The sequence below is a fragment of the Dromiciops gliroides genome, chromosome 2 (genome assembly GCF_019393635.1).
Source record: "Dromiciops gliroides isolate mDroGli1 chromosome 2, mDroGli1.pri, whole genome shotgun sequence".
Classification (NCBI taxonomy): domain Eukaryota; kingdom Metazoa; phylum Chordata; class Mammalia; order Microbiotheria; family Microbiotheriidae; genus Dromiciops; species Dromiciops gliroides.
The window spans coordinates 287,831,154-287,975,332 of NC_057862.1; the positions used below are offsets into that span (position 1 = coordinate 287,831,154).

At 44.1% G+C, this 144,179-nt stretch overlaps 1 protein-coding gene and 1 non-coding gene across 5 annotated transcripts; both read right to left on the reverse strand.

Moving 5' to 3' along the window:
• Nucleotides 1–13,815: 13,815 nt before the first annotated feature.
• On the reverse strand, nt 13,816–110,296 carry INF2 (inverted formin 2). 4 transcript variants are annotated; one of them, XM_043984537.1, is made up of 24 exons: nt 110,065–110,296; nt 86,800–86,849; nt 62,202–62,601; nt 57,833–57,948; nt 57,205–57,364; nt 55,349–55,382; nt 50,964–51,105; nt 48,746–48,887; nt 42,026–42,880; nt 37,554–37,699; nt 37,268–37,329; nt 34,797–34,899; nt 34,206–34,291; nt 30,692–30,792; nt 29,090–29,160; nt 28,882–28,989; nt 27,397–27,467; nt 26,399–26,519; nt 25,648–25,812; nt 23,286–23,388; nt 22,657–22,818; nt 18,082–18,681; nt 16,305–16,361; nt 13,816–15,347 (listed from the first exon to the last, which is right to left on the reverse strand). In XM_043984537.1, the coding sequence occupies exons 3-23, from the start codon at nt 62,590–62,592 to the stop codon at nt 16,306–16,308; spliced, it is 3,795 nt and encodes a 1,264-aa protein (XP_043840472.1). In that variant the 5' UTR covers nt 62,593–62,601; nt 86,800–86,849; nt 110,065–110,296; the 3' UTR covers nt 13,816–15,347; nt 16,305. The 4 variants fall into 4 exon arrangements, with proteins under 4 accessions (XP_043840472.1, XP_043840470.1, XP_043840471.1 ...); XM_043984535.1 differs by having other exon boundaries at nt 16,305–16,364; XM_043984536.1 differs by lacking the exon at nt 86,800–86,849 and having other exon boundaries at nt 16,305–16,364.
• On the reverse strand, nt 52,920–53,043 carry LOC122745158. Its single transcript, XR_006355434.1, has one exon. It is a non-coding gene; the product is annotated as a U6atac minor spliceosomal RNA (small nuclear RNA).
• Nucleotides 110,297–144,179: the final 33,883 nt, after the last annotated feature.

Sequence of the window (144,179 nt, forward strand, 5' to 3'; positions counted from 1 at the left end):
AAATAATGGGATTTAGCAGATACTCAAAGACCCACCTGGAGATTAATCTATACTGATTGAATCAAGTGAGAGTGATTGACTGCTGATTAAGCCTACTTCAAGTTAATTGGATTGTAATCACACCTGGCTATCCCTTAAGAAGGTATTGTTCTCAGAAACTAGACTGTGAACTCAACTTGAGAACACCTTCAAAGCTAATGGATTTGGAGGACAGCAACCAATCACCTTGAGCAGTGTGTAAGGACCGCCTCTGTTCCAGACCTATAAAAAGCTTCCACAATCAGCTTGCTGGGGAGTTCCTTATTAAAGCAGGCTCGTGGAGGAGAACTTGAGGAAGAACCCAACCAGGCTGGAACTTTAGGCTAGGTAGGACTTCTTTTTCTTAACTTTCTGAACTCCTTGTAAATATCTGTATGCTTTAATAAATGTTTAATGCCCAAAGACTGGTACTGAAGCTTTTTAATTTAAGGCGACCACAATTTAGATTTTAAACATCACACTGTATGACCTTGGGCAAGTCACTTAACCCTCATTGCCCTGCCAAAAAAAAAAAAGAAAGAAAGAAAAGAATTAATTGCAACCTTTAATTCAATTCAACCGTGGGCCGAGATAGGCATTTTGTTAGGAATTGGGGATACAAAAATTAGAGATGATCTGGGGAGTTCCCTGATGAACCTGATGAGAATTGGTTGAACTCTATGAGTCATGAGTCACTATGTTCAAAGCCTATAAAAAGGATCCTTAACTGTAGAGTTGGCATGTTTTCCTCTTTTTGGAGAGATTAGGAGAAAACTGAGAGCAAGTTTTGGTTTTAGAGACCCTTCCTCCTCAGCCCTAAAGATGACACTCTTTCAACACAAGAGATGGAGGCAGCTGGGGTAATGTTAAGTTCCTAAGAGAATTTGGGTACCCAGACTTTAGGAATAAGAATGGAGGATTCCCGAGCACCACCAGCATCTTGTGGAGAGCAGGACGGTGTACATAGACCTGGAGTTTGGAGAGCAACAAGGGATTGAGTCATGCATGACACGGGGATGCAAAAGATCTGAACTTTACCCTCCTTAACTCCAGATGGTCCTTCCCCCAGGACCTTTCTTTAATAGCAACCCTGGCTTTGTCTTCCTCCTTTGGGGAGTCTAAGTCCTTAGGATAGTACCATAAGACTGGAAGTCCGTATACATGCAAGGGTGAGATTGGGACTTACTAGTTGTGAAGCTGCCTCTTTAGCAATGTCAAGTTCCTCTTTCAAGGAGAATCCAAACCACTGGGTGGTGTTAGGAGTCTGAGAGACTATATGGGGTGGGGAGGAAGGGGGGAAGATGACAAAGGTTGGACTTAACAGAGAGGAGAATTATATTGATTGTTTATATGAGTCCTATTCCTGATATTCCCTATTACCTTGAGTGCTTGTTTAGGAGCTGGAGACCCTTTTAGACATATCTCTGGAGATCTAGATGTAAGCTTTGTTCTTGTATTGTGGAGATTTCTCAGAGGCTCTGGATGGAGCAAAAAGAGCCAAAGAAAGTGATTTGGGTGAACAACCCTAATATTTGACCCAGTTCATGAAAATTCAGAGTTTTTTTTTGTTGTTGTTTTGTTTTTGGCTGGGCAATGGGGGTTAAGTGACTTGCCCAGGGTCACACAGCTAGTGTTAAGTCTCTGAGGCCGGATTTGAACTCAGGTACTCCTGACTCCAGGGCCAGTGCTCTATCCACTGTGCCACCTAGCTGCCCCAAAAATTCAGAGTTTAAAGCATCTGAGACACTGGGCTACAGTATTCACAAACAAAAGAATAAAATAGATCCTGCCCTTATATAGCTTATATTCTGCTGCAACATACAACATGTACATAGACATGTAAATGGAAATTAATTTGAGAAAGGAGAGAACATGAACAATTGAGCTGAATCTTTTTTTTTTTTTTTTTTGGTGAGGCAATTGGGGTTAAGTGACTTGCCCAGGGTCACACAGCTAGTAAGTGTCAAGTGTCTGAGGCTGGATTTGAACTCAGGTTCTCCTGAATCCAAGGCCAGTGCTCTATCCACTGCGCCACCTAGCTGCCCCTGAGCTGAATCTTGAAATAAGCTCAGGATTCTTAAAGAGGTGAAGAAAAAGTACAGTCCAGCCATGGCGGGGACACTAAAAGTGTAGCTAGAATCTAGATTATATACAGGGGAGTATTATGAAATAAATCTGGAAAGGACGGTAACCAGATTATAGAAGACTCTAAAAATGTTTTGTTATTTTACTCTAGAAGCAATAGGGAGCTACTGAAGGTTTCTGAGCAGAGGAGAAGCATGCTCAGATTGTGTCTTCAGGGACTTATTTTGGCAGTTTGGGAAGGGTAGGTTGGATAGGAGACAGACTGGAATCAGGGAGACCAGTTAGGAGGTATTAAAAGCATCCAAGCGAGAGAAAATGAGGGCCTGAGCTGGGCTAGTAGCCCTAGGACTGGAGAGAAGGGCAGGTTAGAGGGATGTTGTAAAGGCTGAATTGATGACTTATCAATTGATCAATATGGGTATGAGGGAGAGGAAAGAGTCAAGGAAGGCTGAAAGTTGTAAACTGGGTGACTGAAATAATTGTTATCCTCTTAAAAGAAATAGGGATGTTTGGCAGAGGGGAAAGTTTGGGGTAGGTGGAGAAATTGAGTTATATTTGGACATGTTTAGTTTGAGATATCAATGGGACACTGAGATGAAGATGTTCAGCAGGCTGTTGTTGGCCTTGGTCATTTTCAATTTTTAAAAAATGTATATGTGTATATATTTTATATAGATAGATATAATGCATATATATCCCAATTTGGTTTTAGCATTCTTTTTCTTTTCTTTCTTTCCTTCCTTCCTTCCTTCTTTCTTTTAGGCAGAGTTAAGTGACTTGCACAAGGTCACATAGCCAATAAGTGTCTGAGGCCAGATTTGAACTCAGGTACTCCTGACTCCAGGGTCAGTGCTCTATCCGCTTAGCTGCCTCTTGGCAGTCATTTTCATAGAGATAATAATTGAACCCTAGGAAACTAGTGAGAGCCAATTGATGAGAAGATTAAAATTAATCTCATCATTGGTTCAGAGATTCAGCTGGAATTGAATTGAAAGGAGTAGATACTGGTTTGGTCTTTTTTTATTTATTAAATTCTGTTATTTCTATTTCGTATTTCATGTCATTCCACTCTGTAAGTGATGCTATTTTGTAACCATATTCTATATTCCATGTAACAAACTTAATCCTTCTTTTTGTCTCTAAATAAACCAGTTCACAAGTTCAAAAGCTCAGTCTCCCTGTCTGAGGCTGGATGTATGCATAAGCTATAGCTCTCCCATAAACACTACTAATTAAAGAGAATCCTTCATGGGAAATGTTATCTCAGATGCACTTGAAAATCATGCCTGCCAAGAGAAGTTGGTTACTTCGTATAACTTCAGTCTCTGAGAAGCTAGATGATGTCCATGAGCCATCTTGAGAACCAGATTAATTTGACCATGTCCCTTCCTAAGTCCCCATCCTTGTAAATTTCAGATGCTTTATCTTATGCCCAACTGCCTCCAAGAAGTACCAAGACTGGTACGTCTGTCCTGTATCTCTAACCTCAAAATGCAGCTAGACTGTTTACATTCACAAAAGCATTCTTTTTTTTTTTTTTTCAGGGCAATGGGGGTTAAGTGACTTGCCCAGGGTCACACAGATAGTAAGTGTCAAGTGTCTGAGGCTGGATTTAAACTCAGGTCCTCCCGAATCCAGGGCCATGCTCTAGCCACTGCGCCACCTAGCTGCCCCACAAAAGTATTCCTTACAGATGGGGGTGGGGAGCCTGATTTCCTACATATGCTTGTGCCCTCTCCTTAACCTAAGCAATCATAGTTTCTTAAATTATTACCAATCCCATAATTTATGATGTAATGTTTTTGTTCTGTTCTTTGTTCTATGCTTATAAAAGTGTAATTCATCCCCAATTTGGGGTCATTTGGCTACTTGGTGAGCCAAGAGATCTGCTTTTTTGGTGGGTAATGCTGCCATTAATGAAACATAACTTTGATTAGAGAAAGCCTCCATCAATTTACCTTTTTTTTGTTAAATTCCAATTGAAACAAGGCATTCCCCATACCTAGAAAGTACTTCATTTTATATGTACCTTTCAGATTCCCTTACTTCTAGGTTCTACTCAGGTGCTAGATCCTTTATGAAACCTTCTCTTGATCATAGCCATACTCCCATGTGAGTACCTCCCCCCCTCCGACATTTCATATATTCCTAACATTCATTGTCTAATCTTTCCTTTACCCCTTTGACTCCTTACCTTGTATTATTCTATTATTCTCTCTCTCTCTCTCTCTTTCTCTCTCTCTCTTGCCACACACATATATATTCTCTATATATGTATATATACACTCTATCTATCCATGCACTCTTGCTGATACTTTGTCCACATATCTTCCAATAGAATGTAAACTCAAGATATTCTCTCCCTCTTTCTCTCTTTTTCATTGATAATTTCTAAGCAGATGACTTTAAGATGTATATATCCAGTTCTAGTCTCTCTCCTGAGCTCCAGCTTCTGATCACCAACTGCCCATTGGACATTTCAGAGATCTCAATCTAAAGCAGAGCTCATCCATTATCTATACCCCCAACCCCACCTTTCTACAGAGAACTTTCCTGTTTCTGTAGAGAATACCATCATACCATCCTCAGCTCCTCACTTTCCCTAGTCCCATATATTCAAGCAGTTGACAAATCTTGCTCTTTCTATCCCCACAATATCTCCTTTCTTGCTACATATATAGTTGTCACCTTAGTTTAGGTCCTCATCAGTCTTCATGCATTCCAGTCCATGGGCCTCAAGTGTCTCCCCACTCTGATCAAGCCTCCATACAGCTGCCACAGTGATTTCCCTTAAGCACAGATCTTGCCATGTCACTTTTCTTTTCAATAAACTCCACTGATGCCTGATTATCACTAAGGTCAAATGTAAACTCTCCTGTTGGGCTTTTAAAGTCCTTCATAGGGCAGCTAAGTGGCACACTGGATAGAGCACCAGCCCTGGATTCAGGAGGACCTGAGTTCAAATCCGGCCTCAGACACTTAACACTTACTAGCTGTGTGACCCTGGGCAAGTCACTTAACCCCAATTGCCTCACCAAAAAAAAAATAAAAAAAAAAATAAAGTCCTTCACAAAATGGCCTCAATCTATCTTTCCAGACTCATTAAATATTATTCTCCTTCCCACACTCTGTAGCCTCTCTGTTCTTCACACACAGCATCCCATCTCTGTCCATCTCCTATGTTTAGAATGCACTTTCTCCTCATCGGTATCCTAGAGAAGTCCTCACTTCAAGATAACACTCAAGGGGCAGCTAGGTGGCACAGTGGATAGAGAACTGGCCCTAGATTCAGGAGGTCCTGAGTTCAAATCCAGCCTCAGACACTTGACACTTACTAGCTGTGTGACCCTGGGCAAGTCATTTAACCCCAATTGCCCCACCCAAAAAAAAAAACACTTAAGTACCTCCTCTATAAAGGTTCACCCCCAAAAAAACTGTTAGTGCCCTCCTTCCCTGACTACCATGCATTTAACTATCTTATATTTATTTTTATGTACATTTTCTGCATACATGTGTGTGTATACACATATACACATATATGTATGTACATGTATGTATGTATACAAAGAGAGAGAGAGAGATTCCTCTGATGGGATGTAAGTTCTCTGAGGACAAGCATTCCCTTGAAGGCAGGGATTCTTTGTATCTCCAGTACCTAGCACAGTAGCACAGAGCTTGACACACAGTAGGCTTCCATAGAAGGCTTCCACCATTCGAGGATGACCATGGAGCAGCTCCTTGAAGAGCCACAGGCCACACGGTGTGGTTGTGCAGTCTGATACGGGAGCCTCAGCTCCTGCCGCAACGAGGACATCAGAAAACTGCGCTCTCTGTTACCCATCGGTTCCTGCGTCTCATTCGTTTTTCTTCCTCCAGAGCTTGGAGGCCCATCTCAGCTGCGTGCAAGCTGCTCCTGAGTACAGAATTCCATCGGGCGTGGTCCTTGGCCATCTCCTCCCAGCTGCCGGTGTCTATTCCCAGAGCCCTCCAGTCTCACTTGCATACATCTCTGTAGTGAAGCTGGGGGTGTCCAGCAGGTCTTTGGCCTGGGGCTAACTCGCCATAGAGTAGTTCTTTAGGAATGTGCCTGTCATGCATGCGGGGCACATGACTGAGCCAGTGCAGCCATCTTTGTTTCAGTAGTGTGTAGATGCTCAGAAGTTGCACGCGTTGGAGCACTTCTGTGTTGGTGATCCTATCTAACCAAGATATGCCAAGGATGCGCCGAATTTTCGACACACAGTAGGTGCTTAATAAATGCAGGTTGTTTAATTGAACTAGGAGTCTGGGGTGGCAAAGGTATTAAGAGGATACATAGGGTACTGTGGCAGACATGGGGTGTTGGGAGATCACAGGGGATTAGGGGAAGCATGGAAAATTTGAGAGGGCACAGAGCATTAGGGGAGCCAGATATTGTCAGGGTGACCCAAATCATTGGGGGGGGGAGATACATTATGGTAGACATAGGGCATGTGGTAAAAATTATTTGTGATAAAATTATTATTGCAGTTTTTAGCTGACTCATTTGGGAGGGGCCACACCTGGCCCACCCTGAAGTTCCATATACTACTGAGTTAAGTAGGAGAGCTCTCCATAGGCAGTTTTTTGAAGGACCTCCCCTTTTCGAGGAGGAAAGATTGAATGCTCCCTGAAGGGAAGCGGAGGGTTCTTCCGGAATGCTGGTTTCTTCCAGAAGGCGCTCTCTCTGGTGACTGCTGTCCCGGTGGCGCAGCAACTGTAGACTGTCCAGGTTTTGGTGAGTTAATTACGGAAAACTCTAAATTTCTTTGAACTAGCTTAATTGGAAACGATCTGGGGATTGCATAGATTAAAATTTAGAGTTAAGAGTATTTATCTGTATTTCTTTTTTTCCTATTTCCTTATCTTTGATTTTTATTAGTTTTACCTTTGTTGTTTAATTAATTCCCAAGTAATAAAATCTGATCCTTTTGTGAATTAAAGCTTAAAGGCTCCTTTCTTATTGGCCCGGGAGAAATATCTAAAAAGGGCAGTTCAGAGGGGAGGGTGAACCTAAAAGGTCCCTCATTATTTCCGGGACCCCAATATGAAGGCGAGTTACCCAAATAATGCTCTGTGTATCAAATTTTGGCCCTCACAGGGCGTTAGATACATTCAGCAAGGAAAAGAAGGTATATAGACCTAATGGGAGATACGAGGCATTCAGGGAATCAAAGCAATTAGGAAGATACAGAGGGAAGCCTGGAGTGTTAGAGAAGACAGGGAGTCATTAAGGGATCTTAGAGCATAGCAGTAGATCTCTCACTTAGACTACTGCAGTAACCTCTTCATTGGTCACCTTGGCCTAAATCTCTCCTCTCTCCAATCCATCCTCTGTTCCTCTGATCACAACCCTCTGGTGGCTCCCTTGGACCAAATACAGACTCTTCGGCTTGACTCATTAAGCCCTCCTCAATCTGGCTTCGCCCTATCTTTCCAGGTTTCTTCTACATACATTTTTTTTTTATTTTTTATTTTTTAGTGAGGCAATTGGGGTTAAGTGACTTGCCCAGGGTCACACAGCTAGTAAGTGTGTGTTAAGTGTCTGAGGCCGGATTTGAACTCAGGTACTCCTGAATCCAGGGCCGGTGCTCTATCCACTGCGCCACCTAGCTGCCCCTACATACATTTTTATACCCACTCCTTCAAGCACCTCAGTTTGGTTGTTCCTTACATGTGATATTCCATGATCATCTCTATATCTTTTGTACTGTTTGGTTCCCAGGCCTGGAATCCACTCCTTCTTCATCTACACCTCCAAGAATCCCTAGTTTCTTTCAAAATTCAGCTCAAATACTACCATTTCTTCATTAGTGCTTCTCCTCATCTTACTTACCTTGTATATATTTGTATGGGGCAGCTAAGTGGCTCAGTGGATAGAGTACTGACCTTGGAGTCAGGCTGGGCAAGCCACTTAACCCTGTTTGCCTCAGTTTCCTCATCTGTCAAATAAGCTGGAGAAGGAAATGGCAATCCCCTCCAGTATCTTTGCCAAGAAAACCCCAAATGGGCTCACAGAGTCAGACACAACTGAAATGATTAAACAACATATATTTTTATGTGTATGTTGTCTCCCTCCATAGAATATAAACTCTTTGAAAGGGACCATTCATTTTTGTCTTTGAATCCCTAGCACAGTACTCAGCACATTGTTGTTCAGTCATTTCAGTTGTAGAGCAAAAATACTGGAATGGTTTGCCATTTCCTTCTTCAGCTAATTTTACAGAGAAGGAAACTGAGGCAAACAGGGTTAAGTGACTTGCCCAGGGTCACACAGCTACTGAAGTGTCTGATACCAGATTTACACTCTGGAAGATGAGTCTTCCTGATTCTAGGCCCAGCATTCTATCTACTGAGCCCCTATTTTCCCTACTCAGCACATAGTACTTTTTGATTGATTAATACAGGAGATTAGGGGAGACATTAGGAAAAGAAACAGGACATCAGGGGAAATAAACTGTTACTGTACTCCCAATATAGGACAAAGGGGGTAGCTATCATGGGCAGCTAGATAGGGCAGTGAATAAAGTGCATGCAGGGCCTGGAGTCAGGAAGACTTATCTTCCTGAGTTCAAATCTGGCCTCAGACACTTATTAGTTGTGTGACCCCAGGCAATTCATTTAACTCTCTTTGTCTCAGTTTCCTCATCTGTCAAATGAGCTGGAGAAGGAAATGACAAATCATTTCAGTATCTCTGCCAAGAAAACCCCAAATGGGGTCACAAAGAGTCAGACACAACTGAAAACAACTAAACAACAACAAAAAACCTGTAGAGATAGGGCATTAGGGGAGGAACAGTCCATTGGTGAGGGGTAGAAGGCATTGGGAGAGTACATGGTATCATGGAAACACAGGACCTTATGGGAGATCAGGGTAGGGTGTAATGGGACCCAGGGCATTAAAAAAATGGAATTAAGGGAAGTCACAGGGCTAGAGAAGACAAAGGCATTAGTGGAGGCACAGTGTGTAAGAGGAGACATATGGCATTAAGGAAGGCACAGGGTGTTAAAGGAGATGCAGAACAGAAGGAAGGCAAGAACATGGTGTTACAGGAGGCACAGGGTGTTAAGTGAATTACAGCGCTTTAGGTCACTTAACCCTCATTGCTCCGCCTTCCCCCCCCCCAAAAAAGCAAAGCTCCAAGGGCAGGGGCGCTTCCTAGTTTTGTCTTATGATCCCCAGCATATATAGAATAATATTTTTGCACAGTAGGCACTTTACAAACATTTGTTGCACACATGAATTAGGGGAAGCCTAAGGAGTCTGGGGAAGCACGAGACAATAGGGGAGGCAGCTGGTAATAGGGGAAGCAAAAAAAAAATCAAGAGCTATGTTTCGATTTGATTCTACAAATATTAACAAGCATCTATTATGTACAAGGGACTGTGTTAAATGTTGAGGATATAAAGGAAAAATCAAAACAATCCCGAGGGGACAGCTAGGTGGCGCAGTGGCCTTTGATTCAGGAGGACCTGAGTTCAAATCTGACCTCAGACACTTGACACTTACTAGCTGTGTGACCCTGGGCAAGTCACTTAGCCCTCATTGCCCCACAAAAAAAACCAAAACAAAACCCTGTCCTCACGCAGCTTATATTCTATGTGGGACTAGGGTGGGATGAGGTGGGGCAACACACAACATCTACACAGATAAATAAAATCAAGGTAATTTGAGAAGGAAGAGAATACTCACCTGAGGGAAGGATAGCATTTGAGGAAAGTTTTCTAGAGGAAGTGGAAGCTGAACTGGAAGGAATTCTTAGAGGGCAAAGGTGAAGGTGTGGGGCTAGGAATACATTCCAATTATAGGAGAAAAATGCAAAAAATATGGAGGTGGAAGAAAAAGCTTGGTATTGGGTACAAGTAGGTCAGTTTGTTTGGAATCTACAGTATGTAATGGGGAAAAATGCCAAATAAGCCAGAAAAAGTAGGTTGGAGCCTGATTGTGGGGGTGGGGATATTGCCTGAGGAATTCTTTTATTGTGGGGTAATGATGAGCCATGGAAGATTTTTGAACAGGGGGAAGGACATGGCTTCATATGCGTCTTTAGCAAGCTCATTTTGGCAGCTGTGTGGAGGATGGATGGGGAGAGGGAAAATTGGAAGCTGGGAGGTCCATTATGATAGACCCAGTGATGAAGGCCTGAAATGGGAAGTGAAGAGAGCTGGACAGACACAGCTACTTTTGGGACATGGGAATCATGGAAGCAGGAAGGGTCAAGGATGTCTCTGGGATGGCAAACCTGGGTGGTTGGAAGGACAGTGGTGCCCTCAACAGAAATCAGGCCATTTGGGTCAGGTGGGGACATGCTGGATTGGTGCTATGGTACCTTGGAGATGTTGGCAAAGCTGGACTAGAGTTCTGGACTAGGGGATAGTTTGGGGCTAAACAGAGAGACTTGGGAGTGAGCTATGTAGAAATGATTGACTATCTAAAAGCAGATGAGCTAGGGGCAGCTAGGTGGCACAGTGGATAAAGCTCGGCCTTGGATTCAGGAGTACCTGAGTTCAAATCTGACCTCAGACACTTGACACTTACTAGCTGTGTGACCCTGGGCAAGTCACTTAACCCCCATTGCCCCGTGTAAAAAAAAAAAAAGCATATGAGCTCACCAAGGGAAAGAGTTTAAAGGGACAAGATGACAAAGGTAGAACACATTTCTCACAAGGCTCCAAAATGACTTTTGCAGGTAGTACTCCCATTTTTACGGATAAAATTAGAGATTAAATGACTTGTCCAAGGTCATGTGGATAATAAACATCAGAGGCTGGATTTTAACCCGAGTGTCCTGACTCTAGGTCTTATTTTTTTTTTCTTTGCAGGGCAATGAGGGTTAAGTGACTTGCCCAAGGTCACACAGCTAGTATCAAGTGTCTGAGGCCACATTTGAACTCAGGACCTCCTGAATCCAGGGCTGGTGCTCCATCCACTGCACCACCTAGCTGCCCCAGAAGCAGATCCTAAGGGAGGCTTAGAGGTATGTGGGAGGTGGAATGTTGGAAGGTCTTCTATGGGAAGCATAGATGGTTGGAGGGGCCAGGAGGCAATTGAGGAAGCAGTTAATATTATAAAATGTTAGGAAAGCACAATGTGTTCTAGGAGGCACAAAGCCTTTGTGGAGACATGAGACATCCCAGAGGGCACAAGGCAGACACCCCAGGAAGCAAAGCATTGGTGGAAACACAGGCAGTTGTCACAAATGGTTCCTGGAGGCCTAGGACACTGAGAGTGATGGGTTTTGGGGCCAGAATACAAGGACTGAGGGTGACAAGAGAATGCCTCAGTGCCGGTACAGACTAGTAGCAAAGTCACAAAAAAGACTTGACTTAAACACAAAAAGGTAAAAAGCAGCATTCTGGGGTACACCGGTTGTTACAGGCATATACATATGCAGAATTCATGACAAAGGGCACATGCATAAATAAAGCTTGTAGCCCAAACCTGGGGCCAAAAGGACCCGTGCTTCGGGCAGGCTCAGGGCACCCACGGCATGGACTCAAATAACTGCCAGGCTGAGCCAATGAGAGGGAAGGAACTTTTCTAAAAATGGCTGGGCTGGGCCCAGCAGCTGGGGCTCAGGCCTGTCACATGCAGGTCTAGAATTAGAACCACCCTCCTCTCTCCAGCAGGCCCATAGCCTGAGCAGGAGTGAAGGCAGTACTGGGGGCACTCAGAGCTCTCTATAGGAAGCCTTGAGGCCAACAGAGAGATGGGAGATGTTAATGAAATTCTCAACCACCCTCCTTCCGGTTACCTGTGTGACCCTGGGCAAGACTCTTCCCTTCTCTGGGCCTGTTTCTTCATCTGTAAAATGTGAGGGGGTGGGAGAGAACGGTCCCTTTGAGCTCTTTGCCAGGGTTCTCACAGTAAACAGCCGTCTCAGGGAGCAGTGAACAGTAGAAAGGGCCCAGGGATCTAGGTCTGGATGCTATTTCTGTAACTGTGTGACTTTAGGCAAATCACTTCCCCTTTTTTGTGTCTCAGTTTGCTCATCTGTAGAATGGTTGTAGTGAAGTACTTTGTAAGCTGCAGAGCATCACAGAAAAGGGAATTCCAACCCCTCCCCCCTCCCTTGCTAACTTTGGGTATTTACATCTCTTCCAAGATGATTCTGACTCAAATTTACTGTGGCCTGTCTCTGGGCCCAAGTTTCTCCACTCCCTTATTCCTTTTTTTGTGTGTGAGACAATTGGGGTTAAGTGACTTGCCCAGGCTCACACAGCTAGTAAGTGTCAAGTGTCTGAAGCTGGATTTGAACTCAGGTCCTCCTGAATCCAGGGCCGGTGCTCTGTGTCACCTAACTGCCCCCACTCCCTTATTTCTAAGACACTCTGAGTTTATGAAGACACCATTAGAAAGTTCTCTCTTTTCAGGAACCAGAGAAGTTCCTGAAAGAGTCCAAAGTGGGTTTAAAGACTGGACCTGGGAGTTGATGGACACAGTGAAATCCTATCACCCAAGTTACAGGGAGGCAGGTTTCATTTCAGTATAACTGTTGAGTGTAAGTGCTGTGGTTTAGAGACCAACTCCCTGTGTAAATGGAGAACTCCTTCCACCAATGCAGGTCACCACTTTGTCTGCCATGTCTATTCTTGTGTGTGTGTGTTTGGGGGGGGGGGCAGAGCAGGGCAATGAGGGGTTAAGTGACTTGCCCAGGGTCACAGCTAGTGTCAAGTGTCTGAGGCCTCAGGTTCTCCTCAATCTAGAGCCTGTGCTTTAATCACTGTGCCACCTAGCTGCTCCTGCCATGCCTATTGTTGCAGCTGCCTACAGCATCAAGGGTCCAGGGTTCCAGTCAGGTCTTCCTGGGTCTGGGGTCGGCTCTCTGTCAGCTGTGCCACAGTACCTCTAGGAGGTCTACACAAGACCCAGGTTCTCCAGAGACAGAGACAGTCACACAGACACAGAAAGACACACTAACACCCAAAGGAGAGGCAAATGGAGGCTTGAATTTTAAAGGGGAAGAGGGCAGACAACCAGTTATTTATCTGCTTGCCAAAAAACCAACCAGTTATGCCAGACAGGCTGAACACACTTTGACGCCTCGACAGAACCGCTAGGCCCATTAGCACTAGAAGAAAGGTCTCAAACACAAACCAGCAAAGAATCGTGTATGGCTGTTAACTGTGGCCCCTAGAAAATTCATTTTTATTGGGGGTTGTGGGGAGGAGCATCAGCATGAGTGCAGTGGACAGCCTGACCCATGCAGTGTGGTTGTTTGGGGGAGGAGACAGCTGTGCCCACTCAAGACTGTGGGGAAACCTGGGGTGCCACAGTGATAACAGAACTATGGGGTGGTGCCATGTCCTGTAACCCCCAACTGCCGGTACTTGCCCCCCACTACTTAGGCCTTTGGGGTGAAAACTTCCACGGGTAAGAAGGATTGGTCCCCAAAATGTAGGGGAAGGGGAATCTGCCTGTTACTCCCACTAAGCCCCCAGAGAATGACCCTGAGATAGCCCCATGAAATCAGCAGGTATGCAAGATGGGCTTTTGGCTTTGAGAAGAAAAGGTCTGTGGATGACAGAAATTTTTAAAGCCATCAGCCTCCAGTCAGGGCCATGAGAAGACCCTGACCTCTCCCCACCTTCAGGTGTCCCCTGAACCCCGGGAGGATGGTATACTGCTGGGGAAGGGGTGTGTCCAACAAGAGCTCACTTAGATTTAATGAGAGTTGACACTTGCTCTGATGAGAAAGGAAGATATAAACATTTTATTTCTTAGAACAAGGATCGCGTGGCCAGCCCGGTGGGGGTCACAGATGGAGAACTCTAAACATCAGGCCACGCTCAGATTCTGTTCCCCCTACCAGCCTCTTCCCCAATCCAACTGACTCATCCCCTTACATGCTAGATGTTGGCTTTCCATCAGACAGCCCCATAAGGCTTCCCTAGCCAGTTCTTTTGAGTTAAAAAAAATGAACTTTGCTACTCAGTCTCTCAACTGTGCTGATGGAGAGAGGTGAAAGTTTTAGTTCTAGGTTGGGTGGAACTTAACTAGACTGGGATTTAAGAGGCAGCCTCTCTGCTCTCTCTGATCCCCATCTCCTTGCCACTCCTGACACCTCTCTCTACTCCATCATTGTTTAATAATAAAGTTAAAGAGGACATTGGCTGCCAGTCAATCCAGGCCAGTGAATGATCCAAGAAAGCAGGTGAATGGTGGGAAAAATCAAATCCCCATCAAAATCCACCTCTCAGGGCAGCTAGGTGGCACAGTAGATAGAGCACTGGCCCTGAATTCAGGAGGACCTGAGTTCAAATCCAGCCTCAGACACTTGACACTTAACTAGCTGTGTGACCTTAGGCAAATCACTTAACTCCAATTGCCTCACAAAAAAAATCCACCTCTCATTTAGGATAATCCTCAACAAGTCAATTACTATCTCTGAGCCTCAATTTCCTCCTGTGCCAAATGGAAATAATACTTGCACTGTGCCCCTCACAAGGCTGTTGTGGGAAGTGATCTGTAAACCTTAATGCACTATAGACATGGAAGTTCTGTTATTTTTATTCCAAAGGAATGATTATTTACAAAGCGATACATGCTTGGGGGGGGGGGGTGGTAAAAGCTAGAGGACAGTGAACCAGGAAGGTCAGAGGCATCTAGTGAAACTGGTAAATCTTTTAACGGTCTCATTGCCACTGCACATGGAAACATCACTTTGTGCTAGAAAGCTCATCATCATCAAACATCGACACGGCATCACATCAATCGCCAAAGCCATGGCCCCCCAGGGTTACTTACGAAAAAGAGCTACCAGGAGGGGAGGTGGAGAACACTGGACTTTGGTTTGGGGGTGTGGGCAGGCTTGCTAGTTTAGCCAAGCAATAGGTCTGGGATTGAACCCCACCATTCAAACAAGGTAGAGGCTAGAGCTCTCATCTCTAGCTGCTGTCCAGGATGGGAAAGAAGCTGCCAGGAGTCGTCCTGCGGATCCAAGGCAGGCTCTGTCCATTGCCTTCTGTCCCAAGTCTGGGGTGCCACTTCTTAGCCAGTTCAGGAGACACCGCCCCTGGGTCCCATTGATGTAAGGCACTGAGTTCTAGGGTCTCTAGTCCCCAGCCCAGAACTCCCAAGGAATAGGAGTATCTGTCCTTCCCACCCCCCCACTCCCCTGTGGTATGTGTCCTCAGTCCCAGTAGTCCACTGCAGCAGAGGGCATGCACAAAGTCAGATTCTGTCTCCAGTCTTCCTCATTTGGCCATGGCCTTGGGTCTGATACCTGGAGGGAAGGGAGAAGAAGAAGAAGAAATAGTTTTGTTAAGAGGGACCCTCCTCTTCATCCCATCCTCATCACACTGCAGAGCCGGCCGCATCCTAGAAGGGGCACAGTAGAGACTGCAGTGGGGAAAGCCTCTTGTTAGTGGGAACTTCAGCCACGGACACGGGGACACAAAGACACTGCACCTCCGACTCTGCTTCAGCCTGAACAAATGGCTTCACCGTTTTTCCAGCAAAAATCTGAGTGTAACTTCATTTAGTCTTCAATCTTTTAAACTTCCCATTCTTAGCATGATAGGAAGGGACCTTAGAGATCAGCCAGTCCTGCCCCCATATTTGTACTGAGGAGAACAAGGCTCGGGAAAGGAAAGAGACTTTCCCAAGGTCACATGGTCAGTATCAGAGCTGAGATTCAAACCCAGGTCTTTAGTAGCCATAGTGGAACACACCACTGGGTTTGGTCTGGGTTCAAAGCAGAGCCTTGCTACTTACTGCTTCTGTGACCCTGACCAAATCGTGACCTCTTTTGGCCTCAGTTTCCTCCTAGTGAATCCATTCAATAAAGCTTAGCAGTGATAGGCTAGGAAAGAAAGAACTAGCCTACTGATGGACCTGGAGTTGCATTTACCTCAGTGCAGGGGAGAAACAGTCAGCAAAAGCGAGACCAATGGTTACCTTAATATGGGAATGTGGGCATTTTAAGATAACCAGCAATCTTTTCTCATCTGGGAAATCAGAGAGGGGAGAGAAGATAAGGAAGGAGAGACATGGGGTAGGGGAAGAAAAGTCCGATTGGCTACCAACAGCATGTTTGCCACCAGCAGAGAAGCCTGCCAGCTCCCAGGGGAGAAGCATCATATTAGCGGAGGGTCGCCGACACAGGACTGGGGAGAGCACCGGCCCACCATCGCCACCCAGGTTAGTCGACAAGAAGAAGCCTCTCGGGCCGTTTACCTACCTCACTGGATTACACAAGGCCATTTTGTTTTAGCATCTCCAGAATAAGAGTCAACCTCTGCTTTTGAATAAAAGACACACGAGATACCTTGTCATACAGAGCCCAAACAAAACAAAACAAAAAAGAAAAAAAAAGCGTCCCTGTCGTTCTGTCTGAGAAGGCAAACTCCCTGAGGACAGGGAAATGAGGGAGAAGAAATCGGGTTCTACACCAGTGATGTCAAAGTCAACTGCAAATGGGACCACCAGTCCACACATATGCTGGCCACACACTAATTAACATGTATTAACATATTAATAATTAACATAATTAACGTATTACCTATGTTTTCCTGTATTTTTATTTTGTCACCTATTTCCCAATTACATTTCAATCTGGCTTGGAGGGCAACACTTGAGAGAGTTATGGGCTGTATGCTGGCACCTCTGCTCTGCACTATTCAATAACGATTCAATAAATGCTTAATAAATAACGACTGTGTGCAGAGCCCAGTTCTTGGCCCAATGGATGACTCACTTTTTTTCCATGATAGATCAGAAGAGCAATAAGAACTGATAGGTATATAGGTTGTTGAGTGAGTACTGGATATACACTGAGATTTGGAAAGCACCTTACCTGTCACTTGAGCCTTTTATAACAATCCCATGAGTGAAACAGTGAATAAAATGCATTGTCATTCCCATTTTATAGATGAGGAAACTGAAGCTGAGTAAGGTTAAGTGACCTGCCCCAGGACCAATAAATATAGCTAGGTAAGTGCCTGAGGTGGGCTAAAACTCAGGGCTTCCTGGCCCCAAGCCTATCCTTTCTATCCACTATGTTTCTCTGCCGCACTGAAAGGTGATGCTGTGTCTGTGTGTTTGTGAGTGAACTCTCAAAAGGAAGGAGACAATCATCCTGCCAATTTATGTTGCAGGGTCTTAGAACAAGCCCTCAGTCAAGGCTGGTGGAATGAATGGAGGGACTGTCGTTTCCCATTCATAGCGAGTGAGATATGGGAGTCTCAGCCACGAATCTCTGAGAGACAAGGGGAAAGTGAATGAAGGTCAGAATCGGTATTAGAAATGTCCTTGTCCTTCTTGTATGAAAATGAAATGAAAAGAAGTTGGCATTTCCATGGTTTTTTGGGGGGGTGCGGGGGGGGGCATATATCTTATTTATTTATTTATTTATTTTTGGTGAGGCAATTGGGGTTAAGTGACTTGCCCAGGGTCACACATCTAGCAAGTGTTAAGTGTCTGAGGTCGGATTTGAACTCAGGTCCTCCTGACTCCAGGGCCAGTGCTCTATCCACTGCACACCTAGCTGCCCCTCCATGGGGTTTTAAGGTTTGCAAAGCACTTTAGAGAGGTTATCTCATTTGATCCTCACAACCACCCTGGGAAGTAGGTGTTGTGATTAGCCCCATTTTGCAGATGAGGAAACTGAGGCTGAGAATGGTTATATGACTTGCCCAGGGTCATGCCTCAAGTAAGTGCCTGAGATAGGATCTTAACTTGGCCCTTCCTGACTTGAAGTCCAGCATTGCCCTAACTAGCTGACTCACCAGGGCTTTACTGAGTCAAACACATTCTCTTAAGCTTTGTCTCTCTTGTGACCAAAGCTGTGTGTTTGTGAGAGGGCCGGCTGGGATCTGGGCTCAGTCTAGAGGCGGAGTCAGGGCTTAACTGTGTTCTAGCTGGTATCACTGGACATCCCAGGAAGACCAAGTACCACAAGACCATAGCTGGATGAGAAGAAACAGCATCAGCCACTGGAAATGGACAAAAGGAGTTACCTTCATGGCTCCTAGGATGTCGCTTCTTCCTCCGCTTCCCAGATCCCTTCTTGGTCCGCTCCTGGGATCGAGGGAGGGTCCCAGAGCCTGAGGAATCAGTAACAGCCTCTTCAGAGAAAGACCTGTCCAGAGATGTGTCTAGCACTGAGTCTGGCGCTGTGTCTTCCCCCTCTTCCTCCTCCACCTCTGCAGGACTTGGCTCTGCATCCTCTGACCTCTGACAGCCATTCTCGGGTCCCTTGGCTGTTCTGCCAGCCTGGTGCTCTGCAGCTTGATCCTCTGCTCTGGTGCCATCCACCTCACTGCCCACATCTGTGCCCCAAGGGTGAGAGCCACTGGAAAACTTGATGGGCTTCAGAGACTTGGAGTCATCAAGTAGCACTATACGAGGATCGTCAGGAGAGCTGGGCATTGCTGTGGAAGCTTTGTGGCCCTCTGGGCTTGGGCAGCCACGGCCACTGACTTCAGAGGGTCCTTTGGGGATTCCACCAATAGACCCAGGATCATTCGGGTTGTCCTGGTCCCAGGTCTCTCCAAGAGTAGCGTCAGCAAGGTCAAAGCCCTGCCCAGGCTTGGAGCTGTTGCCAGTGTCCTTTATAGCTGTTGAGAATAAATATAGGAATGTCAAGTAAAGTTGAACCACTCCAGAGGTGGGGACGGTGCTGAATCACCCTTTCACTGGGTTTTATTCTGGGGAGAAAGCTTAATGAAGCTACGTCCACCCCACCACATCAGGTACTTGTACGTCAGCCTGCACTCATGTCATTCCTGTGTCCTGGATGTCCTCTTCCCTCTTGTCCCTCCATGCCTTAATGTGTCCCATCCTCCAAGGCCCAGCTTGGATACCACTTTCTCTAGGAAACCCATCCTGACCACCCTTAGCCCTTACTGAGCTCTCCTTTCAGGGACGTCCTATTAGCCCTTGCAGTCTGAGTCACAGGGTCTTGGGGTGAACTCATTTTATTTATTTATTTATTTATTTATTTTTGGTAAGGCAATTGGGGTTAAGTGACTTGCCCAGGGTCACACAGCTAATAAGTGTCAAGTGTCTGAGGCTGGATTTGAACTCAGATACTCCTGAATCCAAGGCCAGTGCTTTATCCACTGCGCCACCTAGCTGCCCCGGTGAACTCATTTTAGATGCGTCATATTTCCCAACTAATCTGAGACCTCCCCTAGGTAAGGGATTGTTTGTCTTTAGACAGGAACAGACAAGAAGGCCCCTGAAAACATCTCATGAAAAGATTGCGCTGTTAGGAGGCATCTTAGTCTCAACTCAGGGCTCCCCACTTCATTTAGTTTCCATGCTTTATGCCATTGCTGGCATCAGAATATCCTTTGGGGACTCATCTTCAAATGTACATGTAGTCATCAGAAGAGGCAGAGGGTCACAAATGGATCTGCAAGGCCATCTAGCTGAATCGCCACCCCCCTCATTTTACAACTGAAAAAAACAAGGCCCAGAAAGACAAGATGATTTGCCCAAGGTCAGACAGGTAAGTTATTGGCAGAGCCAGGATCTAAACCCTAACCCTGATTCCAAATCCAGCAGACTTTCCACTGTGCCATGTGAACCACAACTGATATTCATAGAGTGTGTAGGTAACACAAAAGGAAACAATATCCAGTGAGTGCTAGTGATTTGCCCATTCACCCTTGAAGGGCACTTCCCTACAGTCTCCTATCACATCTGTAGGGCAGAAGAAGACATCAGACAGGGGAGGAGTGTAAAGGACCTTTTTTTTGGAAATTTTATTCTGAACTTAAGAAATAAATAATCATTGACAAAACATACTGGAATAGGGAAAAAAAAGATGATTGCACATGAAACCAGAAATCTATTATGTACTACTTGCTATTCCTTTTTTTTTTTTTTAGTGAGGCAATTAGGGTTAAGTGACTTGCCCAGGGTCACACAGCTAGTAAGTGTGTTAAGTATCTGAGGCCGGATTTGAACTCAGGTACTCCTGACTCCAGGGCCGGTGCTCTATCCACTGCGCCATCTAGCTGCCCCTTTGCTATTCCTTTTAAATCTACTAAAGTTATTGTATAACTTTTTTGTGCCCCTAGCATTCTAGAGATGTTTACCATTAGACATAAATATGTGTATGGGTACATATATATGTATGTCTATACATATACACACACACATATATACATGTAAAACCATTCTATACATACTTCTATTGATCCATTCTCTGGATACAAATAGTGTCTTCCTTCATAGTTCCTTTGTAGTTAATAATGATGTAGATGGCATTTATATAGCACTTTAAGGTTTACAAAGTGCTTTACATGTTATCTCATTTAGCTCTCATGAGGTATGTGCTATTATTATCTCCATTTTTACAGTTGAGGAAACTGAGGTAGACAGAGGTTAAGTGACTAGCCCAGGGTCACATAGCTAATATCTGAAGTGGGATTTATACCCAGGTCTTCCTGATTCCAAGTCTAGCACTTTCTCCACTCTGTCTTCTAGCAGTCCATATTAGTGTAATGGAAGGAAGGACGGAAGGAAGGACGGAAGGAAGGACGGAAGGAAGGACGGAAGGAAGGAAGGAAGGAAGGAAGGACGGACGGACGGAAGGAAGGAAGGAAGGAAGGAAGGAAGGAAGGAAGGAAGGAAAGGAAGGAAGGAAAGGAAGGAAGGAGGGAAGGAAGGAAGGAGGGAGGGAGTCCCTGGCTTTATTGAGGGGCTATCAATATGAGGAAATGAGTCCAAGGTCAAGGCTAAAGTGGTACATTTATCAGTCTGGAATTGTCTGCTGGTAATTAATTCTATATCCTGGAGGTAATTATAGGCAGGCTGCTGACACCTGTGAGCATGACAGCTCTGCAGAGACAGAAGGTGACTGTTAAGAGAGAGGTGACTTGGACCTGGGCAAGGGCCTGGGTTTGAGACCCATCTCAGGGGTAGTATTGGGTTCCATTTCTTTCTTGCTTTTCTGAGTGAACTATTTCCTTGAAGGTTCAGAAACCAGGGGTGGGGTGGGGAGGTACTCCTATCAGAGATCTGGGAAACATAGGGGAGCCCCAAAGTCAGGCTTGTTTGCCTGACTGCAAGTTGAGAGAGCATGCGCTAGGATTTGGTTCACCTCACTTGGAGGCCTACCTATGATGATAGTTGACTGAGATGTTTTCCTCTCTCCTAAAGAAGTTACGTTATAATGATTGGGAATAAGAGGTCTGGGGCAGGCTTAGCTTCCTTCTTGCTCACTCTCTCTCTGTGCTGCCCCTCTCCCATACCATCCTCCTAATGAAAGGGTTGAAACCTTAGGGCTAGGAGAGGAATTCCTCATTAGAAGAGAAGGGAAGGGGGTGGCTAGGTGGCACAGTGGATAGAGCACCGGCCCTGGAGTCAGGAGTACCTGAGTTCGAATCCGGCCTCAGACACTTAACACTTACTAGCTGTGTGACCCTGGGCAAGTCACTTAACCCCAATTGCCTCACAAAAAAACAAAACAAAAAAACAAACAAAAAAAAAAAAAAGAAGAGAAGGGAAGGGGGCAGCTAGATGGCGCAGTGGTTAAAGCGCTGGCCCTGGATTCAGGAGTACCTGAGTTCAAATCTGGCCTCAGACACTTGACACTTACTAGCTGTGTGACCCTGGGCAAGTCACTTAAACCCCAATGCCCCGCCAAAAAAACAAAAACAAAAACAAAAAAAAAAAGAAGAAGAGAAGGGAAGCAGAAAAGATAGCACTCATAGGCCAGGCAGAGGTAGCAAACATTCAGCCAGCCAACTAACCAAGCAACCCATCCAGTTTTCTTGAGCCCCGCTCTGTGTCCAGTCCTGGGTTCAGCTGGACAAATAAAGAAAGAGACTAGAGCAGATCCAACCCCTCCTTTCGGTGAGTTCACAGAACAAGGATGAACCCTTTCCTCAAGGATTTCTCAGCCTGGGGGAGACAGGGCTTCCCAGACATATATGATCAGAGTCTCCAAATCCTAACAACAGAATTGTAGGCTCTTAGAATTATACGGGGTTGTGGACTGTCAAAGCTTGGGAAGGAGCTTGGAAACCATCTCTGTCAAGTTTCTCATTTTATAGAGGAGAAACTGAGGCAGAGAGGCAAATGTGTTGTCTAAGGTCACACAATGACTTGGTGGCAAAAGCCAGGATTAGAACCCAGGTGCTTGGACTCCCAATGCACTGCTTAGTTGCTTTCCCCTTCTAGGCCTCCAATCTGTAACAAAGGAGTACAATTCAAATACAAATACTATACTTTGTGGCCCATACTCTAAGCCCTATAAAAATTCAAAGAAGGAGGGGCAGTTAGGTGGCACAGTGGATAGAGTACCAGCCCTGGAGTCAGGAGTACCTGAGTTCAAAGCCAGCCTCAGACACTTAACACTTACTAGCTGTGTGACCCTGGGCAAGTCACTTAACCCCAATTGCCTCACTAAAAAACAAACAAACAAACAAACAAACAAACAAACAAATTCAAAGAAGGAAATCACCGAGGTCTGGTATGAGCAGGGAAGGCTTCTTGGAGGAAGTGAGATTTGAGCTCTGAAGGATGGACAAGTTTAGAAGAGGGGAGGCCATCAAGAGAGCAAGGGGGTGATGTCTTACCAGTGTCTTTTTCCTTGACGGGTTCACTGGGGGCTGCTTTTAGGCCATTGTCTGAGTCCCCTTTGCCCTTGGCAGTCTTCCTCAGCTGGAAACCTTTCCTGATATCAGCCAGGAGGGCATCGATGACACACACTTCCTCCTGTTTCACGGCTCCCTTCCGAACTATAGAAATCCCAGAAGTCCCCCAGTCACCCCATAGATAGAACCTGCCCAGTCCCAAATTCTCTGGGGCCAAAAGAGTAGAAAACACAGCTTCTGTCCTTTGAGAGCCCCAAGTCTGAAGGGGAGGAAGGAGACATGGCCTCTGCCCTCCAGGAGCTCCCCAGGGGAGGAAGGGAATCCTAAAAGGATATGAGGGTATTTAGAAAGAAAATAAATAATTTCTGGTGACTAAGGCCATATAGGACTGAGGGGCTGCTGGAATCTCTGGCAGAATTAACCAGGGAGGGCCTTTTTGGTTGCAGGGGAGCTTTGCAGGGAGTGGCTTGGGAAACCTTGACTCTTTGTGTCATGTTGGAAAAACTGGGCTTGGACTTGAGGAATAGGAGGAGGAGAGGATTCCCCCTCACCCTGTAGCCTCAGCTGCTCACTTGGCCCAGACACCCCATGGCCCCGGTCCCCCTGCTTACTGATCTTCCCATCTTCTCCCCGGGGCCTTTTGGCTTCTTCAGCCTCCAGTTGCTTCTTCCTCTTCTCTGCTTTCACTGCCTGCTCCTTCCAGTCTTTGTTCTCCTAATAACAAAAAAGAGCAAAGGGCTTCTGTCAGTCACCGAGTTTCCAGGGGCCTGGGAAAGGGGCTTTGGGTTTTGTCACAGATGCCTATTTATAGCATCCTAGGATGTCAGACATCTTTGAGATCATTTAGTTTAGCACTCTCATTTTCAGAAGAGGAAAATGAGGGCAAGAGAGGGGAAGCCACCTGCCCAAGGTCACACAGCAAATTAGTAAGTCTAGAACATGATTCCTAGCCCTGCTCTTCTCTCAATCACTTTGCTAGGTTTCTATTCAGTTGTCTTTGTGTCCCATGTGAGTATGCCTTATGCTCCTCTGAGATGGTGCGTTCCCTGAGGGCAAGAACCATTTATGCATAGTTCTCTTGCATCAGTGTGGCACTGAGACACCATAGGTGCTTAATAAATGCTTAATGACTGAGATGGGAAGGGATCTCATTTGCATAGATCTATCTGTCACATGATGATTTCTCCAAGGGCAGGGCAGAGAACCTGTCTCCATAGCTCTGTCTGTCTCAGTGGGCTCCCTGAAGGCAAGAATTGTGGCTGTGGATTCTTCTCTGTCTGAGATGAGCAGGCACCATGTCTACATAGTTCTCTCCAGGGGTGCCCAGCCTAGCACCTCAGTCTTTAGCCAAGGTGTCCTACTGAAGCTGGTACGAGTGACCCAGCTTCCTGGGTGAGGTAGCAGGGTGATACTGAAGCTGAAGCTATCCTTTGGGTAGAGATGCAAGCTGTCAGATTAAATAAAGAAGCCACTATGATCATGCAGGCCATCGATCTCAATATTACAAATACTCAGGAATCCAGGGCTCCCCCGGTGACAGCTTTGGAGTAAGATGGGGAAGATTTTATTGCTGTAAGTAATTCCAAGTGTGGAGAATTCCTCTACTGATGTGGAGGGAGAGTTCATCTCTAAGTTACAGCCTTGGAAGATTGTCCATAAGCACTGAGAGGTGAAGGAAGATGTGCCCACAAATAGGTCTTTGGACTCTGAGGCCAGCCGTCTACCTGCTATTTCACAGTGCCCTCAAATAATATTAGATCCCATTTTCATAATAAAAGAACAACTAGGGACAGCTAGGTGGCACAGTGGATAGAGCACCGGCCCTGGAGTCAGGAGTACCTGAGTTCAAATCCAGCCTCAGACACTTAACACTTACTAGCTGTGTGACCCTGAGCAAGTCACTTAACCCCAATTGCCTCACTTAAAAAAAAAATAAAAGAACAACTGCTCACATAAGCTTTACAGCTTATGAAATGTATTCTTCACAACCCTGTGAGGCAGGCTTTGTAAACATTGTCATTCCCACTTTACAGAAGAGCCTCAGAGAAGGGAAATGAATTGCCTGAGATAACTTGGTCTTTGAGTGAGTATCAGAGCCAGGATTCCAACCCAAGTTCTTGTACACAAAGCAAGCTGGGAGTTTTGGACTAATTCTGCCACCAGCTCCTTGTGGAACCAGGCAAAGTGGTTGTCCCTTTGTGTGCCTCAGTGTCCTCAACTGTAAACATAGGGCTTAGCATCTGCTTTTCTTCCCCAACAGGAGATGTTGTGAAGCTGAACGGATATAAGAGATGGGAAAGGGCTTGAGGGAGGTACAAGTAGCCTGTAGATGTCAGGAATCATTACTAAGGCTTTTCTCACTTGTTTTTGTATCCCTAGCATTTAGCACAATGCCTGGCAAGTTATTGTTGTTCAGTCATGTATGACTCTTCTTGACCCCATTTGGGTTTTCTTGGCAAAGATACTGAAGGGGTTTGCCACTTCGTTCTCCTTCTACAGATGAGGAAACTGAGGCAAACAGGGTTAAGTGACTTGCCCAGGGTCACACAGCTGGATTTGAATTCAAGTATTCCTTACTCTTGATCTAGCACTCTATCCACTGTACTACCTAGGTGGCCTGTTAGTGCACATAGTCAATGCTTAATGCTTCATCTATTTGTCTGTTTGTCTTTCTGCCTATCTATCTTTATTGGAAGTGGAGGGTCTTGGGGGGCAGCTAGATGGTGCAGTGGATAAAGCACCAGCCCTGGATTCAGGAGGACACTTGACACTTACTAGCTGTGTGACCCTGGGCAAGTCACTTAACCCTCATTGCCCTGCCAAAAACCAAAAAAACAAAAATCCCGTAGTGGAAGTGGAGGGTCTTAAGAGTGCCCACTACATGTTTTTTATACCCAGAAAGTACATTTGTGCAATCTGAATTTGCATTTGTAGCATTGATCCAAAGTTTTCCCTTGTTCACCGGACACTCACCTTCAGGGCTCTGATGAAAAGTTCTCGAAATGTCTTCATGGTACTGAAGGTGTCCTCTAGGGAGAGCTTGTGGGCATCCTCACAGAGGTAGTCAGCCAGTTCTATCTTCTTTCTCTCAATGACCTTAAACTCTTCCTCTAACTCCCTGGAGGCTGAGGTGCTATCCTGGAGAGAGTCATTCATTCACAGTCCAGCTGTGTCCAAGGACCCCTCAGATGCCCCAAAGCATGAATCACAGAACCTCTGCTGGGCGATCTGCTCGTTCTGACTTTGGGACTGTTTTCAGTACTAGGGAAGATTTTTTTTTTCACACTGGGATGAAACTGGCTTCTTTGCAATTTAAGATCATATAGGTGTGCCAAAGTTGGCCTGAACTGGCTCAATAAAGGTGATTGTTAAATTTCCAGTGTGAACATTTACACCATGGAAATTGATAAACGCTACAAATCAGGGGTTGATTTATTATTTTGCTGATTGTCTATAGACTTAGTAAAGTGACAAACAAGATGCTAATAAAGCAGATTAAATTTAAAAGTGTGTTTTCTGTGCATCTTTTTCCCTTTGAAGAGCCAGTTGTTAAACATCAACTGCTGGGTAGAATCATCAGGTCAGACAAGATCTCAGAAGGCATCTAATATTCTCTCCTACCCAACACAGGAATCTTCTTGATGGTATCCATAGGCCTCATTTTGACTGTGCCCAGCACCCACCTCCCTCACTCAGCCTGAAGCTTCGGCTGGTGGTCACTTGCCTGGAGGGGCTTCGCATACTGCTCCTGCACCTCAGGAATCCCTGAAGATACCTTCCGCTCCATCTCCAGCAACTGCTTCAGGTTGCTGCTGGCTTCCGAGTGGATGATATCAATATTGATCCTGAGAGTCAGTGGAGGGGGTGGGGTGGAAGAAGGACCTCATTGTGAGACCACAGGTCAGAGATCACCTAGCGTAAAAACTGGAAAGGCCTATGTCCTCTCTTCTGATCTAAGTTCTTTCCCTATATTACAGATGAAGAACTGAGGACCAGAGAAGGCAGGTCTAAGAATCATAAAATGTAATAGCTAGAGATCATTAATTATACCACAATCTCTCCCTCCCTGTCAATTGCACAGATGGGAAATTGGGCCTATTTTGGGAATCAAAGGTAATACGTATGTATAAAAGTAGAAAGTCACACACTCAGAATCACAGAATATCAGTTGGAAAGGAACTTAGGAGGGAGGACATTTAGTCCAACCCACTCACTTTAGAAAGGAGAAAACTGGGGCAGCTAGGTAGCACAGTGGATAGAGCACTGGCCCTGGATTCAGGAGGACCTGAGTTCAAATCCGATCTCAGATACTTGACACTTACTAGCTGTGTGACCCTGGGCAAGTCACTTAACCCCAATTGCCTCACCAAAAAAAAAAAAAAAGGCAAAAACTAAGTCCCCTCCATAAAAAAACAAGGGACTTGCCCAATCACAGCCACACAGTCAGTCACTGGCAGTGCCAGGATTAGAACCCAGGTCTCGTGACTCCCACTATGAGGATCTTTCTAATGGCTGCCTGCTCTCCCAGATGTGAAGGATTGATCTAATTCCTTTAGAGACATTTCCCAAGGTCTTAGGGGGAAACTGTTTATGATCCATATGTAGGATCAGTACAATGGTGAAAATGCTTCTCTTCTGACTGATCCCAAGTGGCCCAGATACAGCCATGCTCTCCTCCTCTCGGACATGGGAGCCATAGCAATGGCTGGGGAAGTTTTTTACCCTGCTGCCCGAGAGATGTGCTCTAGGTCACTGGGGAGCTGCAGGAGGTCAGGGTAATTTTTCTCCACTTCCTGGAAAAGAACAAGAACATTTCAGCACCATTGAAAGCGAGGACAGTGTCTTCTCTACAGCAAAAATCTTCCCCTGCAACCAACACAGTGCTCTCCATATAACAGACACTTCAGTATTTTTTTAATTGAATTTCAGCATCCTTTCCCTTAGTGCCTCCAAACCCTAGCCCCTCTCTGAGCCCTCACTAGATTGGCCACTGAGAAAAAGCTGCTATATTCCCCAATCCTGTTTGATCTGGACAAGAGCTGCTTCTCATAGCTCTTCACCCCTAATGTGAACCAGACATCCACTCATTTGTAGAAAAATTTTGTTTTCAGCTCTATTGCCTTGCACCATTTTTCTCACAATAGCTCCAGCCCCATGTCCCTCCGGGGCACCTCCCTTTGGCCTGTTTGTGCAGAGGGTCCATCTGGATGTCTGCTAACTGTGGCTAGTCCATCTGCCTGATCTTCCCCGGGGCACAGCCAGCTCAGCCTGTCTTAGTTTTGAGCTCCAGGAAAGACAGAGATCGGTGCCATGGAATTTAGAGGACATGCCTTAGGTAGTGGCTAGCACAGTCAGCTTGGCCCCTCACAGAGCTTTGGGTGACCACTCCTGAACATTAGAGCTGGAAGTGACGGGCAACGGGGACCACTTAGCCCAACCTCCTCACTGTGCAAAAGGGGAACAGGCTCTAAGAGGAACAGGCTCTAAGAGGAGGGGAGCCTTTTGCAAGGTCAAGTTAAGTGCCAAGTCACTAATTCACTGGGGGCAAAAGTGGGCTTTAAATTCCCCATCTCTAAAATGGGGACTGAACCAGATGATCTTTAAAAAAAACAAACGTTTTATTGATGCTTTTGGTCTTTGCATCAGAGTTATTTCCCAGTCCTACTTTAGATGAAACTCTCCTTATGACATTGGGGGGGGGGGGGGGGAAGCAAAACCAGTCCATATGGTGCCTTGTGTCTGCCAGTGTGCACAGCAGCCTGTCCTGGTCCAGAGGGCCTGTAAGGCCTCCACCAGCTCTACATACGATGATGGGATGACATGAGTTTCTAGAAGCTGGGAAATGAGGACACTCTGGCAGGGAGACGGCAAAGGGAATGGAAAAGGCTGACAGGGGAGACTTTATGCCCTTGTGCTTCAGCTTCTGTAGGAGGACAGTGTGGCCCTGTGGATAGAGAGCTGTCCTTAAAAGTCTGACAGAACTGGATTCAATTCCCACCTCTGACACATACTGGCTGTGTGACCTTGGGCAAGTCACCTAACTTCCTCAGCATTCCAGGCAACTCTCTAAGGCAACAGAAAGTGCCAGTCTGTGAGTCCCCTCTCAGGAGCTCCTTACACCAATCAAATCACAAGTCTGATTTAAAACCAAAACCAAACCAGCTTTTTTATCTGGTAGCACCACCAGGGAGCCTCTGGGATCCTTACCTCCAGGATGTGATGTAGCAGGGTCACACGGCTCTGGTTGGCCTTGGTTTCAGTGAGTTTGAGCAGGGTGCTGATCTTAAAACCATCAGCATCTCCTGTATGACTCCCCTGGAAGAGATCAGATAGACAATCATTACTGAGGTTCCTGTAGGCAGGGAGGAGGCAGGACAGGCCCTGTTGGTCTGGCGTGGGCCAGGAAACAACTTACATAGTTGAGGAAGTTTCCAATTTTGAGAATCAGTTGGCAGAAAACTGGCAAACGCTGACTGGTGAGGAGACCTGCAGAGCAAGGGGTGCTTTTAATGATTTGGTTCTGTGAACAAATCTGGTCTCCAGGTACCCCCAAAAAGCCATCGAGGGTCAGCTCAGGATCTCTGCTGGGGCCCTGAAGGATAGGTTGGGGGAGGGGGTAGCCATCTTCTCAGGGCAAGGACATTCCCAAATATAACTAGTATCCTTTGATAGCCTCTTACTGGGCTGTCATCAGGAATTTCTCTAAACCTTCCTAGAACTGGCTGATACTCCTCCATGAAACAGTCCATGGAATCATAGTGCTTAGAGTTGGGAGGGATTTCAAGAGGATTTCATTTTATGAATTGTCAGATGTCAGAAACCGAGGCTCAGAGGGTCTGAATAACATGACCAGGGTTATGGTAGGGAGGAGCAGATATGAAGGAAGAGCTAGGTGGAGGAGTAGATAGACTGCTAAGCCTGGAGTCAGGAAGACCTAAGTTCAAAAGCACCCTCAGACCCTTATTAGCTAGGTGACCCTGGACAAGTCACTTAACCTCTGTTTGCCTCAATCCACTGGAGATTTTGCCTCAGTTCCTCATCTGTAAAATGGGGACAAACTAGAGAAAGAAGTGGCAAACCACCCCAGTCTCTTTGCCAGGAAAACTCCATGGACAAAAGTCCATGGGGTCATGGAGAGTTGGAAATGACTGAACAAGAAGAAGTAGATAAGAAATTGATTTTTCCTTCCCCTTCATAAGATTTGAACAGAGGTCTCATGAACCTAAAAGCAGTGTGGTTTTTTTACTACATCAAAAAAGAAAGGAAGGAAGGAAGAAAAGCCTAAACCCTACCACCATTGAGGGGTTTTCATGCTAGTTCATGTCTCCTCTTAGGGTGGGGCCTATGTGTAAAATGGGATGTTATGTTCTCTCATTTGCCCTAAAAGTATTGATCCTGACACTTCTTGTGTAACATCAGGCAAATCCCTTAATCTTCTTGGGCCTCAGTTCCCTCATCTGTAAAATGAGGGGGTTGACCCTTTGAGGTCTTACAGTTTTATTTTTATTATTTTTTTCCCTTTTCGGGGGGGGGGGGCAATGAGGGTTAAGTGACTTGCCCAGGGTCACACAGCTAGTAAGTGTCAAGTGTCTGAGGCTGGATTTGAACTCAGGTCCTCCTGAATCCAGGGCCTGTGCTTTATCCACTGCACCACCTAGCTGCCCCCTACAGTTTTCTTTCTTTTTTCTTTTTTTTTTTTTTTAGTGAGGCAATTGGGGTTAAGTGACTTGCCCAAGGTCACACAGCTAGTAAGTGTTAAGTGTCTGAGGCCCTACAGTTTTAAATTTATGATCCTAAGTGAGAAGGAAAATAGGAGAGAGACTCTAGTTCTAGCTTCTGAGTTTTAGTAACCACAACTGTATTATATTTCTTGGTCTATTCCCTTCTAGATTTTAATTGTATCCTCTTTGTTTCCATTTTGCAGACTAAGGAAGTGATAGCTTTTGAGTCTGTATCCATACAGTTCTGGGTTCCAACCAGGAGTCCCACCCTCTGAGGTCCCTATGGGTGCACTTACTCTCACAGGCCTTACGAATGACCTCAGCTTTGGGTCGGATCATGTCCAGCATGATGACTGTCTCTTCACACAGCAGCATGCATTCAATCCGCAGCTGGTAGCTAAAATAGAGAAATAGGTCAACAGGTCCATATAGGAAATAGGTACTTGATTTCTTTCCCATAATGGGCTCAGCTCCACTGGGAAGCATAGAATCTCAGAACTGGAATCCATACTTAAAGAGGAACCTTCACAACTTCCCTAATATGTATGTGGTCATTCAGCCTCCTCTTGAAGACCTTTAGTGATGGGAGGCTCACCATTTTTCAAGACATCTACTTTGGGGAAGTTCTAGTTGTTTTTCATTACATTAAGCCAAAATCATACTTTCTACAACTCTTTTCCTTCCTTCTCTTCTTTGTACTGCTTTGGGTTTTGCCAACTCTGTGGCCAAGAAAAACAAATCTAACCCCTTTTCCAAATGATAGATCCTTGAGTATTTTAAGACAGTAAGAATATCACTCCCAAATCATTTCTTTTCCTGTTTCTCCTTTCCTCTTTGGCTACACTTAACACCTACCAAAGCTGTGAACTGATAGTTACTATGTGTCAAGTAGATTTCCAGTCTTTTTGCAAAAGCTTTGTACTTAGTTCTTTGATAGGAGGAAGATATGTGAATTAATTAGAGCATTTAGAAATACTCACCTATTCTTTCAGTATCATTAGAAGACATTCAGATTGGCTAAGAGTGAGGCTGGGATTAGGAGAACAGACCAATGAGCTGAGTCCCGACAGTATATAGTAGGTGGATGAATTTCACATTTAGCTAGGGAAGAGATCATTCATTCCAGTCTGGGAGCATGAAGGATACAGACATATAGATGTCTCCAGGCCAAAGATTAGGCTAGAAATTATACCATTTAGTCTCAGGCTAGGGAATTTTCTTGTACATCCACATCTAATGACCTTCCTTCCCCTGGTGTGTTATTTCTGAATTTGTATTGTTATTTTGTCCTTTGTGAAAAAGTAATAGGAAAGGTACTTGTGAGGTCTTGAATATATGGGGTGAAGGGAGAAGAGTGGAAAAGGGAGAGGCAGGGGCTAGGAAGAGGCACCCAAAGGTAACAGTAGCAATATGGGAAAGGGGAAGGTAATTAGAACTTGGGTACTATTGATTTCAGAGCCCATGGGACCAAGCTGGCTCAGGGGCCAGGAAGTTCAAAGGGCTGGGCTCTTTGGTGAGGGACCAAGGAAGGTTTAGAAAGGAGTGAAAGGCTGAAGCTAAGGTCCTCTGGACCAGCTCTGAGAGGAGGAAGTAGTACTCTAGGAAGCTGACCATGGGGTCAGTGAGTCCTAAGGCCAACCTAGGTTCAAACTTGTTTGGCTCTGATTAACTGTCAGAGCTGGAAGAGACCTGATAGCAAAAAACTTAGAATGTCAGTGTTGGAAGGGCCATTGGAGACTGTTACAGAGAAAAATATCTTGGTCAAGGTACCAGAACAAAAGAACAGTAGCGTTTGAACTAAAATCTAGCTTTCTTCCCTATCTGGCTGTTTAGAGTGCTGTCCACTGCCCCCAAGAAGCAGGAGGTGATGGGAATATCCAGAGTGCCTCAGTGTCAATGTCTGATGGCTAAACCTAGAGAAGTCTTCGGACTCTATAGATCTGGCGTTATAAGGGACTTGAGAAGCGGCTCTAACTTAATATAACAATGAATGTTCTTGGAAAGGAAAGTGCAAAACATATTTTTAAACAAATCAAATTTTAAACATAAGAGAGCTACTATTTTAAGCCTGTGGCAAATTCCATTCCTTTATTCATCTGCTTTGAAAATTGGATTTTCACCCTGGAATTTCTTAAATAAGTTTCCCAAGCATACGAGGCCATGATTGAAGGGCTAATGAATGTCTTCTTGACCAGGGTCAAGAACCAATTCCCCCCCCATCCCTCTTCTCTCTGGGTGTTCACATCACTGTTCTCCCTTGGTTCTCCTACCTCTCTGGCTGTTCTTTTTGTCTCCTCAGAAGGATCATCATCTATGCTCCACCTTGTGACTGTGGGTGTCCCTCAAGGCTCTGTCCTAGGCCCTCTCCTCTTCTTCCTCTACATACTCTCTAAGTGATTTCTTCAGGTCTCAAGGGTTTGTTATTATCTCTATGAACATGACTCCCAGCTGTCTAACTGCCTAGCAGACAAAACCCACTAGATGTGCTGTGGGCACTCCAAAGACAGTATGTCCTACAGAGAAGAGAACCCATTATCTTTCCTCCTTAGCTCCCCCTCCCCACTTTCCTCTTTTAGTGGAGGGCACCTTGGTCAGGTGGGTTCAGAACCTCAGCTGTCCTGGACTCTTCACCCTCCCTCACCTCTCATGCAGAATCAGTGGCTGAATCTTATTTTTAACTCCCCAACGTTTCTTTCATACACACACTCATCCAGCCACCACCCTAGTTCAGGGCTAGCCTCCTGATTGTTCTTTCTGCCTCGATTCTCTCCTCCCTCCAATCCATCCTTCACACGGCTGCCAACGTGACATGTGCCTAAAGCCCAGCTCTGACCACGTCAGCCCCTGGCTCAGTTAGCCCTGGGATCAAATACTGACCCCTTTGTTTAGCGTTTAAAACCTTCTACCATCTGGCTCCAGCCTTTTTTTCTAGGTTTATTACATATTACTCTCTTTCCACGTGCTGCTTATGTCTCAGCCAAACTGGACTCTCTTATTTCCAGGGCCCAGCATACAACATTCCATCTTTGCAGAGTCAGTCCTTCATATGTGGAATGCACACCCTCCTTAGCTCTGACTCTTGGAATCTCTAGCTCTCTTTTTTATTGCTGTTTCAAAGAGGACCAATGATATCAGGAAGGTCATGTCTTGACTTACAGGTGATTTGGATTTAAGTGAGTCAGGGCTGTGCAAAGCCACCAACCTCCCTCTCTCCTCTGGAGCCATCTGGGTCCAGTGGCAAGATACAGATCAGGGGGCAGCTAGGTGGCACAGTGGATAAAGCACCGGCCCTGGATTCAGGAAAACCTGAGTTCAAATCCGGCCTCAGACACTTGACACTTACTAGCTGTGTGAACCTGGGCAAGTCATTTAACCCTCAGTGCCCCGGGAAAAAAACAAAAACAAAAACAAAAACAAAAACGATACAGATCAGGATGACTGGAGATGGCCTCTAGCTCTCTTCTAAGCTCCCAGTGAATGCCACCCTCCTTTGGGAGGGGGGGGCCTTTGCTGACCGCACCCTCCCACCTACCAGGACATCTCTGTAAGTTATTTGGGATCTACCTCATATACATTTTGCATATTTTCTTAAGAGTGCAAGCTGCCTGAGAGCAAGGATTCTTTTATCTTTACTTTTCTCTTCCCAGAGCCCCTGACACAGAATAGGTGTTTAATAAATGCTGGTTGATCCCCATTCTAAGTCGCCCTCATTGTGGGGAGTCAGGATGTATAAGGTGCAGGGTTATTGTATTGCTAGAGGGCCAAGCCTACAGAGGAAAGGAGCATGTTTGGGCACCGTGAAGCACTTACCTGGGAACATTGAGGAGGAGGAGATAGAACTGGTCAGCGCTGGCCAACTTGGCTTTCTCCTCTTGGAATGATTTCAGATTTTCTATCTGGGAAGGACAGAAACCACAAAGGGATGAGGGCTCCCCACCCTAGGAAGGCCCAGGCCCTGGTAGTCCAGACTGCTGACAGCAGTCCCTCCTTCCTCTCCTCAAATCATCTCTGTACTTCAAGCCCTGCATGGTCCAAGGGGTGTCCCCTGACCCCTCCCCAGCCCCGCTCTTTTGGCCAAATAGCACACATTGGCACACCGGTGCTTCATTTTAATTTAATAACTGACATGTGTGAGTGAGTGAGTGTGTGTGTGTGTGTGTGTGTGTGTGTGTGTGTGTGTGTGTTTCATTTCCCCCCTTAGACTGTGAGCTCCCTGAGGGCAGGGATCCTTCTTTATCTCCTCCAGACCCTGAAGCCTTAGGCTAAGATCTCCTTTTTGTTGACTGCCCCCACTATGTGGAAAATGCTAGGACTCAACACACAGAGAGTTTGATAATGTTACTGGGCATCTTCTTATTGAAAAGGTAAAGTCACGCATCCTTTTCCCTGGGCACAACTTACTTCATGCTTCTCGGGGAGCAGTTTGAGGAGCTGCTTCAGAACTTCCACATCAAATCTGGTCCTGTCCCCTCTTTGGATCATGTCTGTGATCTCCTCATTGGAGCTGTAGAAAGGGCAGTTAGGTGTGAGCGCCACACTCCATTCCACAAAGCCAGGCCTGACCCCTTCTGTGCCTCACTACTCAGGAGGTAGTCAAGGGCAGATTCTATCTCAGTTACAGAGACACAGTCATAGTCTCTAAGGTGGAGGAGACCTCAGAATCCACCTGGGCCTAGAAGTAACTAGTTCAACCGCAGATTGTCCTCTCCCCTTGAATTCCTTGACCCCTTGTCCTATTGCCCCCTCAAACCTGGGCTGCCAAGTGAGTTTCTACACCATCTTTCCTACTGCTGCTCTTACTGCTATCATTGTATGCTGTTGTTCTAGAAAAGTAATTTGGGGGCAGCTAGGTGGTAGAGTGGATAGAGCACTGGACCTGGATTCAGGAGGACCTGAGTTCAAATCCGGCCTCAGACATTTAACAATTACTAGCTGTGTGACCCTAGGAAAGTCACTTAACCCTATTGCCTCACCAAAAAAAAAGAAAAGAAAAAAGAAAAGTAATTTGGAACAGTGCCCCCAAATTTACTAAACTTGTATACCCTTTGGCCCAGTTATACGTCAATTAGGCCTCTCCCCTGAAGAGAACAAAGAAAGGAAAAAGACCCACAGGCGCACACATTTTTATAATTGGGGTTTTTTTGGGGGGTGGTGGCAAAGAATTAAAAATTAAGGGATTCCCTTAAATTGGGGAATGGCTGAATAAATTATGGCATATACAGGGTGGGCCAAAAGTCACGAATACTTAATAACTCCTTAATTAATTTCTTTTTAATTTGCAATACCATAGCATCATATACATACATATATATATATATATATGTGTGTGTGTGTGTGTGTATATATATATAGTATACATAGGAAATGAATGTACATTATGTGTAAAAAAAATCAAATCTTGTCAATGGTGAAAAAAAAAGAAAAAATAATTTTCAAAAAGTTATTAAAGGGGCAGCTAGGTGGCGCAGTAGATAAAGCATCAGCCCTGAATTCAGGAGGACCTGAGTTCAAATCCAGCCTCAGACACTTGATACATACCAGCTGTGTCACCCTGGGCAAGTCACTTAACCCTCCTTTCTCCGCAACCCCCCCAGTTATTAAAATGTCAGACCCTTTTGTGACTTTTGGTCCACCGTGTATAATTGTGCTATAAGAAATAATGAGGGGGCAGCTAGATGGCGCAGTGGATAGAGCACTGGCCTTGGAGTCAGGAGTACCTGAGTTCAAATCCGGCCTCAGACACTTAACACTTACTAGCTGTGTGACCCTGGGCAAGTCACTTAACCCCAATTGCCTCACTAAAAAAAAAAAAAAACCAAACAAACAAACAAAAAAAAGAAATAATGAAGGTAATAGTTTCAGAGAAACTTGGGAAGACTTACTAAATGCAGTGAGTAGAACCATGGGAACAATTTGAAGAATAACAAGAAGACTGAAAGTCTTAAAAACTCTGATCTCTACAATAACCAATCAGATTCCAAAGGACTCATGATGAAACATGCTATTCATAGACTGAGAAATACATTTTGTGGATACAGCTAAATGTGAGAATTTGTTTTGCTTGACTATGTATATTTGTTCTAAGCATTTTGCTTTTCATTTTTTATTGGGGGGGGAGACAAGGGAAGAGAAAATAGTTTTTTTTGTTAATTGGAAAAAATATATTAGATTTTTTAAAAAAATTGTATGCGACTAGAGGAAGCTGCAGAATTGTCTCTTTCCTCTCTCAACAGATGTCCTTTCTTCATACTTAACAGAGAAAACTGAGGCCATCTGCTGTGAACTCTCTCTTCTCCTCTACTCAAAACTCATCTACATTTTCCATTTCCTCTTCCTTAGATCTGGTCTCTAAGAAAGATCCAAAGCTCACATGATCATAGATTCAGAGTTGGAAGAGACTATGCCCCTCATTTTATAGTCGAAGAAACTGAGGCAGATAGATGTCAAGTGACTTGCCCAAGGTAACACAGCTAGTAAGTCTTCTCAACCCCAAGTTCATTGTTCTAGCCACTGAAATATCATCTAACCTCCTATCTCCCTCTAGGAGTTTCCCTTTGGGGTCCTTCAAATTCTCATTCCTATTTTCTTGCTCCTTTTTCTTCCTCTCACCCTACCCCCTAAATGTCACCTTATCTAGTAGGCCCTTCCCCACTGGCCACAAACATGCCTGCACCTTAAAAGGAGTCTATCACAAACCGAAGCACTCGTCAGGGATTCTGTAGGAGGGATCCCTGTTTCAGAATAGTATTTTAATAAGAGTCTCTGGAAGACATAAAGTTCTTGAAGGGAAAAGGAGATTGAAGGCTAATGGTGGTGTTCCAGGCACTGTGACAGTACAAAAATTGGCCTGCCCTTCTGACTCCAACACTTACCATTTGAATTGCTTCAGAAAAATGTTCAGATTGAGACTTTTCTTGGCATCAAGAAACGTAATCTGGGAAAAGAAAACAAAGCCCAACCCCAAAAGGAGGAGCCACATGAGAAGCAGCCCTGGGCTGCATGATCATAGGCAAAGTCCCTTTCCTATTCTGAACCTCAATTTTCTCATCTGTAAAATGGGAATAATAATTTTGCTCAACCTACAAAGCTATTTAAAAGAAAGCACCCTGGAAACTCTGAGGTGCTTTCCCAATGGAAAGCTGCCCCCAGCCAGCCTACCTCTTTGGGTTCCTTCTTGGCTGGGGCTGCCTCCTTCTCCTTGGGCTTTGTGGTTGGAAAACAGAAGAGCTGTTCAATGCTGGTGTAATCGGGCTCCATGCCTTCGCTGCTCAGGCTACTCACTGATGCCCACATTGAGTGACTGTCTGAAAGATGTAAGAGGAAGCAGACTGTCAGCTCACAAGGGTAGTGGTCGGGGGGAGGGAGGGGAGCAGGTGGGGACATGGAGCATGATACCTTCCACCCCATTGACAAAAAAGTGATGGAATAGATGCATGAATCCATTCTCTGGCATGGCAAGTGTATGGGTATGTTTTGTCTGACTATGCTTATTTGTTATAAGGAAGCACTTCTACTTGTGGGGCACAAGAAGGGTGGGAGGGTGGGTTGATGAGGAAAAAGAAAAAAAAATTATATTCTCTGAAATTAGTTTAATTCTCAATCACTATTAAAAAATATAGGGGAGGGGGCAGCTAGGTGGCACAGTGGATAAAGCACCGGCCCTGGATTCAGGAGTACCTGAGTTCAAATCCGACCTCAGACACTTGACACTTACTAGCTGTGTGACCCTGGGCAAGTCACTTAACCCTCATTGCCCCGCAAAAAAAAAAAAATATATATATATATATATATAGGGGAGGGGGCAGCTAGATGGCGCAGTGGATAGAGTACCGGCCCTGGAGTCAGGAGTACCTGAGTTCAAATCCGGCCTCAGACACTTAATACTTAACTAGCTGTGTGACCCTGGGCAAGTCACTTAACCCCAATTGCCTCACTAAAAAAAAAAAATAGGGGAAGGGGCACCTAGGTGGCGCAGTGGATAGAGCACCGGCCCTGGAGTCAGGAGTACCTGAGTTCAAATACGGCCTCAGACACTTGACACTTACTAGCCGTGTGACCCTGGGCAAGTCACTTAACCCCAACTGCCTCACAAAAAAATATATATATAGGTGGTTGTACCGCTGCTCAATATTCAATCAATAAATCAATCCACAAACATTTATTAGGTGCCTATGTTTCAGGCACTGTGCTAAGTGCTGGGGATACAAAAAGAGGCTAAAGACAGTCCTTGTCCTCAAGGAGCTTACAATCTAATGGGGAGACAACATGCAAACAAATATATACAAAATAAGTTATATACAGAATAAATAGAAAATAAAGAGAGTAAATGCTGGAATGGGGGGGGTAGGAAAGGCTTTATTAAGTTTTGAATAAGGGGACAGCTAGGTGGCACAGTGGATAAAGCACAGGCCCTGGATTCAGAAGGACCTAAATTAAAATCCAGCTTCAGACATTTGACACTAGCTGTGTGACCCTGGGCAAGTCACTTAACCCTCACTGCCCTGCAGAAAACAACAACCAAAAAAACCCAAACCACAAAGTTTTGAATAAAACATCTGATGAAATGAAAGAAAAATCATCCTTACCTAACATTAATGGGAATGATATGTGGACCATAGAATTTCAGAGATAAGAGTCATAAGTGACTATCTTGTCCAACTCAAAAATTTCAAAGGACCCTAATAATATACCTAACAAGTGGGCATCTAGACTCTATTTGAAGACCTCAAGTGAGAGGGGACCAGGGGTATGCTGGAGCCAGCTTGAACTAACTGGGAGAGCTATTAATTTTTTTTTTCCGGGGCAATGTGGGTTAAGTGACTTGCCCAGGGTCACACAGCTACTAAGTGTCAAGTGTCTGAGGCCAGATTAGAACTCAGGTCCTTCTGAATCCAGGGCTGGTGCTCTATCCACTGTACCACCTAGATGCCCTGAGAGCTGTTAAATGTCCAGTGAGCATTTATGACTTGGAAATTTACAAACTCTACAAATCAAGGCTTGCTTTACTGTTTTATGGACTGTATAGACTTAAGAAAATGATAGAGAAAAGATTAATAATGCAGATTAAACTTTTAAGTCTGTCCTACAGATATCTCTGCCCCTCCTCGGAGAGTTGGGAAGTTTATGGTTTTCTTTAATTCCCACTTCTAATGACATTCCTCTGCTGTGTTATTGCTAAATCCCTTTTCTCTTGTCAGTAAACCCTAGAAAATACACAATTGTGTCTTGGAATATGTGGAAATGGGTTTTCAATTGAAAGATGGACAAGATGCCAGATGAAGGACTCCGGTTATTATGGAAGTGTTGGGGAAGCAGAAAAGGTTACTGGGGAATTGGACTGAATATTTTTAAACCCAGGATACCAAGCAAGTAGGTTAAGGGGCCAAGAAAGTCGAGGAGTTTCAGGCCTGCCTTGGAATGTGCAGAAAAAGCTTTAAAAAAAAAAAAAAGAACAAAAAGGTGAAAATCCTATGGTGGAAGGCAAAGGACTTCTAGATGAGCTCAGGAAGTCGATGTGAACCACTGAGGCCAGGAAGCCATGGCAACCACCTAAGCCAGTCCCTGTAGTCAATCCAATCTCACAGAAAGTTTTAATAACCAATGAAGGAAACAACAACAACTAACCTAACTGGCACAGGGTAGGACCTCAGGAAAAGCTAGCCTAGCCTACGAGTCAGAGTCCTAGGAAATACTACTCCTATCATAGATGTGATGCAGTTTCTACAAATTCTTTGCATGACTGACATTGATCACTAAGTACAGCAGACTCCCAAGAGTGTAAACCTTCTGTAACTTCTAATGGCAATGAGCCGGTTCCAAATTGCCATCATAAACCCTTCCATTTCCACAAACGAATTCACATGATTCAGTCATTTGTCAATATATCATTGGCTGAGTTCTTGCAGGTGTCACCTGCGGAGGGCCTTTTGATTCTATCCTCGGATCTTAACTATGTTACAGGTGCCATCTTGAAACAAACCACTTTCAGTTACATTCGACAAATTCAGTGGCAGATACCTGTTATCAGCCTTTATTATTATTTGGTCGAGTGATGTCTATGGGTCCAAAAAGTATTTCTAAAGGCTTTTTGCCTTTTTCCTCCTTTTTGGAGCTTTCTATAGCTTCTTCAGAACAATGAGCTTTGAGTTTCTTTAATTTTACATGAGTTTTTAGTTAGTATACTTTCCCCATCTCTTGTTGGACAATTTTACTGTGGATTGAGAACAGGATGTAGAGTCAGGAAATCTGGAAAATCTGGCCCCTTGCAATTACTAGCTGTGTGAGTGGGAGCAAATCACTTTCTCTTTCTTCAGTTTTTATTTCCTGATCTCTAAGGACAATAAAACCTGTAGTATTTATCCCACAGGATTGTTGTGAGGCTCTGATGAGAATGTTTACATCTCTGCCAACTTTTGCACCTTAAGGTGCTGTGTAAACATCAGCTAATGGTCACCATGACAACAGTAATAATTTGTGCACCATTCATGTCATGGACTTCCTCAGTGGAAGGTGGTCAAGTTCTTCACAAGTAATTCATGGGCCACTGAGGAGCTTTTAATTCTAGCTTTTTCTCTGGCCCTCCAGCCTTCCAGTTTTGCAGAGAATCGACATTCATCTTCCCTAATGTCACTGTTCTCTTGCTCATTAGATATAGTCTTGTCCACAGTTACACAGCTAGTAACTGTACAGAGTGGGATCTGGAGCCAGCCATTCTTGATTCCAAATCCAGCATCCCATCCACTGTGCCCATTACCACTCCAGACTACTATGAACAGGTAGTTTGGTGACATATTGTGAGACTATTGCCCCCAAACCAGCCTTAGGACAGAAAGGTCTATCCCCAAGGGTTGGCTTGAGAGGAGGAATTTTTTTTTCAACCACAGATAATTCATGAAGCCATTTGCTAAACCAAGGGATCTATGAATCTTTTTTTAAAAAATATTTTGCTAGGGGCAGCTAGGTGGCGCAGTGGATAGAGTACCGGCCCTGGAGTCAGGAGGACCTGAGCTCAAATCCGGCCTCAGACACTTAACACTTACTAGCTGTGTGACCCTGGGCAAGTCACTTAACCCCAATTGCCGCACTTAAAAAAAAAATTTGCTATTTCTTTTGGGGGGGGGGGCGGGACAATGGGGTAAAGCCTTCCTAGGGGAGAGTGATGTAAACCAGGGACTCAGCCTGGGGCAGCTTTGCAGAGACGTGGCAGGAAAGATGTCCTGATCTGCCTCCCAGAAGTTGGTGTGAAGACAACAGTGAGACTGAGGATGTTGGGAGGAGGGTAGAGGTGGGGCAAAAGAAGGGGAACTGGTTGGGAAGAGATCAAATCATTCGGAGGAAAAAGGGAGAAAACCTGTAGATGTGATGGACCTGGGTAGTTTCCTTCCTCCCTGACTAAGGTCTATGACTCTGGCAGAGTCATAGGTATAGAGGACTTGAGTCAGAATAGACCTAAAATGGGGAAATTGAGGCCCAGGGCAGAGAGAGATGTTGTCCAGACCCTCTGACCCCAAATCTGCTATTCTTTACAATAGGCCACAGTGCATCTTTGCAACATCTAATTTCTCTTATAACTTGCTCTTCTACCAACTACTCCCCAGCTGTCGAGGAAGATGCCCTGATACTAGACATACCTCTTACCACATTGGATGGGAGTTTCTGCCAGTTCAGCTTTTTCATCCTCAGAGTAGGAGGGTTCACTTTCCTGTGGCTTGGAACTCTTGCAAAACCCAGACCATGGTCCACCTGGGCAACTATTATTTCTTCAATGCCATTCATTGGAGGGGGAGGGGGAGGGATGCCACCCAGGCCAGTCAGAGGGGGAGGGGGAGGGATGCCACCCAGGCCAGGCAGAGGGGGAGGGGGAGGGATGCCACCCAGGCCAGGCAGAGGGGGAGGGGGAGGGATGCCACCCAGGCCAGGCAGAGGGGGAGGGGGAGGGATACCGCTCAGGCCAGGCAGAGGGGGAGGGGGAGGGATGCCGCTCAGGCCAGGCAGAGGGGGAGGGGGAGGGATGCCGCTCAGGCCAGGCAGAGGGGGAGGGGGAGGAGGAGTAGAGGAAGTCTGTGTCATGCCTGGCAGAGGGGGAGGAGGGGGAGGAGGGGGAGGAGGGGGAGGAGGAGGAGCAGGTGGAGGGACATAGGCTTTACTACACATAGGAGTAGCTGGAGGGGGGGCCCATGAAAAGCTGGGCAAAGGGGGAGGAGGAGGTGGGACAGGGAGGGGGGCTGCAGCTGGGGCTTGCCCAGGGATGGCAGAGGCTGCTGCCAGTTGGATGGCTTTAACAGTCTCTGTACTGTCATTAGGTGATGCTGGCCTGGAGGCATTCCCCTTGGGGCTCCCCTTTGGTGATAGTTCCACTGTATCCAGGCTGGTTTGGATACACTTGTGGGCTGTCTTGGCCAGGCCACTGCTCTTGGGGCTCTGCTGAGGCCGCACCTTCATGGACAGGAGTCTCTCCACTATTTCTTCGATGCTGCTCTCCTGGACTGCAGAGAAGGGACAAAGAGGAAGGAAGTTAAGGAGAAAGTATGATGGGAGGAGGGGGGAGGGAGAGGATAAGAGCAACAAGCCCCAGAAAAGATGGACAATCCTCCCAAAAGCTGGACTGGAGAGAGCAAATAGTGCCCTTTTGCAAACAGGAAATCAAAGAGGGATAGATCAAAGTTCTGAAGTCTACTGAGCCTAGAAAAGCAAAGGTGTGGACACCGAGGATCATAAGAGAGTATTTGATCCAACAGCCTTGACTCCTTCCCCACCCCACCCCCCATTTTACATTTGAAGAAATGAAGGACAGAGTGAAATAATTTGTCCAAGGTCATATAGTTAAGGAAGTGGCAGTGTTGGGTTTTGAACCCAGATCTTCATACTTCAAATTCAATACTCTTTCCACTAAACTATGTTTTAAAACCCTTCCCTCTCTCACTCCCAATTACTGTCTTTAAGTATGGAAGGGCTGACATATAAGTGGAATTAGATTTATTCTACTTGTCCCAGAGGTCAGAACTAGTGGGCGAAATTGAACTTTGATGGAATAAAATTTTCTAAGACTTCCTAACCAATTAGAGCTATCCAGCCTGGGAGATAGCGTACCTCTCCATTGATGGAGAATTCACTAACAGGAGCTGGGTGACCCTGGCAGGGAGGCTGTAGAGGAGGCTCTTGGGCTGGTTGGGTAGGGTTGGATAGGTAAGAGTAGAAATTTTTGAAGTCCCCCCCCCCCAAATCTGAGATTCTGATTCTTTTTTTTTTTTTTGGTAGGGCAAAAGAGTGACTTGCCCAGGGTCACACAGCTAGTAAGTGTCAAGTATCTGAGACCAGATTTGAACTCAGATCCTCCTGAATCTAAGGCCAGTGCTTTATCCACTACGCCACCTAGCTGTCCCCTCTCTGATTCTTTTTAAATGAAGTGGGAGACTAGAAATGGGCAGAAAGGCTGAGTAGAAGAGGTTTTTAGCAGCTCAAAAGTGGAAGAATGGGATTTCACTGGAAAAAAAAAACACCACACCTCTCCCGCCATCCTAAACTGAGGCAAGGCTATGATCAAAGTCTCTAAATCCATACAGAGGATGGAATTAAGGGAAATCAAAGTGAACACTAATAGAATCAGTGTGGCACAGTGGGAATATGGGAATCATTACCCAGAAGGGGTTTGAATCCCAACTTGATCACTTGCTATGCTTTTGGCCTTAGGCATGTTCCTTCTCCCTATTTAGGCCTCAATTTCTTCTGTAAGACAGTGGGTCAAGAAAGAGGAAAAGGACAAACAAGGTACAAAAATATTTGTAGTAGTTCTGTGTGATGGAAAAGAACTGGAAACTAAGGGGCTATCATCAATTAGAGATATGGATGTCTTAGAAAATGATTGCACCATAAGAAGGGTCAAGAGAGGAAGAACAACAAGCATTTATTAAGTACCTACTGTGTGGCAGGCACTGTGCTAAATACTTTGCAAATATCATCTCATTTCATATAACAAAGGTGACTGTTTTAGAGGAACTGGATGAGACTTATCTGAACTAATGCAGAGCAAAGTAAAGACTCAAGAATACTGATCAATGCAATGATCAAGCACAATTATCCCAGACAGATAATGGGGAGCTGCCCACCTCCTGGGAGATGGGTGACCTTTTTGGGACATAGTATGAGAGGGGCAGCTATGTGGCACAGTGGATAAAGCAACAGCCCTGGATTCAGGAGGACCTGAGTTCAAATCTGACCTCAGACACGTGACACTTTCTAGCCGTGTGACCCTGGGCAAGTCACTTAACCCCAAATGTCCCACCAAAAAAGAAGAAGAAGAAGAAAGAAGAAGAAGAAGACAACACAGTATAAGACATACATTTTCAGATGTAGCCAACACAGGAATTTGTTTTGCTTGACTACGTAAAGGGTTTGTTCTTTTTCTTTCTCCTGTAGAAAATAAAGGCTTGTTAACTGAAATAAATGTAACTTTTAAAAAAGACCTCTAAGGGGGTCTTCTAGCTCTAAAATCTGATGATCCCGACTGTGTGTCCTGCCTGTACATTGCCAGGGCTCCCCCAGCCTGTCAGCAGGGAGCTCCATAGCAGAGGGTTTACTTGCCCTCTGACCCATGATTCTCCCTAGCTGGGAGGTCCTTAAGGCTCTTGATTTCAGGGGCCTGAGTCACTGGAATGGAATGTTCTAGGATGGGCACTTGGCTCCAAAGGGCTGGCCTGTGACCTCAGGAAAGTCCATTCCCTTTTATAAAGTGAGACAAGTTGGACCAGGTGATATCTAAGAACCTGTAAAACTTTATGTTGTTATCCACCGGTTCTGACTTCCACTCCTACAGTGTTTGCTTATCCTCACATTTTTCTATGGGCCTTGTCTTTAAGATCTTGGCCTTTTCCAGCTCTAAATCTTGTTATTTTAAGACAGACTCATCCACTAAATCCTGGAGAGAACAGAACAAAGGGACACCCTGCCTCACCAGGCAGTGATGGAATCTAGGGGATTGATTCCCCCAAATTAAGATCATCATGTGGGTCAGGAAGATTTTACAGAAATCTGTGGATGGCAGAAGCATCTAGGACTACTGATGGGAGTCTAGGGCTTCTGGAAGGGATGTCCTTCACCTGGTTTTCTGCCCCCAGCCTCTCCTCAAGGGCTTATTTAAAGGCTGGACTCTAGCAGGAATAACACAGGATGGTTCATGACCCTCGTAAGCTGAAGTTCTGAATCTGAGAATTAGGAGATCTGGCTTGGAGTCCTGGCTCCCCCATTTACTAGCAAGGTGACTGTGGACAAGTCTTGTCTCTCTGACTCTCAGTTTCCCTTCCTATACAATAGGGAACATGAACTGGATGAGCTTCCTTTAGACTCTAAAAAACTCTATGGGGGCAGCTAGGTGGCACAGTGAAAAGGACGATAGAGCACCGGCCCTGGAGCCAGGAGGACCTGAGTTCAAACCTGGCCTCAGACACTTGACACTTACTAGCTGTGTGACCCTGGGCAAGTCACTTAACCCCAATTGCCTCACAAACAAACAAACAAACAAAAAAAACCCCCAAAACTCTGTGACTCCAATCTCTAGGTCCCAAGTGAACCATGAGATAGATGGAGCAAGAACTCTGTCACTTACTGTCTATGACTTTTAGCAAATTAATTGTTCTCTCAAGGCCTTGGTTTTCTCATTTTTCAAATGAGGGACTTGAACCCTAAAGTCTCTTTTGAGTTCTAACAGTGTGAATGCATATATATCCATGCACTCTGACAGCTCCTTTATTCCGGAGCCAGTTAATGTCTGTGGAGAGTCCAAGATGGCAATGAGGCAGATTAGCAAGGGCAAGGGAGCTTGGTAAATATTCCCTAATCATACCACATTCCAAGAGTTAGTCTCATTACTCCCCCAGTGACCTTAACTTTGAGAAGGCAAGGATCATGTTTTCCTTGTTTTAAATAGCTCTGATAAATATAAATATAAAGTTTTTGTCTCAGTCCAAAAAGCCAACTCCATAAGTGCAGTGTGGAGGAAGCACAAAGAGCAGAACATGTGTAAAAGAGCTGGAGGTTTTAGTGGACCATAAACTCTATAGTCAACAGTATCTCATTGTTAAGTATACCATGTATTAATCGAGGCAGCATGTCCCGAATATAGAAGAGTGATTATTCTGCTGTCCTCTAGCTCTGGTAAGAACTATGTTCAGCTAGGTGGTACAGTGGATAACATACTGGCCTAGAGTCAAGAGGACCTGAGTTCAAATCCAGCCTCTTACTAGCTATGTGACTCTGGGCAAGTCACTTAATTGTTTGCCTCAATTTCCTTATCTGTAAAACTGGAGAAAGAAATGGCAAGAACACTCCAGTATCTTTGCCAAGAAAACCCCAAATGGGATCAAGAAGAGTAAGCCATGACAATCAATCTCCCTCCCCCGCTTCTCTCTCTCTCTCTCTCTCTCTCTCTCTCTCTCTCTCTCTCTCTCTCTCTCTCTCTCTCTCTCTCTTCTCTCCTCTCCTCTCCTCTCCTGTCCTCTCCTCTCCTCTCCTGTGCCACATCCTCCTCTGCCCCAAGGAAGGTAACCTGGAAGATGAGATGACTGGGGAATATGCCATGACGGGCAGCTGAAGACATTGTGGATGTTTAGGGGGACAGGCCACAATCACTGCCTCCAACCACTATGTAGAAGGAGAATTGGACATGTTTTGCTTGACCCAAGGAAGCAGAAGCGACTGGAAGGTGCAGAAAAACAGATGTTAGGGGCAGCTAGGTGGCGCAGTGGATAGAGTACCAGCTCTGGAGTCAGGAGTACCTGAGTTCAAATCCAGCCTCAGACACTTAACACTTACTAGCTGTGTGACCCTGGGCAAGTCACTTAACCCCAATTGCCTCACAGAAAAAAACCCAAACCAAAAAAACCCCAGATGTTAGATCCGTCTAAGTACAAAGTAACTATTAGAGCCATCCTCCCTCCAAAGGAGAACGGGTTACCTCACCAGTGTCCTGCTGGAAGATCAATTGTAGGGAATGCTGAAAATAGGATTCCTCTTCAGGTCTGGGTTGGACCAGATGCCCTGAGTAACCTTGGGGACTTTTCCCAATTTGGGAATCAAGGGTGGGAAGTGGGGATAGCAGTAGGAAAGGATTAGGCCTGAGATCTCTTCTCCCTTTCCTTAGATCCAGAATGAGATTCAGTGTAGATGGGACCTTAGAAATCAGTTTATTAGGGGCAGCTAGGTCGTGCAGTGGATAGAGTACCAGCCCTGGAGTCAGGAGGACCTGAGTTCAAATCCAGCCTCAGACACTTGACACTTACTAGCTGTGTGACCCTGGGCACTTAGCCCCAATTGCCTCAAAAAAAAAAAAAAAAGATTCCATAAAACACAAAACAAAAAGAAATTGGTTTATTTCACCCCCGTTCCCTCAGTCTCTCCTGAGAGCTTTCCTTTTCCTCTCAGAAACATTATACTGTGTGCCCCAAATGAACTTCAAGGGGGAGATGGGGGGCTGGTGGAATGCTCTGGGATGCTAAGAAGGAGTGAATACTGGGATAAAATGCTGGCTTTACAGGCAGTCAGAGCAGACAAAGAACATCCAACCTGGAAGGGCATAACAGGGTACAATAGGGTCAGGAGAGGGTTTAGAATTGGGAAAACCCTTGTGTTTGAGTCTCAGTTCTGCCACTTACCAACCTTAGGATTTGGGGCAAGTCACCCCGACAATCATCATCATTTATCATCTTTTTCTTCAATTATAAAATGAATACAAATCACAATATAATAAATTATAAAACGAATTATAAAACTCATAGAGTCATGAAGAAAGCCCTTTCTAACCCTTAAACTATATGTATGTGAGTTATTATTGACATTATTTTTATTGTCTGAATACCAGGAGGGCAGTGGTTGGCCGGGGTCATGGAGAAAATGAGGGCCACGAGGGGATTTACCAGCTGGGTTATGTCCAGTGTAAGTACTAGGCAGCCCATGTAGTGTGATACAAGGGTCAACGGAGAGGTCAAAGATTTTCCTCCCACTTACCTGGAAAGGTCAATGACAGGCAGCCATTAGCACCTCCTTTAAAGAATCATAGAAGCTCAGGAGTTGGGAATGACCTTGGAAGTCATTTTTCCTCTGGGTTCAGAATTGCCCTCTCAACCTGTGCCTTTCAGGGAAATTTCCTAGTATAAACATCACATAGCTGGCCTTTTACACTTCAGTGGACCTGAAATAGTCAGATCCCTTCTGAAACAGGGTTAAAGCAGGAAGGATTTGAGTGGGAAGAGGGCTAGGCAAGGTTCAGAGCAGGCCGGCAGTCTATGAGGCCACTTTGAACAGTGCTGTCTGAGGTAGAATTTGGAGGGTAGAGGGGGTAACCTGGGATCAGTTCTTACCATCACTGGCTAAGAGCACAGCTCGATTCACAAGGATTTCCAGGGCTTCCCACAGCAGCAAGCTCGAGTGGTGGGTGGGCTCCAGGTAGAGGAGACCTTGCAGGACAGAGAGGAGTTGGACTGAGATGGGGGAGCAGCTCACCTGGAAGCCAAGAGAAGGCCCTATGGTTAGAATCATCCCCAGCCCTCCTCCTGATTCGTGAGGAAGGAAGGAGACCTCTGCTCCAGCCCGAGGCCAGCCAGGCTCCTTCCTTAGGCCATGCCCAAGGGTTAAAGGTTCAGGGTTTCAGATTTCTGTGTTCTACCTTTGCCTCAGAGTCTCCCCAACTCAAGGCCTGGCCAAAGCCACAGAATCCTAGAATCTCAGAGCTCAAAGGGACCTCAAAGGTCTCTTATCCAACCTCTCCCCAAAGACCAGGAATCTCCTCTGTAATTCCTGACAAGATCACCTCATCTCTGCTTAAACAATGACCATGACAGGGAACTTCTTATCTCACTAAACAATCCATTTTATTTTTAAGCATCTATAAATGTTAGAAAAAACTTTTTCCTTCATATTGAGCTTAAATTTGTCCCTTTTAATTTCCCTGCATCACTCCTAGGTCTGCCCTCTAAGGCTGAGTAAAAGTATTCTGCTCTTTCTTCCAAATGTCAGCCCTTCAGATTGGAAGGCCTTTCTTTGCATTCCTGGTACTTAACACAGAGCCTGGTGCATAGTATGTGTTTATTAAATGCTTATTGATTAATTGTGGCTAACAATGTTGTTCAGAAGAATACTTGCTGTACTAGGACAGAGGCGAGTTGAATTTGGTTCCCAGACTTGTCACTAACAAACTATGTAACCTTATCCAAGTCCCTTTCCCTCTCTAGGCTCAGGTTCCTTCATGCATGAAATGAGCTTTTTGGGTTAAACAATGTTTGAGGCCCTCCTTCAGCCTTGACATCCAGCCTATGCTCTGAGATTCCTTCAGTAAATCTTTTATCTCCCAAAAGCTTTCTTTTCCAGGCTCAACATCTCTAGCTGAGCCTCTTATGTTCTAGTATTTATTTCTTTTCCCATGTTGATCATTCTCCTCTAGGACACTTTCGAGTTTGTCCAAGGTTTTCTTAAAATGTAGTAACCAGGGGGCGGCTAGGTGGCGCAGTGGATAGAGCACCGGCCCTGGAGTCAGGAGTACCTGAGTTCAAATCCAGCCTCAGACACTTACTAGCTGTGTGACCCTGGGCAAGTCACTTAACTAACCCCAATTGCCTCACTAAATAAAAAAAAAAAATGTGGTAAGCAGAAGTGGTTAATGGTAACCACATTTTGCCCATTCCCCAGATATGATCTGACCAAAGCAGAAAGCATTGGGGATATCATTTCACTTATTCTAGTAACTAAATTTGCACTAATTTAGCCTTTTTCCACATTTCACCACCATCTCACCCAAAGGCCATTACCTAGTAAGTCATCAAGATTTAGAGCTAAAAGGAACCTTAGAGACTATTTTATCCCGTCTTCTCTTCCCTTCTCCCCCCACTTCTGGTTTTATAAATGAGGTTACTGAAGCTCAGGGTGACTGACTTGCCCAAAGTCATACCAACATCAGAGTTTGGATTTGAATACTAGTCCTCTAACTCTGGAGCAGCTAGGTGACACGATAGACAGGCCAAGTCTGAAGTCAGGAAGACTCATCTTTGTGAGTTCAAATATGGCTTCTGACACTTACTAGTTGTGTGACCCTGAGGGCAGACAGGTGGTGCAGTGGATAGAGCACTGGCCCTGGATTCAGGAGTACCTGAGTTCAAATCTGGCCTCAGACACTTGACACTAGCTGTATGACCCTGGGCAAGTCACTTAACCCTCATTGCCCCACCAAAAAAAAAAAAAGCATTTAGTTGTGTGACCCTGGGCAAGTCACTTACCCCTCATTGCCCCACCAAAAAAAAAAGCATTTAGTTGTGTGACCCTGAGCAAGTCACTTAACCATGTTTGCCTAGGTTTCCTCATTTATAAAATGAGAAGGAAATAGCAAACCACTCCAGTATCTTTGCCAAGAAAACTCCAAATAGGGTGGTGAAGAATCAGCCAGGACTGAAAAATGACTGAACCTCTAACTCTACGTGAAGTGCTTCTTCCCCTTTCCCTACGCCAATTCCCCTTTATCTTTAACTGTATCTCATTATGTAGAGCAAAGGTTACCTCCTTCCCTTCTTCCCTTAGATTTCCCCTGACCTTATTAAACAGGGTAGAGAAGACCTCCTGGTGATTGCTCATGTCAATCCCATCAAAGATTCTGAGCAGTTCCTCATCATCCTCAGATTTGGCTTCCTCAAAGGCCTCACACTGGATCAGGAGGTCCCCATCTTCAATGTCTCTGCAGCAGGATGAAGAGCGGGAAGTAGAACTGAGAGGGGGGGAGGGCAGTAGGAAAGGGAGAGATCTCTGCTGCCCACCTCTAACCCATCCACCCAGAGACAAGATGTTGGAGCTACCACTACACTGAACAATAAGTTCCTCCCCAGCAATCAAGAAGGTCCCTGGTATCATTAGTTCCACACATGCATCACAAAGGAGTAAGAAAAAGCCCAGGGGCAGCTAGGTGGAGCAGTGGATAAAGCACCGGCCCTGGAGTCAGGAGGACCTGAGTTCAAATCCGGCCTCAGACACTTAACACTTACTGGCTGTGTGACCCTGGGCAAGTCACTTAACCCCAACTGCCTCACTAAAAATTTAAAAAAATTAAAAAAAAAAAAAAAAGAAAAAGCCCAGGCCTCTCCTGGGCTGGTCTAGGTTGGGAGTATCACAGGACATCCTGCTGACAATTTATTGTTGCCTAGGCATTCAGCAGGCACTGAGAACAATCAGTTCTCATATAAAGGAGTTCAGGAGATGGGGCAAACAAGGCCACCTGGGGGCTGAGCCCTAAAGCCCACAAAAATCCAGGTTTGATGTCTTGCTCCTATGAGGGTCACAGGACATTTGTGTGGCCTTTTGTATGCATTCTCTCCATGGCCTGAGATTGCACATTCCTATCTTGTGAATCCCCAGGGCTGTATGTGGAAGAGGAAGTGCTAAATAAATGTTTATTGAATTGAATTGTATCCCTGTCCTATTTCCAAGCAGAGGTTAAACCTGTCTCTCCCAGTCTCTTCCCCTTGCCTATGGCTTTGCATAGAGCAGGGCACATAGTAGATGCTCAAGAAAGGTCAACTGGTCTCTGGGATTGTTTTGGGTTGGACTCCTGTCCTTTTCAAACACAATTCCTTAAACATCAATCACTAAAAGCCTACATGGAGTTATCAAACACAAGCCATATAAGAGTAACCTCGGGGGCAACTAGGTGGCGCAGTGGATAGAGCACTGGCCCTGGATTCAGGAGTACCTGAGTTCAAATCCGGCCTCAGACACTTAACACTTAGTAGCTGTGTGACCCTGGGCAAGTCACTTAACCCCAATTACCTCACCAAAAAAACCCCACAACAACAACAACAAGAGTAACCTCATTGCCTTTTCTGACTTGGTTACTAGACTGCTATACCAGGGAACACTCTACGCATAGAATATCTGGATCTTGGCAAAGCATTTGCCAAAGTCTCTCATCCTTGGGGACAAAATGCAGTGATCAACTAGATGATAATATAGTCATGTGGATTTGAACCTGGTTGATCAACAAGAGCCAAAAAATTATGCTTAATGATCCGACTGGAAAGAGGTCAGTCAGGCCGTCAACAGAGTCCCTTGGCTCTGTGCTATTTGATGCTGTTTTCAGTATCCCAGTTCTATGGCATTTTCAGATGATACAAAGCAGGGAGAGATTTCTAACATGTTGCATAATAGCATCTAACCCCAAATCTATAATCTAATAAAATTACATTTAATAAGGAAAAACTTAAATTCCTACGCCTGGATTAAAAAGAAAAGCAAAACAGTGCTAATAATAGGATGGAGGAAGCCCGGCTAGACAACTATTTGTACGAAAAAAAGATCTGGGTATTTTAATGGACTACAAGCTTAACAGTTTGACATGACATTTGTTTTGTTTTGGGTTTTTTTGCAGGGCAATGAGGGTTAAGTGACTTTCCCAGGGTCACCCAGCTAGTAAGTGTCAAGTGTCTGAGGCTGGTTTTGAACTTAGGTCCCTCCTGAATCCAGGGCCAGTGCTTTATCCACTGTGCCACCTAGCTGCCTAGGAAAACACGGTTAAATGCTGCTGAATAAGTGGCACAGTTCTATCTGTATATGATCTAAAGGTCACCAGTACCTCTTCTGTCCTTCTCAAAGAGTACTAACTTTCTCTCCCATCACACATTACTGTATAGGCAGCAGTGTGTGTGCTGGAGCCAGTTCCAAAGGGTCTTAGAGTGCCAACTGTTAAATTTTCAGTTTAAGCATTTATTGCACCCTGGAAATGGGCAAATGCTACAAATTGGGGTTTGATTGTTTTGTTGCTTTCTAGACATAAGAAAGTGATGAATAAATTGTTACTAATACAGATTAAGCTTGAAAAGTGTGTCATAAGTACATCCTCCCTGCCTCCCCCCACCTCCAGAGCTGGGTTGTTAAATATTTACCAGCACACCCTTGCTTGAAGGTAAAGGGGATTCATGAGGTGTCAGAGAAACCTCTGAAGGCTCTTCCAAAAGAGTCTGATTCCATTCCAATGAAGCCAAGTGAGAGGGACCCTATAATTAGGTGATCTAAGACTGTATGACTAATTCAAACAATAGCTCAATTCAGCTGGGAAGCCGGCACTGCCATGATATTGAGATTGATTCATCACTAAGGGTACTGGCAGAAGATGGACAGGCATGGATGGGTTGTGAACTTACTGAGCTGGAGGGAATATTCATAAGGATTTCATTCTGAGATGACATTTACTGTTCTACTCCCTGCGCCAGTGAGTTGAACAAAGAAAGGTGGGCTTGAGTTACAGCACAAACAGGGGGTGCTGGAAGTGACTCCTACCAGCTCTTACCGCTTACATTTTCAGTGTGAACACCTGCACCTTGGAAATCGGCAAATGCTCCAGATGATGGTTTTGTTGCTCAAGGCAGCTAGGCGGCCCAGTGAATAAAGCCCTGGGCCCAAAACCTGAGTTCGAATGTGGCCGCAGAGGCTTACCAGCCATGTGACTTTATGCAAGTCATTTTTATTGTTTTTTGCACCTCAATTTCCTCAACTATAAAATGTGGGTAATAATAGCACCTACCTCATGGGGTGGTTCTGAGGATCAAATGAGATGATATTTGTTAAGTGCTTAGTTAGCACAGTGCCTGGCACACGCTAAGTGCTATATAAATGTTAGCTATTTTCATAGTTGTTGTTTTGTTGACTGTCTAACTTAAGTGATGGAGAAAATAGTAATAATGCAGATTAAGATTAAAAGTGGGCAGCTAGGTGGCACAGTGGATAAAGCACTGGCCTTGGATTCAGGAGTACCTGAGTTCAAATTTGGCCTCAGACACTTGACACTTACTAGCTGTGTGACCCTGGGCAAGTCACTTAACCCCAATTGCCTCACTAAAAACAAAAAAATTAAGATTAAAAGTGTGATGGAGCAAAAACAACAAAAAAAGTGTGTTGTAGAAGGGGCGGCTAGGTGGCGCAGTAGATAAAGCACTGGCCCTGGATTCAGGAAGACCTGAGTTCAAATCCAGCCTCAGACACTTGACACTTACTAGCTGTGTGACCCTGGGCAAGTCACTTAACTCCAATTGCCTCAATGAATGAATGAATAAATGAATGAATAAATAAATAAGTAAATGAATGAATGAATGAAACAGTTGTTGGAGAGCCGGTTGTTAAACATTTACCAGCATATCCCTGATTAAGGTATTCCAGTTATAATGAAGAAAATACTTTCTAGACTTACATGAGCTGATACAAAGTGAATGACTTATCTATTCTCAGCAATATAATGATCCAAGACAACTCTGAAGGACTTATGAAAAATGCAATCCATCTCCAGAGAAAGAATTGATGGTGTCTTAATACAGATTGAAGCATAATTTTTTTAGTTTCTTTTTCTTAAGTTTTTTGTGTTTTCTTTCACAGCTTAATATGGAAATGTTTTACATGACTACATATGTACAACTTTAAAAAAAAATACTTCCTAATAGCAAGGAGTGTTTTGAATGATGATACCCAGAGATAATATAGTATAGTAGAAAAGACTTCTGGGTTTTAGTCTGAGGACCTGGGTTCAAATCCAGATTCTGCTCCTTATTAGCATGTGTATGACCTCAGGCAAGTCACTTCCTTCTCCAGTTCTCACTTTCCTCACCTATAAAATGAGGGTGTTGCATTTGATCTCTAAGATCCCTTTCTTTGTATTTCAGTTCTAAATCTATGATCCCATTATTGCTGACTCCTGGTGGGATACAAGGCTGAGTGTCAGGATGCCCCCTGCTGGAGAGGCAAGGAAGCACAGTCCAAAGACTGTCCTCAGGGTACCCAGAGAAGTCTTATACCCGCAGCTGTTTTAGAAGGGGTGGGGGAGAAGGAGGTGGGGCAGGAAGGAAACTTGGAGGGGGTTTGGGGCCACATACTTAAATCTTAAAGTGAATTGGGCTGGGGTTAAGAAGAGGGGTGAGGGATGGGGAAAACAGGAACCTTACCTTAGTTTGGTTAAAATATCCAGCAACTGGAGACCTGGGAAAAATCAAACCAAAAGCAATTATTGAACTTGTTACCTCAGATAGGTCAGTGACTATCACTGGTTAACAAGGAGTACATTATCTTGCCTTGGTGCAGAGCAACACCAATAGACGAACACTACTCTATCTTTATTTAATTGCTGTGAGAGGTGGAGGGGAAGAGGTGAGGAAAGGACTGTTATTCTGGGTTTGACAGATGAGGAAAATGGATTCTCATTGAGGGAAAGGAACTGCAGCAACTTAAGGTCAAAGACTAGAGCTGAGTCTAGTCTCCTGAACCCTGACCCCTGGCATGGGGGTGGGGTCTAGTCTTTCCCCTGTACCAGGTAACTATTAAAATTGCAAACCAAAAACCAAAACCAAAACCAAAAAAAACCCCACTACCTTAGGTAGCTCCCTCTAAGTCACAATCCCCACAACCCACCTTCTCAGGAGCTGACTTGCCTTAGGGGGCACATACTTTGCCCTTACCCTTTCAAACTCCTGCCCTCCCCATCCCATCACTTCTTATTGGTGAGTCCCTGGGGGGATGTGGGGGTGTCTATAAACCCCAAATAATTCAGACTGGCTGTCTCTCTTTACTCCAAGATACTTTCTCAACAGCTGGGGGCCAATACCCTGCTTCTACCCTCTGCTCCAAAGGGAGGAGGAAGGTTTGCCACCTCTAAGGAAATTCTAAAGATGCCTAAACGGTGGAGTTTCCTTATGTGGACTGAGCCAGGGAGGCTTAGTTGGAGTCAGCAGTGGAGTTTGCTTTGAAAGGTGACAAGGCTTCTCTGGATGGCAAAGTGTGCCTACCATAGGAAGGCAGAGCCCTGGCATTCAAAGCTCACCTAAGAACATACATAACACTTATAAAAGTTTGTTTTAGGAATTCAGGGCTTATCTGCTGGACGAGGGCTAGGTGAAAGAGGGGATTCTGGGATAGGTGAGGATGCCAGCAGAGGGTGCCCAGGGCAGCAAATACAAAGATAACCAGGAAGGAATAGTCCAAGGGAAAGAAGTTAAATAACATCCGTTACTAAAAAGCAATGGTCTTCTACTATTATAGCGCTGCTATCTCCATCTGTAATTCTTTTACAAATGTGGATGCTATTGTCTTGGGTGCATTTAGGGTTAGTATCGATATTGCTTCATTGTCTATTGGACATATGAAGGAAGACCCTAGAGCATCCAGAGAAAGAACTGATAAATAGAAATATGGATAGAATGGGTGTGTGTGTGTGTGTGTGTTTATGTCCAATGGGGGGTGGGGGGTGGGGGGGAGGGAAAAAAATGTGCACCATAATTTTGTTGTCTGTTTGAAAGGAATAGCAAGGGGCAGCTAGGTGGTGCAGTGGATAGAGCACCAGCCCTGGAGTCAGGAGGACCTGAGTTCAAATCCAGCCTCAGACACTTAACGCTTACTAGCTGTGTGACCTTGGGCAAGTCACTTAACCCCAATTGCTTCACCAAAAAAAAAAAAAAAAAAAAAGAAAGGAAAGGAATAGCAAGTTGTGCATAGCAGATTTGCAGTTTCATGTGCAATCATCTTTTTTTAAATTGTACTATGTTATAGAAATGCTTGCTTTATTCCATAGATTTAAAAAATAAATAAATTTAAAAAATAAAAAGCAATGGCCTTAGGATTTAAAGAGCCGACTCCAAGTCCAAGCTCAGGCATTTACTAGCCATGTGAGCCTGGACAAGTGCATTGTGGACCTTTGGGGTTACAGAAATGGGGCAAGTTGTTTTTATCATCGGGTAAATGCCTAAGGTTTCCTTCCTGGCTTTGGCTGCTTCCTCAGGAAGGGAGGGGAAGGGGCAGGGCTGGTTACCGATGAACTCGTTCCGGATCTGTGTTCGGGCCCTGAGCTCCTCCGTGCCCAGGATGATGGCGTTGATGATGCTCAGCAGAGTGATGATATAGGGGACATTGTCTGTGCTGGAGAGCTCGTTCATGATCACACTGAAGCGGTACTGCTGGTTCTTGACCACCTAAGGTGTACAGGATACAGACACGAGGGAGATCAGAGAGGGAGGTCAGAACCCTCGGCTGGGTCCCATTCCCTCCCATGCCAAGAGAGTCCTACTGGCTATGGCTGCGTGGAGTGACATAGCATCTGACCAGGAAGTCTCTACAGACATTGTTAGGGAATCTTAACTTATGTCCATTCCATCTCCACCCCCCACCCCCCTTAGACTAGGACAGAGCTATGTCTCCCTCTCATACTAGGACAGAGTTCTGCCTCTCCTCCTCAGAGTGGGGATTCTCCACGGAAAGGGCTGTGGCTTCCTCTTTCTACCTCATCCTGGGCTCTGCACAATAACGCTGGCCAGCAGTGGTGTGACGTTTGTGTGTGCCTGGGGTCTCTCTTGTTAGCACAGAATTCCAGGCCTCTCAGTTCCTATGTGTGCGCTGGTGTGATTCCCAGGCTCCCTCTCAGCACTTTGTCTCAATTTTACCTTATAGTGGTCCAGGGCATCCAGAGTTTGCTTGTGGCCTTCGGGGGAGTAGATAGAGAGGGCAGCTAACAGCTCAAACACTTGTTTTTTGACCATCACATTGGATGTGTCCAGGGCTGCAGAGAGAATGGAGATGAGAATGTCAATGGTATTCTTTCTTCCCCAAATGCCATACTCACTGTCCCTCTGATCAAGGAAAGCTTCCTTGGCCACCCTGGTCAACAGTGAGCTCTGCCTGACTTGAACCTCTATAGCACCGACAGTTTAAACCCCTCAAGAACCTCAGAAGGCCAAGGTTGGAAGGACCCTTAGAGATCAGTGAGTCCAAACCCTCATTTAATATATGGGGAACCAGGGGCAGCTAGGTGGTGCAGTGGATAGAGCACCGGCCCTGGATTCAGGAGGACCTGAGTTCAAATCTGGCCTCAGACACTCGACACTTACTAGCTGTGTGACCCTGGGCAAGTCATTTAACCCCAATTGCCTCACACACACAAAAAATATGGGAAACCACTAAGAAAAGAGTAGTGATTTGCCCTGGTTCACCATACAAGCCACATGATACTTTGCATTGCTGTTTAATTGTCTTCTGTGTTTGCTCTCCCTAGATCCCAAGTTCTCTGAGGATGGGGGGTGGGAGGGAGGAGGTCTGCTCTTCCTGTCTCTTTAGAACTCTGAGCTCCTTGAGGGCAGGGCCTAGGCTCCTCTCCCACAGCAGGATCTGTTCTCACTGCAGGGGTTAGAACTGGAAGCCTGGACAAGGGTGGAATGGATCTTCAGGTCTGTCTGTTCTGTGTTTCTTCTCAAGAAAGCAGTTTGCCCTCTCCTGGCATAAGCAGTCTTATTGGTCCAGGGCTTTAAACCCCAGTCATCCCATAGACTGTCCTGGTAAAACCTTGGCTTGGCTCTGGCTCCAGAAGTCATGGGGAAGAAGGAATGCTGGGGACTCCCAGAAGGCTCAGGACCTAGCACCTTCACCCTCTGTCCGTTAGCTCCGGCTTCCCTGGCTGACAACACTCAGCCCACTCTAAGGATTTTTCTGAGAATTCTTCTCTTCCTGCTGGCACATGTAACTGTGTCTGGGTTTTTTTTTTTTTAAACTCGGCACCAACTGTTATTTTGATAGACGCAGGCTGGATACCCGGCTTTGTCTTCCCCCAAATCCATCAGTTCCAGGCACTTCAAATGTAGGTGGGGTTTTCCCCCCCCTCCCCGACCTGCTTTCCGAAGCACTTAGGTGGAAAGAATAAGTCCTGAATAGAAGCTAAGTGAGCCAAGCTACACCCACGGGTACTCGGGGTGCTTGCTAGAGATCTTCCAACTACTCAGAGCATTCAGGGCCTTGGGGAGAGGCCATCCAGAGTAGAGGCCCCCCTTCTCTCAGGGCCATTCCCCCTCCCCCTAAACTCTGCTAGGGACCAAGATTATACCAAGACTCCAACACCTCTGATCTGGATGTGAAAATTGACAGGAGCCCAATGACTGAGAAGCCTCCCTGCGTCTGGGTTCTCCTATTTGTGAAAGGATGGGAGTTGGATTGAATGATTCCTAAGGTCTGAAATTTACGTTCTACTGGGGTTTTCTTTCTTCTTCTGACTAATATGCTATATTATATGCCCTAAGATTCTTCCTTTCCTCAGAGGCAGTTAGATGGCATGTGCTGGGTCTGGAGTCAGGAAGCCCTGAGTTTTGAACTGTGTGTCCCTGGGTAAGTCACTTAACCTCTCAGTTTCCTAAACTGTAAAATGGAGATAATAATAGCACCTTCCTCCTAGATTTACTGTGAGGGCCGAATAGATAATAATTGTAAAGCATTTAGCACAGTGCCCGGCACACAGTTAGCTATCATCATCACCACCACCACTACCACCACCAGGCCTTGGAATTGGCACACACCTGAGTTCAAGTCTGGCCTCAGACTTATTTAGTTGTGTGTCCCTATGCAAGTCATTTCACTTCTGTTTGCCTTAGTTTCCTCATTTGAAACATGGAAATGATAATAGCACCTCCCTCCCAGGATTGTTGCAAGGATAAGATGAGGCAAGTGTTTTGCACAACTTAAAGGGCTATCTAAATGTTACATTGTTATTAATTATTATTATACAACCAAAAAAAAAGTATTATTATACAACCCAGGGCCTGCTTTCCAAATATTTACATTCTTGGGAGGAAAAAGTGTAAAACTGTGAAGCAATTGGTAAACCCTACATCCCCTAGATAAATGCTGGCTACTGTCATTATTCCTTCCAGATCCGACACGGCTGGACTTAACTTCAGAGAAAACAGAGCAATTTCAACAGAAGGCCAGAGGAACCTTCTAACCAGAGCCCTTGGCTCTGTACTCTCTGTGACCATCCATTTGTTACTGTAATAACTCTGTGATGGCAGCACCATCTAGAAAGGTGCTGGTGTTGACAAACTGTGGCCTATTTGAAGGACTGCCTGCCCATCAAAAGCCCAGTTCTGATCACTCTCAAAAGCTTTCCTTGGCTCCCTATTGCTACTGACTGAAGTCCAAACTCCTTGGTTTAGCATTTGATGCCCTTTGTGACAAGGTCCCAAACCAAGAGGTCCTTGGTGTGAATGCTGATATTTCTATCTGCGTGGCACTGGGCAAGACGCTAACTCTCTCCGGCTTCTTCATCTGTAACATAAAAGGGGTTTGCTAGCAGATTGTCGAAGTCTCTCCCAATTCAAAAATCCTATGATCCTGCTCTATTCTATATGTGCCCTCTAGCCCAGTTAAATTGGCTGACTTGTCAGTTCTTGAACACATTCCCTTTCCCCCCAGTCTCCAGGTCTTCACTGGTATCACTCATTCCCTTTCCCTGGAGTGCCCCTTCTACAGAATCCTTTGCCTGACTTCACCTGTCAAATTCCCACGAGTTCTTTCTGGCCTGGTTCAAGTGCCACTTTCTCCAGGAAGCCTTCCCTGATTTCCCCTAGCTGGAGGTGCTCTCCACCCTAAGCCCACACGACCCTGGCTCTAACTTTAATGGAGAATGGCTGGTATAGCTGGATTGGCAGTGGAGGATGGTGGAAGGGGCTCTATATGGAATCAGGAGATCTAGATTTCTTAGCTTGTCCTACCACTTGATTTGGGTGAGTCACTTTACTTCTTTCAGACTCAGTTTCTCCTTCTGTAAAATTAGTGGCATGAGCTTGATCCTATCTCTGTTCCCTTCAAGCCCTGATGGTCTCTGCTTCTGTGATTACTAGGTTTATTTCCTATTCTGCCCCACTAGACTATCAGCTCTGTGAGGGCAGGGACCAGTTCCTCCATCTCCCCCAGATTCACAGATCCTCATCATTTGAATGGAGCTTCTAGTCTCACTTGGACCCGAGTAAGGTTCTCCATCAGCTCTCCCTTTCATTCCATCAATGATGGTAGACTCTCCATGTCCCAAGAGAGTCCATTCCCTCTTGGGCAGCAGCTCTCAGGTTTACCTTAGATTTAGAGCTGTCCAGAATTTTAGGGACTCTGGACAATACTGGAGTCTGAGCCCAGATACTTAGAATGGGACAGCCTGGGTACAGAATAGGATAACACTTTGAGCAGGAAGGCACTTCAAGAGGTCAAGTCTTGAGCCTTCATTATACTGAAGAGGAAGGTGAAACACAAGTAACTCTCATTTATACAGGGTCCTAAGTTTCCTAAAGGAGTTTCTTGGGGCAGCTAGGTGACACAGTAGATAGAGTACTGGCCCTGGATTCAGGAGTACCTGAGTTCAAATCTGGTCTCAGACCCTTGACACTTACTAGTTGTGTGACCCTGGGCAAGTCACTTAACCCCAGTTGCCTCACCAAAAAAAACCAACCTTCATTCCTAAAGGAGTTTCTTTACAGTAACCCTTGTGAGAGAGGGCAGCTAAGTGGTGCAGTGGATAAAGCACTGGCCCTGGATTCAGGAGGACCTGAGTTCAAATCCAGCCTTAGACACTGGACACTTACTAGCTGTGTGACCCTGGGCAAGTCACTTAACATTCATTGCCCTGCAAAAATAAATAAATAAATAAATAAATAAATAAATAAATAAATAAATAAATAAATAAATAAAAGGAAAAAAACACCAGTAACTCTTGTGTGAGGTTCATAGTTATGATTCCCATGTTATAGGGTAGGAAACTGAGGCCTGGATAGATCAGGCATTTTGCCCACGGTCACATATCCAGTTAGTGGCAGAGTGAGAATTTGAACCCAGAACCCCTGACACTGGAGATGTCAATGATAAAACAGCCCTTTTTTTCACTACCACTATACTCTTCCCCCACCATGCTTAGCCACATTTGGAGCTGATTACCCAGTTCCCACCATGCTCTTTTCCCCTCTCTCCCTGACCAGCCTTCCAGTGGTAGCAGCCAGCCCTTACCCTCCGAGAGCTTGCACACATAGCCCTGGTTGCTCAGGATGTACTCAATTCCCTGGTGGGCATTCATGATAGCCCGTACACAGCTGATGCATGTGAGCTGCAGCAGGGCATCAGCGATTCTTGCCACACCCCGGCCCGAGAGCCGGGCCAGGGCCTCCAGCAGCAGGTCAAGGCCGCTCTGCTCCAGGAACTGCACCAGCCAGCCATCATCGCTGCTCTCCAGTCGCTTGCGCAGCCCGGAGTAGTTGACCACAGAGGGCATCTGCAGCAGGCGGATGCATAGCTCAGGCTCGGCATTCTCCAAGTTGGCTTCTGTGGGGTCCCCTTCCTGGGGCCCCAGCTTTTCCTTCAGGGCAGCCCATTTCTTCTGCACACCCTCCTTCCCTGACATCTTGCCAACCTGGGTAAAGGAGGGAAACAAGAGAAAAACCAGATATATTAGCACAGTGTAGGTCCCTGGGTCAGAAGTCAACAGGTAGGAAAAAAGAATCAGTCTACATCCTGGGAAATAAGAGACCTGGATTCTAGTCCCAGCTTCTACCACTAACTTTGCAGAGTCATTGTGGGCAAGTCACTTGACACCTGTGAATAACAGATTTTCATCACAGGATGGGTCCTTAGAGATCATTTAGTTCAAACTCTTGATTTTACAGATGGAGAAACTGAGGTCCAGATATGGAAGGAGGGGGGAAAAAAAGAAAATGAGCATTTATTAAGCACCTGCTATTTGCCAGGCACTGTGCTAAGTGCTTATTTGAGACTCATAACAACCAGTCTGGTGCCATTATTATCTCCATTTTACAGTTGAGCCAACTGAGGCAGCCAAAGGTTAAGTGACTTGACCATACACAGCTAATAAATGGCTGAAGCCTTAAATTCAGGGATTCCTGACTCCAGGTCCAATACCTCTCACTTAGAACTGAGCTAGGATTCAGGACACTTGATGTGACATCTGATATTAAAATTGGATCCATAACGATTGGAGTGACACCACCTGCTGGAGAGTTACTGTAAGAAAGCTCTGCCATGAGGAGAAGGTGTCTGAGGGCAAGCCATGTGGTCAGTTCCTTGGTGTCAGGAAATGACGTTTGTTCATGGGTACTGTCTATCAAAGCTACCAACCAATTAGCTTGAAGCTGTGTGTGTGTGTGTGTGTGTGTGTGTGTGTGTGTGGGGATGGGATGTTTCCAGTTTCACAAGAGGCTTCTAGGAGGAAGAAGGAAGTGTTGGGTCTTTTTTGTTCCTGACCTTGCCATGGCAGGTCAGATGATGGGGGTCTCTTAAAAATAGTTAGATTTTTACCTTTCTCTCTGATCATTAGATCCTAATGCTCTTTAATAAATACTTAAACACTTAAATACACTTGCTAAAATTTCTAATTTATTGGTTACCACTCATCAGATATTTTAGACAGACTAGCTAGGATTTTAGCAACCTTATGGATCAATATGTTGGAGGGAATGTGGGAAAACTGGGACACTAATCCACTGCTGGTTGAGTTGTGAATGGATCCAATCATTTTGGAGAGCAATTTGGAACTATGCCCAAAAGGCTATAGAACTGTGCATATGCTCTGATCCAGCAATACCACAATACCACTGTTTATATCCCAGAGACATCCCCCCAAAAGAGAAAAAGACCTATTTGTTAAAAAAAAAAATACTCATAGCAACTCTTTTTGAAGTGGCTGAGAATTGGAAATCAAAGGAATGCCCATCAATTGGGGAATGGCTAAACAAGTTGTGGTATATGATTGTAATGGAACATTATTGTGCTATAAGAAATGACAAGCAGGATGACTTCAGAAAGGCCTGGAAAGACTTATATAAACTGACATATAGTGAAGTGAGCAGAATCAAGAGAAAGTTGTGCACAGAGACAGCAGTATTGTTTGATGAAGAACTGTGAATGACAACTATTCTCAGCAATACAATGATCCAAGACAATCCCAAAGGACTAATGATGAAGCATAGTATCCACCTCCAGAGAAAGAACTGATAGTGATGGAACATAAACGGAAGCATGTTATTTTTCACTTTCCTTTTTTTTCTTTTATTCAAGTTTTCTTATACAAAATGACTAATATGGTACTGTTTTACATAAGTGTGCATGTATAACCTATACCTGATTGCTTACTGCCTCAGGGAAGTGGGGGAGGAGGGAGGAGAGGAGGGACAGAATTTGGAACTCAAAACTTTAAATCAAAATTGTTAATTGGAACAATAAAAAGTGTCACCATCTCCCACCTCTGAGCTTTGGTATAGGTTGTCCTCTATACCTGTAATATGTTCTTGCTGTGTGACTTTGGACAAGTCCCTACCCTTTTCTGGACCTCAGTTTCTTAAAATGAAGGCACTGGGGCAGCTAGATGGCGCAGGGGATAGAGCACCGGCCCTGGAGTCAGGAGTACCTGAGATCAAATCCGGCCTCAGACACTTAACACTTCCTAGCTGTGTGACCCTGGGCAAGTCACTTAACCCCCATTGCCTCACTTAAAAAAAAAAAAAAATGAAGGCACTGACGAAACTCTCTAAAATGCCATCTAGCTCTCAAAATACTCGACTCCATGATTCTGTAGCCAACAGTGGTCCCAAGGACTGAGCCACAGGAAGATCTGACTCTCCTCACTTAAAGGTCAGGTCTCCCCCAGCTGCTCTTAGAAACTGTTGATGGTGCTGCCATTATGCATTAAGCATCAAAGACTTGAAAGGGGAATAAAGCGCACAGTGTATGACAGGAAATTCTCACATATCTAGGAAAAAGGTTTAATATAAGCTGGGGCCGGGGTCTGCACTTGCCTTCCTAGGCAGAAGATCACCCGTTTTTAAGGGAAAGGACCACATACTTGCTTTTTTTTGTGTCCCCAGAATGTAGAACCAGTTTTTAGCACACAGTAGGTGCTTAACAAGCACGTACTGACGTAGTTTTTACTCAGATGGTCTAGACTTATATAGTTACCATGTGGATCCTGCTCATTACTCTACCTGCCTATCTCTAGCATTCCAGTTCCATAATGGTAGGCGCATGTACAATGACAATGCCAGCTGGTCCAGAGAGAGGAGAATAGTTTATGACTTCTTTCTAGTTCCCTTCCTGTGCATGTCCCATTCAATAAACATTAAGTGCTTACTATGGGCCGAGGAAATGACATAGTCCCTGCCCTTAAGGGATTCAAGATCACTGCAGACAGTGATTGCAGCCATGAAATTAAAAGACGCTTGCTCCTTGGAAGGAAAGCTAAGGCAAATCTGGATAGCATGCTAAAAAACAGAGACCTCACCTTGCTATCAAAGGTCTATATATAGTCAAAGCTACGGTTTTTCCAGTAGCAATGTGTGGCTGTGAGAGTTAGACTATAAGGCAAGCTGAGCCCTGCAGAATTGACACTTTCCAGGGCAGCTAGATGGCGCAGTGGATAGAGCACCAGCCCTGAAGTCAGGAGTACCTGAGTTCAAATCTGGCCTCAGACACTTAACACTTACTTGCTGTGTGACCTTGCGCAAGTCACTTAACCCCAACTGCCTCACTAAAAAAGAAAAAAAAAATTGACCCTTTCTAATGGTGATGCTGGAGAAGACTTATGAGAGTCCCCTGGACAACAAGGAGGTCATATAGTCAATACTTAGAGATATTATTTCAAGCTATTCACTGGAAGGTCAGATACCAAAGCTGAAGCTTAAATGCTTTGGCCACATAACAAGAAAACAAGACTCACTGGAAAACACCCTGATGTTGGGAAAGATTGAAGGCAAAAGGAGAAGGGAGCAAAGGATAAGATGAATAGTGTCATAGAAACAATGAACATGAACTTGGAGAGGTTTTGAGAGATGGTGGGGGAAAGAAGGGCCAAGAGTGCTATGGTCTATGCTCAGGGAAGGCTTTGTGGAGGAGGCAGCTCATGAGTGAGACCTAGAAGGAAGAAAATTGTTTCAACAGGTTAGACACGAGGACAGAGTGTGTTCCAGGCCTAGGCAATGGCTAGTCTGTGCCAACAGGCAGAGATGAGAGAGCAGGATGAGGCCGTGAGTAATCTGTTACTACTAAAAGAGAGGTTGGGGCCAGAACATGGAGGGCTTTGAATAAAGGCTGGGCAAATAAGCCCGTATTTTTCCTATAAGGAACAAAGGCACTGCCCAAGGTGCCTTCCAATGCTTAGGCATGTCCAACATTGGGGGCAATCATTAGGTCCTACGGAGCCTCAAAGAAACTACGATGATCATTTTCCTATCCTTTTTCCTAACCTGAAGGCTTCTTTTTGTGTTTTGGATTGTAGAAATAGGTATTCAGAAGGGAAGGCCCAGGGATGAGATATCTGAAAAAGGCAGTACTGCCTTGTGGAAAGAACATGTAATACGGAGTTGGGACAACTGGGTTAGAATGCTGGTTTTGTAGTTTGCCTTTAAGAAAGTCATTTCCTTTTTCTGCAACTCAGTTTCCTTATCTGCAATACAAGGAGGCGAGACGATATAATATCCCTTCTAGCTCTAAATCTAAGCCTCACTGACTGTAGACAGATGACTGGTATGTCCCTTCTTCATTGCAGAGGATTGTTCCTATCATTAGCAGACTCTCTCTGGGTCCATACAGACTCTAGCCCAGTGGCGCCCCCCCTACCCCTCCAGAAGCACCTGGCTCTTATGACTGATGGGCTTGAGTCATTAAAGAGGAATGTCCTGGGGCAGCTAGGTGGCATAGTGGATAGAGCAACAGCCCTGGAGTCAGGAGTACCTGAGTTCAAATCCGGCCTCAGACACTTAACACTTAGTAGCTTTGTGACCCTGGGCAAGTCACTTAACCCCAATTGCCTCACTAAAAAAAAAAAAAAGGACTGTCAGGGCTAGCCTGTGGGCAGGGAGCTCTTTAGGCTGAGGCCCAGGTGTACATGTGGAAACTGGCCCTGCCCTAGGGCTTTGTTATTGGAGGCAGAGAGGGGTCAAGGGTCCTAAGAGGGAAGAATTGTGTATCCCACCACATGTAATGGATCTGATCGTTGTTCTCACCCAAAATAAGACACCCAATCCAACCAGAGGCTGCTTTTCATCTCTTCTGCCCCCACAAGGCTCTGGCCCAGTAGTCCAGTGAGTGTTGAAGGGGAGGGGGAGAATGTGGCCCGTAGTGAGGAGTTCCAAGAATGGGGTGATGAAGGGCCCGAGCACAAAGCCAAAATCTAAAACAGCACCTCCCCATGCACAGGCTCTGCTGGATCAAAGTCCAAAGGTGCGGAAGAGGGGAAAAAGCCCCATGCAATTTCCTTATCAATGCCTCTGCAAAACACACACATTTCTTCCTTTCCCACGCGTACAGCAGAGTTTAAAGGGGAGAGGAAAGCTTCCTCCCCTGTCCAGGCCTTGGAAATCATCTCTAACATAACAGAATTAGGCAAGATCGGTAAAGTTTCTTCTATTTCTAAAATCTATGGTTCTAGGAAAGCTTCACCATGAGGGCTTCCTAGACTGACCCCACCTACTTGAGTCATTCTAACAAAATCCTTTTCCTCAACCTCCCAGGATTTAGGGGTGTAACCACAGGAAATAAAGTATAGTTAACAGTTAATATTTAATTATTCATCCTGTGTGACCAGGCACAAAAGGTGGCCAAAATGAGAACACAGCTAGACAGAGTACCAAAAAGACTAAAGGTTTCCACTACATTGCATAGAACCTCTTTGGGTGAGAATTTCAGAGGATGAGGAGGAGGGGTAGAGAGGCTATGAATTGGGGCAGCTAGGTGGCACAGTGGATAAAACACCGGCCCTGGATTCAGGAGTTCCTGAGTTCAAATCTGGCCTCAGACACTTGACACTTACTGGCTGTGTGACCCTGGGCAAGTCACTTAACCCCCATTGCCCCACCAAAAAACCCACAAAAAACTCAAAAATTAAAAATATTGGGGCAGCTAGATGGTGCAGTGGATAAAGCACCAGCCCTGGATTCAGGGGTACCTGAGTTCAAATCCAGCCTAAGACACTTGACACTTACTAGCTGTGTGACCCTGGGCAAGTCACTTAACCCCAATTGCCTCACTTTAAAAAAAAAAAAGAGAGAGAGAGGCTATGAATTGCATGGGTGGACTGTGTACCTAAGGGAGATCATGCAGTCACCAAGGACATAAAGTCCATGAGGTTGGTGGGTTGGTGGGGAGGGGGTGGGGGGGTGGGTACCATAAGGGAAAAGGCTGTTTTCTTTCTTCTCAGACCCCAAGGTTCCTGGGGAATAGAGTTCTGGTTCATCTCGGACAGCTGGCTCCTGGGGGTTGTGTGGTCTTTCTGCCTGGGCAGGGAGTTAAGGATTGTCACTAAAGGCAATTTATATAGTCCATTCCTTCTCCTCCCACAATTGCCTTCTCTATGACAAGTCCCTGAGTCCTTTTGTTAGCACTTTCCTCCCATCCCCCCCCCAATGAATGTTCTTTTCTGAGAAACTTTTGATTCCTGTATTCTCCCCCTACCCCCTCCATCAGCCCCCAAACTATCTGAACATGGGTACCAGGCTGCCTTCTCCATCTGCCCCAGCTTTCTTTGGTCACGAACATTTCTGACTCACAGGAAGTCATTCCCCATCCTAGGCATCTGTGGGAGTAATTGGAGGACAAAAGTCTACAGGTTGTGATTCTGGCAAAGAGCCACTGTATGACCTTAGTCAAGTCCCTTCCTAGGCCTGAATCAGGCAAATGAGAGGCTGGACTAAGCATTTTCTTAAGGCCCCTTCCCAGCTCTGCCATCCGAGACTTTGGTCCTTATCATAACCTTTTCTGAACTCCTCTGGCCAGCCTTCTAGTGTTCTAGGTGGGTACCTTGCCTCTCCAACCAAATTCTGAGATTCCCAAGGACAAGGTGCACAATCTTATTCCATTTCCTCACAGTGGAGCAGCTGGGTAAATAAAGTGGGAGGAGGAGGATGAGACTCAGCCCATCGAGACTGGGTAATGGCACAGCCTCAGTGTAGGTGTGGAAGGGACACTCTAGTGAATCTTCACATACTGCCCAAGGCTCCTGCTGCCATCTGATTGGCCCCAGTCAGTGCAGACTTGGGAGGGAGGGAAGGAGAAGCCTGAGTTGTTTTTGTTTTCGTGTGTATTTTTTTTTAAGTTCCTTAGAGCAATTCAGGTCAGAGGATTTTTCCCACGACTTCTATTTAAAATCTAATGTCCTGTTCTCAGTCCATTCTGATCCCCCTCATTATTTCAGGCAGATCCTGTCTAGTCTGCCTTCATATGTTCAGTGTTTTTCTGCAAGCGAAATGTGACATCAGCAAAGGTCCTTTTTTGTTGTTTTAACAAAACAAAGAAACACAAAAAAACAAGAAAGTATATCACATGAAAACAGCTAAGCAAGCTACAACACACAAAAAAAAGCAATTGTAAATGACCAGACAAGGTTTATTAAAAGAAAGGAAAGCAGAGTGTTTTAAGTTTACAAGGCAGGATCAAATACTCAGAACAGAAAAGGACCCCTGGACTTCTCTTTATGGTGTAAAAAGTGGTAGAGGAGCTGGCCCAGTTCAGCCCAGGAGCTGGCCTCCTCTATGACTTCTACAAGGTCTTAATATTTACTGTGTTTGAAATTAAAACATTTTAGTTTTATTATAAAAATAGTTTTGACATTGTGAACCCCTTGAAAGTGTGTTGGGGACCCCCAGGAGTCCCTGGACCACCCCCTGAGAACCACTGCTCTTGTCTACTCTTCCTCCCATAGAGGAAACTAGATGGTGAAGTGGATAGAGCCCTGGGCCTGGAGTCAGGAGGACCCAAGTTCAAATGCAGCCTCAGACACTTACAAGCAGCACGCATGTCGGCGCACCCCACCCCAAGCCATTAAACTCTGTCTACAATTTCCTCAACTGTAAAGTAAGAATGATTAGTAGCACCTAACTCCCAAGAATCTTGTGAGGACCAAACAAGATAATATTTGTGAACACTTACCACAAAGGCTGGCACAAGGTGCTGATTGCTTATTCCCTTCTTTCGTTCCCATTGCAGGGACCTCTTTACACAGTATCTCTGATGGGATCTATCATTTTGCATTAAGATAACTGTGCTAGGGGCAGCTAGGTGGTGAAGTGGATAGAGCACCGGGTCTGGAGTCAGGAGTACCTGAGTTCAAATCCGGCCTCAGACACTTAACACTTACTTAGCTGTGTGACCCTGGGCAAGTCACTTAACCCCCAATTGCCTCACTAAAAAAAAAAAAGATAACTGTGCTAACTACTGATGTGTGTGTGTGTGTGTGTGTGAGAGAGAGAGAGAGAGAGAGAGAGAGAGAGAGAGAGAGAGAGAGAGGTGGCAGTGGATAAAGCATTGGCCCTGGGTTCAAATCCGGCCTTACTTAACACTTACTAGTTGTGTGACCCTGGGCAAGTCACTTAACCCCAATTGCCTCACCAAAAAAAAAAAATTTTTTTTAATTAAGTATATACTGTCATCTACATTTTGGGGGTAGCTAGGTGGCACAGTGGATAAAGTACCAGCCCTGGATTCAGGAGTACCTGAGTTCAAATCCAGCCTCAGATACTTGACACTTACTAGCTGTGTGACCCTGGGCAAGTCACTTAACCCCCATGGCCCTCGCCAAAAAAAAAAAAGAATGAGAGAGGCAGGGGAGAGGGGGAGAAAGGCAAAGAGGGAAAGAGAGGAGAGAGAGAAGAGAGAGAGAGAGAGAGAGAGAGAGAGAGAGAGAGAGAGAGAGAGAGAGAATGAGAATATGAATCTCCTCAATTCACTCTCCTAGGAAGCCAGGAAGATGAGGAGTTTCTGGGACTTCCAAGGTAGGATAGGAGGTATTTTTAATTCCTCTTTGAGCCCAAAATTTTTGGCTGCCTAGCAACTAGCACGGAGCAAAAAGCACACTGGAGATTTCCCAGACAGTCTTCCCATCTTTGAAGGCGGTGGTGATGACAGAGATAGCAGCAGCAGCCGCAGCAGCAGCCCCAGGGTGACAGGAACTTCCAGTAAGTGTTTTGTCCCTGCCCCACAACACCTGGAGGAAGCCAGTTAGGGAGGAAGGCACTGGAGACCACACCGTGCTTATGAATGAACTGAGAGGTATAGTCAGAAGACGCAGAGGATCTGTACTAGCTGCCAGGTCCAATGAAACAAATTACAAGGAGACAGAGTTCAGTTTAACATAAAGAAAAGCTTCCTAATAATCGGAAATGTCTAAAACTGGGATCAACTGCCTTGTGAGTGAATGAGTTCTCTGCTACTGGAGGCTTTAAGAAGAGACCAGATGGGGCAGCTAGATGGTACAGTGGATAAAGCACCCGCCCTGGAGTCAGGAGTACCTGAGTTCAAATCCGGCCTCAGACACTTAACACTTGCTGGCTGTGTGACCCTGGGCAAGTCACTTAACCCCAATTGCCTCACCAAAAAAAAAAAAAAAAAGAAGAAGAAGAGACCAGATGAACACATGCCCAGGATCACAGGATCATATTATGACTACAGACATGGAAGGAACCCTCAGACACTAATCCACCTCCCTAATTTTACAAATGCAGATGCCCAGAGAAGGTCCAGAGAAGTTAATTGACTCCCCTAAGGTCACACAGGTTAGCAAATAGAAGGGCTAGGATTTGAACCTGTCTCCTTTGACTCCAAATCTAGTTCTGTAGAGGGAACTTCTCAGAAACAGCTTGAATTAGATAACCTCAAAGATTCAGGGAGATGGGAAGAGGCAGAGTGAAGGCCATTTCTTAGAATGGAATAAAGACCACACTAGGGGGAGCTAGGTAGTGCAGTGGATAAAGCACCAGCCCTGGATTCAGGAGGACCTGAGTTCAAATCCAGCTTCAGACACTTGACATTTACTAGCTGTGTGACCCTGGGCAAGTCACTTAGACCCAACTGCCGGCAAAGGAAAAAAAAAAAAGACCACACTTGACAATGAGAAGCAAGGCTCATTCTGCAGATCCTCCCTCCTCCCTTGGGGCTCTTTTAGCTCTCATTATCACTGAGTGTCCTCCCAGGAACCCCCAAGCTCAGGAAACCAGGCAGGAAGCTGCTGCTTGACGAGCAAATGAAGGTCTCTGGAGAGCTCTGGGATGAATCTGAATGACACCCCCTCTTTCTTTTGAAAGCTACTTCAACAGTTACCAACTTCCCAAGGGGAATTTGTCCTTTTAGACCCAAGACTGGCTTCTAGTCCTGGCTAGGACCCTACCCTTCTCTGGGCCTCAGTTTATCAATTTGTAAAAAACAGGGCGGTCAGGGTAGATGCCCTTCCACCTCTGATGTTCTCCATGTTATGATTCTGAGTGGGCCAGGAGGAGGAGTGGGAGGATCTGTGGGGCAGTGACAAAGCCCTCATTTCCAGCTCTTATCCCCACCACAAACTCTGCTCAGCTCCAGGCCTTTAGGCACTGACTGGAGAGCCTGAAGCACCCTGGCCAGTAACCTTACCATGGGCTGTGTGAACAAATGTCCAATTCATGGCCCATCAGTAGGGAAGCATTCTTGGCACTGGGACAGTGCTTTCAGAGAAACAGCTGCCTTGGCTCAGAGCCTGGCTCTGGCCTCTCCTTAACTGTTCAGGCCACTGCCACAAGGTTCCCTGAGTTGGGGCAAAGCCTGCAGTCTCCTGTGCATCCTGTGTTCATAGTGCTGGCTCCACCCAGGAAGTTAATCTACCCACTTTGCCCTCACCTGCTGGAGTCAGCCCCAAGCCAGCACAGCCAAGTGTGCCCAAAACAAAGGGGAAATTGAGGGGGAGTGCTCAATAAACACACCGAGAGCTTTCTGGATCTAGGGGAAAGAACACTCATCTGGGAAGCAGATCTGGGCTCTAAAAGGTGGCATAGTGAACAAAACATTGGAGGTATGGGTTCAAATCCCAACTATGCCATTTACTTAAATTTTATTTTATTTTTTGATTAACAGAATTTTATTTTTTCTCCCTCCCTGACCCTCCCTCTACTAAAACCAAACCAAACCAAACCAAGATCTGTATAATAAATATACAGTCAGGGGCAGCTGGGTGGCACAGTGGGTAGAACACCGGCCCTGGAGTCAGGAGGACCTGAGTTCAAGTCTGGCCTCGAACACTTGACACTTACTGGCTGTGTGACCCTGGGCAAGTCACTTAGCCCCAATTGCCTCACCAAAAAACAAACCAAAAAACCAAAACAAACAAACAAAAAAATATACAGTCAAACAAAATGAATTCCCTTACTGGTTATATCCCCCCAAAATGTCTCATTCTGCAGCGTCATTGCCTCTCTTGTCAGGAGATGCATAGCAACCTTCATGACTGTCCCTCTGGCATAATGGATGGTCACTGCAGCTAGGTGGTGAAATGGATAAAATCTGGGGGCCCCCATCTGGAAGACCTGATTTCAAGTCTAGTGTCAGTCACTAGCTGTGTGACTCTAAGCGAGACACTTTAAAAAACCCTGGGCCACCTTAGTTTCCTCATCTATAAAATGGGGATAATAATAAGACCTATCTCCCACCTAGGGTTGTTGTGAAAATCAAACAATATTATTTGTAAAGTGCTCTGGCAACCTTAAAGCTCTCTCTACAAATGCTAGCTATCATTATTACTGTTGAAGGCTTTCAAAGTTGTTTGTTTGTATGGCCTTACATAAATCACTTCTCTCTAAGACTAGGGATAATAATCTTTTCATTACCTCCCTCACAAGAAAAGTGCTTTGTAATCTAGAAGTGGGGATGAAATGAAGGCCAGTATGATGATGACGTACCAGCAGCTTGTTCCTCTGAAATAATCCTGGGGGATCCTATTTCCACAGAGGCACAGAATGGCTCTGCTGACACTTCTCTTTGTCCCAAAGCTCAATAGTATGCTAAGCAAACTGGACAGAGATAGGGATTAATCCAAGTGCAGCGAACACCCAAACTGCTCAGGTCCTGGGTAAGGGAATCGAGGGGCACATTTTGGAAAGCTGGTATTGGCTTACATGATGATGTATTTTTTAAAAATAATAAACATTTTTATTTAAATTTTTGAGTTCCAAATTCTCTCTCCTTCCTCTTCCTCTCCTCTCACCCAGTAAGTAATCCCATATACAATTATGTAAAACATTACCATATTAATAATTTTGTACAAGAAAATTGGAATAAAAGAAAAAAATGAAAGAGATAAAGTGGAAAATAGCATGCTTTAGTCTGTGTTCCATCAATATCAGTTCTTTCTCTGGAGGTGGATAGGATGCTTCATCATTAGTCCTTTGGGATTGTCTTGGATCACTAAATTGTTGAGAATAGTTAAGTCATTCATAGTTCTTTATCAAACTGTCTCTGTGCACAGTGTTCTCCTGGTTCTGCTCACTTCACTATACATCAGTTGATATAAGTCTTTCCAGGCTTTCTGAAATCATCCTGCTTCTCATTTCTTATAGTACAATAATATTCCATTACAATCACATACCACAGCTTATTTAGCCATCCCCCAGTTAATGGGCATTCCTTTGATTTCCAATTTTTAGCCACCACAAAGAGAGCTATAAATTTTTGTCCAAATAGGTCTTTTTCTTTTTGGGGATATAAACCTAGCAGTGGTACTGCTGGATCAAAGGGTGGGTATACACAGTTTTACAGCCCTTTGGGCATAGTTCCATGATGATGTATTACATCCCGCCCACCCCACCCCCCGCCCCCGCCCCGCCAACCCCAGAGATGAAGCCTCTGTTTGTTTTCTAGATCAGGTGGGGCTGACTCTGCGCCATGGGTAGCAGAGAGGAGCACATCTGCACAAATGACAAGGGCTTAAGTGGGAATGAGCATTTATAAAAGAGGAGGAGCCAGGGTTTGTTGGCTTGGAGACCCCTAATACTGACAAGCTCTCACATCTGCACAGAGCTTCTCCATCTGTTCTCTCATCACAGCCTCACAAGAGCAATGGGAGGGAGGCAGAGCAAGAGTTTGCCCTCATTTCACAGGGGAGAAAGGTGAAGTTCATTGATGGGCAGGGGCTTGAGCAAGGTCACTAAGTCTGATCCAGGCTGGCTGGAGAGCTGCCCTGACCATCTTGCAAGGCACTCCCCACCAGACGTCTCCTTCCTCTAAGTCCTACAGTCCCTGATTTGAGGGACAGAAAGGCAACAGGACCAGTTGTCATCCAGAGATGAGCTGGAAAGTGAACACTAGCAAGTAGATTGGATGGATAAGGTAGTACCTCCTTTTAACAAACATCTCATGTCATCATGGGACGAGACCAACCTACTCCATTTATTTTTTTTTTATTTTTTTTTTTAGTGAGGCAATTGGGGTTAAGTGACTTGCCCAGGGTCACACAGCTAGTTAAGTATTAAGTATTTGAGGCCGGATTTGAACTCAGGTACTCCTGACTCCAGGGCCGATGCTCTATCCACTGCGCCATCTAGCTGCCCCAACCTACTCCATTTAAACCATCTCTAAGATCTCATCTGCTTGTTTCCAGATTCCCAAACTAGACCATTCCATCTATTTCATTCAGATGAGAAAAAAGGCCCAGAGAAGATATAGAAGCAATTTACCTAAGACCACAGAGAATACCACGGCCTTCAATGACAAGATGATGAGTTTGGAATTGATCGTTAAATAGGGGAAATGCTCCCAAAGACCATTAAAGTCCAGGTTATGTTCTTAAGTAGGGAAGAAAGCAGGAAACGGGGAGAGGAAAAGTCGTATCAATTGAGGGAAAAATTGGTCTCATCTCAGTCCAAGTTTGAGCCCGTTGTTCAGTTCTCACTATTTAAACTAGTGGAACTAGTTCTCCTACCTTTAGGGAAACTGATCTGTGGCAGTTTTCAGACTAGCTTAGAGCTGAAGGTGCCTACAAAGACAACTGTATCATGTACATTTTTTTACAGGCCATGTCATTGCATTGGTGTTGGGTGTTTCCCAAAAGAACTAGTTCTACCAATCGCCCTTCCTCCAATTTATTTCCTTTTTTACCAGGTAAAAGAGACCTTCCCAGCCCAGGTCTCATTTGGCCACTGTTTAGCCTCTTGATGGCTTAGAGTGGGCCTAAAGAGCAATAATTTCTACTTTGGCCAGAAACCATAACGGTCTCCCCTTCCCCCCAATGTATTTATTTATTAACTTTCTTTTCCTCATTTCTTAACTAGCCTTAATCACTGAGTGGACATTGCCTCAGGCAAACTGAGACCCACGAAAGGCTTTTGCTTAAAAGGCCAAGGTCTCCCACTGCATCCTGGGGCCATCTCCAGTTGTCCTGATGTCTATCTTGCCACTGGATCCAGATGGCTCTGGAGGAGAGAGTGAGGCTGGTGACTTTGCCCAGCCCTGCTTCACTTATACCCAATTCACTGCAACTCATCCTCACAGCAAAGGACAAAGGACAAAGAACAACAACAGTCCCTCATGGCTCCTCCCCATGCCTTTGTTCCTACTCAAGTCCTTCTACTGACAACTCTCCCTTCCTGCCCCCTGCCCACCCCCCACCATGGGGACATGAGACACAAGAAACAAAACTCCTCATTCCCCCAAAACTTCTCTCTGACCAGCCAGATGCTCCTTGAACCCCAAGGTTCAGTGTCTGTGTTGGTAATTTTATTACTCAACTCCCAGTGCTGTATGAACATGAGCCCTGTCCTAGGAGAGCTCTGGGAGAGAGAGGAGATGAACGGGCAAGGCCCAAGTTGGATCATATAGACAATCATTGATCTAGAGCTGGAAAGGCAAGACAACAAGGCCCCTGAAACAGCATCTATGCTATGTGCATGCACTGTGATAAGTGGTGAGAACATACAAACAAAAAGACAGTCTCTGCCCTCAAGAAGCTTACAATCTAATGGGGAAAGACACACAAAGGGGAGTTGGAAGTGGAGGAAAGGATTGGTATCAAAGTCTTCCAAGTCCAAAACACAACTGGGAGGGGAATGGAGCTTATAGATCAGCCAGTCCAAGTCCCTTATTTGACAGAAAAGCTAAATGAGGCCCAGAGAAGCAATTCTACAAATGTCAAGAGCCTATCATATTGTAAGACACTGTGCTGTCACCCTGGACAAGTCACTTAACCCTCATTGCCCTGGGGGAAAAAAATCATTTTAAAAAAAGACATTGTGGGCGGCTAGGTGGCACAGTGAATAAAGCACTGGCCCTGGATTCAGAAGGAACTGAGTTCAAATTCGGCCTCAGACACTTGACACTTACTAGCTGTGTGACCCTGGGCAAGTCACTTAACCCCCATTGCCCCGTTAAAAAAAAAAAAAGACATTGTGCTGGGGGTAGAAAGACAAAAACAAAACATAGGCCCTGACCTTTACACGTAATTAGGAAAAAATAAAATACTATTAAGTGGGAAAAAAACACATAGTGCCTTAACAAATGAAGGGATATTGGGATATGGGCGGAGGGAGGGAGAACGACGACGATGGGCCATCCAGGAGGAAATGTCCAGCAGGCAAATGGGAAGATGAGACTGGAAGGCAGGAGAGAGATAAGAACTACATATAGAAATCTGGAAGTCATTTTCATAGAAATGAACGAGAAAGAAGGTTGGAAGAACAAAGGAGCCTGAATGCAGATCAGAGTATACTATTTTCACTTTACTATTTGTTGTTATTTTTTTCTTTCTTGTGGCTTTCCCCTTTTGTTCTGATTCTTCTTTTACAATGTGACTAATATGGAAATATGTATAACGGGATTGTGTTTGTGTGTGTATATATATATATATATACATATATATATATATACATATATATATATATATGTATAAAATCTATATCTAACTTCTTGCTGGGGGAGAGGGGAGGAAAGGGAGAGAGAACTGGAACTCAAAATTTTACAAAAATGAATGTTGCAAACAATCTTTATATGTAATTGGAAAATAAAATAAAATACTACCAAGAAAAAGTAATAATAGGAAAAGAAAAATAAACAAGGTTGGGAAGGATACTGTATTTGGAGACAAAGGATTTGGGTCTGAATTTTTGCTCTGCTATGTAAAACCTGTGTGATCATGGATAAGTCGCTTCTCTCTCTGGGCCTTATTTTCCTCATCTGTAGAATGAGGAGATTGGAGTAGATGCCCTTCAAGGCCCTCCAAACTTTCAAGCTGTGATCTCAAAAGCCTATGATATGTAGTGGGTCCAGGACAGACTCCCATATAGAGAATGGTGCTTTGATGATCAGCAATGGAGACTGAGAAGTAGGCAGTCACACAACTAAGAGAACTGGGAGAGAATATCTAGGAGAAGAGGAACAGGCAAAACTGTCTGAAGGCACAAAGAGGTTTAAAAAAAAAAAAAAGGATGAGAACTGAAAAAAAAGTCATGGCTTTTAAAAGAACATTGATGGCAATATAACACTGCTATATCCATACCCCAAAGAAAGAGGAAAAAGGTCTATATGTACAAATATCTACAGAAGGGGACAGCTAGGTGGTGCAGTGGATAGAGCACTGGCCCTGGATTCAGGAGGACCTGAGTTCAAATCCAACCTCAGATACTTGACACTTACTAGCTGTGTGACCCTGGGCAAGTCATTTAACCCTCATTGCCCTGCAAAAAAAAAAAAATTGAAATACACACACACACACACACACACACACACATATATCTACAGAAGTTCTATACATGGTGCCACAGAATTGGAAACTCACATCAACTGGGGAATGGCTGAACAAGCCATGGTATATGAATGTGACATAATACTATTATGCTTTAAGAAATGATGACAGGATGGTTTCCAAGAAACTGGGGTCTGTCCAAACTAATACAAAGCGAAGTAGGCAGAATCAGGAGAATATATAGGATAGCAATAATGTAAAGATAAGATAAATGACTAAGAAAGTCTTAGGAATTCTTTTTTTTTTTTTTTGCAGGGCAACGGGGGCTAAGTGACTTGCCCAGGGTCACACAGCTAGTAAGTGTCAAGTGTCTGAGGCCAGATTTGAACTCAGGTACTCCTGAATCCAGGCCTAGTGCTTTATCCACTGCGCTACCTAGCTGCCCCCAGTCTTAGGAATTCTGATCAATAAATGCATTGACTAACTACAATTTCAGAGGCCTCATGGTGAAAGAGGACACCCATCTACTAAGAGAGAGGTGATGGACTTGGAGTGCAAACTGAGACATATTTTTTTAGATATGGCCAATGTGGTCATTTGTTTTGCTTGGCTGCACACGTTTATAACAGGGGGATTGTTGTTCTTGCTTTCTCATTGAGGGGAGGTGGGGACAAATCAGATATCATTTTTTAAAAATTAATTTTGAAAAAAAGGAGCATTGATAACGTTAGCAATAGAAGTTTCTGCAGGGGGGCAGCTAGATGGCGCAGTGGATAGAGCACCAGCCCTGGAGTCAGGAGGTCCTGAGTTCAAATCCGGCCTCAGACACTTAACACTTACTAGCTGTGTGACCCTGGGCAAGTCACTTAACCCCAATTGCCTTAAAAAAAAAAAAGAAGTTTCTGCAGGGTAGGGGGATTGGCAGTCATATTGCAAGGTACTGAGAAGAGAGCAGGAGGTAAAAAAAACAGGAAGTAATCATTGCAAAACCAGTCACTAATCAGCAGGCATTTGAGTATGTACTGTGTATTAGGCACTGTGCTGGAGGCTGGGGATCCAAATACAAAGAATGAAACAGTCCCTACTCATGATAGATGAAACACGTGAGAGACAGTTTCTGGACAATTAGTAATTTATTATTTAGGCCAGCTAATAATCAATAAATTGATGTCAGTGGTTTCTCTCAGCAACCAAGCTTCCCCCATTGGAGACACTGAATGCCTTAAACACCTTCGTAAAAGGGAATGCCCCTGACAAGTGAAAATCAATCCTGATTGGTGAACATTTAATGAGGAGGTGGGCCAGAAGTCTTCAGCTCCTCCTGCTGACAATGTGGCTTGATCACAAAACTCAGCCACCTCTAGCAACCTGGACAGGAGAATCTGTCTCCATCCAGACCACTGGTTGGTTTTCTCCTTCATGAGCTGGGTCAGCCAAAACTCTAATGAAGGGGTACAAGGACAGGGGCCCATTTATCTTGGGCTAAGAACCAGTCCAGACTGGATTCTGTTTACACTCCAAACGGAAGGAAGGTCTCCTAGTTGGAAGGCATCTAGCCCAAGATCAAAGAGCATGCTCCCTGTTCTTCTTTGAGGGGTAGGGGTAATCTCAATCAGCCATGCCCTACAGAGGGTGACCTCCCACAGGAGCTAAGCCTCAGTAGAGAAAGAGGGGAAAAGCCTGGATTTCCATTTAATAATTGGTTATTAATATAATAGAAAAATATCTCCCCTCACCACTCACAAGGAACTTAAATTCTAATGGGAGAGACCTTGGTATGTTTGAAGGTAGTAAGGAAGGAAGCAGTGGATAGGGAGAGGCTGAGGATGAGAGAAAAGTGGGGGAATTAATGAGGTTATAATCTGCTAGAGAAGGCAGGAAGAGACGAGACCAAATGCACCTGTAGAGTGGCTGGCCTTTGCAAGAATGGCCACCTCTTTGTAAGAGACTAAGGGTGGGAAGAGAGGAGTGGAGAATTATATGGAGTCTGAGATGAAGAGAATCCCTGTGGAATGGGCTCAGTTTGGGGGGGCATTGAGGGGCAGAGGTATGGGAGGCTTGATGAGGGAAGAGAAAGTTTGGAATAGCTTCCTGGGGAGAGGGGGGGGGTGTTATTAGGAGTCAATTAAGGAGAAATAAATGAACTGCCCTGCTGTGAGGGCCCAAAGGAAGCTGGAAAACACAAATTTATAATGAATCCAGCAAATAAGGTTGAAATTTCTTCCAGCTCCATTCAGCTGCCCATGAGTAGGAGTCAATGAGCTGGACGGTGGGAGTAACCCAAGGACTGAGGTTTGGCAGGAGATGAGCAGTGACATGAGAAGGGGGAGAGGGATTGGATAGCAGAGGACAGTAGAGCTAAAATGATTAAATACTGGGTCAGGATTGGAAGTGAAGGAAGGGAAATGAAACAACAGCAGTGATAATAGCCTGAGGAGTAGTGAGGGCAGAGAGACTGGAAGTCTCCAGAGAGTGAAAAATAGGTTTAGGAGGGATTGGGCATAGGAAGAGGGGCAATGTTAGTAGAATATCAGGATTCTAAGGAAGAGGAGTACTTGGGGGTAATGAGTTCTAGTATGTGACCATCCCTTTGTGTGACTGAGGCAAAATGAAGGAGGAGGTCATGGGATTTAAGGAATTGGAAGGTTGGACATTTTGTAAGAGAATCAGCATGAATGTTGGCAGTCTCCTAGTATAAAGATTAGGGGACACTTACTAGCTGTGTGACCCTGGGCAAGTCACTTAACCCCCATGGCCCTGCCAAAAAAAAAAAAAGATTAGGGGAGAGAGGGTCAGACAGGATCTAGGTGAGTGGGAGGATATTTTAGGCTGGGGGACAGAGGTTAGGGGTAGGGGTGATTGAGTGAGTGGGAGTGGGAGTGTGTGTGTGTGATGGGGGGGGGGCGGAAGAGGAGTTTCTCCAACAGTAGTAACACCCCATCCATGGAGCCTCCATTGGTTTCAGTTGATGCCGCTGACATTTCTGTGGTTTTACAAAAACCATGTTGGATCCAGGATTGACAGCCAATGTACCTGACCTATGGAAAGTTCTATGAGGAAGCTCCCAAGGCACAGTATCACTATTATTTCCAACTTTTTAGCTGCAAACCTTCTCCCTTCTCAGTTCCACACATTAATTCTCCTTCCTCTTTCCTCAGTCATTCCAGTTAGCCACCAAGCATTTATTAAGCACTCACTATGTGCCAAGTAGTGTATTAAGTGCTGGAGATACAAAGAATGTGTAACGATTGGAATAACGCCACCTGCTGGATACTTACTGTAGAGGAGTTCTGCCCATGAAGGGAAGGTCTTTGAGGGCAAGACCAGGAGTCAGGAAGTGACGCGGGCTAGTGGGAGGAGGAAGGAAGAGACTGGCGCTCAGTCTCGCTCTCTTTCCTGGGGACTCTGGCGGAGAAGGGAGCTAGAAATGTGCTCTCCCTTTAATAGATAGGAATCTAGGCCTTTCTCTCTCTCTTTATCAAATTCTTATTCTCCTTAATAAATGCTTAAAAGTCTAACTCTTGCTGAAGCTTATAATTTATTGGTGACCACTCATTAGATATTTTAGACAGACTAGCTAGAATTTTAACCCTTAACAGATGGCTGACCACGAAGAGGAAAGCTAAACCTCAGTCTTCTGATCTTCTGGTTGGGTAAGAAATTTCCCCTCCCTCTCCCTTTAACTGCTAAGTACTGGTGTACTGGCTGTGTTTTCCTTTAAATTTTTTCGAATGGACCTTTTAAACTCCCTAATTATCCTATTTTTGATTTTAGTCTGTTTAACCAGACAAATGGGAGATAAGATCATGTTAATGCTTTGTTTTTGTGGATTTTCTATTTTTCTTTTTATTTTTGTTAAAAGAGCCAGCAACTTACTCACACAAGGAAATATCTCTCCCTCTCCCAACCATGCTTTTTCAGAGAAACCTGAAGAGATTCCCGCAGCTTTTCCCAGTTCTAACAGTAATTGTTGCTTTAATTTTGCATGCCTGGAGGCAATGACCCACCCTCTAGAAGCTTTTAATCCCCTAGCACCTGGAGGCAAAGTGGGGGAAGAGGAATCCAGGCCTGAGTTCAAAATCAAGTGTGATTCAAATTGTGCTGGTCCCTCCCCTCCTCTCCAGACCCCACCCTCTACTCCTCCTATGGCCAAGCCCATAGCTTCCCCTGCCTGGGAAGTCCAGAGATCTGATGCGCATGCTCAACTTTTTCTACCTGCATTTGCAGCTTTAGGCTCAGCCCTTCCCCAGCCTGGCTGTGCTTCTGAGACAATCTTAGAAAACTCTTTAAATTCCAGATATGCTTGTTTTGTTCATAATTTTGCTAACCTGCTTTTGTCTTTAATTAGTAATCTTATAAAGCATTTGTATGGTGAAAAGACTGACAGACAATATAAAGGGGTTAAAGAAGAAAAACTTAAGCTGAATAAGAATGACAACCATCAACATAGTTCAAGACTCTGCTTCTTTTGCCATGGAAGGGTATATATTTTAGAGAAATGTAGAAGTAAGCAGCAAGGTATTGATATGAGTATTGGGGATTTTAGATATCGGAATCAAAAGTGTTCTGAATTCACTCAGAGTAATAGTATCAGTTCAGAGGTTACATAGGATTTCTATGCTATTATATATACATTTTTAAATTAATGGTATGGGTTTATTTTCGTAGAGATTTTCATGCATTTGAGATTGTGTTTTATACTTAGTTTCTAAAACAAAGAGAATATTTGTAAAAGCTTTTTATAGTCATGTGGTCCAGTTTATATTTTATAATACTCTTATTGATATTAAGTTCATATTCATTTAGATTTCCCTAGTTTGAATTTCATTGTCTTTTATTGTTCCACGTGTATCTTCTTCTATTCATTCATCTATCTAATTTTGAAACATGGTTTTGATTTCATAATACAATGTTAATTCTAGGAGTATTGTGCTCCCATATTCTGAGTTGTTTGTTTTTGTTATTTTTTCTCAACTGATTATTTGATCAAACTCTTTAAAGCATTTCCCTGGCAAATTGGTTGCCATGGCAAGTATAAATTGATTCTAGAAGTATTATTTTTGATAAGCATATTCCAAAAAAAAAAAAAAAGAGGGGAACATTTGTAAAAGTTTTCTTTTTTTCAAAAAAAAAAGTTTTCTTTGAGATTCTGTTGTGCTTTAACTTATATTTAAATATGTTCAGATTTTTCACAAAAGTAATTGTATACTAAGTAAAAAAAGGTATTATTTGAAATTGTTGCATAATTATATATTATATTCTGAGTCAAGATGTATTCACATTTTTTGCAATCATTTATTATCCTCAATTTTTAAATCCATATGAGACTTGGATTATGGGAACTTATCATTTAAGACACTAATTGCCTTTATTCTGAGTTATCAGATGCCAGTTGGCCAAGATGCCATCCAATCACAAGAGGAATACATGCAAGAGCAGGCACTGAACTGTCACATGAGGGGAGACATGCATGAAGTCAAGGTATGGCCGAGGGAACGGCTTTTGACTAATGTTGAGGTTGGATTCTCTTGGTTTAATATTTTATTTTATTTTTCCCCACAATATTGTACAGATGGCTGGAAGTATTCATCCCACCCATCTCACTTCTACACCTGGCTTCTATGCTCCCTCCTATATGCCTGATGCCATGGACATCTCAATCCCATGCATCTGATTAAGTCTGACTCAGTTTCCTCCAATATGTTCGGTGCCATGGACATATATTCCATCCACCTATTTTAAGTCTGGCATACTGTATGGGCAGTACATATTGCTCAAGTGTGGGAATGCTCACATCCCATCATTTCTCTGTTCTTTTATGGTAACCCCCATAATTATCTCAGGTGTCATGATAAATACAGTGTTGAATTTGGCCTTGACACCTGTTACCAATTATATTAGATTTTTGAATTTCTCATAATGGCATGAGGATAATTAGGCAGATGATGCAAAAAGTGATGAAACAAAGATAAAAAATTATTTTTAATAATTAATATTGCAGCAATTGTCTTCTCAATTACCCTCCATAAGGGGGACTATAGTAATATTATAATTTTAAAGAATGTTTCAATTTTTGTTTTATTATATGTTTCATGTGTAACAACTAAGATTCTGAATTCCCTTAGACATGTTTTTGAGAACTTTCATTGTTTGATTTGATTATTGACAAAGCTATTTTAAAGTTGTGTTAAGCTCAATTTTGTAGGAAATTTTCCTGGCTGATTACCAGCATCCACACATCAACCCCTGAAAAGACTTCCATTCCACGACTACACCTAGAGGACATCTGAGAAAAGACTTTCAGAGACTTTAAATGAACAGTTTTGATTTGTTGTTTTTGTTGTGTTTTTTCTCTTTCTGTTATAATAATATACACCATCTGTAACATGTATTCTCTGCAGAGGCCCTCCCTTTGCAAGACTAATGTCAAAGCGTCGGTTCATGAGGACAAAAAAAATCGCCCCTCTGGACAAAACTTTCCTCTCTTCCTTTTCTATATTGTTGTTCACATATTATTAGTTAGCAATAGTTATCATATTGTTTTTACTGTTCCGTCAAGGAAACATTTTGTTTCTTGAGGAACAACAGGGGGGACTGTAACGATTGGAATAACGCCACCTGCTGGATACTTACTGTAGAGGAGTTCTGCCCATGAAGGGAAGGTCTTTGAGGGCAAGACCAGGAGTCAGGAAGTGACGCGGGCTAGTGGGAGGAGGAAGGAAGAGACTGGCGCTCAGTCTCGCTCTCTTTCCTGGGGACTCTGGCGGAGAAGGGAGCTAGAAATGTGCTCTCCCTTTAATAGATAGGAATCTAGGCCTTTCTCTCTCTCTTTATCAAATTCTTATTCTCCTTAATAAATGCTTAAAAGTCTAACTCTTGCTGAAGCTTATAATTTATTGGTGACCACTCATTAGATATTTTAGACAGACTAGCTAGAATTTTAACCCTTAACAATGACATATAACAGTCTTTGTCCTGGAAAAGTTCATTCTTTTTTTTTGGGGGGGGGGGAGAATGAGGGTTAAAGGACTTGCCCAGGGTCACACAGCTAGTAAGTGTCAAGTGTCTGAGGCCGGATTTGAACTCAGGTCCTCCTGAATCCAGGGCTGGTGCTTTATCCACTGCACCACCTAACTGCCCAAGTTCATATTTTAAAAGCAGAATACCATCAATCCTAGAATACCATCAATCAGTCAAAAATATCTAAGTGCCTACTATGTCTGGGCACTGTGCTAGACATTAAAGCTACAAAGACAATGAATAAAATACTGCTCACTTGCAAAGGGCTCATATTATGACCTAAGAATACATCTGTGTGTACACACACACACACACACACACACACACACACACACTCTCTCTCTCTCTCTCTCTCTCTCTCTCTCTCTCTCTCTCTCTCTCTCCAGGTAATTCCTCCTCCTCACACTCATACAGTTCTGGACCTTTCTTTCATTTTTACAAGCATTTATTCTCTTTCCCTCATACTCCCTCTTCTACTGAAGAATAAAAAAAAGAAAGAAAACTTTCCTAACAAATACACACAGTCCAACAAAACAGATTTCCACATCGGACATGACCAAAAGGATACTGAACCTTTCTTCAAAGTAAATTTAAAATATAATCTAGACATAATTATCTGATGTGAGTGTTTGGGCTTAGATCAACAGGTCAAGAACAATCATCTCAGAGGCGGCTAGGTGGCGCAGTGGATAAAGCACTGGCCCTGGATTCAGGAGAACCTGAGTTCAAATCCGACCTCAGACACTTGACACTTACCAGCTCTGTGACCCTGGGCAAGTCACTTAACCCCCATTGCTCTGCAAAAACAACAACAACAACCAATCATCTCTATTTTACAGATGAGGCCAATGTTCAGGCCATACCTAGAATACCATGTCCATCTGGTAATAGACAACTAGATAGCACTTGGTCATTACTGACTGAGGGAAGGAAAAGGGGTCAGCACCAAAGCCCTGGTGATCCCTGTTCTTCCCCTGGCCCAGAAATCTAGGGGTTGTGATTAGAAAGGGGAATGGACACTGTGACAACCATTGAGAGTCACTGGGACCAGAACGTTTTGTGGAAACCAAGACCTTCTGGGCTTTAGTCAGGAGGCTTGGGTTCCAGTCTACTTACTATGTGCCCTTGGAGATGTCACTTCTTTCTCTGGGTCTCAGTATCCCAACCTGTAAAATGGATATCAAACCATCAGCCCTATCTAAAAACATTAGGGTGGCAGCTAGGTGGCACAGTGGATAAAGCACAGGCCCCGGATTCAGGAGTACCTGAGTTCAAATATGGCCTCAGACATTTCACACTTACTGACTGTGTGACCCTGAGCAAGTCACTTAACCCCCATTGCCCCACCAAAAAAAAAAATTTAAATATATTTAGAAATGGATTTTTAAAATCTCTGTATTACAGTGGTAAAAACATTAGGATGTCATGGGGAGATAGGTTTGGCATGGTGGCATTAAAAGACTCAAGACTCAGGTTTTGTCTTGTCTTTGCTATTTAATAGTGTGACTTGGGTCAAGTCATTTTCCCAAGTGCCCCAATGTTCTCATCTGTAAAATGAGAAGGCTGAGTTAGATGAGCTCTGAAGTCTTTCCTGCCATTTTGTGAGATCTGTGAAAGTATCCATCATCAGGAAATTGAAGCCCAGTGGGGCTGTTACCTCTCTTCAGGGATTCTCACCCAAGGCACTTTGTCTTTGCCCCTCTCACTCCTCACTCTGCATTACACCTACTGGTATATATGGTTACTCCACTCCATTAGAATACAAGCTTCTTGAGGGCAGGAACTCTTACTTGTATCTTTAGAGCTCCAGCTCCTAGCACAATGCCTATACACAGTGCATGTGGAGTCAAATTTATCTGTTGATTTTGAAGGGGCATTCATGGACAATCAGGAAGCGTTCTTACTGTTACAGGGCAGGTTGGGAGGGTGGAGTGTTCTGCCCACATTCCAACACAATCATTACCTCTCCTCCCCAAAGGACCAAGAAAAACAAGAAGGCACAAACAGTATTTCTCACCTCAAAAATATTCACTGCCCTTGTGAGAGTACAGTCTGTCCTCACTCCCACGCTTTCTTTGCCCACATTAATGCAAAGAGCAGATTATGGACAAAATCAGCCTGGCGTTCCAGGCTCTCCATCCAGTCTGGTCTCTCACTTTATATCTGCCCCTCTTCTCTCTCTTTGTCCTCACATATATGGATAAGTGAGCCTTCCATGAAAGTGGAACTTTCTCACAGGACTTTGCCTGCCCCTGACTTTTGTACTTATAAGCTCACCTCATCTTGTGTCACACTTACCCACGGACATGCCTTTTCCCCTATGAGACTGCGAACCCCTTGAGGACAGGGACAGTGCCGTATCTTACTATCCCCAATGCTTGTAAAGGAGACTCTGCACATAGAAGGTGTTTCATAAGGATCTACTGTTAAATTGAATTAGCTGCTCTCCCTTGTAGGATAGAACCTGGGATGGGAGCAGGAAACTTGGGTTCTTGATCCAGTTCTGCCATTGTATGACCTTGAGTTAAAGCTGTTCATTCCCTATTCTGGACCTCAGTTTTTCTCACTGGCAAAGGGCTGGTCTAGATGGTCTAACATTTTATATGGAAAATTCCATGCAATTATTTTGGTAAAGCTGTGCTGAAGCAGCCTTCTCTTCCCCCTGATTCTCTGATGTCCCCTTTACTCCCCTCCTCCCTCCATGTGTTCCATGTTCAGCTCCAAGTACATTTTAGCACCACTGTTTGCCGATGTCAGGAAAGTTGACATCTGTCTCTCCAGAATCCCTGGGAGGCGGCGCACACTTGGGAGGAATGGGTTTGTTAGACTCTGCCTGTCTGGGCAGTCTTTCAGCAACTGGGAACATGCATGCACATACATCCAGGTGAGCATCAAGACACATGACCTGACTTGTTTGTTCAATGTTCTGAGTTTTTACCCCACAGGCTCATTTCCTTCTGTTCTTGCTTCTCAGCGCCTGGGCTGCTGTGGGTCCACCCACTTGATAGCAATATCTATCGATTCCTACCTCTTCTCTACCTATCCCCAACTCATTGGAAGAGCTGGCAGCTCCTGCCCCACCCACACCCACACTCTCCTAGCATCAAAGAACCTTAAAATCCAAATCTTATGGGGTCTTTGTGGTCATGTGATGCTGTGCCTGGTCTAGAGCTCTGGTTAACATTGATACTTATTAGCTGCAACCCAGAAAATGGGTAGATTCTTGCATACCCTTTGCATTTACATCTAACTTCACTTGGAAGGAAAGAAAGAAGGAAATAGGTATTTATTAAGTGCCTATTACATGCAGGCACTGTGCTAAATGCTATACAAAGAAATGGGTCACTTCTTACACACACTTTGCATTCATTCACCAGGGTTTCACTTGGTCAAGTGTTTTTGTTCTGTCTCCCCTCCTAACATCCTTGGCCCCCCCAACACAGACCTGAGCTATGTCTGTTCTCTGAATACATCTCAGGTCAGAAGACAAATCTGCACAATTTGGGGTGTCAGGAGATATGGATTTGAGTGACCTGGAACAACCTGGTTTTGACTGACCTAGAACAAGTACCTTCCTATCTCTGGATCTGTAAAATATGTAAAATAAGGGAGTTGGATTCCTAGCTCCTTAAGGTCCTCCCAGCTCTGGCATTTTAATTTTTACAGGACTGGTCCCACCCATCACCTGGGTAAATTTCCTGAGCGCCTTCTGTATGCCCTGTCCTGTTGTGCAGTGATGTGGGGGAGGCAGAGGAAGAGCCGACCTCAGCCCCCTCCTTAGGGAGCTCACAAGGAGTGGGAACAGAGGAGGAGCAGATCCAGGCCATGCCCTGGGAGAGCTCGCAGTCCTGGGTGGAAGACAAGACGATCACACAGAACAGAATGATTTAGAGAATCACACTATACCGTATACAATTGGTCCACACAAGTGACCTGGCTAGAGCTCTAGCTTCCCTCTTCCTCGATACTACAACTGTGATAACGAAGTCTAAGATAACATTAGCTTCTTTGATTGCCATGTCCTACTGTTAATTCATTTGGGTTTGGAGGCCATTAAAACCCTGATCTTTTTTCCCCAGTGCCCTCCCCCAGTCATTTCCACATGTTTTTTAGACTTGTCTTTCCCATCATGCACTTAATTTTTTTTTGTGTGTGTGAGGCAATTGGGGTTAAGTGACTTGCCCAGGGTCACACAGCTAGTAAGTGTTAAATGTCTGAGGCTGGATTTGAACTTGGGTCCTCCTGAATCCAGGGCTGGTGCTCTATCCACTGCGCCATCTAGCTGCCCCCCATCATGTACTTTAAAAGTTGACTTTTTTTTGACACATTCTGCCTCCCCCAGTGTAGGAGTACATTTATCTTTACTCATATTTGGGCCATCATCCCAACCTGCCAACATATTTGTTGGTCTCAATTCTATCATGCAACATAATAGATCAGCTATTCTTATTGTTACCTACAAATCTCATATCTTGTCATGTATCTCTTTATCTGAGTCTTTGATATAAAACAATATGAGTTAAGGTCATATCCCTGGGGTACTCTACCAGTGATGTCCCCCTAAGGTTACATCAACACATTGGAAACCACTCTTTAGGTTCAATTAGTGGTCATCAAATCCTGTAGATTTTATCTACCCAGTATTTCCATCACCCTTAGCCAGAGCACTGTAATAGTAAAGTAGTCCCGGGGCAGCTAGATGGCACAGTGGATAAAGCACCGGCCCTGGATTCAGGAGTACCTGAGTTCAAAACGGCCTCAGACACTTAATACTTACTAGCTGCATGACCCTGGGCAAGTCACTTAACCCCAATTGCCTCACCAAAAAAAGAAAAAGAAAAAAAATAGTAAAGTAGTCCCTCTTTCTCCAACTTTCTAGTCTGTCTTGCACAGAGGCAACTCTAATGCTCAGCTGTCACCAAAGCATTGGACTCCCCTGCTTAAATACTTTTCCTGGCTCCCCATTACTTTTGGGAGACAATCTAGATTCCTCAGGGTGGCATTCAAAGTCCCAGTCTACTTTTATCTCCTATTGCTCCACACAAATATGTCTCCTGCTAAGCTAAGTCAGTCTCTCCACTGTCTCTAGTGGTTCCCAAACCTTTACTCACACTACTTCTCCCCCTACCTTGGGGACTTAAGGCACAGAATAACAGCTAAGTGCTCAATTAACTGCAGCTGTACCTTCCCAGTGTGAGGTAAGGGAGGACTATAAGCCAATTTATTAATTAGGGTAATGTTTACATTTCTATTAGCATCCCTAATTATCTGTTACCTCTCAGATCCTTCCCATCAGTAGGCTTTTTCAGTAAATGATAGTGTGAATTTCACAGGTAGGTGTGAATTTTCACTGGTTCCTCAGCATCCATCCAGTACTTTCATATAATTGGAGTTATATTCAAGGTACAACTAGGCTACCAAATCCATTCCACCCTAGCAGATGGGTGGGTGGAACCTGCCTAATGGATCCAATGATCCTCTACCATCAGTCCCCACAGTAGGGGAGGAACCAGGAATAGTTACAAGAGATAGGGACCTTGTGAATGAAGTCAGAAGACCTCAAATAATCTCAAGGCTGGAAATGACCTCAGAGGAAATTGAGTCCAACCAGAACATGAGCAGGGATCTTCTGCATAACATCACTGAGAAATGGTCATCCATTGGGAATTCACCACTTTTGGATGGAGCCAGTTAGTCGATAAACATTTATTAAGTTCCTCCTATATGCTAGACCCTGTGCTAAGAGCTGAGGATACAAAGAAAGGCAAAAGATAATCCCTGTTCTCAAGTAGAGTAGTCTAATGGGGACAACATAAAATGACTATGTACAAATAAGATATAGAAAAGATCAATTAGTGATACTCAACATGGGAAAGGTACTAGCATTAAGGATGATCAGGAAAGGCTTCTTATAGAGGCTATGACTTGAAGGAAGCCAAGAGGCAGAGAGGAGAAGAAAGTTCCAGTTTGGGGAGGACAGCAAATGAAAATGCCCAGAGTTGAGAAATGGAGCTTCTTGTGAAAGGAAAAGTAAGGGGGTCGGGGTCACTGGATTCCAGAGAATATGGAGCAAAGGAGAAGGTATAAGAAGACTGGAAAGATCTTGGCTGGGGCAGGTTATGAAGGGCTTTGAATGCCAAAGAAAGGGTTTTATGTTTGATCCTGGAGAATAATGAGGAGCCGTTGAAAGTTATTAAAATAGGGGACAGCTAGGTGGTGCAGTAGATAGAACACTGGCCCTGGATTCAGGAGGACCTGAATTGAATTCTGGCCTCAGACACTTGACACTTAGTAGCTGTGTGACTCTGGGCATGTCCCTTAACCCCAACTGCCACACACACACACACACACACACACACACAAAAATAGGGCTATGTATGATGTATTTAGACTTGTACTTTAGGAAGATGAATTTTGACAGCTGAATAGGAGATGGCCTGAGCTGAAGAGACCTGCTACAGGGAGACCCATCAGGCTATTTCAGTAGTCCAGGAGTGAGGGGCTGAAGGAAGGCTTGTACCATGGTGGTGGCAATGTCAGAAGAGAGAAAGGAGTGTATTCAAGAGATGCTATGAAGCCAAAATTGATAGGTCTTGACAACAGGATATGAGAAAGAGTGAGGAGTTAAAGATGACACCTATGTTCAAGTCTGGGTGACTGGGAGGATTGTGGTGCCCCTGACAGTAATGGAGAAGTTGGGAAGAGGGAAGTGTTTGGGGAGAAAGACAATGAGTTCAGGCTTGGAAATGTTGAGTTTAAGACGTCATGGATCCGGGGGCGGCTAGGTGGCGCAGTGGATAAAGCACTGGCCCTGGATTCAGGAGTTCTTGAGTTCAAATCCGGCCTCAGACACTTGACACTTACTAGCTGTGTGACCCTGGGCAAGTCACTTAACCCCCATTGCCCCACAAAAAAAAAAAAAAAAAAGACGTCATGGATCATCCAGTTCAAGATGTTCAAGAGGCAGGTGGAGATACGATACTGGAGATGAGCAGAGAGAGGTATAAATTAGAATAGATTTGAGAATTATCAGCAATTAGATAATCATTGAACCCACAGGAGTGGATGAAATCACCAAACTGAATAGTATAGAGGGAAAAAGAGGGCCCAAGATATAGCCTTGGGAGGCCCAAACCCACAATTAGCAAGCATGACTTGGATAGAGATCCAGCAAAGGACACTGAGAAGTAATCAGGTAGGAAGTGTTAACAGAGGACCCACAGGGCAGATTAGAAACTGTGTATTGTCTGAAAAGAACTTACAAAGGAGCAGAGAGAGACAGAGAAGGAGAGGAAGAAAGATGGGGAAGGGAAGGGGTGGGAGGCAGGGGGAGGGAGAGAGGGGGAGGGAGAGGGAGAGAGAGAGAGAAAGAACTCTCAGCTGTTCTCAGGAGATATGGAAAAAGATGAGATATTAATAGTTTCTTGAGGCAGGGAGTGGGGGTTATGGGAGAAGACATCTGTAGACACAAAACGCCAGAGAGTGGGATGTTTAGGAAAGTCCTAAGCTAGGTCTCAAGTCTGCAGCTGTTGCTCAAGGTTGCCCTTGAGCTGGTCAAGGCTGGCTCTGTGGTTTCTGGCAACTATAGGTATCTCCAAATTTGGCTAGATTTCCCTCACAAAAGATCACTGGTATGTCAACCAGCCCTGGACTTCAGAAGTCTTTCTGATGAGCTGGTTGTTGTGTTACTCCAGTGTCCTGCTCTCCTGTAAAGAAGGGAACTTCCAACAAATCTATAGTCATTACAAAGCCCATGTGCACAGAGAATAAAGAGACAAGAATATCAAGAAGAGCATTATTGACAGTGTCAGAGACTACAGAGAAGAAGGTCATTAGATTTGGTTTTAAGAGATCATTGGTAACTTTGGAAAGAGTTATCTCGGTTTTCTGTTGAATGATGTAGAGAGAATTAAAAAGAAAGAAAGGAAGTGGAGGCACCTATTGTAGGCGTTTTGAAGGAGTTTCCCCACAAAAGGGAAGAATGATATGGGATGATACCTAACAGGGAACGGGCATAAGGAAGTTTGTAGTGGGGGATGGGGAATGGGATTTGAATGACAGTTTGAGGTTCAGAGTCACTGGTGGAGAGCATGATGAAGTGGGAGTTTGTCAATCACTGATGAATGAGTTCAGGTGGGTTATTAATACTCCTAAGAGTTTAGACTCAGAATGGAGTTCTCTCAGGGTGTAGGAAACTAAGGCAGTGAACCCTGCAGGCAGGTGTGACTAGAACAGACAGGAAGGAATGACGTCTCTGTTCCCTGGAGGCAGGAAAGGTCCCCTGGGAGTGAGAACAGGTCAGCCTGGAAGACTCCAATAGGATGGCCTATCCCTCATCCCATGCTGGCAGGACAAGGTGAGCCCATAAGACTGCCATGCAATGCAATGGTGAGATCAGGCATACTCTCAGTCCTCCAGCAATGCCCCTTATACTTCTGGATAAATTACATTAAGCTGGGATCTACCTCTATGCAACTATATGTTCCCCTCCACTGCTCTTAGTTCTGGCCTCTATAGCCAAGTAGGAAAAAGCTAATCCCTGACATCTCTTCTGTGTGAAGAGGTCTATCACAGCTTCCCTCATTCTTTTTTTTTTTTTTTGCAGGGCAATGGGGGTTAAGTGACTTGCCCAGGGTCACACAGCTAGTAAGTGAGCTTCCCTCATTCTTGAGGCCAATCCTCCCCAGTTTTTTCAATGGATACTTGTTAACATGGTGGCTGCACTCTTTACCATCTTGGTTGCCTTTTTCCAGATATGCTTGTGCTTGCCAATGTCCTTAGAACCCTGGCAGAGTGCCTGGTCTCCTGCTCATAGGGAATCAGGGAGATATCACTGCATTGCATGCCAGTCTCCTGGCCTCACCTCTTCCTGCCAGCAGGGGATCAGAGATATGCCATTCCATTGGAGTCTTCCAGGGTAGTATGGACTTCATAAATGCTTGTTCCCTTCCTCCCTTCATCAAAACCCTAAACTAGAGAGCATGGCGATGGGTTTGAAAGGCTCATTGGGTTTGAAACAGAGTTGTGCCACTTAGTACTTACCATGTGACTGTAGGCAAGTCCTTTCCCTTCTCTTTGCCTCAGTTTCTTCCTTTGTAAAATGGGAAGAATAATTCTTGCACTTTCTTCTCCTACTTAAAGTTGATGAGGATCAATTGGGATACTATGCGTAAAGTTTTTGTGAATTATAGAGGAAACAACAGGTGGGTAAGATCTGGGAAAGAAATCAGAGTTCTGGCTCCTATTTTTATCTCTTAGTCACCAAGCTTCTTCATCAAGTAATTCCCAGTTTGACCTGCTCCAGCTTCTTCAAACAGTAGCAACTCATTTGAATTCCTGCCTAACATCTTCTATCCTTCCTTTCCATCTTTTTCTCCAGATGCTCTTATGACCTTAAAAATAGGATTAATGTGAAGATTTCCTTTTTTAAAAAAAATTTTTTTTGAAAGTATTTAAGCACCCAGCAACCATCCTTCCAAAGAGATGTAGGGAACTTGTGCTACTGTGGGTCTGGCAGGCAAAACTCCTTTTCCTCCTACACTCTTGTCACAGACATCTGCTGACACTGGCCTCTGACTCCGTGCCATCCCTGCAACTGGGAATTGCCAGGTTTCTCTTTGCCAACCCAGTGTAGTTATAGAGAAACATAGGAACTATAGCGGAGGAGGAATGTGGCTGGATCCCTGGTCCTAACTATAGCCGAGAGACTGAGAAGAGGCATTCTTCTCAACCTTAAATGACATCCCAGAAGAGGGAGGCTAATCATAGAAATTTCAGAGGCAGAGAATTGAATGTCTATATTCAAAATATATAGGGAAAATATTCTACTATTTGAAAATAGATAATTCAAATTATATAAAATTAAATTTTGTAGGAACAAAATCAAAACATGTATAATGAAATGAGAAACTGATGACTGGAAAAAATCTGCATTAAGTATTTCTGATTAAAGTCTGGTATCAGTCATATAGGGATCTGACACAAATTTATAAGTCCAGGAACCATTCCCTATTAGATAAGTGGTCAAATGATATGAACTAGCAGTTTTCAGAAGAAAAACAAATGGCCAGCAATCATATGAAAGATAATCCCAAAACACTAATAAATAGAAAATTATGGGGGCAGCTAGGTGGTGCAGTGGATAAAGCACCTGAGTTCAAATATGACCTCAGACACTTGACACATACTAGCCGTGTGCTCCTGGGCAAGTCACTTAACCCTCATTGCCCTGAAAAAAAGAAAAAGGATGAAAATTAAAATGACTCTGAGGTTTCACATCACAGCATATTGTGTCAGTGGTGATAAATAGTCAATGTTGGAAGGGCTGTGGAAAGCCAGGAACACTCCTACATTGTTGGTGGAACTGTGAATTGGTCCTCCCATTCTAGAAATAAAATCGGAATTGTGTGAGAGAAGTCAATAACTGGTTCAAATACTTTGATATGAGCACTTCTACATACATAATATAAAGGTTATATAGAAATAGACATATACATAACACAATACACACAAACATATATGCACATATAATATTCATATCAGCACCTTTTTATAATAGCAAACTGGATTACACAAGGGGTCTCCATCAATGGATAAACAAATTACAACATATAAATGTAATGGACCATTATTGTACCATAAGAAGTGATGACTAATGAGAAATTCATAGAAATCCAGAAAAACTTGTGTGAAGTGATAGAGAGTAAATAAAACAGAACCAACAATTAAGAGACAGCCTGGGGCAGCAGAAAGAATCAAAAGCGGAGAACCCGGGTTAAAATCTCAGCTCTGTCACTTCCTATCTACATGACCTTGGACAAGTACCTAATCTCTCTGGTCTTTCTTTGATTTCCTCATCTGTAAAACGAAAAGATCAAACCAATAACTAATAGTGTAAATTATGACAATTTAAATGAAACATCTAAGTCTTTGAGAGGTGATAAAGAAATTCACCCTCCTCTGTCTAGAAGTGAGACTAAGGATGTTTAATTCCATATAACAGCCTCAGACAAGGTTGGCTTTAATTCAACATTTTTGTTAGAAGGCAGAGTTCAAAGGGGAAGGGGGAGAAGTGGGAATCATTTAAAAAAAAAACCAATAAAACTTAAAATGCAATAATGATTATTTTTAAAATAGGTTATACAAAACAAGGGGAAAATCAATCTTTTCAAATAATAAAGTGCTTTGCAAACTTTTTAAAAAATCCTACTTATCCTTCAAATCACTTTTTCTGTGGCTACTTAAGTGTGTATAGGACTTTGTGTCCAGTCTGGATTCTTTCCACTCCACCTCAGTTGCTTCTCCTAATTTTGCATAGTTCTCCTTTGTTCTTAATTTTTTTTTTTTTAGTGAGGCAATTGGGGTTAAGTGACTTGCCCAGGGTCACACAGCTAGTAAGTGTTAAGTGTCTGAGGCCAGATTTGAACTCAGGTACTCCTGAATCCAGGGCCGGTGCTGAGCCACCTAGCTGCCCCTCTCCTTTGTTCTTAATTCCATTCTACCTGGTATTCTACTCCTCTGTATGCATGCCATAACTTTTCAGTAGACTTTAAACTCAGTGAGGGCTGAAACTATATCATTTGTTCACCCTTGTGTCCTCAGCAGTAAGCCCTGTAATCAAACAATGAGTAATTATTCAGTTCCGATGAGTAGTCATTAAATCAAGCACTGTGCCTTGGATACAAATAGAAAGAATGAAACAATCCCTACTCATGAATATGTTCTAATGGAAGAGATAATAAGCACACATAACAAGATATACAAGCATAAATACAAAGTTAATAAGTACAAATACATGTACAGATAGAAGATAGTTTGGGAGTGAGGGTATAGAAATGGTGGGGGGCGGTGCATCAGGAAATGCTTCTAACAGAAAACAGTTCTTGAGCTGAACCTTAAAGAAAGAGAGGGACTTTATAGAGGCAAAGAAATGTAAGGAGTAAGTGCATTCCAGGCATGGAATGATGACTGATGAGATGTCAAGTGCAGAGATGAGGAGTCTGGCAGGATCACAGAGAGGATTAGGGAGAGTATTGTTCAGTGCCACTGGAAGGGTAGATTAAGGTCAGGTTGTGAAGGGCTTTAAAAGTCAAACAAAGGGGGGCAGCTAGGTGGCACAGTGGATAGAGCACTGGCCCTGAAGTCAGGAGTACCTGACTTCAAATCCGACCTCAGACCCATGACACTTACTAGCTGTGTGACCCTGGGCAAGTCACTTGACCCCAATTGCCTCACCAAAAAGAAGGAAGGAAGGAAGGAAGGAAGGAAGGAAGGAAGGAAGGAAGGAAGGAAGGAAGGAAGGAAGGAAGGAAGGAAGGAAGGAAGGAAGGAAGGAAGGAAGGAAGGAAAGAAAGGAGAGAGAGAGAGAGAGAGAGAGAAAGAAAGAAAGAAGGAAAGAAAGAAAGAAGGAAAGAAAGAAAGAAGGAAAGAAAGAAAGAAAGAAAGAAGGAAAGAAAGAAAGAAAGAAGGAAAGAAAGAAGGAAAGAAAGAAAGAAAGAAAGAAAGAAAGAAAGAAAGAAAGAAAGAAAGAAAGAAAGAAAGAAAGAAAGAAAGAAAGAAAGAAAGAAAGAAAGAAAGTCAAACAAAGAAATGAGGCCATAGGGAACCACTGATGTTGACCGAGTAGGGGAGTGAAACAGTTAAATCTGTAGGAAAGAATTATTTAAGTAGCTGTGTGTAAAATGGACTGGAATTGAAAGAGCCTTTAGGCAAGGAAGTCATTTAGGAGGTTGTTGCAGTAATCTAGGCCAGAGGGCATGAGGCCTGACCTAAGGTGGTAGTTACTTCTGTAGAGAGAAGGGTCCTGAGGATGCAAGAGAGGTTTTGAAGGAAAAAAAAACCTGACAAGATCTGACAACTGAATTGGTTTGTTGGATTGCAGGGAATATCACCAGTAGAGCTCCGTAAAAAGCCTGTCTGTCTAGCAGCAAACAGCAGGCTTGCCAATTAGTTGGCATTTCTGTAAATCACTCAGATGTCTGAAACAGAACAAGATGATTCCATTCAGAGAGGTGCCCAGCTGTTGGAAATAAGGCCTAAAAGGTGAGGGGGCACAAGGGCTGGCCTAGGATTCAGAAGGGAAGAAGTTAAAAAAAAAGTCAGCTGCTTCCTATCCCAGTCAACAGCAGTAAACTTTATCAGGACAAGAGTGAACACACACGAAAAGCAAGGAAGGATGAGACTAGGGAAGAGCCATTAGAAAAACTGGTGGTCAGTGGATGTAGATTTCAAGCAGGAAGGGACCTTCGAGGTCATTTCATTTCATAGATGGCAATCTCTGGTCAAATCACAATTTGAATTTCAATTTCATGGAAAAAATGAAAACAATTTATTTTTTAAAATATGCATAAAGATAGTCCTAATTCACATGCCCCATTTTTTTTTTACCATTGAAAAAATATTAAGTTCAGGAAACTAAAAGTTATGTAGCCCCCCCCCCCATTTCTCTTCATTATGGTGGTTGGAGGAACAGGGTGAGAAAAATCACTTTAAGTAAATTGGGCTGTGTTTAGACAAAGCACCAAACTGAAGACTATGCCAGATTCCACCCACTTTAATAACAACATACAAGTTACTTTGCAAACTTCAAGGGAGGTGAAGCTCTTTTAAGTACATTATTTCATTTGACTTACACTTGAACAATTCTGTGAAGAGAGGTGCTTTTGTCTTATTTACAGTTGGGGAAACTGAGGCTGAAAGTGACTTGACCATCTTGAAACAGCTAGGAAGTGAAAGGCTGGAAATGAATAAGCAGTCTCATGCCTGTATGTTATTTAACACAAGCTGGGATGGAAGATCTCCTAACAAGTTTAACCAGAGTGTCTAGTTTGGAAATCAACTATTAAAACTGGATATAAAGATAATGAATCTCAACATAGCACCAGAGCTGTGCATTAAGGAGATTTTGGCTGTACCCTCCCTTCCTCCACCCCATCTCCTGCCCACTGTGTTCCCCCCCTCCCCATCTCTCCCACCCAGTAAAACTAACTCCACCTGCCTCCCTGTATTGTTGTGAGAATCGATCAAACAACATTTATTAAATGCCTATTATGTGCCAGGGACAAATATTTGTAAAGTTTCCAGCACAATACTGTAGGCACAAATAGTAGGCAATTAATAAATCCTTTCCTTCCCCTCCCTCCCTCCTTTCCTTTCTTCCTTCCTTGTTTCCTTCCTCCCCCACCTCCCTCCAAGCTCCACTGACAAGTGCAGAGATATTTGGAACATCCTTCCTCATATCTAACCTGACAGTGGAAGATCTTGGAACATATGCCTTGGGTTGGGTGTTAAACATTAGGAGATATTAATGATTCTTCTTTTTCTTCATCCCTCAGGGATAGCTTAGATGATTTATGCAAGTCTTCTATATGTCGTATGACTCATGCTTCCCACCATAGATTCCAGCCCACATCTGGAGACCCCAAGCTACACCACCCATGCCTAGTATTAGGCAATGTTTCTTCTCCTAGGGCAGACTGATTATCAGACCTTCTGAGCTGGAAGGGCCTTTAAAGCATTTCCATTTCCTCATAAGTAAAATGGGAATGATGATAACGTTCCCCAACTCCCTTATAGGGCCATTAGAAGGAAAGAGTTTTCTCTCATCTTGAGAGTTATAGAAATGTGAATTATTCTCTAATGCCACTTCCTCATAGAAAGCAGAGGCCCAAAGAGGGAGAGGGATTTACCCAGGGTCACCCGGGTGGTAAACAGCAGAACTGGAGCGCAAATCCTCTCTGTACTCCTCTGACTACGAATCCAGTGATGTAAAGGAGGCGCTGGGTCCCTGTCAGCTTCCTATAGAAGGTGAGATTTTAGCAGAGAAAAAAGGGATTTTCCCCAAGGTCACACTGATAGTAGATATTGCAAAGGGTCCACAATTTTACAGATCACCAAGTGCTATCATTTTCATATTTATTTTCCTAAGGTTGAAGCTTGACCCAGAATCCTCATCTCCCAAAGCTACAAGACATCACCAGCCCTCTCATTAAATGACTCAATATAATATATAAGCAAACATACCTTTAGTGCATGCTTGGATGTATATGTATGATGATTTTCTAAGTGTACAATGATTGATAAAAGTGCATTTCAGAGCATTATTAAATTGATGGTAGCTTTTTGTCATGCTTTCTCAACTAATAATTAATAATTGCGAGTATTTATGATAAGAGCTAACAATTAAATACCTCTATGTCCCAAGCACCTATACTAAGCCCTCTACAATTATTATCTCATTTGTTCCTCCCCCCAAAACCCTGGGAAGTAGATGCTATCATAAACCCCATTTTACAGACGCAGAAACTGAGGCAAACTGAAGACCAAGCCTTAAGGAAACTGACATGCCCAGGGTAACAGAGCTAATGTCTGAGACTGGATTTGAACTCAGGTCTTCTCACCTCCTGGTTCAGTGCTCTATTCACAGAGTTACTTCTTGTTTAGTCATTTAGTTGTGTCCAACTCTTTGTGATCCCATATGGGGTTCTTCTTGGCAAAGATACTGCAGTGGGGTTTGCCATCTTTCTCCAGTGGATTAAGAAAAACAGAGGTGGGGCGGCTAGGTGGCATAGTGGATAAAGCACTGGCCCTGGATTCAGGAGTACCTGAGTTCAAATCTGGCCTCAGACACTTGACACTTACTAGCTGTGTGACCCTGGGCAAGTCACTTAACCCCCATTGCCCCGCAAAAACAAAAACAAAAAAAGAAAAACAGAGGTTAAGTGACTTACTTAGGGTTGCACAGCTAGTAATGTCTGAAACCAGATTTGAACTCAGGTCTTCCTGAGACTCCAGGCCCTAGTGCTCTATCCACTGAGCCACCTAGCTGCCTCCTCTAATCAACAGATACTAATACTGTGACTACAAACCTGTTGTGATCCATGCCTTTTTTTTTTTTAATATTAAAAAAAGGAGTCCTCTTATTGGAGAAGGTCTGGAGCTATTGCTCTAGGCAAATCTCCTCATTCTTCCCCATAGGAGACAAAGGCCATTAAGTGACTTGGTGGAAGATTTACACTAGAATCCAGTTGTTTGAACTCCTTCCAGCTGTTCCAAGATGCTAAGAACTCTGGGCTTAAACCTGATTCTGATCTGTTATCTATGGACTGGAGGACTCAATCTGTGCTTTATCCTCTTGCCTGTGGCAAAGAGATGCCCTGAAAGTAGGAAGTGGCTTAGCAAAGACAGGACAGAAAGGTGCTAACATTCCACCTGGACTCTCTGGTGAAGAAATCAATAACTAACATGAACTCTGGAGCTTTTTTGGGAAGGTTAGCTCAAGTTCCAATTCCTCTGGAAAGCCTTCCATTACCAGGCTATCCCACAGTGATCTTAAATCTAAACCACACAAGTTCAGAAATTATTTGGGAGCGGGAAAGGGGTGGGAGCAAGGAGAAGTGAGAGAAGAGATCTTTGTTTAAAAATAAACAAGTGAAAAGAACTTGCATGGAGAATCAGAGTGGAAGAGGCCTGTAATACTATCCAGTCCCCTTTTCCCTCTAGTGACAGAAAGCTCAGCTCTCTCACGGAGGCCCATTTCTTCACTGAACATCCCTGTTAGGAAGTCTAGACTTAGAGGAAACAGAAATCCTTGGCACTGCCCTCTCATCCCCGATTGCTGCTTGGTTTACCCTGTACGGGGCCAACTAGAACAAACACAATCTCTTTCCTACAAGAGGGCCCTCCATCCCCTTGAGACAGTTTGCACATCCCCTCTGACCCTTCTACTCCTCAGCCTACACGTCACCAATCTCTTCAGTCATCTTCTTGTACTGAACCCTGGGCACCCCCCTCCCCTGGAGGCCTCCAGATTGGCCAAGTTCCACCTGAGCACACAATCCAGCCCAGATATGCACACTATACCCCACAAGTGCTCCCACGGCAGGGCTATTGCCTTCCCTGCTCTAGGGATGAGATTTCTGTGCCTCCGGTTTCATCATCCACTCAAAGAGCACATACTTACTGAGTATCAATCATGTTACTGGGTTGTTTCACTGGGTAGTGGGGCTCCTAAGGTAAATAAGACTTGGTCTTTGCTCTTTGGAAGGTCATGGTTTGGTTGATGAAACATGACAGATAGAACAAAACAAACAAGGCAACATTTGCTCAGTCCCATGAGCAGTCCCAGGTCAGAGGCCACTTTTGGTTGGGGTCTCTCTAATGAGAATGAGGGGAGCCCTCAGGGTCTTGGTCTTTCTTTCTCTGGTCTCCCCTACAGTTCGACCAACCTCCAGGCTAGGCAAAGCTGTAGAACCTGATAAGGAAGGCCTTAGAGGTGGGATGCCAGTTTCCTAGGGATTCACAGGATTTAAAAATAGAAAAGACTGGGGCAGCTAGGTGGTGCAGTGGATAGAGCACCGGCCCTGGAGTCAGGAGTAACTGAGTTCAAATCCGGCCTCAGACACTTAACACACACTTACTAGCTGTGTGACCCTGGGCAAGTCACTTAACCCCAATTGCCTCACTAAAAAAAAAAATAAAACAAAAAATAAAAATAGAAAAGACCAACTTCTAGTCCAACCCCCTCATTTTTCAAATGAGGAATCTGAGGCCCAGAGAGGGGAAGCAATTTGTTCAGGGCTACAGTGATAAGTAGTAGAGCAGGAATCTGGAGGGATCTTACAAGTTATCTAGCTGAACTGACAGAAGAGGAAACTGAGGCTAAAGAAGGTTAAGTGATTTGCCAGGTTCACACAGATGGCAATAGCTTGAAGGAGGAGTCAAACTTAGATCCTCCTGACTCCAAGTCTAAGACTCTATCCACAGTACCACATAGCTGCCCCCCAAAACACAGCAGGTCTCTCCACTGAGCAGATAAGCTAATCGGCAAAAAATGTCAAAGGAGATTTAAAGTTACTTTCCCTGTGTCATTCGTACTTTTTAAAAAAATAAGAGCTTCTTTACGTGGTAGCAAGGAATTGGAAGTTGAGGGGGTGCCCATCAGTTGGGGAATGGCTGGACAAGTTGTGGTATATGAATACAACGGAATACTATTGTGCTGTAAGAAATGATGAGCAGGAGGAGTTCAGAGAAACCTGGAGGGTCTTACGTGAGCTGATGATGAGTGAGATGAGCAGAACCAGAAGAACATTGTACACAGTAACATCAACATTGAGTGTTGACCTACTATGATGGACTATATTCTTCTCACCAATACAATGGTACAGAAGAGTTCCAGGGAACTCATGATAGAAGAGGATCTCCAAATCCAAGAAAAAAAAAAAAAGAACAGTGGAGTATAGATGCTGATTGAACCATACTATTTCTTTTGTTTTGGGTGCTGTTGGGTTTTTTTTCTATTTTGAGGTTTTGCATCACTGCTCTGATTTTTTCTCTTGTAACAGGATTAATGCAGAAATAGGATTAATGTTATTATATGTATATGTATGTGTGTGTACATATATATATATATATATATATAGATATATGTATATAGATATATAGATATAACCTATATCAGATTACCTGCTATCTAGGGGAGGGGGGAGGGAGGGGAGGGGGGGGAGAAAAACCTGAAATTGTAAAGCTTGTATAAACAAAAGTTGAGAACTATCTTTACATGTAACGGAAAAAATAAAATACCTTATATGTAAAAAAAAAAAAGAGGGGGTAGGGAGGAAGGAAGAGAATTTGGAACATGAAGTTATAAAAATCGATGTTATAATTTGTTTTGACATGTAAGGTGGGGAAAATTCTAAATAAATATATGATAAAAAATAAAATGTTATTATCATATGAAAAAAAAAATAAGAGCTTTTAATGTCTTCACCTAAAGGAATGCATAGTAGTACTAGTAAATTACATTTTAAGTAGCAAAATGATGTAGAAGAAAGAGTATGCTGCTATGTGAAGACTATGTGACCTTAGGCAAGTCATTTGTCTTCTGGGCCTCCATTTTCCTCATCTAAAAAATAAGGGGAGAGGCAGCTAGGTGGTGAAGTGGATAAAGCACCAGTCCTGGATTCAGGAGGACCTGAGTTCAGATCTGACCTCAGACACTTGACACATACTAGCTGTGTGACCCTGGGCAAGTCACTTAACCCTCATTGCCCCCCACACACACACACACAAATGAGGGGATTAGTCACTATCAGTTCTCAAAGCATGGTTTGCCCTGAGATCTTTTAAGGGGTTCTTGGAAGTCAAAACTATTTTCTTAAGAATCCTAAGATTTTTGACCTACTAAAATACTCCTCCCTTTTCCAACAACATAACTGTGCTGGATTTTCTTCATATACTTCAACCAAAACAACCTATTGCAACAGATTGAATTCAAAAGCAGATATGAGAATCCAGCTGTCTTCTATTAAATCAGACATTAAAGAGATTTGCAAAGATATGTAAAAGAATGCCACTTCTCATTAAATTTTGTTTTGGAAATTATAGTTATTTTTCATAAAAATGTTATTTATGATAACATGGAATAGATGATTGTAAATGAATAAATATTTTAATTGTATCCGTATTAATTTCTAATATAATAAATTTTGATATATAACCCTCATAAACAAAAGCTCTTTGAGATCCTCAATAATTTTTGAGAATAAAGGAATTCTGATACCAAAAGGTTTTGGGAACCAGTGGCCTAGATGACCTCTTCTTTTGGAGTTTGGTGGTGGGGCAATGAGGGTTAAGTGACTTGCCATGGGTCACACAGCTAGTAAGTGTCAAATGTCTGAGGCCCAGTTTGAACTCAGGTCCTCCTGAATCCAGGACCTGTGCTTTATCCATTGCACCATCTAGCTGCTTTCCTAGATGATCTCTTAAGGTTGAACAACTCTAAACTTACATGTTTCTGTTTCCTTCTATTATACCTGGTTGCTCTCAGTTTCTTCATCTGTAAAATGGGTTTCTGGGACACCACTCTCTCCTGGTTCTCCTCTCCTTCTGTTTCTTTTCCTGGATCCTCTGCTAGATCAGGGCTTCTTAAACTTTTTCCACTCATGACCCCTTTTCATCTAAGAATTTTCTTCTGGGGGGGGGGGGGGGTTGAGGCAATTGGGGTTAAGTGACTTGCCCAGGGTCACACAGCTAGTAAGTGTCAAGTGTCTGAATCCAGGGCTAGTGCTCTATCCACTGCGCCACCTAGCTGCTCCTCCAAGAAATGTTTATATGACCCCAGGTATATGGGCATATAAAATAGGTATGCAAATCATTTACTGCCAAATTTTTCCCAACTCCTACATTCAGTCACTCTACCCCATACGGGGTCACAACCCATAGTTTAAAGAAGCTTTGTTCTAGATTGTGCCTTCTAACCCTAAGTGTCCCTCAAGATTCTGTCCTGGAGGGGGCAGCTAGGTGGCGCAGTGGATAGAGCACCGGCCCTGGATTCAGGAGTACCTGAGTTCAAATCTGACCTCAGACACTTGACACTTACTAGCTGTGTGACCCTGGGCAAGTCACTTAACTCTCACTGCCCCGCAAAAAAAAACCAAAAAAACCCCAAAAAACAAAAAAACCCCACCGAAGTACAACTATTGTTATCACCACTGTCTTCATCATATTGACCCCAAGCTTTCCTGATTCAGAGCTGGTTGTGAAAGGAGGGAGTGTATTGAGTAGTGAGGACAGTTTCCTCTCCCAGGAATAGCAAAAGGAATGGCTGTCCCTTTGCAGATTACCCTAGTCTATCAGAGTCATAATGAACAGGCTGAAGTTCTGAAGTTATTCACACAGGGAGCCTGTGAAGTTCCCCAGTTGCTGTGACATTGCCTCAGCAGCCCTTCAAGAATTAGCTAAGTCTTCCAACCCACTGAAAAATAATTGCACTTTGATCAGAGGAGAAAAGAAGCTATTTAAAGTATTAGATTAAAAGGTCTCATGTACGAGCACAGGCAATTAACGATGACATCTACATCAGCATCCTACACAAAGCCTGGGAAACACTTCATGTCACTTGTTAACTCCAGGTTGCTCCTCAAGACCTTTTTGTGCTGTATTATCCTCAGCCTGCCTCTTCCTAGAACACTCCCTGATTCACCAGGAGGGTGGCAATTTCTCATCTCTTCCTCTCTTGTGCCACTTCCTGGAGGAGTGTTTGGAGAAAGAATGCTGGACTTGGGGTCAGCAGGGCAGGCTTCAGATCCCATTTTGCTGGCCACAGACATCCCCACCTCTCAGAACCTCACTTCTCTTATCTGTGACATGAGAATAAGATACCAGAACTGCCTATCCCATGAGGTTAGGAAGAAAGCACTTTGCAAGCCTTAAAGGTTCTAGAGATTGCTGTTATTATTTACGTACAGCCAGCAATACTGGCTCTAGTCTTCAGTCATCCCTCGGCAAGGGCATCTCTGTCATTCTCTGTAACACTGAGCTTCAATCTCCACATCTCTAAAATGGGGAAGAATGACCTTTGTTATAGAATAATCTCCCTTATAGGGATGTTATGTAGAAAGTGCTTTGTAAACCTTAAAAAAAAACCCAAACCCAGCAGCTATTATTACTGTTACTATTGTTGTTGTTATTTATTTATTATTTGTTCATTCATTAATTCATTCGTTCATTTGTTATTAGGCTGTGAGCTCTGGGGTCAGGGACTGTTCTTCTAGAAAGGTGCCCAGGATGGGACCTCTGGCAAATAGAAGCCTATTGAGGCTTTTGGTCAATAATGACAACAATGAATAGAACATGGTCCTATCAATCAAATAGAACCAAAGATTAAGGGATCATGTTATAGCTGAAAATACTGAACTAAAAGTCAGGAAGACCTGAGTTCAGATTCTCCCAAATGCCACTAATTAGCTGTGCAACCCTGGAAAAAAATCACTTGGTATCAGTTTCCTTGACTGCTGGGTGGCACAGTGGAAGATGATGGTGGCAGTGAGGATGATGATGATGACAACTACAGCTACCATTTATATGGTGCTTATCATGTGCCCAGATGGAGCACCTGGTCTGGAGTTAGGAAGATCCGAGCTCAAATTTGACCTCAGAATTTACTAGTTATGTGACCCTGGGCAAGTCACTTGACCTGTTTGTCTCAGTTTCCTCAACTATAAAATGGGGATAACAGTATCTACTTCCCAGGGTTGTATTGAGGATCAAATAAGATAATAATTGTAAAGAGCTTAGTGAAGTGCTCAGCACATGGCAGGCAGTATATAAATGCTGGCTATAATTATAAGCGCAGCACTTTTGTCACTGAGCTGTTCCATGGTTCAAGTGGGGTAAAAGGTATGTAAAGTGCTTTGCAAACTTTAAAGCAAAAGTCAGCTGTTCTTATTCCACTCTGACCTATAATAGGCTCCTCCTCTGCTGGGACACAACAGCTTATCCGGTTATCCCCAATATTTGCTAGTGGATTAATCACAGCTTATGTTTAACTCCAGGCAGATGCTCTGAGGAAAGTCACTGTCCAGAGTCTCAGGCAAACCTGTTCGTGCCTCAGGGATGTGGGATGTCTCTATCAGGTGTTTTCCTCTGACATTGGTACCTCTGACAGGTACATCTGCTCCAGAGTAACAACAAGAACCTTCAGGATGCAATCTGCTGAGGCCAAACAAATGGGTTTGTATACTGTTTGCAGGGCTGGGTTTCTTCGCCCTTTTCTGCTGGGTGTTTGTTTTTTCCCCTGTACTGGGAACAGAGAAATCAAGGGGCCATGAATTCCCCTTTCTCGGTCTGGAGCCTAGCCTGAGGTCAGGAGCCTAGTCCCTTCCTTCCTTTGTCCGAAACAGTAATCTGCCAAATAACTTTGGTTGACAACTCAGAAAAAGGGTTTCAGGGCTATTCCAAGCCATGATTCAGTGAGGCTACAAGAGGAAAATTCATGAGCTGAGCATTAGGCCACAGACAGACTCCTTCCCCCCTTTGAAGCCCAAGAGGGCCTGTTGTTTTTGCGAGTTTCTCATAAAATTCAGTGAGACGCTCAGTTCAAGCTGGCAGTCGGGCCTCAGAATTGCCTTTCCCAGATCCTTCTCCCCACATTCACTCCAAAAAGAACAAGAAGACATCAAATCTGAGGTCCCATGGGGCCTTTCTCTGCCCTTCTGCCAAGTGAATTGGTGCGCCTCTGGTGGGTGGGCGGAACCGAGGCCCAAGATTCCAGTCCTGGGAACAGAGGCTCCTCTTCCAGAACAGTTTTTCAACCAGCTGACTCTCTCTACCCACAGCCTGGAATTCTGCAAAGTTCCTGCTGTTGGAAGGGACTCACTCCCTCCTTCCTTCTTCCAAAGGGCCCGGGCTGCTGAAGGGCTTGCTCTCCAACAGAGAGGGAAGTGATTGTATTCTGCTCCAATAGTGTTTAGTCCTAGACCACTTACACGGTGGAGGACTTTACCTCCCTCCCCCCTGTAGGGTCACAGTAGCACCCCTCTGGCAAACAACATCCTTTACCCCCATTCCCTAAAAACCCCCAAAGGAATGAGGAATACTTAGCAAAAAGTATTAGCAATCTCCTTCACTGACAGAGGGTAGAACAGCTCGCCTCTCTAGGTGATTGTAACCATATTGGGACTGACCTCTTTATGATCACTGTGTGCCCCCTCACGACTATTTTTACCCCTGCCTTAACGTTTTCCTAACCAGGACAGTGCTTGGATAAAAAGAATGGGAATCACCTAATTCTCCCTCCAGTTGCCTGCCCTCCCCACCCGCCAACCTTCTATCCGGCTTCCACCCCCTCCCCACTTCGCACCCTATTCCCGCCCCCTCTTCTTCCCATTTCTCCTCCTCCTCCCCCCCCTCCATCCAGCTGCCAATCTCTTTCCTACCAACATCCCATAGATCGAAGATCTGTTTTGCAATCTCCTACCCTCAAGATCTGATGTCCTCAGTCACAACAGGAAGGATATAAACACCCTACACAAACCAGAGCGAGAGGTCCCCCCCCCCCTTTACAACCCAGACCCACCCATTCCTCCAGACCGCGGAATCTCAGAAGCTAGAAGTTGATGTTTCCTCCCTCATTTTTTCACTCAGATTCTTTCTGAGAAGGAACACAGATGGGGCAAATCTGGAAGCTGACTGGGTAGTAGAACTCAATCCACGGTGCAATCCCCCACTTCTCCCTGCCCGGGGGGGCAAAGTCTGCCTTTGAGGAGGGGATATAGGCCGTTCAATGGAAGAAATAAAAGAGGCTTCGGCCACAGCCGCCCCCAGCGCCCTGGGTGGAGGTGACGTTGGGCGAGGGAGGACGGGGAGGAAGGGGGAGGCTCCCGGGAACCAGGGTCCTTCTCCCTGCCCCCTGTCCCTTTTGGCCCCGAAACCGGCTTGGGGAGGCAGCGGTGCGGGATCGAGCCCCTGGCCGCACAGTGAGAGGAGGCAGCTGCCTCCCCCGGCCATCCTACCCCGCACGCCGCGCACCCCAAGCTTCCCAGAGGACCGAGGGCCAGTTCTGCGCGGGCATCCCTCCCTTGCCCGAGTTTCCCCCAGACTTACCGGGAGGAGAGGAGTGGCAACGCCGGAGACCTCCTCCGTGCGTCGGTCTGCCTACCCGGGTCACGGCGGTGTTTCTCGCTCCGTCTGTGGGTCCCTCGGTGCCGATGCTTCTGCCAGACACAACGCCGACTCCCGGCGCCTAGCTCCTGGCGCTCCGCTCCGGGTGCGGCTCGAGAGCTGGAAAGTGGAAGCGCAGGGGAAGGTGCGGAGGCGGCGCCCGGCCCGGCCCGGCCCAGCCGGCCCAGCCCCGCCAGCCCCGCCCCGGGCGGCCCACGTGGAAGAAGCCAGCCCGGGCGCGGCCAACGCCCCGTGGCTTCTGGAGAGCCCTAGAGGGGAAGGCTGTGGGCGTGGGGACTGCCAGGAAACCCGGGCTCCACTTCCCGGCGGTCACTCTCTAGCTGCCCCTGGACCAGACAGTTCTGAGCCTCAGTTTCCCCATCTGTCAAATGAGGATTGTTTCTTCTAGGGCTGTTTAAAGATGAGATGAGATAACGAATGTGTGAAAAAGAGACAGCTCGGGTGGGTGGAAAGAACGCTGATGGTTCATAACACCTGGGTTCAATTCAGTTGCCAAATATTAAGAACCAAATAGCAACAAAGGATTGGGTTTTTAGATTGGAGCTGCGATTTCATGGATAGAAGGAAACTCCCACGAATAATACAAATCAGCACTGGCTCTAAAACCCTGGTTGCCCCGGGTTAGGGTTAAGTGACTTACACAGCTAGTGTATATCTTATATAGCCAGGGTTTATCTTGGGCAGCACTTGAACTCAGGCCTTACTGATGGCTCCCTCTCAGAACAGGTTACCTTCTTCTATGAGGAAGGAACCTGTATTCTGGAGGGGACAGGGGAGTGGGGTTGGGGGAGGGGGATACAAGTACATAGCTAAGTATAGTACAAACACATAGGTTATTAAACATATATTATAATTATTTATAATAATTAATAATATACAGATAAGCATAATACACAAATGTTTCCTAATTAATTGTGTATCTGGGCTGGAGCCTCTCCAGTCCATCCCCTCCAGGGTCACTCGAGTGATTTTCCTATAGAGCAGACCCAACCACTTCACCCCTCTACTTGATAAGCTCCTATGATTCCTTACTATCTCTAGGGTCACTTGACATTTAAAACTGTTCACAACCTGGTCACTTTCTACCTTCCCAGGCTTCTTCCACATGAATCTTTCACTTGCCACAGTGTCCAGTCCTACTGGCTTACCTGTTCTTCCTCACACTTGACACTCGATCTCCTGTCTCCAAGCCCTTCCTGTGCCTTTAGAGGCAACTAGGTGGCTCAGTGGATAGAGGGTGTGGAATCAGGAAGACCTAAATTCAAATCCTGCCTCAGACACCTAGCTGTGTGACCCTGGACAAGTCAATTAAACAACGTGTGCCATTTCCTCAATTATAAAATGAGGACAAATAACAACACTTACCTCCCAGGGTTGTGAGAATCAAATGAGATATTATCTGGCACTTCATTAATGCTCATTTCCTTCCTTTGCAAAGGAGGTCCCCCAAGCCTGAAACACTTCTGGTCTGCTTCTTGGAATGCCTGCTTTCTTCAAGACATAGTCTTCAAAGGGCCACCTTCAGTTCAGCACAAGGTTTTTCCTGATCTCCAAAGCCATTGGTGTCTTCCCCTTAAAAAGTAACTTTATATCTACTTTGCATTTATCTTGTATTCATACTGGAGGACAGAGACACAAGACAATCTTCTTATTCCTGGGTGCTTAGCATTGTGTCTGACATTTGGGTGCTTTGATAAATGTTTTTGGGTTGATTAATGAACCACTAGTAAACAGTTCACCAGCTTCCTTACTAAGAGGCAGTGCCCCAGGGAGACTTCAGCCAAAACTGAAGGTCAGAATTGACTGGAATTGGTTGAAATTAGACACCTTTAGATGCAAAGTAGACATTCCCTACCCTAGAAATGGAGGCTTGAATACCTTACCTGAATAGAAAGAAGCCAGCAAGACAATGAACTTGTCACCAGGGACATGGACTATATCCACACCTTTGTCCCATGTCACTAATAAAATTAGAAGAGGGTTAAGGATGGTGAAAATAATTGAATTGAAAATAATCACCCTAAGGTAGGTGGAATGGTTTGCTGTTGTTCTGTCATTTCAGTAGGGTCCTACTCTTCACAAGGACCATATTTGGGGTTTTCTTGGCAAAGATACTGCAGTGGTTCACCACTTCCTTCTCCAAATCATTTTATAGATGAAGAAACTGAGGCAAACAGAGTTAAATGACTTGCCCAGGATCATACAGCTAGTGTGATAGCCAAATTTGAACTCAGGTCTTCCAAAAAAAAAAAAGGCCTGATGTTCTACCTTCTGCACAGCTAGCTGAGAGAGGGTGTTTTTCATTTTGGAAGAATTTGTTGAATAGTGAAAACAAACCTCTTGTTACCTGGCTAAAAGTAACAGGCTACCTCAGAGGTTAAAACTTTTGTGACTCTCTAACTTTTACAATTTTATAGCACAGCCTACTAAAGAATATGCCCAGGAATCCGGAGTGGTGAGGAGCCCCCATAGCCAGATCTGGCCCATCCAACTGAGGCCACTGAGGTCCTGTAGTTCCAGAGTTGTGACTTCCCTTGACCAAATGTATGCATGCCTATTCTTCCCTATCCATCGGTGTATTTGTGGGAGAGTATGTCCTGGTGTTGGAGAAATGCAGCAGCTCACAGTGTTACCCTTAGAACTCCAGTAACTCTGGGGATCTGCCAGTGACTGTGTGATGTGGGTGACTGGGCGAAGTGGTATAAAACATATTGGCACAGGGCTTAGGATGGCCATGTAAAAGAACAGCCATATCAAGGAATCAAGGGGCTATTAAAGTTTAGCTGGGCCATCTAGGACAAACCTAAGAAGTAAAGGTTGATAAAATTCTATAACAGGAAAGTCAGGTAGGCATGGCTACTACCTGACCAGAGCTATCAGACAGAGGTAACCCCAAAGGTCAGGACCATCATTCCTGAAAAATAATCCCCCTAGACTCTCAGAAATGACAAATATTCAAGATTTCCCCACCCCATCCCCAAAAGGAACTTTCACACCCCATCTATCCTCTATAAAAGCTTTTTCCTTTTTTCTGTTCTGGGAGGACAATGTTTCTAAGCCATCTCCTCCCTAGGTATGAAGTCTGACTTACCCCTTGGTCACTTTCTCTAGCACCAAATAAAAGACTATTTTAATCCTAATTGGACTGTGTGTGTGTGTGTGTGTGTGTGTGTGTGTGTGTGTGTGTGTGTGTGTGTGTGTATAAAATTCTTTTTTGTTGTTGTTGGTTTTTTTTGTTTTTTTAGTGAGGCAATTGGGGTTAAGTGACTTGCCCAGGGTCACACAGCTAGTAAGTGTTAAGTGTCTGAGGCTGGATTTGAACTCAGGTACTCCTGACTCCAGGGCCAGTGCTCTATCCACTGCACCACCTAGCTGCCCCTGTTGTTTTTTTTGTTTTGTTTTGTTTTGTTTTTGTGTGTGTATAATTCTTTACAGAGGAATACCTAAGGATCCCTACAACCCTTTCCCTCATGATAATATCAATTATCAAAAGATGAGAAAATCAATTGACCCCTCTACATATAGACCAATTTTTAATTTATACAATTTTTATATATATTATATTTATATAATATATATAATTTATACAAAGCATTCACAGCTTTGTATCATTAAAAAAAAATCTAAAGTTATTTAGAAGAAAACAATATGTTGCCTAAGGAATAAAAAGAGTGTGCCAAAAAGTCCCCAGCTATGTAAAGAGTAACTTCTTGATTTGTTTATTATTGAACAAACTTCCTGAAAGAGTTATAATGGTTATATTGCCGCTGTTGAATATTGAAAAACTTTTGATCCAGTTTCACAGTCATGGGTTATTCATGTATTGCAAATATAGGAAATAAAACCCAAGCATTGTGAAAGTGTTAGAGTATTTGGTGTGCACATGAAAAGCCCTCCTCTATTTCCTTTTTTTTTTTTGGGGGGGGGCGCAGGGAAATGAGGGTTAAGTGACTTGCCCAGGGTCACACAGCTAGTAAGTGTCAAGTGTCTGAGACTGGATTTGAACTCAGGTCCTCCTGAATCCAGGGCCAGTGCTTTATCCACTGCACCACCTAGCTGCCCCCCAGCCCTCCTCTATTTCAAACATACCACAAATTTTAATTTTTTAAATTTTAACAAATATTTGTTAGGTACCTATTCTGTGCTGGGTGCTGGGATAAATGCTTTATAAATATCTCATTTGATCTTCATAACAATCTTGTGAGTTGGCACTGTTATTTATTCCCATTTTACAGATGAGAAAACGGAGGCAGACAGCATTAAATGGCCCAGTCATACAGTTAGTGTCTAAGGCTATATTTGAATTTAGGTCTTCCTTAATCTATCCACTGTGCTACTTAGCTGCCATCAACATAATGTCAAGAAAAAATCACTTTAAAATTGTATTTTTCCAGGAGACTCTTTGAGTTCATGATGTTTTTGCCTTGCCTCAGATCCACTGTTATCTTTTCTAGGTAGAACTAAGTATGGCTTCCAAGTTAAATAGAGTTTATTAACCATTCGATATATGTAGATGACACTGAGCTATACGACTCTACTGAAAAGCAAAGTAAATAGTTCCTTCAAGGAATCGTTCTCAAGTGACATTAGAATGGCATTTGGATTCAATCAGTGTACAATTTCTAATGTGTGCCAAGGAAGGGTGGAAACTAAAAATGTCAAGTTTGAATTTGGAGGTCAAATTCAAGCAATGGATGAAGGCAATACCCGGAAAAAACTCGATCTCTGGTAAAGTCATACTGAGCATAGTGATACCAAGGACAAGGCTGTGGCTAAATATGTTGACTTGCTGACATCCTGAAATCAAAGCTGAGTGGGAAGGACATGTGAAAAGCAGTTAACAACTATGTAATGCCACTCTTAATCTATACCTTTGGAACAAAGACCTTGGATGGACTTAGAAAGTATTTTAATAAAAATCCTGTACAATATCAATGGAATTCAGGGCTTGTTCCACTAAGGCAGCTAGAAAATGATGAACACTTCCTTATCATTAGATTGTAAGCTCCTTGAGGGCAAGGCTGTCTTCTTTGTATCCTTAGTGCTTAGTTCAGTGCCTGGCAGTGGTAAATGCTTAATAAATGTTTGGGGGGGGGGGGGCGGCTAGGTGGCGCAGTGGATAAAGCACCGGCCCTGGATTCAGGAGGACCTGAGTTCAAATCCGGCCTCAGACACTTGACACTTACTAGCTGTGTGACCCTGGGCAAGTCACTTAATCCCCATTGCCCTGCAAAAAAAATAAATAAATAAAATAAATGTTTATCGTATCATATAACCACAAAGGAGCAGGTAGCTGGTGCAGTGGATAGAGCACTGACCTGGATTCAAAACAATTGGAGTTTAAATCCAGCCTTGGATATTTACTAGCTGTGTGACCCTGGGCAAATCACCTAACACTATTTATTTCAGTTTCCTCATCAGTAAAATGAACTGAAGAGGGGGCAGCTAGATGGTGCAGTGGATAGAGCACTGGCCCTGGAGTCAGGAGTACCTGAGTTCAAATCTGGCCTCAGACACTTAACACTTACTAGCTGTATGACCCTGGGCAAGTCACTTAATCCCAACTGCCTCACTAAAAAAAAAAAATGAACTGAAGAAATGGCAAACCACTCCAGTATTTTTGTCAAGAAAACCCCAAATGGGGTCACATGATTGAATAACAACAGAATAAATATACAAAGTAGTAAAGTACAAAGTAGTTAGGGAGAGAGGAAGGTGCAGAAGGTGGTTCTTGAGCTCCTACTTGAAGGTAGTGAGAGATTTGATATGTTAGAGATGAGCGGGGCAGGGCATACCAGGCAAAGAGAGGCTTCAGTGTTGGGGATCATCCTAAGCAAAGGCTGGAAATGGAGTGTTGTATATGACCAACTGAGAGATGGGAATCCCAAGGAGGCTAGGAATAGGCTGGGGCCAGATTATGAAGGGCTTTAAAAATGACAGAGGAGTTTATATCTCATCCTAGAGGCAACAGGGAATCAGGGAGTTGATCAAGTAGGGGAATAACATGGTCAGAACACCCTGAAGGAGAATCACTTTGGCAGGCTGTAGTGTGTAGGATGAACTGGAGTGGAGGGAGCCTTGGGGCAAGGGGACCAATTAGAGGTAGTTAACTATAATAAAAATGGAAAATATTGGTTGTTGGAGGGGATGTGGGAAATCTGGGATGCTAATCCACTGTTAGTGGGCAAACAAGCTGTGGTATATGATGGTGATGGAATAGTATTGTGCTATAAGAAATGACAAGCAGGATGACTTTAGAAAAGCTTGGAAAGACATGTATGAAATGATGTATTGGGAAGTGAGCAGAACTAAAAGAACTCTGTCCACAGAGACAGCAATATTTTTTGATGAAGAACTGTGAATGACTTGACTATTCTCAACAATACAGTGATCCAAGATAATCCCAAAGGACTAATGATGAAACATACTATCCATCTCCAAAGAAAGAACTGATATTGATGGAACAGACTGAAGCATGCTATTTTTCACTTTCTTACATTTTTTTTATGATTAAGTTTGCTTGTACAAAGTGACAAGTACGGTGATCATACATGATCATACACGTATGGCCCATATCGGCTTGTTTGCCGCCTCAGGGAGGGGGAAGGGAAGGGATTATTCTCTAATACTATTCTAATGTATTATGGAAATGTTTGTTTCATTTAAGTTCGGAATAAATACTTAAAAAAACAACAATTACAGGTGGTTGCCATAATTTAGTAGACAGGGCCTAAAGGAATGCCTGTGTGAGAGGAGAGAAGGGGTCTGATGTTGATAAGAGTTGTGGAAATAGAGTGGGGAGTTTTAGCCTTTGGGTGGACAGTGAAAGAGAGTGAAGAGTAGAGGATGCTGCTATAGTCGTGAACTTGGGAAACTGGAAGGATGGTGGTGCCTAAGAGAATCATAGCAAGAAAGTGACTTGGCCCTGGATCATTTTTATCTAAACCCCATCAAAAGTTGAGCAGAATAAATACAATTATTATAATGATAATAGCAATTCTGATATTTCTACATCCCTTTAAGGTTTATAAAAATGTTTACAAAAAAAATGTTTACTTTCTAAAGAAAGGGACAAACCCTTTAAATATGATTCAGTGAAAAGAACTCTGAACTTGGAGTCAGAAGACCTGAGGTTGAATACCAGTCCAACCACTTAGGTTAAATCACTTAGCATCTGTGGGTCACAGATGTAAAATGGGGGAAGGAGGGGAGAGCTAGGTGGTGCAGTGGATAAAGCACCAGCCCTGGATTCAGGAGGACCTGAGTTCAAATCTGACCTTAGACACTTGACAATTACTAGCTGTGTGACCCTGGGCAAGTCACTTAACCCTCATTGCCCCACAAAACAAGAAAAGAAAAAAATAAAATAAAATGAGGGTGTTGAGCCAAATGTCCTCTAAGGTCCCTTCCAGTTCTATATCTATGAACTTTTGAAAGAATCAGTCTCACAGGAATTGGGACAAAGTTTATGCACAGAGGTAAATGATTGTGTATATGGAATTAGATATTCCTTTTCTCCTTGAAAATCTTATTGCCATCATCATCGCCACCCCCCCCCATATTTACTAAGTATTTTCAGGTTGCTTGGCTTGCCACCGAGTAATCTGCACTAGAAAGTTCAGAACACAAGAAGGCCTGGGTGCTTGGGATACAAAGACAAAAAAGAGAAGTTCCTGCCCTTAGAGGAGCTTACATTCTACTGATATCCATGTGCTGAGTTACAACATGGCATTTGGGTTCATTTCTTAAGGCCCACGCTACTACAAAGATATTATTAACTCATGGCCATTCACTGTTTCCCAGCCTTCAATGTCACTTTGGCCCTAAATTCCCAAATGAATCAGAAGTTGAACAGTAGGGTGACCCAACCCAACCCATGAAGGCATGAGGAGTAAACAGAACCATACCTCCATGTCTTATGGCACAACTCACCAAATTAAAACTGTGGACAACCTGCCCATATACCCTGAATACAATTCTTAGGCTTGGGCCTTGGGTGCTACGATGGTCTACTTTGGATTCTAAATAAGGGCATATTAACGTTATCTAGGATTTGGGTGCTAAAAGGTTAGAATGAGACTAGGGAACCCAATCTACCAATTGATAGTTTGAAATGTTATCTATTTTTGTTTTAATTTATTTAAATTATAACAAATTTCAGTACTTGTATGTAGAGAATTATGCAAAATGTAACTTGTTTAATATTTATTTATATAATGCCAATAGAATGCTGTTCTCATGTGGTGCATATTTTGCCTCACCCATTCAAATAAAAGTAGTAGGTATGCTTTGTGTGTGGCATGAATAAAAACAATAGGAAAGGGGCAGCTAGGTGGTGCAGTGGATAGAGCACTGGCCTTGGATTTGGGAGGACCTGAGTTCAAATCCAGTCTCAGACACTTAACAATTACTAGCTATATGACCTAGGCAAGTCGCTTAACCCCAATTGCCTCACCTAAAAAAAAAAAAAGCAATAGGAAAAAAAATTTTTTTACCTTCATTATCTTATATGCTTCTCACGATAGCCCTATGAAGATTGTGTTGGATAGAGACAGGTAGACAAGACCACGGGGTGGAGGTCATTCTCCCAAACTAGGCAGTTCCAAATCTCAGTGGGAAGATTCAGCTCTCCCCTTCAGGAGCTCCTTATGCAAACAAAAAGATAAGGATTTGGGGACCCTCCAGACCTTCTACTCTAAAAGCTAGATGTTTTGCCACAGTATGTGGTTTTTACTGTTCTTTAATAACCAGGACTCAGTCAGTCAACAAACATTTATTAAATACTTATTATGTGCCAGGTTGTGAGAGAAAAGCAATCCTCTTCTCAATAATTCTCAGGAACTCAGCAGCGATGTGACAAAGGCTCTTTTATTTCCTTCTCGTGAGAAGGAGGCACCCTAGTGTGCAGCTAGTGGGTGCAAAGAAAGGGGGCTTGCAGGCCCTGTTTTATAACCTAGTCACTAATGCGAATGGATCCTCCCCTTTTTCATCATTGGTCCAATTAATCAAGGGTTATAATCTACTCACAAAAATTAGCTAATCGCAATGCAATATTCCCATCCCTCTTCTGGGTATAACTCAGGAGTAGACCTTATTCTTCTTTATATGGACACAACTCCAGGGTGGACCTTATTGAAACCAGAGCTCCTTGAACCATGCGATTTTGTTAGCCAGAGCGGGGGGAGGGGATCTGAGACCTTTGTCCTACAAACAGGTCAGGAGGAGTATGATTGACTGTTATATCTTCATTGAGAGGAGACAACTACCCATTTTCTCACACAGATACTCTACTAAATTCTAGGGTTACATTTTTTTAAATGCAAAAATAATCCCTGTCCTCCAGGAGCTCACATGAATTAAGGGGGACTACCTGCAAATGACTGTGTATAAAAAGATATATGCAAGGTAAAGTGGAGGTAATATCAGAGGGAAGACATTAGCATTAAGAGGAACTAGGAAAGGCTTTTTGTAGAAGGTAATGCAGATTTTAGATGAGCATTGAGGGAAATCAGAGAAGCCAGGAAGCAGAATGGGAATTCTAGGCATTGGGGATGAATGAAAATGCAGTCAGGAAATAGTCTCAAGAACTACAAGGGGGTCAGTGTACTGGGTTATAGAGGACTTAGAGGTAGAAATTGCAGATGGCTTTCAGAGAGTTTAGAAAAATATAGGATGACAGGTAGTGGGGATAGACAGATCAAGTGAGGATGTTTTCTGGAAGGGGGAAAACGTGGGGACCATCAGGACAGAGAACATCTTTCATTGTCTAGATTTTATCACCATGACTCAACTGCAGCCTTCTCCATCTGCCCCTTCAGGCCATGTCAAGCACTTGATAAATCCTCCTTGACATTACTTGACTTGACATGGGTGTGTTTATAGGCAGCAGGGAAGCAAGATGGAAGATTAGTGAGAGAGGAGGGATGACAGAGGGAGTCATCTACTGGAGAAGAGGGGATGGAATGGAATGTGAGATGATGTGAAAGAGGAAATAGTAGGGGAAAGCAACTGAATGATTTGAGATGAGGAGGAGGGAGAAGAGGGAGCTCTTAGCGAACTGCCTCAGTTTTCTCAGTGGAACATGAAGCAATGTTATTAGCTGAGAGAGTCAAGTGGGAGTGGGAGCCATGGAAGATTCAAGGAGAGACAGAAAGGTCTGGAGAAAGGCACTCTTGAGAGTGGGATGGTGAATCAGTTAGGGAGGTGGGAAAGGATTATTATTTTTTAAATTCCCCTTTCCTCTATCTGCCCTCTACCCCCCCAAAAAAAGAAAGAAAGAAAGAAAAAGAAATGACTTGCCATAGACTAAGGTTAAATGGAAGAGTCTGGTATTAATGGAAGGATGGCATAATTAGGAGACAGAGAAATGTGTAAGTTTGAGAAGGCTCTCCTCTGAGTTTTAGGTGTCTTCAGTAAAGTAATAGGATATGAGATAGGAGAAATTTGGGTCTGAAGACAGCCTCTGACATTTCTTGATTATATGAACATCAGAAAATCACTTAACCACTCTTAACCTCAGCTTTATCGTCTGTAAAATAGAGAAGACAATTCCTTCCTCATGAGATGGTTGGAAAGTCTAAATGAGATAAAGTATGTAGAGCCATCCCTAGTAATTCTTTTACCTGGTGAAGGCCTGTAGTGAATAGGACAGTCAGTGATGGCTGTGGCACAGGGGACAATCTGGAAGGAGATGACATGTGCTGGGGGGGTATGGGACAGTCTAACTCTAGGTGATGTTGTTCCAGGAAAGTGTGTGGCCCAATCACCAGCGACCCAACCATCTCCCCCTGACGTCCCCTCCCCATCTCTAGGAGTTATAGGTTTAGTCTTGGGAGGGGATACCATGACAGGAGAGCCGAGGGGTGGGGCCAGGAGGAGCACATTTGTACCACATAGTCCAAGAGTTTCAAGGATGGTAGTGTCTGGACCAATTTAGGGAGGAAATATACCAACCAGATGTCACCAGCCTGGAGCAAAGCACTTGTTGCCCCCACCCTAGATATGGCTATGTATATATGAATGTATATATGTGTATGTATATACACATATACACATACATACACACATAGACACTGTGTCATTTGAAATATTTGGAGGAGCCTGTTTCTGTTTTAAGATATTGGGGAACTTAGCTGGGGTTTCTAAATTAGAGGCTATTGCACCAGTTTTTGGCATTAAGCATTTATTAATCATATTAAGTGTTAGTAAAGAGAGAGAGAGAGAGAGAGCACATGGCTCTAAGTAGAGTTCAGAAGCCCTACATTACCTAGATAGAGAGGAGAGAGAGGAGGGACACATGGCTGCCTCCTCTATCATCCCAGGCCAAGAGACCAGGAAAGCATTATTTTGCTACAAGGAAGGCTCCATTGTAAGTATTTAACATAAATTTGCTGTGTATCTAGTCATAATGGTTTCATGGTTTTCTCCAGCCAACTTCATTCAACAGGACATGTTAGAGCAAAGGCAGTGGATGGTGGGAATAATCCAAGGCTGGGGCTTGGCAGGTCAAGAGTGGATAGGAGGGGCAGCTAGGTGGTGCAGTGGATAGAGCACCGGCCCTGGAGTCAGGAGTACCTGAGTTCAAATCCAGCCTCAGACACTTAACACTTACTAGCTGTGTGACCTTGGGCAAGTCACTTAACCCCAATTGCCTCACTAAAAAAACCAAAAAAAAAACGAGTGGATAGGAGGGGCAGCTAGGTGGCTCAGTGGATAGAGCACTGGCCCTGGATTCAGGAGGACCTGAGTTCAAATCCGGCATCAGACACTTGACACTAGCTGTGTGACCCTGGGCAAGTCACTTAACCCCAATTGCCTCACCAAAAAAAAAAAAAAAGAGTAAAAACAGTGGATAGGAAAAGAGGGCAAAGGATCTGATAGCAGATGGTAATGTAAAGTTTAACTGCATTACCAAAGGTTCAAGATGGGAAAAGGAAGAGATTGTAGCTAGTAGAGGAGGACAAAGATTGCTCTAGTAATCCATGCAAATGCATATGCCTCACCCCCAAAACCCTGGCCTGCCTCCCAAATGTCAAAACTCCTAATTCTGCATAGTTGGGCAGGGGATGAAGTGGCCATTGGGCCACAGGTACTTTAGAGACTCTTATCCTCAGTGAGGATGACTGAAATATCAAAGTAGGCAGAGGCTGCTTGGGACGTTGTCGTTGTCATCCTTGTCGTCGTCATCATTGTCATCATCATTATTATCCCCCTCTATTTCTCTGTCACTAAGTACTGACGCAGCAGCACTTTCCTCAAAACGCTGTGAAGTTAGTTTTTGTTTGAGAAATCTTAGGTAAATTTGATTGTGTAAACTTCTTTTTTCAATATAGGTTGAGAGCTCATTTGTAACATTATAATCCTAGTGAGGTGTTAGGGTTGTAGAGAAGTCACAGAAGCGATCCATTGCTGGTTACCTCCATTCAGTGTTATTGTTAGGTTGTGTCCAACCATTTGGGGGTTTCTTGGCCAAAATACTGGAGTGGTTTGCCATTTCCTTCTCCAGCTCATTTTACAGATGAGGAACTGAGACAGAGAGGGTTAAATGACTTGCCCCAGGGTCACACAGCTAGTGTCTGAGCCTGGATTTGAACTCATAAAGATGCATTTTTCTGACTCCAGAACTCTGTGCTCTATTCACTGAGCCATCTACCTTTCCTCACTGCCATTCACTATGCCTATATTGTGGTGTTGAATCTACTTCTTGTGAATTAGATAGGACTAAGATGGTTGTCTCCTTTTCTTTCTTTTTAAATTTTTTATTATTATTATTAATTTTTTGCAGGGCAATGAGGGTTAAGTGACTTACCCAGGGTCACACAGCTAGTAAGTGTCAAGTGTCGGGGTCGGATTTGAACTCAGGTCCTCCTGAATCCAGGGCTGGTGCTCTATCCACCTAGCTGCCCCCCTCCCCATTGTCTCCTTTTCACAGATGAAGAAATGGAAACCTTGAGAGGTGGAATGATTTGCCTACCAAGCAGCAAATGTTGTGGCACTTTGCCTCAGAGACCAGTGTTCTTTCCTCTCCATCATACTCCCTTTAGAAAAGGTGCAGGTCATGTGGTAACAAAACACTTCTTTATCATTAGATTGTAAGTACCTTGTGGGCAGGGATCCTCTTTCTTTTGCTTATTAGTATCCCCAGCACTTAGCCTGACACATAGTAGGTACTCCCGGGATTCCTGCTTACCAAGATATGAGCCCATCTCCCTAAAACCTTTTCCCCTTGGCCAAAGCCCTCATAAGGGACTGAACCTGTTGTCTGTCCCCTGAATGAGCCTTGCATTTTCTTTGCCCTCTGTTAAGGAGGTGAGAAAGGAGAGATGCAGATAGGCTAAAGCCTAATGTTTTCTTCTAAGGCTGTGCCCTTTCTAATCACCCTATTTATACTTTCTTATCCAAAGGCTCAGTTGCTTTGTTAAAAATATATTCAAAGGGGGCAGCTAGGTGGCTCAGTGGATAAAGCACCAGCCCTGGATTCAGGAGTTCCTGAGTTCAAATCCGGCCTCAGACACTTGACACTTACTGGCTGTGTGACCCTGGGCAAGTCATTTAACCCCCATTGCCCCCCCCCCAAAAAAATTTTATATATATGTTCAAACTACAAATAAACTGAAAAGTCATTGTATGATTTTATTAGTATGGGGGGATTCCCCATGTGGAAATTCCCGATTCAGTGACTTCTGGGCTTAGAGAGAAACCCAGGGGCACTGAAAAATTAAGTGACTTGTTCTGGGTCACAGAGCTGGTATGTGTCAGAGAGCAAACTTGAAACCTAGTCTTCCTGACCCAAAGGGCAGAACATTCTTCACAGATGTTGAGACCCAGAGGGCACTTTCTAAGAGGAGAGTCTAGAAGGACTACTCATGGGAATCTTCACTTTGCTTACCTGAGTATTCTGTTAACCTTTGCCCGGGGTTCCTCTTTCATGTCTTTAGGAAGTTCACCCTTAGGTCTTTATAATGGATGCTTCTTTGCTCTTCCTATTATAATTTTATTAGCTGGGTCAAGTCACACCAACAAGAATCCAAGTGCTATGTGCCAGGTACTGAGCTAAATACAGGGGATAGTAAAGAATGCAAACACACTCTCTGCCCTAGAGGAGCTCACAGTCTATGGACATGGGGGTTGGGCTAATTAGCTACCAGGACAGACACACCTAAATAGGGGAAGATTACATTCTATAGCAAGAAAGTCAGTTAGAAGTGGCTGCTGATGTGGCCAAGGGGCAGAGATAACTCCAGAAGTCAGGACCACTATCTCTTACTCAAGCTTTCCCCACCCCCAAAGGGAACTTTCCATAGTCAAATGGCCACCCCATTGGTCCACCCATCACCCATCCTTTAGAAAAACTTTCACCTTTCTTCTGTTCAAGGAGTTAGGTATCTCAGAGTGTCTCAAAATCATCTCACCTCAAGGCGAAGTCTTTGACTTACTTCTTGGTCACTTTCTCTAAGTGTTCAAATAACAAACTATTTTATTCTAATTGAATTGGGTGCTAGAGGGTGTCGTTCTTTAAAGGGGAATACCTAAGGACTCCCCCCAAAAAGAAACAACACATACACCTATTTCCCCTGTGACACTACCAAGGCTGACAAAATGCAAACAAGTAGGTGCAAACAGTAGAGGATAAATCCAAGGGAGGAATAAGGAGAACTGGGAAAAGCTTTTTCTTCTTCTTTTTTTTTTTTTTTTTTTGCGGGACCATGGGGGTTAAGTGACTTGCCCAGGGTCACACAGCTAGTAAGTGTTAAGTGTCTGAGGCCGGATTTGAACTTGGGTCCTCCTGAATCCAGGGCTGGTGCTTTATCCACTGCACCACCTAGCTGCCCCCTGGGAAAAGCTTCTTGTAAAAGATGGAACTTCTGCTGGGACTTAAAGCCAGGGAAGCCAGGAAGAAATGAAGAGTGAGAGTATTCCAGGCTTGGGGGACAGCCAGCCAGTGAAAACAATGAGAATCTGGAGATGGAGTGTCCTGTTCATGCAACTACAAGGAAGTCAGTATCACTGCATCATAGAGTATGTTGTCAAAGGCAGCTGCTTGAAGCTGACCTAGTCCCCATTCCCAGACTCAAGAACTGCTTGAGGCTGACCAGACTTTATCACTCCTAGCCTCTATTGTCCCAAACTCTTCCTCTTGGGGATTTTCAAGCTTTCCTTGGACTTTCAATAGTTATGTAAACAATTTACCATGTGAAAGCTTAGAAAATTCAACCCCCCCCCCGCCCCCCCCCCACAGCACCTGCAGTGTTCTCCCTTGACCCAAATGCTTTTTTTTTTTTTTTGAGGTAATCTGGGTTCAGTTACTTACCCAATGTCACATAGCTAGTACGTGTCTGAGGCCATATTTGAACTCAGGTCCTCCTAAATTCAGGGCTGGTGCTCTATCCACAGTGTCACCTAGCTGCTCCTGCCCAACTATAAAAACCCCACTTCTAATCCTCTCTTTGACTCCCCAGCAATTGTTGCTACGAAGAACTCCAGTTGCAATTCCTTTCCCCAAAGATCATAATTTTTGCTTTATTGGCTGCCTTCTCATTCATTCAGGTTGACAACGATAAGGAGAATAAAGAGCAAGAAAACTGGAAAGGCCTTTAAAAATGGTGTGATTCTGGGCAAGTCCCTTTAGTTTTTCTGAAACGATTTCTTCATTTGCATGTGGGGATAATAATACTTACAGTTTCTGTATCACCAATTGTAAGGATGAAAAAGTTTGTAATTGTTAAAATGCCTCAGGAATGAGAGCGATTACAATAATTGTTCCTATTCCTCCTTATTCTAGGAATGCCCTTCACCCTTTTCCCTCATCCACCTGTTTATTCACCTAACTATCCTTTAAAACTCAAGTCTGACACCACCTCCTGCAGTTAGCCTTCCCTGATCTCACTTAGTGACATGGGGTTTAGGATGAACAGATAACAGGACAGACATATCACTAAATCAAGAGACTATTAAGGTTTGATTGATCAACTAAATATCAGGACAGACACACCTAAAATTCTATGGCAGGAAAGTCACTTGGGCATGGCTACTACCTGACCAGAGCTAGGTGACAGAGATAACTCCAGAAGTCAGGACTATTATTCCCCCCCCAAAAAAAAAAACAAAAAAGCCTTCAACTCTCAGGAATGACAAGCATCTAAGCTTTCCCTACCCCACCCCAAAAAGGAACTTTCCACTTCCAGGTGATCACCTTATATACTCACTATAAAAGCTTTTGCCTTTCTTCTGTGGGGAGGAGAATGTTTCTGAGCCCTCCTCCTCAGGGGTGAAGTCTTAGACTTACCCCTTGGTCACTTTCTGTAGAGTCAAATAGAAGACCATTTTAATTCTAATTGGATTGTGTGGGAGAGTGTAATTTTTTTTTCCTTTGGGAGGCCATGGGGGTTAAGTGACTTGCCCAGGGTCACACAGCTGGTAAGTGTCAAGTGTCTGAGGTCGGATTTGAACTCAGGAACTCCTGACTCCAGGCCACTGCACCACCTAGCTGCCCCCCTGAGAGTGTAATTCTTTATGGAGGAATAATAACTAAGGACTCTAACCTTTTTTCCTTTGACACTTAGCCATCTTTAATTCAATGATGCTGTATTTTGTGTTTGGGTTTTCCCCCTGCTAATAACAGCTTATGTTTATACCATATATAGAATGTTTTAAGGTTTACAAAGCCCCTTCCTTCAAAACAACCCTGTGAGGTAGGGAAGTGCAGGCATCTTCATCACCAGTTCACAAATGGGGAAACTGAAGCTCAGGAGGTGGTGGAAACCAGTAATTGTCAGGTACAGGATTTGAACTCAGGTCTCCTGACTCTGAGTCTGGAGTTCTATCCCTTGTGCTATCCTTTGAATACTGTGGAGCACACATCCTTTGGTATCTAAAATTTGAACCTTCTCCCCCAATACTGAGCACAGTGACAGCTACCCACCTGGTGCTTAATGTGTGCTGGTTGAGTTGACATTGACTAAAGTAGGTGCATAATGAGTGCTGGTTGTGTTTATCACTAAAGTAGGTGTTTCTTGGTGTCATGGGGTGCAGAGCACCCCAGAAATTCTCTGGGGGCACATCAAGGAACCTTCTCCTTGAGAAACTAAACCAGAGGACAGATAACGCCTGGAGAGATAAGCTGAACCAAATTGGACTGAGCTAGCTTGGGATTCCTACCCTCCATTCTGGTCTCCCTTACCCTGGGGAGATAAATTTGGGTGTGGCTGCGGCCTTTGCTTTCTGAAGAGGGATCTGTAGCCACCCCTCACCCAATTCCCCCAGCTACCACCAGTGGGGGATGGTTCTCCCTTACTAAAGGAACTTTTCACGGGCAGATGATCCACCCCCATCAGTCCTCTATAAAAGTACCTTCCAGTCTCCTGTTCGAGGCGATTTGGAACCTCTGAGCCATGTGCTTTGTGCCTATCTCCCCATGAAAGTCCAAGGATTTCTTTCATGGTTTCCCTCCCCCATCCTTCCCTTCCCTTGCTCCTAAATAAACTATCACCTTATTCTAACTACTTTTGTGTGCAAGAGGGTGTAATTTTTTAAAGAGGAATTCCTAATCTGTAGGACAATTATGGATTTGAGTCAGATTAAACTCTGAGGATGGAGTCTGAAAGATACCTAGCTCTCCCAGAATAGCTAGCCTCTTGCTTTGCCTAAAAGTTAATTGCTTGTCAAATTCTCACTGTCTCCTTTAAGTTTTATTGTTGAGATAATGGACTTGGGACAGTTCTGTAAACTTTGGGGATGGGGTCTGGGAGATATCCAGTCCCCCAGTAAGTTTTATTACTTGTCACAGTTCTATCAATTAGCAGTATTTACTTTACTTCTGCTTAGTTCCCACATGCCAGCTACATCTTAGTTTATGGCCTGTAATAAAAAAACTCCCCTCTCACATGTCAGAATCCCAGTCCCTGTCATGATTAATTGCAATCAGATAAGGGAGTGATTTCTGCCTCCCTCTTTCTTTGACATTCCTCAGACTTGTACCCCTTCCCCTTCTCCCCTTTGTTCTTGGACATGTCTCCATACATGGATCATGAGCTGGGTACGCATCTTGGGTGAGACAGGATTGGATGTTAGATTGTGAGCTCATCCACTCTAGATGTACATGGGGACAGTCCTTTTCAAGATTACTATTGGGGCAGCTAGATGGCGCAGTGGTTAAAGCACCGGCCCTGAATTCAGGAGTACCTGAGTTCAAATCTGATCTCAGACACTTGACACTTACTAACTGTGTGACCCTGGGCAAGTCACTTAACCCCCATTGCCTGAAAAACAGACAAACAAACAAAAAGATTACTATAAAAACCTAGAGGATTGGGCATATCTTTGCAAGACTTCAATGTGTAATTGGGTTTTGCCCGTCCTCATGAGGATGTAATAAATCTGTGATATGGTGGGAAAATGGGGTACGGGGTTGGGAATTCCTCTTTAAAGAATTACACCCTCTTGCACACAAAACTTAGTTAGAATAAGGTGATAGTTTATTTAGGAGCAAGGGAAGGGAAGGGTGGGGGGAGGGAAACCATGAAAGAAATCCTTGGACTTTTCATGGGGAGATTTGGCACAAAGCACATGGCTCAGAGGTACCAAATCTCCTCGAACAGAAGACTGGAAGGTACTTTTATAGAGGCCTGATGGGGGTGGACCATCTGCCTGTGGAAAGTTCCTTTAATGAAGGTGGACCATCCCCCACTGGTGGTAGCTGGGGGAATTGGGTGAGGAGTGGAGGACCATCCCCCACTAGTAGTGACTAGAGGAATTGGGTGAGGGGTGGCTACGGATCCATCTTCAGAACACAAAGGCCGCAGCCACACCCAAACTTATCTCCCCAGGGTAAGGGAGACCAGAATGAAGGGTAGAAATCCCAAGCTAGCTCAGTCCGATTTGGTTCCTCTAGGCGTTATCTGTCCTCTGGTTTAGTTTCTCAAGAAGATTCCTCGGTGTGCCCCAGAGAAATTCTGGGGTGCTCTGCGCCCCATGACATCTGTCTCTGCTTGACTTGGTGGTCTCCTCGAGTTATTTGGATAAACTGAGGCCGTTTGTCCCAAACACTAAGAACCCCAACCCCGTACCCCATTTCCCCCCATGTCATTGGGGTTTGGGGAGGACCCAGTGATAGAGTTTGTTTGAAGATCTATGAAGCCAGCATGGTCTGAGGAGCTCACAGCCTCACAGGTAAAGACTGGGCCACTCGCTGAGAAGGCTGTTTCAAAGCTGTTCAGTAGGGGAATCATTTTTCACTGGGCTGAAGGAGAGCCTGGGGGGAGGGGGGGAGGCAGGAAGTGGTGACAGAAGGATGAGCCCTCCAGAAGGGCACCTTTCTTGTTTTGAAATGCAGATAAAACTCTTACCACCAAGCTTCTCACCATAGTTGGAATCACAAACACTGTCCTGCTCAAAAGCCTCTAATAATTTCCCATCTTCCAGTAGGATAAAGCAGGAATTCCTTAGCCTGGCATTCAAAGCTCTTCACCCCCTGACCCCAATATGCCTTTTCAGCTTTCTCCCACTATGCCTTAGAACTGAACATTTCTTGTTTTTTTGCCTTTGCTCATTATCATACCTACATTTGTGCAGAGACAGAGACATAGAGAGACAGGATGGGGGTGAGGGGAAAGTACTCAAAGAACCTTGCTCTGAATCCTAGCTCTCTAAGTCAGTTTTCCTCCCTGGACTTTAGTTTCTGTTGGGGTGACTTGTGACCTGAATGGGGGAGGGGGCTAGCTCACCCAGAGAATTGGAGGCTTATCACGAATCTTATTCAGAGGTCACCAGTGTTGAGGGTGCAGAGCACCCCAGAAGTTCTCTGGGGCACACCAAGGAATCTTCTCCTTGAGAAACTAAACCAGAGGACAGATATGCCTAGAGAGATAAGCAGAACCAGATCCGAGAGAGCTAGGTTCGGGACCTCCACCCTTCATTCTGATCTCCCTTACCCCTGGGGAGATAACTTTGGGTGTGGCTGCGGCCTTTGTGTCTGGAAGAGAGAGATGGCTAGAGAGATCGGTAGCCACCCCTCACCCAATTCCTCAAGTCACCACCAGTGGGGGATGGTCCTCCCTCACTAAAGGAACTTTCCACAGGCAGATGGTCACACCCCCATCAGTCCCCTATAAAAGTACCTGTTGGTCTCCTACTGGAGGAGATTGGTACCTCAGAGCCACGTGCTTTGTTCCATACCTATCTCCCCATGAGAAGTCCAAGGATTTCTTTCATGGTTTCCCTCCCCCACCCCTTCCCTTCCCTTGCCCTTAAATAAACTACCACCTTATTTTAACTGCTTTTGTGTGCAAGAGGGTATAATTCTTTAAAGAGGAATTCCTAAGAACCCCTACCCCTAACCCAAAGCCCATACCCCATTTCCCCCATAACACCAGGATGCCCTCCTTGACTTGTCAAGCCCATGTGAGTTTCTTGCTTCTTTCAGGAGTTGGAAGAAGTACAGTTAAAAGAGTATTACTGGGGGCAGCTAAGTGGCACAGTAGATAGAGCACTGGCCCTGGAGTCAGGAGTACCTGAGTTCAAATCCGGCCTCAGACACTTAACACTTACTAGCTGTGTGACCCTGGGCAAGTTACTTAACCACAGTTGCCTCACTAAAAAAACAAAAACAAAAAATAAATAAATAAAAAGAGATTTATTGGAGACAGCTCACTATGGAAAGCTGTCCCACTGGAGTAAGAGAAGACCTGGTTTTTTGTATGTTTACAAAACAAAGGGGAGGAAATTACAAAGCAAGAGGAAATGCAGAAGTTGGGAAGAGCAAGATAACTGTGAGGGGATCTTTGAATAACTGGTATCTGTAAAATATACAGCATCCATCCATATCCTGTATATCATTTTGCAGACCTTGGTATTGCTTTATCATTGTATGAGGGTCATGCTCTGCAACACCCATTCCTGAGGTGGGAGACAGAGCTGCTCCCCACTCCCATCCCCCCAACCCCGCCCCCTGCCCCGAAGGTTCAAGTATTCCTTGGGGTTGGGGTCCCACAACATTTTCTCTTCTGTATCAGGATAAAGTCTGAAAATATGTGTAATGCAACACATTTACTGGACCCCCCCACCAACTCTTCAAAAGGATAGTCTGGGGATGTCTTTTCATTATTTCCTTCTGGTCACATTGTTATTTGTAATTTCTCAACATTCACTTTTGATTTTTTTTCTTTTTTTGTGGTTGTTCTTCCTGTTTACATTGTTGCAGTCATTGTGTGTATTGTTTTCTTGCCTCTGCTTGCTTCACTCTGTATCAGTTCATGTAGATCTTTCCATGCTTGTCTATATTTATTGTATTTATCATTTATAATAGCTTAGTAATATTTAATTATATTCATGTGCCACAAGTTGTTTAGCCATTTCCCTAACTGATAGGCATCGACTTTGTTTCCAACTTTTTGCTATCACAAAAAATGCTGCTACAAATATTTTCGTATATGTGGAGATTTTGTTCTTATTAATGGCCTTCTGGGATTATAAACCTAGGTATGAAATTTCCAGTTCAAAGAGTTTGTGCAATTTAGTCACTTCATTTGAATAATTCCAGATTGCTTTCCAAAATGATTTTTACTGATTCACAACTTCACCAACAATGCACTAGTGATAGTCTTCCTATAACACACCTCTCATTTTGTCATCTTTATTAATTTGCAAGGTATGAAGCAAAACCTAAGCTTCAGTGAATATTTTTAATCTTTGGAGTCATTCTCAACTCTTCCTTTCCCCTTACTTTCCATATATAAATCATCTATTAGATTTTGTCAGTTCTAGCTTCAGTACAGCTCAATATTCATTCCCTCTCTCCACTTGTGGCCATCACCCTCATCCATGTGTCATGGGGCGCAGAGCACCCCAGAATTTCTCTGGGGCACACCGAGGAATCTTCTCCTTGAGAAACTAAACCAGAGGACAGATAACGCCTAGAGGAACCAAATCGGACTGAGTTAGCTTGGGATTCCTACCCTTCATTCCGGTCTCCCTTATCCTGGGGAGATAAGTTTGGGAGTGGCTTCGGCCTTTGTGTTCTGAAGAGGGATCCATAGCCACCCCTCACCCAATTCCTCTAGTCACTACTAGTGGGGGATGGTCCTCCACTCCTCACCCAATTCCCCCAGCTACCACCAGTGGGGGATGGTCCACCTTCATTAAAGGAACTTTTCACGGGCAGATGGTCCACCCCCATCAGTCCTCTATAAAAGTACCTTCCGGTCTCCTGTTCGAGGAGATTTGGTACCTCTGAGCCATGTGCTTTATGCCAAATCTCCCCATGAAAAGTCTAAGGATTTCTTTCATGGTTTCCCTCCCCCCACCCTTCCCTTCCCTTGCTCCTAAATAAACTATCACCTTGTTCTAACTAAGTTTTGTGTGCAAGAGGGTGTAATTCTTTAAAGAGGAATTCCCAAGAACCCCAACCCCAACTCGTACCCCAATTTCCCACTATATCACATGCAATCACCTCTCACCTAGCTTCTTTATTTGACTCCCAGTCAATGAAGCCTCTCCTTGTCTGGCTCCTGTCTATGTTTGCAGACTCACTTCACATTTACTTCTCTTCATACATTCTAGGTTCCAGGCAAACTGAACAGGGAACTTGCTGTTCTCTGAATTCCATTCTTTCTCCAGGCATCAATGCTCCTGCCTCCAGGCTGCCCACCTCCTCCTCATGCCTTCACCTTAAGAATGCTGCCCCCTCTACCTTTCCCTTCTGCCTTTTAGAATCTTGAAGTGCTTTCAGGTTCAACTCAGCTGCTACATTTGTGGGCAATCTTTCCTGATATCCTTGGTTAGTACTTTTTCCCTCTTCAAATTATTTTGAACATATCCATCTGCTTTAACTGTGTTACTGTAGTTTTCCAGTGGGGAGTCAGTTCTTTGAGGGCAGGGACTAATTTTTGTTATATTTCCAGTGCTTAGTCCAGTAGTACCTTCCGAGTAGTAGATATCTAATAGATGGCTTGTTTAATGAGTGAGTATCTTTATCAACACCAGTCTGTTTCAGTCTAGAAGCGCAGATGGCATCTCTAGATGATCTGCCATAGACACAGAAAGTCAGAGCAGAGGGATGAAATGGTAAGCAGTAATGACCTTGATTGCTTCCTTCAGAGAAGTATGATGTAGGTGACAGAAAATTGTTAATATTATTTTTGTTTGTTTTTTGGTGGGGAATTGAGAGTTAAGTGACTTGCCCAAGGTCACACAGCTATTAAGTGTCAAGCGTCTGAGGCCAGATTTGAACTTAGGTCCTCCTGAATCCAGGGCTGGTGCTTATCCACTGTGCCACCTAGCTGCCCCAAATTGTTAATATTATTGTTAATATAATGACAGAAATTGTTAATACCAAATATAATATGGACTGCCACTCCCTTAAATGAGCCTTGTAACAGTCAGAATTTCAGTAAAGTCCTTAGATTCCTAGTCTTAATATCTTTACTCTTGATTAGATTGAACTGAACCATACTGTAGACCCCCTCACCCAGGGATTTTGCCTTGTTGGTGAGCCCAGCTCAAGATGGATCTTAGCTTCTAGGGTCCTTGCCCTCTTCATTGGGATCCATAGCATCGAGGGTAAAAACTGCCAGAATGAAGCTGCTTTTCTTGCCCAGATTGCTAAGGGCCACTGGGGTTTCATGGCCATGCCTTGCTACCTCATTCTGCCTCCCCCCCCCCTCCTAAAATTATAAAAACTTCTTCATGGGTCTTAGAGTTGGGAAGTCCACTGGACATCCCCCAGGGTGGCAGGTTTGCTACCTTGTTATCTCTCTTTTTTTTTTTTTGGTGGGGCAATGAGGGTTAAGTGATTTGCCCAGGGTCACACAGCTAGTAAGTATCAAGTGTCTGAGGTCAGATTTGAACTCAGGTCCTCCTGAATCCAGGGCCAGTGCTTTATCCACTGTACCACCTAGCTGCCCATATACCCTGCTATCTCAATTAAAGATGCTTTATTCCTCAACTCATGGCTTTGATTTATCCCAGAACTTGACATAGGAAAGAACACTGAATTGGGGGTTAGAAGAGTTAGATCTGAATCCCAGCTGTGCTATTTAATACCTGTATGGTCCTGGAGAAATCATTTAACATCTCTGACCCTCAGTCTCTTTATCTATATAGTGAGGGAATTAAACAGCTGTGACAGTATCATCCTTGGATGAGATTCCTTCATAGTCACACGACAAAGAAAGGGTAACTTTAACTTCAGATATCCTGTCCTTGAAGGAGAAGAGTTTGGTTTGAGTTTGATTCCTGTTTCTTTTCTTTTAAAAATTTTATTCTCAATATGCTTGTCCTCCTCACCCATCACCACCACTTCCATTTGAGTCTTCCTCTACATCTGGTGACTCAAGAAAGGCTTTCAGCTCCTCAGGACCATATGGAAGCAGAAATCATCTGTACCACCATAATCGCTTGTTGGGTACTGAGCCATAGCTGTTCCCCTCTTTCTGTCTGTCTGTCTTCCCATGGGTCCCCCTCCCCCAACCCAAAGAGTCCTGCAGAACATGGATAGCAGATCATGTTTGACCAATAGCAAGCTGCTTTAGGAACAGGAAACCTCAGCCTTTTCCTCTTCTGGAGAAAGATCTGCAGGGCCAGCTCAGGCCAGGCCAGATCAAGTTACACTGTTCTGGACAGAGCCAAGGGGTGGAGCTGGAGTGTGCGGATTGGACAGTGAGGCAGTTGTGAGTCTCTGAGGGCTGTTTCCCCTGGGACTTCATAATCAGAAGTAAGCAAGCTTCCTGAGGGGAGGGACCAGGTCCTTACTTAGCACTTTCTTTGGATCACAGACTTACAATTGGAAAGGACAGTGAAGCAGAAAAAGTACTCTGGGATCTGAGTGAGCATCTGGTTTCTTTTTTTTTTTTTGCTTTTTTTTGGGGGGGGGCAATTGGGGTTAAGTGACTTGCCCAGGGTCACACAGCTAGTAAGTGTTAAGTGTCTGAGGCCGGATTTGAACTCAGGTCCTCCTGAATCCAGGGCTGGTGCTTTATCCACTGCGACACCTAGCTGCCCCGCATCTGGTTTCTTTTACTATCAGGTGTCACTGAGCCCCACCCTGGCCTTCAGGGTTAGATGAGACGGCTTCTGAGGTCCTTTCTATCTCTAAAACTGCAAGACTGTTGTAGAGGGATCTTTGAATTTTTTATTCCCAATTCCATAATTTTGCAGTTGGGGAAACTTGAACACATGGAAGGAAGGGAGTTGCCTGAGTTTTGCTTCTCTCTAAGGTACTTATTATGTAATACAGCTATCTGTGTTTGTGCCATTAGACTGTGAGCTCCACAGGGCCTAATATAAACTTTGTATGTCCCCTAGTACCTAATTCATGCTATAGTGTCAATGATTGATGAACAAATGAGTGAATTCAACTACAGAAATATTCATCACTTATTTTGTCTATGGACACAGCACTGGGGATGCAAGAATAAAAAAAAAAAGACATAATCCTTCTTAAAGAAGCTTATTGTCTAATGATGCACCATGATGCACACAAGTAAGATGCCATGCATAATTTGAAATGGGCAGATCCCTTTTAATTGGAAAGATCAGGGATGATTTCATAGAAGTAAAAACTTCAGCTGGTAGAGATGAGGAAGTGCATTATAGGCCTGGCCACAGCCTGCATGATTACAGGACAGGAGGCAGAAGAGGGCAGGAGGAGATTGGCAAACAGTGTGTTATCCAAGTTGGTTTCTCCTAATGGCCTCTCTGCCAGTTTGTTATGCAAAAAGATTATTATTCGCCCTTTCCCAGCATGCATTGAGTTATTTTCTTAGGTACAATGGATTTTTAACTTTGATACATATTTTTCAAAAAACATTCTTTATTTTTAACTTTCATTTTTTTTTTGAGTTCTGAATTCTCTTTCTTCCACCCTTCCCCCACCTACTGTTAAGGCAAGATATATGATATAAATCACACACGTGAAATCATGCAAAACATTTCCATATTAGCAATGTTAGAAAAAAAAGCAAGAAAAATAAAGTGAAAAAATTATGCTTCAGTCTACACTCAGACTTTATCAGTTCTCTCTCTGGAGATCAAAATAACTGTCACAGTTTTGTTTTGTTTTTTGTTTTTGGTGAGGCAATTGGGGTTAAGTGACTTGCCCAGGGTCACACAACTAGTAAGTGTTAAGTGTCTGAGCCCGGATTTGAACTCAGGTACTCCTGACTCCAGGGCCAGTGCTCTATCCACTGTGCCACCTAGCTGCCCCTGTCACAGTTGATGATCGTTAAGTATTGCTGTTTCTGTGTACAACGTTCTGGTTCTGCTCACTTCACTTTGCCTCAGTTCACATAAGTCTTCATAGGTTTTTCTGAAACTGTCCTGCTCATCATTTCTTATAGCACAGTAGTATTCCATCACAGTCATATATTACAACTTGTTCAGCCATTCCCCGATTGATGGGCATGAAACATACTCTTTTATCGGTGTGAAACAGAAACCTTGTGAGGGATGGAGGTGAGGTATTGTATTCATTTTACATATAGGAAAGTTGAGGACTGGAGTATGCAAGGTGACAAGATCACTTAGTGAGCTGGTGATGGGGGATAGAACGAGAATCTAGGTCTTCTAACCTCTTTCCATCTTCACCCTTGTTCTTCATATTAGTTTTTCCTAAGGCATTCACCCTCTTGGGGCCAGTTGTGAATTATGACTTATGACCACTAGGTTAGTTTTTTCTTTACTTTGGAAAAAAAAAACCCTCAGTAATACCTTTTGTTTTCACATCATCTTCATTTTGTATATCTTCCCCTCTCCAAACAAAGAATAAAAAAGAAAGAGGGGAGGGAAAGGATAAAACCCAACATATGAACACATTTCAGTGTTAATGCAGTTTACAGCCATTCTGCAGAGACCTGGAGATGCTTTCTTTTCTTTCGTCCCAAAGAAGAAATCCTCCAAATAATTTAAAATGTAAAACTGTTTTTCCTGTTTCCAGAGGGAACTCTGAGTCACAGGAATAGCAACTTCAGGCTTGGTGAAACCAGTTTCCAGCTGTGGGTTAAGCCTTACAACACTCATCAGGCTAACGATTACTAGGTCATCTGACAATGACAAGGCAGAAGAACCTAGAGATCAGTAGGATACAGATGAAGATTGACCCTCTAAGTTTCCAATGACATTTCCTCTGCCAGCTTTCCCACTTCCCAGGAGGTGCACATAGGCGGCCTGGCATTTGTGGAAAAAAGACCAGAACTTGCAATCAGGAGACCTGAGCCAGACTCCTTGCCCAGACATTTCATAATTACATGATCTGGGTGAAGTGTCAGCTTCTTTGTACCTCAGTTCCTTCTTCTGTTAAATGGGCACGATTAAAAAAATCCTCTACCTACCTTCCCCTCCTGATATGGTGAAAGTGAACTATAGACATAGATATGTGTCATGTTTTTACTCCTTAAAGGCACATTCCAGATTGAGGGGAGGAGAGTGGAGTTCACCCTGTGAATTCAACAATTTGGCAAAAATTGATAAGAAGATGAACAAACAAGAATATACCCGGGGCAGCCAGGTGGCGCAGTGGATAAAGCACCGGCCTTGGATTCAGGAGTACCCGAGTTCAAATCCGGCCTCAGACACTTGACTTATTGGCTGTGTGACCCTGGGCAAGTCACTGAACCCCCATTGCCCAGCAAAAAAAAAAAAAAAAAAAGAATATACCCAGGGGAAGGCAACTGGGATGATGAAGGGACTCAAAACTATGATGTTGATGATGATAACAACAACAACAATAATAAACTCCAGGGGGCAGCTAGGTGGCGCAGTGGATAGAGCACCGGCCCTGGAGTCAGGAGGACCTGAGTTCAAATCCGGCCTCAGACACTTAACACTTACTAGCTGTGTGACCCTGGGCAAGTCACTTAACCCCAATTGCCTCACTAAAAAAAAAAAAAATAATAATAATAATAAACTCCAGTTCTCCTGTCCCAGACCCAATCCTGAGGGCTTCTCAATAGTTATACTCTTTGACACCCTACCCAGGGCCTCCCTCTGGGATCTGATGGTTCATCCCCTTCAATTTCTCTAGGTAAGGTGAGCATTGAATTTACAAAGCCTGGAATGTGGAAACAAATTTATGAAAATGCATTGAGAGAACAGATAAGGGTGTACCATCCTTGAAGGAAGTGTGGGCAGTGAACGGAATATTGAATTTGAAATTAGAGGATCTGGGTTCAAATTCTATCTCTGCCACTTACTACCCATTTAAGGAACTTTAATAAATCACTTAACCTTTCTTGGACTCTGTTTCCCCAACTAGGGTACTTTTGTAATGTGTGGCTCAGGTCCTGAGAGATCACCATATCCTCTGTTTCCCATTCTCCTTGCCACCTATGAATAACAGCTTGTAAAAAAAAAAGCTTATAGAAAAGCTAATAAGGCTTATAGAAAAGCTTATCACTTCTATAGAATTTATAGAAATTCATTTCTAGAAAAGCTTATAAGGTGTCTTTCAACAACTCTGTGAGGTAAGGAGTATAGGTATTATTGTATTATTATTTCCATTTTATGGATGAGAAAACTGAAACCTGAAATAACATTCACTCAAGTTAGTGGGTGTCAGAGATAGTAAACTCCCCGTTCTTGGAGATCTTCCTTTGGAGGGTGGATAAGCTCTTCCTCTAGAGGGGATTTATTGCTGTTCAGTTGTGACAGAAGCCTTGTGACCCATTTGGGTTGTCTTGGCAGAGATACTGGAGTAATTTGCCATGTCCTTTGTCAACTCATTTTACAGATGAGGAAACTGAGGCAAACAGGGATTAAGTGACTTCCAGGGTCATGCAGCTAGTAAGTAAGGCTAGATTTGAACTCAGGTCTTCCTGACTCCAGACCTGGCACTTTATCCACTGTAACTATTCTCTGAGTGGTTCCATTAAACTCTGGAATTGTTATATTCCATGGTTATTCATAATGCTGAGGGAGATACACATACTCCAATGGGAAACCTAAAATGTCTGCTGATGGAAGATTGATTTGACTCAAGTTGATAAAATACTCATAGATCTTGTAATGAGGAGACACCTGAGGCAACCCCCTTACCCCCAAAGCCTGAGAGAATAGGCAAAGGGAAATGACTGGTGACTTTGTGCACCTCTGACATTTTATTCTCTACCAGAAGGGTTTCCTTACTGAACAATGAAAACTTTACCTCCTCGACATATGCTGCATATGCTAGAATAAGCAAAAATGGTATATCAGCAGGGTCACAGGTTGGGCAAAGCATGAGGCATCTCCATTGACTAGATGGGCATGAATGGTCACTTGCTCATGTTAGACAAGAGACAGTGGTCTGGAGGTACAAAAATGAGTTGGAGGACTTTCCATTTAACAGAATCACCTCTGTCATACTGGGCTTGGTCACCATGACAAGGAAAAACAAAGGTAGATCACCTCTAGCTAGCTTCCTATGATTAAACAAGTGAACTTATGTAACGATTGGAATAACGCCACCAGCTGGAGACTTACTGTAGAAGAGTTCTGCCCATGAAGTGAAGGTCTTTGAGGGCAAGACCAGGAGTCTTTTCTTTGGCGTCAGGAAGTGACGTTGGCTAGTGGGAGGAGGAAGGAAGAGACTGGCACTCGGTCTCACACTCTTTCCTGGGGACTCTGGCAGAGAAGGGAGCTAAAAATGTGCTCTCCCTTTAATAGATAGGAATCTAGGCCTTTCTCTCTCTTTACCAAATTCTTATTCTCCTTAATAAATGCTTAAAAGTCTAACTCTTGCTAAAGCTTATAATTTATTGGCGACCACTCATTAGATATTTTAGATAGTTTAGCTAGAATTTTAGCCCTTAACACTTACAACCTGTAGCTCACAGCTCTGGGGCCTAATATACAGAAATTATCACTATCATATCAAATGGATTAATACTGATTAAAATAGAGCAGGGGTCCAAATGAATTATTTCTCATGTTCCTTACCCTTTATATGATATGATGGAAATCAGTCTGTTAGTCAATCAAAAACAAGCTTATTAATGTTCCTATGTGCTGGTGCTCTGGCTTCACTTTGTTTTTTTGGGGGAGGCAATTGGGATTAAGTGACTTGCCTAGGGTCACACAGCTAGTAAGTGATAAGTGTCTGAGGCCGGATTTGAACTCAGGTCCTCCTGACTCCAGGGCCGGTGCTCTATCCACTGTGCTTCACTTTGGGGGAGACAGGGAAGGGACAAACTTGGCCCCCCCAAGGAGCTCACAGACTGGGGGAGGTGGTAAACATACTCATTATCATGGAAGAGTTAGGGTTCTACATAAGGTTGTTTGTTATCTGTACCAGGTAGCCTGTAGGAAGTCAGAAAAGGGAGAGTTCAGTGAGGGGTAGTGATCAGGGAGGATTTCATGAAGAACAGGGACCTCAGGGGGACAGTGTGGATGATTGCCCATCACCAGAAGTTCTTAGTTAATTATACCCTGCCCCAACCCCTTCACATGGTAAAGGTTTGCAGTAGCTTCTCCAGTTCCCTTGACCAACAGTCAATCAGTCAACAACAGGAGACCTATTGTCATGATCAAGCACCAGCCAAGAACTGTGTTACACACTGAGAATGCAAAGTCAAAAAGTGACACAGTCCCTGACCTCAAAGAGTTTTTATTCTACTAGAAGACGTGTTCAAAGATAAATACATTTAGAATATAAACTACACACACACACACACACACACACACACACACACACAGATGAAGATGAGGGAAGTGGCACTTGAATCAAGTGGGGGGGTGGGTCCTAGAAGTGAGGAGGGAGAACATTCAAAGTACAAAGGTACAGAGACAGGAGGTTCAATGTCATATAGAAGTAAAAAAAAGGGGCAGCTAGGTGGTGCAGTGGATAGAGCACCGGCCCTGGAGTCAGGAGTACCTGAGTTCAAATCTGGCCTCAGACACTTAACACTTACTAGCTGTGTGACCTTGGGCAAGTCACTTAACCCCAATTGCCTCACTTTAAAAAAAAAAAAGATCAGGTCAGTTTGGCTAGAGCAAAGCGTATGGGTTAATGTGTAATGAGACTGCAAAGATAAGCTGGACCTAGACTGTGAAGGATTTAAAATGTTGAGCAGAGGAGTTTGCATTTTAACCCAAAAGCAATAAGGAGTCATTAAAGCTTCTTGAAGTGAGGAGTTACCATGTCAGATCTGTGCTTGTAAGACCAACTTTGAAGTTGTATGGAGGATGGGTTGCAGAGGAGACAGAATGCATGGCAACCAGTGAGGAGGCTATTGCAGTTATCTTAGGTGAAAGGGGATGAGGGTCTGGCCTAGGGTGTTGTTGTGGCATGAATAGAGAGAATGGGGATGTATGGGATAGATGTAATCGTCGAGAGCTTGACTCCTTGGGACTAAGCTACAGATACACCAAAAACAAAGACAAAAACCAAAACCAGAGCATCTTCTTCCCTTCTCCCCCTGCCCCACCTATTACAAGAAAAGGAGGCAAAAACTACTAGAATGTTTGCTTGCTAGCACAAAACCCATATCATTTATAATATTTAAAAATAGAGAAGGGAAATGAAAATGACTGTTATCCTTCCCATTACAAGAACCTCTAAAAATATGACCTCCGTCCTTCCATGGAAAGCCTGACTCATGAAGCAATAATATCTGCAAGGGCAAGATGCTAGAGAGAAGGCACATGCCCTTTAAAATGCCCTCTGAGAATCTATGACTTATCCTGCATTAGCTTAAGATGTTTCCAAGTAGAAAGAGGTTTGGAGCTATAAGACCAGTGTTTGAATATTATCTCTGTCACTTACTAGCTTGAGTATGGGCCTCAGTTTTCCTATCAGTAAAATGGAGTAGATAAGCTTTCAGAGGACCTGGGTTCAAATCTTGCTTCTGACACTTTATGCCTGTGTGACCTTGGGCAAGTGACTTAGTCACCGAGTCTTGGTTTCCTTATCTATAAAGTGAGGATATTGAATGAGGTCACCTGAAGTTTCTTTCCAGCTTTGAATCTATGATCTTATGACCTCTAACATTCATGTAAGCTCTAATATTTTATCCACTTCTCACTACTATATTGAATTGTCTGAATCACCTTTATTTTTATTATATTTTAAATTTAAATTTGGGTTTTATTTTTATTTTAAAAACATTTTCTTTTCCCCCAATTGCATATAAAAACAATTTTTAACATTCTTTAAAAAAAAATTAAGGGCAGCTAGGTGGCACAGTGGATAAAGCACCAGCCCTGGATTCAGGAGGACCTGAGTTCAAATCTAGCCTCAGACACTTGACACTTAGCTAGCTGTGTGGCCCTGGGCAAGTCACTTAACCCTCATTGCCCTGCAAAAAACCCCCAAAAACAAAAAAAATTTGAGTTCCAAATTCTTTCCTTCCCTTACTTTTCTCCCCCTTCACTGAGACAGTAAGCATTATGATATAGGTTATACATGAAGCATCATTATTTTTAATCATAACATTATTTAATTTTTAATAATTATTCAATCATAATATAGCACACCCATATAATTATAATGTTTATATATTATATTTATATATTACTTTTTTTTTTTAGTGAGGCAATTGGGGTTAAGTGACTTGCCCAGGGTCACACAGCTAGTAAGTGTCAAGTGTCTGAGGCTGGATTTGAACTCAAGTCCTCCTGAATTCAAGGCCAGTGCTTTATCCACTGTACCACCTAGCTGCCCCTATATATTACATTTAACATTTATCTTATAACATATATATAATCACAGCATTTAATCATACCATTTTTTTTGAAGTATTATTCTCTCAAATAATAGGAGCATACACTCCTGCATATGAATCTTGTCTCCCTTCAAAGCTCAGTGCTGGGCCTGGCTCAGCTCCTCCTTGGTCTTCTCCAGACTATGAGTTCCCTGAGGGCAGGACCTAGTTCTTGCCTTGTCACCTCTGGAGACTCAGAAGGTATCTCTTGCTGAATACTTTGGATAGCAAAGTAAAGGAATCAACTCTTGGTGGAAAATTATTCTGGGATGAGGGATTCCAGGCTTGGGGAAAAGTCAAGTCAACAAGCATTTATTAATTTCCTACTATGTGCTGGGGACTGTGCTAAACCCTGGGGCTACAAGGAAGGGCAGAAGACAGTCCCTGCGCTGGACAAGCTCAGTTTAATCGGGGAAACAACAGGAAAATAACCATAAACAAACAAAATATGGAAAGGTAAATTAGAGATAACCCCCAAACAAAGTCACCAGCACTGAGGGGAATTGGAAGAGGTTTCTTGCAGAAGGTGGGCTTTTAGCTGAGATTTTAAGGAAGCCAGAGATAAAGATGAAGCCCATTCTAGGCATGGGAGGCAACTGGAGAAAATGCCTAGAGTTGAGTGTCTTATTGAAGGAACAGCAAAGAGTCTGGTGTCACTGGATCCCAGAGTACATGGGGGCAGTGTAAGGTGTAAGAAGACTGGAAGAGAAGGAGGGGGCAGGTTGTGAAGGACTGTGAATGCCAAAGGACTTTATGTTTGATCCTGGAGGTGCTAGGGAGCCCCTGCATTTTATTGATAGGAGGGAGGGTGAGATGATAAGCCCTGTGCTTTAGAAAGATTACTTGGGCAGCTGAGGGGAAGGTGGGCTGGAGTGAAGAAAGACTTGGGGCAGGGAGACCATCCAGGAGGCTATTGCAATAGAGCAAGTGTGAAGTGATGAGGACCTGCACCAAGGTGGTGGCAGCGTCAGAAGAGAGAAGCTGGTGTCCAGGGGAGACGCTGTGAAGATAGAAGTAGCAGGAGATGGTGGCTGATTTGATATGGGGGGAGGGGCTGAGAGAGAAAAGTCCAGAATGACACTTGGTAATGAGTCCCTAACAGGGAGCCATGCTCCAGGGATAAACTGTGTAAATGACTACAACTGAGAGAGAAGAGCAATGCATTGTTCTAAATGATCCTCAGGGAAACCCTTGATGGTAATGGACAAATTAACAAGGGGGAAGGTTTTTTTGGGGGGGGGAGTTCAATCCCTAAATGAGTGTGGACAGGGCCTAGTGGACAACTCTTGGGAAAGTCCAATTCCCTTTGCAGCTCTCATTTCTATGGTGCTGATATGGTGGGAAATGGGGTACGGGTTGGGGTTGGGGTTC

Coding starts and splice junctions, on each gene's coding strand:
- INF2 (XM_043984536.1), bottom strand. CDS start 62,592: ATGTCAGGGAAGGAGGGTGTGCAGAAGAAATGGGCTGCCCTGAAGGAA. Junction 29,161..30,691: donor CATTCGTAAGGCCTGTGAGA/GTAAGTGCACCC, acceptor CTTGCTCTGCAG/GTCTCCTCACCAGTCAGCGT. Junction 16,365..18,081: donor ACATCCTAGGAGCCATGAAG/GTAACTCCTTTT, acceptor TTTATTCAAAAG/CAGAGGTTGACTCTTATTCT.